Consider the following 110,748-nt stretch of genomic DNA (forward strand, 5'->3'; position numbering starts at 1 on the left):
GAGGGCATTGTAAAACTTGCATCGGGGCCCACAGCTCCTTAGCTACGCCACTGCCTGTAGACTTCCACCTAGACACCCACCTAGCCTACAGACTAGCAATCTCCCACTTTCTCAGCCCACTGCATAATTATATTTTGGGAGACACACTGCCTAATTATGACATTTGAAGGGATACTGCTTGATTGTGTTATTCTGTATACTTTGATAATGTAACATTATCTTCTTCTGTATACTTTGATGATGTTTATTTTTGAATAAAAGTACAATTAAATAGTCCACAACTCTTCTTTATTTTAGCATTGTTGCTAATCTTCATGAGAAGTTTCTGTGCAAATATTGGCTGTAAATCGCCGCCACGTGGGCCGGAGCAGATTGCGCAGGCGTTCTGCGCCTGTGCAGTCCGCTCCGGCCCACTTGCCGGTGATTGACATCACTGCTCGCGCAAGCACAGTACAGGCCGACCTGGAGGTCGCCCTGACGTCATCGCCGGGGACCGGGACGGAGCTGCTGTGAACGGCTGAAGGGAGAGCTGCGGCGAGGGACATGCTGGGAGCTTGGGGCTGGAGGAAGCCCCTGGTAAGTAGCACATATTTCCGTTAGGATTACCTGATGACTCCTTTAAAGCTGCAGTGGCTCATTTAACAAAAAAATGGCCTGGTCTTTAGGGGGTTTAGCACTGCAGTCCTCAAGTGGTTAAAGTTGCGTTGCATTACCCCATTTTAACTCAAGGGGCCACAAAAACAATAAACGTCTATGGAGACTTTCACAGCTATTGCGGTCCATTGCAGTGCACAGAAACTATCTCATCTGACACAAGGGCTGCAATGTGTTACCGAGTAATGGGGGTCTATGGGCGACGCAGTAAGTAAACACGGGAATCCCAGTGACGTACTTTCTGCCTAGCAGGGAGTACATCACTGAATGGGAGGCAGAGCTATAAATATGACCGTGCCGGTGTACTCTGTTGCAGGGTCATATGATTGACGTTTTTTGCGTTGCGGTGGACTGCGACAGGAGAATCACATCGCAATGCAAATATCAAGCATAAAACTGGTCTGTTGATAAATAAGAATATTTTACAAGTGAAGGATTTAGAAAGCTAAACCACACATGTTCTTTTTATAGCTGTTGGCATTTATTTAAGCTCAGGAATGGATAGGATTTTTAGTAGCTGTTCATATTGTGCCAATATTTGCACAGAAACTTCTCATGAAGATTAGCAACGATACTAAAATAAAGGAGAGTTGTGGACTATTTAATTTTAAACCTCAATGTACTTTTATTCAAAAATAAACATCATCAAAGTATACAGAAGAAGATAATGTTACATTATCAAAGTATACAGAATAACACAATCAAGCAGTACCCCTTCAAATGTCATAATTAGGCAGTGTGTCTCCCAAAATATAATTATGCAATGGGCTGAGAAAGGGGGAGATGCTAGTCTGTAGGCTAGGTGGGTGTCTAGCTAAAAGTCTACAGGCAGTAGCGTAGCTAAGGAGCAGAACTACTGCGCCTGCGCAATCCGCTCTGGCCCACGTGGCGGTGATTGACAGCACTGCTCGCGCAGGCTCAGTACAGGCCGACCTGGAGGTCGCCCTGACGTCATCGCCGGGGACTGGGACGGAGCTGTGCCGAACGGTTGCAGGGAGAGCTGCGGCGAGGGACATGCTGGGAGCTTGGGGCTGGAGGAAGCCCCTGGTAAGTAGAACTTATTTCCGTTAGGATTGCCTGATGACTCCATTAAGGGCTCTCTGCAGGGCCACACAACTCAACACACAAATGAGTCCCCCCCCCCCTTTTCTCCCCACCAACAGAGCTTTCTGTTGGTGGGGTCTGATTGCTACCCCAATGTTTATTTTTTTGGGGGGGAAATATTTATGTCTTTATTTTTCTAATAAATTTCTTTATTTTTTTTCCCCAAACACACCCTCCCTCCCCCCACCAGCCAATCACTGTGATCGGCTGTCATAGGCTTCAGCCTATGACAGCTGATCACCCCTGAGCCTCTGGAGGGGACAGCCGTGTCACATTGCTGTCCCCAGTACAGCGCTGCCTTAGATCGCAGCGCTGTATGGAGTGAAAAGACAGCAGTTTCGCCATCTAACAGTCTCCTAGCAGCGATCGCCACTGGGAGACTGATGGCGGAACGGAGCTCAGTCATTCATGCAGAGATGCGCGCTCTTATAATAAAAGATAAGCGTGCATGATCTCCTACATATCCCCACCGCAGGACTTGACGCCAATTGGCGTTAGGCCGTCCTGGGGCTGCCGCCGCGATCACGCCCATCGGCGTGACGCGGTCTTTAGGTAGTTAACTTGCACGTTTAAAAGGGGCTTCAAAAGTGCATTTTTTTTTAAAGAAGATAACTTATTTTTTATGTTTTAAACCATCTTGAAAAGTATTTGTTCTATAAACAGTCCCTAGCACAGCCAGCTTAGGTTCCTGTTGTCTGACTGGGGGCAGGGATGCAGCTAACTACAAATCATTTGCCTCCACCAAATCACACCCCTAACCATGTCTCCCAATGGTGATCCCCCCATAGTCTGTGGTCCCCTCTGGCAGGGATCATATAACAAATGTGGCCCCTACAAGACCCATTCTTGAGGACAGACCCTTGTCTCCCAGGGAAGTAGGGTAAGCAGATGGAGCTCCCTACAGATTTAAGCAACCCTGCGGTTCTCTGGCTGCTCTCCCTATAGTTACTCGACTGACTGGAGGAATATATGCAAAAGTTTTAGTAGATCGCGCAGGTGTTCAAGTCAATAAGGGTGCACCCGACCTCACAAGATCCAAAAGAGGCTTACGAGCCCTTGCTTACCCAGAATATAAGCAGGGGCGTAATTGGGGGGTGCAACCCCTGAAACTGCAGGGTCCCAGAGGTGTGGGGCCCCCAACTACTAACCTTCCCTTTCACTGATACTCCGGATCAGGTGTTTTTGTGGCTACACGTTATGGGTGTTAAGCTTCTATTGGCCACACTTGTTTTATTTGTATGATAAACTCCAATGTTGTGAGGGTCACCAAGAGAGGCAAGGTAAGGCTTGTAAACATTGAAGTGGTCCCATCATCGTCTTGCTGGGGATTACCATGGTTTGTAATTACACCCCTAATGATTATAAGGTTGTATAAATGTCAGAAATTAATCTTCCCATCAGATGGAAGTATTCCAAGTCATCAGTACATAGACAAATCACCCTTTCTTCTTGTAATCCAAATGCCAGAGGTTTAGTAACCAGTTGGGCCCAGAAGCAGAGCCCCTCCGTCCAATAATAAATGAATACAATAAGAATATCTAAGTATAGACTGCTTCATTCCATAAAATCCAATGTAAAATCCAATCAATAAACAATATTAAGGTTAAATCACTTTACATCCGCAGACACATGACCAAGGGTACTCCACAGTAAGTGGTGCTTCTAGTCTTCCACCCTATCTACTAGTGGAGTACCCTTGTCTGCAGGTCCCTGGATGTAAGTAATGATGACCTTAATACCATACAATACCACATATGTGTACAATATAGTGCCACATGCAGACCTGGATTTACCTCACAAAAGCCTATAAGCACAGACATCCTGGCACCTTAGACTTCTCCCTCCGTGAACCTACACACACCCAACAAACTGTGCCGCAATTGTGCTGCTGTCCCAGCTTATTGTTTTCCCTTACTTCCCTTGCCCATCATAGGTAGGTAGCTACAGGTGCCCCTTAGTATTAGGTAACCTCTCATTTACACTCTCATCAGGACTCAGGACTTTGCTTTGGGAAGGAGAGTGAGCCGCCTTTCCATCATTAGGCGCCTGTAGGCATGTACCTACAATTTGTAGGTACATGCCTACATACAATGCTAAATGGTAAATCCGGACCAGTCCACATTTGTACCCTACTCTCCATACCTGCTTGCTTCTACTGGGAGGACTGAGGCTTTGCTGATTGCCTTCTCTCTTACTACAAACATGGACCTCTACAGTATATGCCAAGTGCACATGTAATCACTGAGCCTCTTTAGGCTCCATACATTCTGGACATGTAATCACTGAGCCTCTTTAGGCTCCATACATTTTGGGCATGTAATCACTGAGCCTCTTTAGGCTCCATACATTCTGGACATGTAATCACTAAGCCTCTTTAAGCTCCATACATTCTGGACATGTAATCGCTGAGCCTCTTTAGGCTCCATACATTCTGGACATGTAATCACTGACCCTTTTTAGGCTCCATACATTCTGGACATGTAATCACTGAGCCTCTTTAGGCTCCATACATTCTTGACATGTTTTCCTGCATAGAAACACACTTGGTGTGCAGAAAAAGTATGCAGAAAAACGCGATCAGAAAACTGAAAGTCAAGTGTGTTCCCCGCCTTACCCTTTTTACTCCATACATTCTGTACATGTAATCACTGAGCCTCTTCAGGCTCCATACATTCTGGATATGTAATCACTGAGCCTCTTTAGGCTCCATACATTCTGGACATGTAATCACTGACCCTTTTAGGCTCCATACATTCTGGACATGTAATCACTGAGCCTCTTTAGGCTCCATACATTCTGGACATGTAATCACTGATGACCCTTTTTAGGCTCCATACATTCTGGACATGTAATCACTGAGCCTCTTCAGGCTCTATACATTCTGGACATGTAATCACTGACTGCTTGGTCTGGACACTTACCCTTTCTCTCCCCACGCACTGATCTAATGAGTCCTTCTCTGTTCTCTTTGTTGCATAGCAGTTCTGTGACTGATTGATGGTCACATGCAGGGCCGGATTTACCATAAGGCACTGTAGGCACGTGCCTACAGGCTCCTGATGATGGAAAAGCGTCTCATTTTCCTATCCAAATGCCTCCCTCCTTCCTTCCCTATGCAGAGTCCTGATGATTGGGAATGAAAGGTTACTTCCCCAGCTCTCGGCATTCCCCTAACAAGAGCTCCCTTCAATCAGGGGCACCTCTAGCTACATAATACTGAGGTACTTCTAGGTACCTAATACTAAGGGGCACCTGTAGCGACCTATGACAGGCAAGGTAAATAAGGGAGGAGTGACAGCTGGGTCATCCAGCACACTTGCGGTGCAGTTTGGCAGGGGGTTTGTAAGTTCATGGAGGGCAAAGTCTAAGGTGCCCAGGACATCTGTAGGCTCCTGTGAGGTAAATCCGGGCCTGGTCACATGACCATATTGCAGCAAAGAGATATGACTCAGTAGCACAGGGAGTGGAAAAGGACGCAATGAAAACACAGTTTAAGTAATGTGGAGATGCATGGAATGTGGGTCACTACAGCAGAGGTGGAAAGACGGCATTACAATTTAGTATCATACAATAAGGTGATACATTATAATGAATACATCCAAAATTCAAAGCACTATAAAGGAGATTGATGGAATAGGGTCACTATAGCTGAAGGAAGTGGAATAGGTCTACTATAACCAGTGCTGGTTCTACAGTAGACTTTTTGCTGACTGAGGAAAACTTCAGAGGATGTGCCCTTCCCCAGCCCCCCCCCCCCCCCCCCCCACACACACACACACCAGGCCAATTTGGAATGATCGCACTGCACCCGACAAATTACTCTGCTTCATTGAATGTTCTCACATAACCTACTGCAGCTCAACACAATCACACAGGCTGGTTGTGAGTCTGTTACAAACACACTGCTCACCCTCAGCCACTCCATTGCTCCTCAGGAAGCTACACACAGTACAAAAATGCTGCCCCTGAAATCTCTGCACCTGATGCAAATATTTCACCTTGCGTCATGAGAGAACTCGCCCTGAATATAACTGAAGTATGTGGAATAGGGCTACTATAGCTGTAAGATGTGGAATAGGGCTGCTATCTATGACTGAAGGACATGGAATAGAGTTACTTTAACTAAAGGAGATGGAATAGGGCCACTATAACTGGAGAATGTTGAATAGAGCCACTATGACTGAAGGACATGAAATAGAGCCACTATAACTGAAGGACATGGAGTAGGGCCACTATAACTGAAAGACAATGGAGTAGGGCCACTTTGACTGAAGGATGTGGAATAGGGCCACTATAACTAAAGCACATGGAGTTGGGTCACTATGACTGAAGACCATGGAAAATAGCTACTTTACCTGAAGGACATGGAGTTGGGCCATTATGACTGAAGAACATGGAATAGAGATACTTTAACTGAAGGACATGGAGTAGGGCCACTATAACCGGAGGATGTGGAATGCTGCCACTGTGACTTAAGGACATGGAATAGAGCCACAATAACTAAAAGACATGGATAAGAAGCACCAAAATGGAGGCAGTTGATATACTTACAGTAAAGGAACTTTTCAGAACAACAAAGTATGTAAAATGGAAATTTAATTGATTAAATTGATATACATATGATTTTGTAACTTCAGTCTTTTAACTTCACATGATATAAATGTATTAAAACATGCATTCCTGAGGTATATAAAATGCAGATATTTAGTTTGTACACTCTCTCAGAGGTTGATTCTTACACAAGTGACGCAGTATTCTACAGAATCGTTCTGTTTGCCTCATGGCCCAAATGATAGCATAAGAGCTGGTGTACATAAATCAGTCAATTTGGGCGCACAGCCCAATTAGTTAATTGTGCGCTGCCATGGACCAAAATTTAACTTGTAGCTATGGCCGGCACGTGCAGACTGAGTAATTCGGGAATAGGAGGCCTCGGAGTTCAGCTATTTCATAGACGAGCTCAGACTAGCGAAAGTGGACATTAACCTGCAGTGCAGGCGATTCAATACCATTGTAGCAAAATTCTGAATAGCAGAAGTGGTGCATGGTGTTCGCCTAACATAAAGTTGAACTCAGGATAGCAGTAGAAGTCTGTAAGCAGTGGCCAGGGATCCGCTATCTTGTACCTGAACCCTGGATATCGGCGGCGGGGTTCAGTAAGCAGCACACGGAGTTGGGCTATATCATGCAGCCAAACCTCAGCTATCAGCAGCAGGGGTCAGTAAGCAGTGCACAGAGTTCTGCTATCATGTAGTTGAACTCTGGATATTGGAGAAGGTAGTGGCGGGGCTGACTAAATAGGCAACCAGAATTCGGTTAATGTGTTTAGTGTAAGGGTAGGGGGGGTTAATTTTAGGCACTGTAGTAGGGGTTAGGGTTTTTTAGGGGAGGTTAGTGTTAGAAGCAGGTAGGGGAGGATAGTGTTAGGCATAGGTAGAGGATCAGTATGATCCAGAAGCCAAATTACCGGATGCATTTTTTTAAACTGTATGCAGTGTGCATGGACCTTTGAATTCAATTGTCATTTTAAAATTAGTTGTAATGCACATTGACTACACGTCAGCTACAGTTGGAACTGATTTGATAATCCTTGTTGACGGTTGTTGTTGATGTTGAAGTCATCCAATCACATGCTGTATCTTATCACCCATCTCAATTCAATACGAAATCCACTTTCACCCATGCAAAACCCTGAAATATATGAAATAAAAACAGTTTTAGTGTTCAGTAGCGATATATATATATATATATATATATATATATATATATATATATATATATATACACACATATATACATATACATATATATATATATATATATATACACACATATACATATATATATACACACATATACATATATATATATATATATATATATACACATATACATATATATATATATATATATATATATATATATACATATATATATACACATATACACACATATATATATATATATATATATATATACATATATATATACACATATACACACATATATACACATATATATATATATATATATATATACACATATACATATATATATATATATATATATATACATATATATATATATACACATATACATACACATATACATATATATATATATATATATATATACACATATACATATATATATATATATATATATATATATACACATATACATATACATATATATATATATATATATATATATATATATATATATACACATATACATATATATATATATATATACATACATATATATACATACATATATATACATACATATATATACATACATATATATATATATATATATATATATATACATATATATATATATATATATATATATATATATATATATACACTTTTTATTTGCCCTCCGTATACAGTAGCTTTTCCCTCAAGAGGGAAAATAACCCTCATCTTCAAGGCCTTCAGTTATATTTTCTTTCTAATTCTGCTTCATGATACCTTTAAATACAAAACAGCTTAAAGTGTACCAGACACCTAGATATAGAAAGATTTTTTACTTACCTGGGGCTTTCTCCAGCCCTAAAATTTGGGATGCGTCCCTTGCTGTCCTCCCACGGTCTTCCATTCAGCGGCAATCAGCCCCGGTAACTGGCTCAATCGTGTCAGTCCAGGTCTACTGCGCAACATGCTGTTTTGGCCGACAGATGTCGAGGGACTCTGTGAGCCCTGCATGCCCCGCCTCCTGCCCACCTGTGATTTGCCTCCAGTCTCCTGCCTATATAAAAAAACAGGGCTGGCTGGCCGCATACACAACAGGTTCATCCCAAGCTTCGGATAAGCGCTTTCAATCAGCCTCCGCCAATGGTACCTCTTTCCACGCTGCTGCTAGGCTCCGCCCTACACATTTCGTGCATCAGTAGTCGTCAGGGGTTCAGAGCTGGTGCAGTTTCCTGTCTCTGTATGTGTGGCCGTCTCTGGATCCCATAACTAGATTGGCCAGCCTACCGCAGCAAGGCTGCACGGGATAGCCTGAACTTTACATGCAAAAGATATGCAACATGAATTACTTATTAAACTTACTCTTAACATAGTGTTCTTACCAATATTGCATATCTTTAGCATGTGGCTCGGTAGGCTCTGCAGTAGGCTGGCCAATCTAGTTATGAAATGGGGGGGAGGGGAGGGGGCGCATATAGAGAGACGGAATGCACCAGCTCCAAGCCCCTGATGAGTACTGACATACGAAATGTGTAGGGTGGAGCTGTGTGCGTGTGTGGGAGGAGCCTAGCAACAGGGGGCACCTATACCTTGCTACCTATACTGGTGACACCTACAGCTAACTACTTATACTGGGACACCTATAACTTGCTACCTATACTGGGGACATCTATAACTTTCTACCTATACTGGGGATGCCTATAGCTTGTTATCTATACTGTGGGTGCCTATAACTAACGGGGACACCTATAACTTACTACCTATACTGGGAGCATCTATAGCTAACTACTTATACTGGGGACACCTATAGTTGGCTACCTATACTGGGGGCAGCTATACTCAAGCTCTAGGCCCTTCATATGACACTTCCCTCAGGCCCAATAACTAACTGCAGTAAGGCCACCCAGCATTGCAGGCAGAAGCACCCAGCAAAGCACCCAGCCATCCCCAGCCAGCACTGGCGGGAGCAGTAAAAAAGGGCGGCAGCTAGTGGACGAAAAGGGCGCCACCATTCACTCCCATAACTAATATTGTTTAATGGGCGCCGAACAGGAAAAAAGGGCGCTGTAGATTATTAGCGTTTCAAAACTGCGCCTGGAGATTATTCATTTTTTATAACTGTGCCCGTGAATAATTACGTTTACAAATATACTAAACATATCTATCGTATTTAACTAAACCGTTATTTAAAATGTTATCACTTACTGCTTGTAAAACATTATTATCCATACAATAAAGCGATCACTAAGGGGGTCTTAGGGTTAGGCACCACCTGGGGGGTGGTTAGGGTTAGGCACCACCAGGGAGGTGGTTAAGGTTAGGCACCACCAGGGGAGTCTTAGGGTTAGGGATAGGTAGAGGAAGGGTTCTGTATGAGAGTAGGGTTAGGTTTAGTTGTAGTAAAATTTTAGTAATATTTACTAATGTTTTACTGCAGTTTATTCATTGTTAAACAATATATTCAGATTTTATTACATGAAGAAGCGATAAATGAAGGTTATACACAATATTATACAATTATAATGATAAAACATATATTATCGTTTTTTTAACAAACGTAATTATAAGTTTCACTTTCAAAACAGGGAAGATTATCGTATTCACAATTTGCGATTTCATAGACATTATTAAAGGTTTTCAAGTTGTAAACCATTATTGTAAACGAACTACAACACAATATTTTTATAAACGTTATTGCCACTTATTTTTTACACCCCGCACCCTTTTTTCCCGATGCCCTTTTTGGATGTACGCCCATTTGGCTACTAAATTATTTTATTTTGATGCACCTGGCTATTTACTGTAAGGCACTTACATTGTAAGGCACTTGGCTACTTAATTGGAGGTGTGTGACTACTTAATATTTTTATTTAGCGGCATTTGACTACTTGATGAATTATGAGGCATGTAACTACTTGACTATTTTATCTAAAGTTTATCTGGTTAGACCCACTCTCTGTGAATAACACCGCTACTTATTTTGTGTATTTTTGGGTCTGCCCATGACCCATCATGGCCACGCCCATGTTTCAATGCATGGACACACCTATTTTATTTGCTGCGGCGCGCTGTGTGCGCCACATGTGGCCACCTCACAAACTATTCACTATCATAGTCTATTTTCCTGCGCAGAATTTCTAGAGTACATGTGTATGTGTGCCCAAAAGCTGAGGGGGGGGGGGGGGGTGAAGGGGGGGCCCATGCTGAAACTTTCCTAGTGGGCCCTTAGTGTTCCAGTCCGACCCTGTCTGCACCCTTCTGTGATTGTCACTCCTATGGGTGTTTGTTGCTGTGTTGACCTGACCAAACGGGGAAATTCAAAAGGCGCTGCTGTACATATGTATCTAGTTTGGAAGACAAGGTGTTCCAGAACAGCAAACTACAGAGACTTTTTTAGGACTTTGTTTGTTTGTTTTTTTGTACGCAACTTATAGTTGTTGCTCCCATCTGGAACATAGTGGTGTTAACCATTTACGTGTGAGGGATCACTCTGGTGTAGTGACCCTATCTTGTTGCGCAGTATAATTTTATTATTTCTTGCTTTCTACTGTACTTGAATGCTTTCCTGTCGCTTCCCAGGTCCAGTAACTAAAGAAAAAAAAATCTCCTAGGAGAAGCGTCTTCCTCCCCATTAACTTGAAAGCTGCGTACAAGCTTGCACACACACCTGACTAAAGTCAGCTGAGGTGGCCGATTACAACTGCCTCAGCGATAAGCAGGCATGTGTACAGCAGCCCCCAAACCCAACATGCAAGCAATCCACCCGGTGGTAGGGATGCTCATTTGGATTTTGTGGAATTGAAATTTCCACATTTCCGATTGGAAAACGGCACTTGGAAATCGGATTTCTACAAAAATACTGCATTACCCGAAATTTGGTAATTTTAGCCCAATGATAAAACTGGGAGGAAATTAACTAATCAGAGAATGCAAAGTCAACTCTTTAGTATTTGGGCAATCTGAGATTGCAAAAAAATGGCCAAAAAGCACTACTCGGAAATCAGAAAACAGAACTCGGAAATCAGATTTTTGCGGAAATACTGCATTACCGCAACTCGGTAATTTGAGCCCAGTCGCAGAATTCGGAAGCAATGGACCAATCAGAGAATGCAGAGTCAACTCGGAGGTATTTGGGTAATCAGAGAATGCAAATCCAATGGAAATTGGAACTCGGAAATCTGAAAACGATTGGCATTAACAGAAATCGGAATTTCTGTGGAATCAGAGATTGGCATTTCTGATCATCCCTACCTGGCGGATCAACTCACTCCCATTGACGACCGATCACATTGTTCAAGCCACTCCCCCACCCACCACGTGATGCCATGCACACGCCTCTTCATCATCCCTCCACCTTCCTGCATAGCAACACAGCGCGTCGAAAGCTACACAACTAGCACACGTCTTGTGGTGAAAGGTTGAGGGTATGTGTTGGGGATGTGGTGGCATCTCCAACATTACTTCTTCTTAGGAGCGTCCTACTTAGGCTTTGCTGCCTTCTTTGCCATGCTTTTGACAGCCTTAGGCTTAGCTGCCTAGTTAGCGGGGCTCTTGGTGGCTGTTTTGGGTTTAGCTGCAGATTTGGGCTTCTTGGCAGCAGCGGCTATGGGTTTCTTGGCCTTTTTGGGGCTCTTCTTGGCCAATCGACAGGCCCCCAGGTCTCCTGTCATCTAAAATAGTGCATCCTGGGGCCCCTGCTGTGTGTTGGCACTGAAGCATTCACCTGTCCGCTTGCGTGCTCCCTTCTGTATCCTTTCTCCATCCCCACTGGTTGCCTGCTCCCCTATGACCCGTTGACATGTACGATACATGACTTTGCACATGTGCCGGGCCAAGGAGGAACAGGCAGTAAGCAAGTATGGAGACAAGACACAGGAGGGAGGAGCATCCCAGGTGACAGGTGAATAAGCAGGAAGGGATGTGTGAATTACAGTGGGTTGCAAAAGTATTCGGCCCCCTTGAAGTTTTCCACATTTTGTCACATTACTGCCACAAACATGAATCAATTTTAATGGAATTACACGTGAAAGACCAATACAAAGTGGTGTACATGTGTGAAGTGGATCGAAAATCATACATGATTCCAAACATTTTTTACAAATAAATAACTGCAAAGTGGGGTTTGCGTAATTATTCGGCCCCCTGAGTCAATACTTTGTAGAACTACCTTTTGCTGCAATTATAGCTGCCAGTCTTTTAGGGCATGTCTCTACCAGCTTTGCACATCTAGAGACTGAAATCCTTGCCCATTCTTCTTTGCAAAACAGCTCCAGCTCAGTCAGATTAGATGGACAGTATTTGTGAATAGCAGTTTTCAGATCTTGCCACAGATTCTCGATTGGATTTAGATCTGGACTTTGACTGGGCCATTCTAACACATAGATATGTTTTGTTTTAAACCATTCCATTGTTGCCCTAGCTTTATGTTTAGGGTCATTGTCCTGCAGGAAGGTAAACCTCCTCCCTAGTCTCAAGTCTTTTGCAGTCTCTAAGAGGTTTTCTTCCAAGTTTGCCCTGTATTTGGCTCCATCCATCTTCCCATCAACTCTGACCAGCTTCCCTGTCCCTGCTGAAGAGATGCACCCCCCGAGCATGATGCTGCCACCACCATATTTGACAGTGGGGATAGTGTGTTCAGAGCGATGTGCAGTGTTAGTTTTCTGCCACACATAGCGTTTTGCATTTCGGCCAAAAAGTTCCATTTTGGTCTCATCTGACCAGAGCACCTTCTTCCACATGGTTGCTGTGTCCACCACATGGCTTGTGGCAACTGGCAAACTGCAAACGGGACTTCTTATGCTTTCTGTTAACAATGCCTTTCTTGTTGCCACTCTTCCATAAAGGCCAACTTTGTACAGTGCATGACTAATAGTTGTCCTATGGACAGAGTCTCCCACCTGAGCTGTAGATCTCTGCAGCTCGTCCAGAGTCACCATGGGCTTCTTGACTGCATTTCTGATCAGCGCTCTCCTTGTTCGGCCTGTGAGTTTAGGTGGATGGCCTTGTCTTGGTAGGTTTACAGTTGTGCCATACTCCTTCCATTTCTGAATTATCACTTGAACAGTGCTCCGTGGGATGTTCAAGGCTTTGGAAATCTTTTTGTAGCCTAAGCCTGCTTTAAATTTCCCAATAACTTGATCCCTGACCTGTCTTGTGTGTTCTTTGGACTTCACGGTGTTGTTGCACCCAGTATTCTCTTAGACAGCCCCTGAGGCCCTCACAGAGCAGCTGTATTTGTACTGACATTAGATTACACACAGGTGCACTCTATTTAGTCATTAGCACTCATCAGGCAATGTCTATAGGCAACTGACTGCACTCAGATCAAAGGGGGCCGAATAATTATGCACACACCACTTTGCAGTTATTTATTTGTAAAAAATGTTTGGAATCATTTATGATTTTCGTTCCACTTCTCATGTGTACACCACTTTGTGTTGGTCTTTCATGTGGAATTCCAATAAAATTGATTCATGTTTGTGGCAGTTATGTGACAAAATGTGGAAAACTTCAAGGGGGCCGAATACTTTTGCAACCAGGGGCGTAACAATAGACCCTGCAAGGGATGCAGTTGCAGGGGGCCCCAGAAGCCACAGGGGGCCCTGTCCTGAGAGACTGACAACTAATGGCAAGGAGAGAAAAAACTTTCTGCTCTTTGCTATTGTTCTAATGACTGCATCTGCTCAGCCACTGATAAGGAATCAAAGTTTTGCAGACAAAGATTTGTAGACAGTCCCTATTCAGTGTTCAGCAGGGTCCTGTGTACATCCCTGCTCTACCCCCACTTCTCTCCCCCTTCCCAAGTGCTTTGTCCCATCCAAAGTTTTGCAGGGGGGCCCAGTGATTTCTAGTTACGCCCCTGTTTGCAACCCACTGGGGAGATGGGGTTTATGGAGGAACAATTATAAGGTGGATAGTGGATATCCATGGGGGGGGGGGGGGGGTATGGTTTACAGGAATGGTTTGGTTAGGGGGCCCAGATATGTCGCCCCACCTAGGGCCCTGTTTGGTATTAATCCAGCTCGGGCAAACGGATATATTCTGAGGTGTAGGAGACAAAGTAGACTGAGGTATAATGAAGGAGGCGGGGCTCTTGGTGGCTGTCTTGGGTTTAGCTGCAGCTGAGGGACAGAGGGGGGTGAGAAACGCAATACATAATCATGAGGAAAACACATGACTGATATGGGATGAGGCACAGAACAGAGATGTACATAGTATAATAAAGCATGAGGTACAGAGAGGACTGATGTATAATGAGGCATGAGTCATAGAGTGGGTAGTAAAAAGGCACATAAACGACTGATACATGATAAAGCACGCAACAGAGATGTACATGGCATAATAAGGCATGAGGTATAATTAGGTGTGAGGCACAATAGACAGAACTATGCAGTATATGGGCAAAAGGCAAAGAGATGTGAGTGGTGTAATAAGGAAAATAGATGTGAGTGGCATAATAAGGAAAAGATATGTGAGTAATAAGGAATGAGCTACAGACAGGGATGCTCAGCAGAGCTCGAATATTCGAGTAGCTCGAATATTCGAGCTCTTTTTCAGCTATTCGAGCTCGGTATTCAAGCTCGAATAGCTGCAGCTATTTGAATGGGCTATTCGAGTGAACTCGAATAGCCCATTCACTATTCGCGCTATTCGAGCAAACAGCGGTATTCGAGTTTGAATACCGAGCTCGAATAGCGTCATAGCCCAGATTGATGTCCTTAGAGCCAATCAGAGGGCTCCAAGGCCCTCTGACGGCAGCCAATCACAGAGGGGGACCCTGGCCAGCCCCTACCCTATAAATAGCGGCAGCCATGTTCGGTTTTTCCGTCCTTGCTTGACCTGTACAGAGAGAGATCTGCTCCTTTGTGCTTTGGCTTAGCAAGTGCTCTATTGTGGTCAATCACCTAGCGTTTTTGCTCACATACACCTGCTATACACACCTATATTGCTGTTAGCTAGATAGAGATTGTATTTTAGTTAGTAGCTTGTGTGTTACATAGAAACAGCTGCTGCTGCAGGCAAGCTTACAGCTTTAGGCCTCAGGGCCTTGCCTGTGTGGGCAGCTGTCCTCCTGTTCTCTGTTTATTTCTCATCTATACCTGTGTTTGTGCTGTGTATTCTACCCTGTCTTGTCCTTTACTACTGAGTGATTATTGTATTTTGTAGTTGTACTGTACTAGGGACACTCACTGCCACTGTTCATAGCTCCTGCGTGTGTGTGTGCGTGCACTGTCTGTAGTGTACAGTACACACACTATTTCCTTCTACTGAATCATCTGATTACTTTGGGGGAGGAGGGATTGGACAGCAAGACTGTGGCGACAGTCAAGCAGCCCATCCAGGCATCAGGAGAGGAGTTTGGGGGGTCATCATCCCAGCAGGACATGTTTCAGGAGGGGGAGGATGATGATGATGACAGGGTGACGGACAAAGACTGGGTGCCACCAACTCCTGGGAATGTCATCAGCAGCAGCTCGGAGGAGGAGGAGGAGGATGCGCTTGTGGGCCTTGCAAGGAGGCGCATCATTGCAAGCATTGGCAGCAGTAGGCAGGTCCCACAGCCTGCTGGTGTCTCAGGCTCAGCAGCAGCAGCAGCATCTGCCAGTACCACCACCAGCCGCACCCAAGCCCCCCCCCCAACCACCACAGGGAGACAGGCAGCAGCGGCTTCAGTCCGTAGGGGGTTTTCATGTCACCAATCTGGCAATTTTTCACCATGCCCACAGTTGACAGCAAGTACGCCACTTGCAACCACTGTCAGCGGAAGCTGAGCAGAGGTGCAGACCCCTTAAAGTTCAGCACCAGCTCTCTTCTGAACCATCTTGCTGCTAAACATTACCACCAGCATGAGGAGTTCAAGAGGCTGAAGGCATCTGGCGCTGGCAGTGGCACCACACCCACCACTGCACAGCCTTCAGTGGCAGCAGCAGCAGCAACAGCAGCCACCCGCCCTCCTGCTCCTCCAGCACCACCAGCAGGAGTGCGGAAACGCACTGCTCCTCCCCCCTCTGCAACTCCTGCCGCCGACACTGAGGCCTGTACTGGCAGCCAGTCCTCAGTGGCCTCCTCTGCTGTCTCCGCTGATTCCCGTGCTAGCAAGAGGCGACGCCAGAGCCTTTTGAGCGAGTCCTTCCAGGGGGTGGTTAGGGTCTTTGCCTCCCAACAGCCGTCACGTGCGGCAGCTGAACGGCTTGCTGGCACGGGCCATGTGCTCCCAACTCCTGCCGTACACGCTCGTGCAGGAGGGGCGCGACATGCGTGCGCTGCTTGCTTGTGCAGCCCCAGACTGGCAGCTCCCCAGCAGACACTTCTTTGCCCGCCAGGTCATGCCTGCACTGCACCGCTTTGTGATGGCCAATGTGGAGCGATGGCTGGTGCATGCGGTTGGTGAATGGGTCCACGTCACCATGGACTCCTGGAGCAACCGCTTCGGGACAGGCCGCTACCTGTCCTTTACTGTCCACTGGGTCAGCTTGGTGGAAGGGGGTGAGAATGGGAGAGCAGCAGCGGGCACAGCAGCAGCTGCAACACAGTGGGTGGTGCCACCCCGCAGGGTCAGGGGAACTGCAGCAGGTTCCTCCGATCCTCTGCCATCCTCCGGCACACCTGGCCAAACCCCCCGCCTCAGCAGCAGCGTGAAGCCACGCCACTGCCAAGCGCTGCTGCAGTTGGTCAGCCTTGGGAAGACCAAACTGACGGCAACCCATGTGTTGGCCAAACTCCAGGAGCAGGAGAGGAGTTGGCTGACCCCCAGAGGCCTCAGAGTCGGAGAGGTGGTGGCCGACAATGGGGCCAATCTGGTTGCCGCAATCGACAGGGGAAACCTGACCCACATCCCCTGTCTTGCCCATGTGCTGAACCTGGTGGTGCAGAAGTTCTTGCGCACCTACCAGGGGATGAACGAACTGCTGGAAATGGCAAGGAATGTTGTGCGTCACTTCCAGCGCTCGCCTGCAGCCTCTGCCAGCCTGGAAGACGTGCAAAAGGAGCTGGAGCTTCCACGCCATCGGCTGATCCTTGACGTCCCAACTCGCTGGAACTCCACCCTGGCGATGTTGGAGCGTCTGGTTGAACAGAAGCACGCTGTCAACCAGTACATTGCCCTGGCCACTGTGTCCGCCGCTCAGAAAAGGGACAAGACCAGCAACATCCCATCCATCGTCCCCGATGACGACTGGGGGCACATGGAGCAGGTGTGCTTAGTGCTGGCTCCCTTTCAGCAGGCCACCAACATGGTGAGCAGAGACCATGCTATGGTGTGCGAGTGGGTGCCCCTGGTTTGTCTGCTGAACAGGGCCCTTGATGCTTTGCTGGAACAGGGAGCGGCAGCCTTGGCCCAGCAGGAGCAGCATGCAGCTGCACAGTCCACCTCTGAGGGGGAGGAGGAGGAGGACTTGGTGGAGGTCCCTGACCTTGCTGCTGATGAGGAGGATCAGCACAGTGCAGCTGAGTTGGTGCGGGGGTGGAGAGAGGATGAGGTGGCAGAGGAGGAGGATGAGGACAGCACTGCCGTCGATGTGCCAGCACACGTGGCCCGCCTCTTCCCAATGGCAGTGCACATGCTGACGTGCCTGCGCAGGGACCCCAGAGTGATCCAGATGAAGCAGAGGGAGGACATCTGGATCAATATGATGTTGGACCCGCGCCTCAAGGGGAAGTTGAGCCAGTTCCTGCCTCCTGCAGGAGGAGACCCAGCGCAACAAATAGGGAGCTTGCAGGCCCTTGTTGAGCGCTTGGAGGAAGCCTTCCCCCAGCCTTCCACCCCCACTGTCCAGCCAGCACAGAGGCAGCAGCAGGTGCCTGCATCCAGCAGCAAGTGCACCACAGACCTGCTGTCTCTCAGCAACGAGCTCTACAGGACTGTAGAGGCTCCAGCAGTGACTAGAGAGGAGGTGCATGCAGCAGCATCCTCCTCCGGTCACAGCCAGCGCCTGACCCGCATGGTGGCTGACTACATGGGGTCCTACAGCGGGCTTGACAGTGATGCCACTGTTGATCCCATGGAGTATTGGGTCAAGCGCCTGGAGATCTGGAGCGAGCTGGCGCAGTACGCCCTGGAAGTGCTGTCCTGTCCCCCTTCCAGTGTGCTGTCCGAGCGCTGCTTCAGTGCAGCTGGTGGCGTGGTCACCGAGAAACGCTCACGTCTGTCTCACAAGTCTGTGGACAGACTGACGTTTCTCAAGATGAACCAGGCGTGGGTGGAAGGCGAGTTCCTGGCCCCTGTTGTCGGCGAGAGGGGGACATGAACTGGCTGCCGGAACCATCGTTAATATGCCTTACCACCCTTTACCACCTCCTGGCTCCTGCTCACTAAGCCAGCCTGGTTCAGTTTGACTATTACGTCACCTGTAGCCACACATTTTACACCTACAGTGGGCTGCTGTGTACTGCCCTTCTGCTGTCTGTCTGTGTTTCCCACTACCAGGGTACACAGAATTACCATCTGCTGCCACTCTGCCACCAGCTATTACGTCCAACAATAGCTATATGTTTAATTTGCTGTAAAGAAAAATAAAATTTTTTTTAAAAAAAAGGTTTCATTTTTTTGAGGTGCCCGGGTTGAAAACTGTGTTGTCCCAGTTGTGTATTGGACACGATGTGGGCTGCACGACCGCTGTCTTGGACCTCCTGTTGTGTTTATTTACAGCCCTGGTATCACCGCTAGGTACCAGGGCTATTATGTCTCGCTGCCTGCCTCATTGACTGCCTGCTGCCACACACTCATCCTCCTCCTCCTCCTGCTGCTGCTGAATTTACCTCCTGCTGTCTGTGTGTTTCCACGGCCAGTGAGCACATACAATGGCGCTTCCACCATGCGCCACCAGCTATTTATTACGCTCAAAAATAGCTGCATTTCTTTAAAAATAAAAAATATATACTTTTTAATACTTTGTGATATTATTTTTAGAGGTGTCCGGGTTGAAAACTGTGATGTCCCACCGCTAGTTACCACAGCCTATTATGTCTCGGTGCCTGCCTCATTGACTGCCTGCTGCCACACACTCATCCTCCTCCTCCTCCCTCTGCTGCTGCATTTACCTCCTGCAGTCTGTGTGTTTCCACTGCCAGGGAGCACATACAATGGCGCTTCCACCATGCGCCACCAGCTATTTATTACGCTCAAAAAAAGCTGCATTTCTTTAAAAATAAAAAAATATATACTTTTTAATACTTTGTGATATTATTTTTAGAGGTGTCCGGGTTGAAAACTGTGATGTCCCAGTTGTGTATTGAACATGATGTGGGCTTCACGACCGCTGTCTGGAACCTCATGCTGTGTATTTACGGCCTGGTACCACCGCTAGGTACCACAGCCTATTATGTCTCGCTGCCTGCCTCATTGACTGCCTGCTGCCACACACTCATCCTCCTCCTCCTCCCTCTGCTGCTGCATTTACCTCCTGCAGTCTGTGTGTTTCCACTGCCAGGGAGCACATACAATGGCGCTTCCACCATGCGCCACCAGCTATTTATTACGCTCAAAAATAGCTGCATTTTTTTTAAATAGAAAAAAATTAATAAGAATAATAATAATAAGAGGAAGAAAAATAAAAGGAAAAAGAAAAAAGATATAGAAGAGAAAGAAGTGAAGAAGTGAAGAAGAAGATATAGAAGAAGAAGAAGATATAGAAGAAGAAGAAGAAGAAGAAGAAGAAGAAGAAGATATAGAAGAAGAAGAAGAAGAAGAAGATATAGAAGAAGAAGAAGAAGAAGAAGATATATAAAAAGAAGAAGAAGATATAGAAGAAGAAGAAGAAGAAGAAGAAGAAGAAGAAGAAGAAGAAGAAGAAGAAGAAGAAGAAGAAGAAGAAGATATATAAAAAGAAGAAGAAAATATAGAAGAAGAAGAAGATATAGAAGAAGAAGAAGATATAGAAGAAGAAGAAGAAATAGAAGAAGAAGAAGAAGAAGAAATAGAAGAAGAAGAAGAAGAAATAGAAGAAGAAGATATAGAAGAAAAAGAAGAAGATATAGAAGAAGAAGAAGATATAGAAGAAGAAGAAGAAGAAGAAGAAGAAGAAGAAGAAGAAGAAGAAGAAGAAGAAGAAGAAGAAGAAGAAGAAGAAGAAGAAGAAGAAGATATAGAAGAAGAAGATATAGAAGAAGAAGAAGAAGAAGAAGAAGAAGAAGAAGAAGAAGAAGAAGAAGAAGAAGAAGAAGAAGATATATAAAAAGAAGAAGAAGATATATAAAAAGAAGAAGAAGAAGATATATAAAAAGAAGAAGAAGAAGAAGATATATAAAAAGAAGAAGAAGATATAGAAGAAGATATAGAAGAAGAAGAAGATATAGAAGAAGAAGAAGAAATAGAAGAAGAAGAAGAAGAAGATATAGAAGAAGAAGAAGAAGATATAGAAGAAGAAGAAGATATAGAAGAAGATATAGAAGAAGAAGAAGAAATAGAAGAAGATATAGAAGAAGAAGAAGAAATAGAAGAAGATATAGAAGAAGAAGAAGAAGAAGAAGAAGAAGAAGAAGAAGAAACTCGAATATTCGACCTAACTCGAATAATTTACTATTCGAATTCGACCTAACTCGAATAATAAAAAGGGGTATCCAAGCATCCCTGGCTACAGATAGAGATGAGGTATAATACAATAGCAGGTTATTTCTAAATAAGTGAGTTTCTCACCTCTTCAATACTGACAGAGGGATTCATCAGAAGTGTTGAATTTATGGGCATTCCTTCCTTTAGTTTGCCTGCCAAGGGAAACACATCAGAATTATTTTAGTGTGTTAAATGCTGTTTGAGTAAGACTCTATGGGCTTGATCCACGTAGCTCCAGTAATATTGGCGTGCACGGGCAGCACACATCATTTTTACCTGTACTTGCAGCAGCAGTGTACCATGTGTTGCGCAAGCACCTTAACCCAGGGTACATGAAAAATGTGAGCACTGCTATGGTAATGCACAATATGCAAGTGGCGTAGTGGGTGTTACCACAGTAAAACTCCTATTACCCATGTGCCACAGCTTGCTCTGATTGCACAGCCCACAGTACTCTGGTGATGCAAGTGTGCAAATGCAGTGTGCTACCTGCACACAACAATATTACCGGAACTATGTGAATAAGGCCATATTCGGCAAAGCTGTACATAAATTATTCTTACCATTGATAGGGGACAACAGCTGGTTAAATAGTTTCTGAGTGGCGGCTTCTGTTGCAACAACCTAGAAGAAAGTAATAGTATACTTTTACAGATCATCTAAATTCCAGGAAAAGCATGTACCAGAGTAAACAACAGAGGCAATTTGATCCTGCTTCACATAATGTGCCACTGGCTTACAGATACAGGTACATGTAATAATCGTAATCTGCTAATTACCATTACGCACAATTTTGTGTAAATTTATGCAAGTTGTAGTTTTTGAAAAAAAATTATTTTAAATATGAAAAGAACATTTTTTTAAGCTCACAATAATTAGTTAAAAAACCATTTTCCTTTGCATTTTTTAAATTTTTTTGAAAAATTATGTTTGACTTATTCCCACTTTTTGCCTTAACATATGTAGCAATCTTGGTGATGATAGCATGTATAGGGCTTTGCTATTCACCCATAAACTAGGCACAAGCTTACGCGAAAATGCGAAATTACTGTTGCTGATTATGTTTACATACAAAGTTAATAAAGATTTTTCCTGAAATTTGGCAACGTAATTGTGAATTAAGCAAATAATTTTAATTATGTAAAATCTGTGCTCATCACTAACAGGTACACATTGGAATGCTCAAAAATGTATATGTATTATTTATATAGCGCCGACATCTTCTGCAGTGCTGTACAGAGTATATTGTCTTGTCACTTAGCTGCTCCTTAAGAGGGGTTTACAATGTAATCCCTAGTTACCACAGTCATAGGTTGATGTATGTATGTATTGTGTAGTGTATGTAGCGTAGTCTAGGGCCAATTTTAGGGAGAAACCAATTAACTTACCTATAAGTTATTGGGATGTGGGAGGAAACCCATGCAGACATGGGAAGCCAATTAACTTATCTGTATGTTTTAGGGATATGGGAGGAAACCCAAACAGACATGGGGGGAATATACAAACTTCATGTAGATAGTGCCCTGGCTGGGATTTGAACCAGGGACCCAGTGCTTCAAGGCGAGAGTGCTTACCTCTACGCCATCATGCAATAATAACTATTTTATTGATCCATTAAGTACACTGCAACCTCTATGCCATAACCCATGTTACAAAGTCAACTGTCAAAAGGCCATTTGATACATCCAATCATAGTCAAAAAGTGAGTATCAGACCGGGATAGGCATCATTTGTTGACCATTCCAGGACAAGTGGCTGTGGACATATTACAGAACCATGGCTTGTACATTGCTCACTATAATACCGCATATGTATGTTCTGGGCAATGGTAATTGGGTGCAGGGAGAAACAGAGAGACTGCTCTCCCTGCGCTAGTTAACTGTGGGCCAAATCTGGCCATTGGAGGCATCAGATTTGGCCCTCAGGTAGTTTCCCTACTTTGCATAGTGTTTGGCCCACTTAGGACCACCAGAGAAGCTATATTGGAGGGTATGCCCTAGATCACCAGGGAAGCCATATTGGGAGGCGGAAAGCAGTAGATAGGGAACTTTATAGAGGAGGGAGGGGGGGGGGCACTAGACACCAGAAAACTGTATAGGGGAGGAAAGGAGGACCACTAAACACCAGGGAACTGTATAAATGCGGGAGGAGGGCCACTAGACACCAGGGAATAGTATATATTCCCCTACCGATGTCCAATGTTATGTTTTGGCCACAGCTATTGCCGGCACCCTAATTACAGTCATTTTACAGAAATTCTCCCCTCTGCCATGATAGCCATAAATAATATTACATTCTAAGGCAGCACCCAGTCGTGGGTGCGTGGCACTGTGCAGAACTGAGTGGGCACCGAAACGACCTGACTCAGATTATACCAAACAAGTATCATATTTACTGGTAAGCACATTCCTCAGTAACTACTACAAGTGATTCTTAAAGAGACACTGAAGCAGAAAAAAAAATATGATATAATGAATTGGTTGTGTACTATGAATAATTACTAGAAGATTAGCAGCAAAGAAAATATTCTCATATTTTTATTTTCAGGTATATAGTGTTTTTTCTAACATTGCTATATGTGCGGATTACACAACACTCAGCATTCAAAATGATTATTTCAGAGCAGTCTGTGAACTAATGACCTCTCCTCTGGCAGAGAAACAGTAAATAGTTCACTAACACTTAAGATAATAAAAGTCAGAAGACAGCCCTCTCCACGACTTTAAGAGTCGTAGAGCTTAATGGCTTTTTTGCATAGAGATAACAACTGGAGTTTCTTAACTCTTCCTGTACTGGAAACAATTAGACTGATGTATCTGATCTTAATGTTTTATTTCTTAGCTGTACTACACATACAAATCATAATATCATTTTTTTTTCGCTTCAGTGTCTCTTTAAAGCAAACCTGAAGTGAAAATAAATGTATGAGAAAATGAATTGCATGTGCAGTACAGCTAAGAAATAGAACATGAATAGCAAAGAAAAAAGTCTCATGTTGTTTTCCAGTACAGGAAGGCTGAAAAAAACTTCAGTTGTTATCTATGCAAAAGAGCTTCTCTGAGCTCTCCGACCCAACTTGGGTCGGATACAGTCATATTTTCTGAAGCACTTAAACAGCCAAGAAACAGCGAAAGAAAGCTTGAGAAAAGGTTTCACTGCAGGAAAGTTTAAAGGGTCATTATTTCTGCTTTGTTTTATAGCTTAAAATAGAGTGAGGTTTTAAAACTGGAACTGTGCCAATATGATGGAATGCTTAAAAAATAAATAAAAAAAATAAAAATAAAGATATATGACTGAAAATACAAAACATGAGACTAGTCTTTTCATTATATCATTAAGTTTTTTTTTCGCTTTAAATTGCCATGCCACTAGCTATGCTAGGTACACACTTGCAATAACTATCGTTTGCAAGGAACGATAGTTACCAGACGAACAAGATTGGAATGCAACAATGGGATGCAGCGATCATCATATACATTTTAACGATCGTTCTCGCAGAAAAGAACGATCAGAGGGAAATGTTGCGTACATATTTATATAAAATTAAAAAAAAACACTAACATGGAGTTACAATAGATAAAAATATATGATAGTTAACTTGAGAACAAAGTTTATTTGAAATTTGTAATGTAACAATCTTTACAGGTCGCACTACACAGGAAATACGGAAGCTGGGCAGAATCCAACGCAGGCGCATTGGCTCTTGTAGCGATCGTTCTCGGCAGATAACTGTACACACTATAGTTTTGTAACGATTGTCGCTCGATATGATCCGTCCTGTTGGATTTTCTCATCGTGCCGATATCGTTCGTTTATCGTTGTACTTAATGATCGTTTGGTAAAGTTCTTTCCCCGATTGTTGGCAGAACGATCGTTAAGCTGCTGTTTCAAACGACCATAGTTGCCAGTGTGTACGTACCATTAGCAAGCACAATGCATATTCGTGGAACGTTATATTTGGGCTTAAGGAAATGTTTTCACAAAACAACATAGTCAAAGTAAATAATATCTCAGGTAAATCAGTCAAGTACTGCTGGATTAAATAGTGTGAGAAATACAAACAGAATGCTTCATAAGGCTTAACGGGTGCAAGATGTGAGAGAGGAATACTGGAAAGCAAGGAGGAGTTGTTCATCTCACCTTTGATGATGTGCCTTCTGGTTTACTCTTGTTTATTTGTATTCTGTTGGGAGATAATAATGTCCTGTCAGCTCAGCAAAAATAAGATCGCAGCATTCAGAGCGTGCAGTAATAGCAGTAAAGGCAGGGCCTACAAAAACATGTATTGTTTTATATATGCATAGGGCATTCTCAAGGCATGATTTGCAAAAGTTATGATGAGCAGTGAGCCACATCTTCTGAATGTGAAGGGAGGCCTCCAAGATGGGTCTTTCTTCTTAGAAGCTTGAAAGAAGAAGAAACCGAGAGCCAAAATAGTGTAATATGTCAATTTGAACAGGTATAAACAATGTAGGTATATGTGATTATACTCACAAAATTGGGTTACCACTGGCAACCACTATGAAGGCAGGAGGGGAGATTAGACCCAACCCCACTCAGGTAAAAATTTTCATTCTCCGTAGAAAAGAAAAAAGGGGTAGTACCCGTCCACCAGGGGTGGACAGGGGAACGGTTACGGATAAAATAGTTAAAAACTCCCCTCCCACCTCCACCCCCTATTCCCGATCGGATGGCGGAAGCAGTATGTTCTGGAGGTAGAAGTGAATGAGGAAGTATATGTGGATTGGATGTAGAAGTGAATGTGGCAGTACGTGTGGAATGAATGGGAATGTTGAGATTATTATATGATGGAATTGGGGGAGACCAGTAATAATAGGAACTTGATATAAATGTAATCGTTCTCTGCTTATTCTGTCATCTGGAGAGCCCGAAAATCTGGAAGGAATGGTCCTTTAGATAAAGGGCCTGAAAGATGAAATGCACTAATATTGAAATATAGAATATGACTGGATATGGCTTATATGTATTTGTATGTAAAAACGTTTTGTATAAATAAAGAATCTTTAAAAAAAAACAAAAAACAGTTTAACCTCCCTGGAGTTTTAAATCCCGGGCGCGGGTGTTTTTTTCACCTATTTTTTTTATCTTATCATGTAAGTAGCCTAGTGCTAGCTACATGATTTCCTCCATGCTCCCTCCCTCCCACCCTTCCGATCGCCGCCGGCAATCAAACCCATCAGGAAATCCCGTTCTGAACGAGATTTCCTGTAGGGCTTCCCCCGTCGCCATGGCGACGAACAGAATTATGTCATCGATGTTGTGACGTCAGAGGGAGTCCTGATCCACCCCATAGCGCAGCCTGGTGGTGATTGGCCAGGCTGCGCAAGGGGTCTGTGGGGAGGGCCCTCTTTTGCGGCAGGTAGCGGCAGATCGGCAGCGATCGGGTTAGACACGCAGCTAGCAAAGTGCTAGCTGCGTGTTTAAAAAAAAAGTATGCAAATCAGCCCACCAGGGCCTGAGCAATGCAGCTCGGCGTTACTGGACGAGCTGAGCTCGTCCGTAACGCCCAGGAGGTTAAAATAGAGAGTTAGTGATGGACTTACCTCCCCTAAGTAGATACAACAGTGTGTAGACACTGAAAAATTCCTTATTCAAAACATTCCACAGATATATGCAACACGTTTTGTGGGTGTCATCCCATTTCCTCAGGATGACACCCTGGGGATGATCCCCACGAAACGCGCTGCATATATCTGAGGAGTGTTTTGAATAAAGACTTTTTCAGTGAATACACACTGTTGTGTCTACTTGATAATGTAAGTCCACCACTAACTCCCTAAATGGTATTAACTATTTTATCCTGAACTGGTGCCTCTGTTTTGTAAACTTTTTTCTTAGAAGTTTAATTGGCCAACTATTGTGTTTTTGGCTTTTTTCTTTGTGCTTCTGCGGCAGAGGAGAATGGATGTTGATGCAGTAACCAGTCTTGCTATAATGTATTTAGGTCCACACCACCTGAATCAACAACTGGCAAAGATCAATATTTAAACAGAAAACCAAAAGTCACACCAAGATGTGTGATACTCAAAAGGTCCCTTATATAATAATAATAATAGTTATTATTATTATTATAACTACATGGGACCAATCTGCATATCACAATAAAGGATGTCATAAATATAGAGTGTAAAATGGAGATCTGCCCCTGACAAATAACATATCAAATAATGTAAACAAAATACCAATCCGGTAGTACAATTATATCATATATGCTAATACAACATGAACAATGCCTGTCAGTAATGAAGAAATTACAACAGTGCAGATAAAAAGGGAAAAATCATTGAAAAATCATTGAAAGCACCATGCGTTTGAGTGACATGAAAGTAAAGTGCACAGTGCTATGCCGTGCAGCAAGTGTGTGAAAGATGACTGTATGTGCAAAAGATCTATCGTAGGACAGGATGAGGAGAGTGTACTGGGTAATCCCACCTAGTGTAATTGCGAAGGACCCCGTCAGAAGGAATGAGAACCGGTGGATGCCGATTAAGCAGGTTGATTCACTAGTGCGCAAAACCTACGCAAAACTAGTGTTGGGCGAACAGTGTTCGCCACTGTTCGGGTTCTGCAGAACATCACCCTGTTCGGGTGATGTTCGAGTTCGGCCGAACACCTGACGGTGCTCGGCCAAACCGTTCGGCCACATGGCCGAACTAAGAGCGCATGGCCGAACGTTCCCCGAACGTTCGGCTAGCGCTGTGATTGGCCGAACGGGTCACGTGGTTCGGACCCGAACGCGCTCTGATTGGCCGAACGGTCACGTGGTTCGGGTAAATAAATACCCGAACCACGTCATATCTCCGCCATTTGTCTGTGGGTTTAGCTTTGGGTAGGCAGGCAGTGTAGTTCGCGCTCCAGCCACGCTAGCCAGGGTCCCCCCCAGTCATTGTGTGTCGCAGCTGGGAACAGTAGTACACCGCTCGCTCAGCCACACTATATATAGCATTGTTTACTGCCACTGTGTACCTCGCTCAGCCACACTATATAGCATTCTGTGTACTGTTCTGTGTCTGCTGGGAACAGTAGTACACCGCTCGTTCAGCCACACTATATAGCATTCTGTGTACTGTTCTGTGTCTGCTGGGAACAGTAGTACACCGCTCGTTCAGCCACACTATATAGCATTCTGTGTACTGTTCTGTGTCTGCTGGGAACAGTGGTACACCGCTCGTTCAGCCACACTATATAGCATTCTGTGTACTGTTCTGTGTCTGCTGGGAACAGTAGTACACCGCTCGTTCAGCCACACTATATAGCATTCTGTGTACTGTTCTGTGTCTGCTGGGAACAGTAGTACACCGCTCGTTCAGCCACACTATATAGCATTCTGTGTACTGTTCTGTGTCTGCTGGGAATAGTGGTACACCGCTCGTTCAGCCACACTATATAGCATTCTGTGTACTGTTCTGTGTCTGCTGGGAACAGTAGTACACCGCTCGTTCAGCCACACTATATAGCATTCTGTGTACTGTTCTGTGTCTGCTGGGAACAGTAGTACACCGCTCGTTCAGCCACACTATATAGCATTCTGTGTACTGTTCTGTGTCTGCTGGGAACAGTAGTACACCGCTCGTTCAGCCACACTATATAGCATTCTGTGTACTGTTCTGTGTCTGCTGGGAATAGTGGTACACCGCTCGTTCAGCCACACTATATAGCATTCTGTGTACTGTTCTGTGTCTGCTGGGAATAGTGGTACACCGCTCACCCGCCACTGTATAGCATTGTGCACTGTGTCGCTGCTGGGAATAGTGGTACACCGCTCACCCGTCACTGTATAGCATTGTGCTCTGTGTCGCTGCTGGGAATAGTGGTACTGTATAGCATTTCTGTACTGCCACTGTACTGCTGCCAGTCAGCGTGTACTGTAAGGATAAGTGAAATGAGGAAGAAATCCGGTGAAAGAGGGAGGGGCAAGGGAAGAGGTGTTTCCCCTGACGGTTCACGTACAGGCCACAGGGGAGCACCCAAGAAAACCCACTCAATACCGCCCATGTTGTCCAGGACAACAACCCTCACAAATCCAAAAGAACAGGACCAGATAATTACTTGGATGACCTCTCAAGCGTCCAGCAGTGGGTTAACCAGTTCACCCCCAAGGGTTTTTATCCTAACGGACCAGAGCAATTTTCAGTTGTCAGCGCTCCTCCCTTTTATTCCCTAATAACTTTATTACTACTTATCACAAGAAAATGATCTATACCTCGTTTTTTTCGCCACCAATTAGGCTTTCTGTGGATAGTACATTTTGCTAAGAATTTTTTTATTCTAAATGCATTTTAATGAGAAAAACAGAAAAAAAAAGAAAAAAAATCATTATTTCTCAGTGTTCAGCCTTTATAGTTTTAAAATTAAACATTCTCCTGTGGATAAAACAAACACGTTTTATTTGCCCAGTGGTCCCGATAATTAAACCGTTTAGATTATGTCCCTACCACAATGTATGGCGACAGTATATTATTTTGAAATATAAGTGGTTATTTTTCTGTTTGTTCTGGCCATAACTACAAGCCCCTATGTAATAAATTAAAATTAATTTTCCCCCATAAAATATAGAATAAAAAAAGCTGAGTCCCTAAGGCAACTATTTATTTATTTTTTTTAAGCTGATTTTTTTTTTTACAAGTGTTTTTTTTGGGGGGGAGGGTTGGAAGTGTAATTTTATTAATGATGTGTATATACTTGAAAATGTATGTATTTTGTAAGTGTAATATACTTTTTGGCCACAAGATGGCGCTGGTGAACACTCATAGGACGTGTTCACTTTTTTTTTTTTTTTTTTTTTGCACACTTTATTAAACTGTTACATTTCCTGTTTATGTGAATGGACGTAGCCGCTGTTCGCGGTCACGTCCATTCACTCCAGGCACTGCGATTGGGTAGAGGACTGTTCAGTCCTCTTCCCCAATCGCCCAGCACGGGATCCCGACGGTAATGGCGGCGGTAGCGGCGGACACACGGCGGTAGCAGCGGCGGGAATGCGCGACGTATTAAAACGTCATGTTGCTGTTAATAGAGGTAAGCATGACGTTTTAATACGTTAGGATGGCGGTAAATGGTTAAGCAGCACCAGCACATCACGCACGAGGTCCGAGTCCTCAGCCAGTTACAAGGAGCCAGTGGGCACAAAGCTGACACAACCGGCAGCGACACCACGCACACAACTGCCAGATAACCAGTCCGATGAATTACCTCAGGACACAATGGGGTATTCGCAGGAGCTATTCCCAGCCCAACAAACTTCCACCTTTCAAAGGTCAATGGAGGAACAGCCAGAAATGTTGTGCCTGGATTCACAACCGTTAACTGTGGGAAATGCACCGCGCACTGAAATACAAGGCGAGTCCGAAGAGGACTCGGAAACCCAAATCCCAGAGCAATTTGGGCAGGAGGGGTTGCAATTGCAGGAGGTCGGCCGACAAGATCTGGAAGACGACGTTGGAGTGTGCTGCGCAGAGGTTGTTGTGGGGAGCTCTACTCCACGGCGGCGGCCCACAATGACATATGACGAGTTTGAGGAGATGGAAGAGGAGGGTATGGACAATGTGGACAGAGACCCAGATTTTGTTTGTGAACGAGAACATCGCCGTCGTAGCAGCAGCACAGATGAGTCTGTTGAAGAACCCACTGCTGCACGAGCTCGCCTTGTGCCACAAGGTAGGCGAGGCGCAATTTCAGGCACCACAAGCGTGGAAGTTCAAGTGAGAGGCAAAAGAGGAGCAAACAGAAATCGCCAGCAAGGAGGCAGGTGCTCCAAAGTCTGGGCTTTCTTTGAAGACTGCACTGAGGATGTTACCATGGCGATTTGCAAGGTGTGCAAGACCCGCCTGAGCAGGGGGAAAAGTATTAACAACCTCTCCACCACCAGCATGAGCCGTCACATGCTATCCAAACATCCCACTCTTTGGGCAAACGCGTCAGGACAGGGTACCAGAAACAACACTGCCTCCCTTGGGTTCACCAGACCCGCCTCAGCAGCAGCAGTAGCCCAGCCATTGCGTGGTTCACAACATTCACAAACATCAGACGACGCTGACACTGTCACTTTCCGGAGTAGTGCTCTTGAGGTCTCCCAGTGTTCTTCAAACACAACAACCAACAGCCCTTCCGTGTGCAGCGCTACGGTTCAGTTGTCTGTGTCGGAGATGTTTGAGCGCAAGAGGAAATTGCCAGCAAATGACCCCCGGGCCGTGGCAGTAACAGCCAGCATAGCCAAGCTTCTGGCCTGCGAAATGCTGCCATATCGATTGGTGGAGACAAACAGCTTCAAGGGCATGATGTCAGTGGCCATCCCACGTTACGTGGTTCCCAGCCGCTACCACTTTGCACGCTCTGCAGTGCCTGAGTTGCATGAGCACGTGGTCAGCAAAATAACCCGAAGCTTGAAGAATGCCGTTGCCTGCAAGGTTCACCTCACCACTGACACCTGGACGAGTGCGTTTGGCCAGGGTCGATACATCTCCCTTACCGCGCACTGGATGAACCTTGTGGAGCCTGGCAGCGATTCCTCACCTGCTACGGCACGGGTGTTGCCCACGCCACAAACAGCTGCACCGCCGTCCCTCACACTGGATAACAGCAGCACCTACCTCTCTGACTCCTTCTCCTCCAACGCATCTCAAAGCTGTACCTCATCCGGAAACGCTAACCCAGCAGCAGTAGGATCGTGGAAGCAGTGCAGCACAGCTGTTGGCATGCGTCAGCAAGCGTTGCTGAAGCTAATCTGCCTTGGGGATAAGCAGCACACAGGGGAGGAAATTTGGAAGGGAATAAAGGAACAGACGGATTTGTGGCTGGCACCGCTGGACCTGAAACCGGGCATGGTTGTGTGTGATAATGGGAGTAATCTCATTCGCGCTTTAAGGTTGGCTAAGCTGACACACATCCCTTGCCTGGCGCACGTGATGAACCTAGTAGTTCAGCGGTTCCTGAGGACATACCCAGGCGTGGCCGATCTTCTGTTGAAGGTGCGTCGAGTGGCCAAACATTGTAGAACTTCCAGTACTGCTTCGGGGGCACTCGCCAAGATGCAGGAGCGCTTCAATCTCCCCCACCATCGCTTGCTGTGTGATGTCCCTACGCGCTGGAATTCTACGCTGCACATGCTAGCCCGCTTTTGCGAGCAGAAGAGTGCAGTGGTCCAGTACATGACGGCGCAGTACCGAGGCGCATCCGGCCAGCTGCCAAGCTTCTGTGGATCCGATTGGGCCAACATGTTGGACCTCTGCCAAGTCCTCCAAAATTTTGAGCAATCCACGTTGCTTGTGAGCAGTGACAACTCTTCAGTCAGCATTACCATACCACTGCTGTGTTTACTGAAGAGGTCGATGTTAAAAATCAAGGAAACAGCTGTCATGATGCAACTGGGGGAATCTGAAGGAGAAAACGATCAGCGTGATGGTACCAACATCAGGCCATCCGCCTCAGGGAACGCTGGCCCCAGCAGCTATGACGAAGAAGAGGAGGAGGAACAGCTGGAGTTGGAGCAGGAGTTTCATGCCACCACTGACGAGGGCCAGAGCGGTGCACGTTGGACTTCCACAATTCAACGCGAATGGTCAGCAGAAGCAGACCAGGAGGAAGGTGACGACTATGATGCATCACAACAACTATCACAACGCTCACAAGAGGATGATGAGGATTCTGGTAGGACTCTGGCACACATGGCTCAATTCATGCTAGACTGCATTGAACGTGACCCACGCATTGTGCGCATTCTGGACAACACCAATTACTGGGTTTATACCCTTCTGGATCCACGGTACAAACACAATGTTCCAAAACTGCTTGAAGAAAGAGTCAGACAGGTCAAAATGGAAGAATACCAGCAGGCCCTTGTGGAGACTTTAGAGAGGAGATTGACATCCTCCCCCTCCTCTAGCCAGTTGTACGCAGACAGACTGACTTCCGCAAACCCAGGACGACCAGGAGGGCAGCAAACAACGCAAGCCGCAGCTAGTACCCAAAAGGGAATGGTATCGGCAGTGTCCTTGGAGTGGGAAAATTTTCTGACACCCATGCAGCAGCAGCCCACTGAACAGCAAGCGTGCAGATCCACCTCCAACACCGATCGCCTGGAGAAGATGGTCAAGGACTACATGTCAGATGACGTAGCTGTGTCTAACAATCCATCTGCACCCTTCAACTATTGGGTATCGAAGCTAGACACCTGGCACGAACTGGCAATGTACGCAATAGAGGTGCTGGCTTGCCCGGCAGCCAGCGTTATGTCGGAACGCTGTTTCAGTGCTGCCGGAGGCATCGTCACAGATCGGCGTATCCGCCTCTCCACAGAAAATGCAGACCGTCTGACTCAAATTAAAATGAATCAATCCTGGATTGGAAACGACTACGCAACACTCCAGGACCCCAACCAAGTAACATGACCAATGAACATCTGGGATGGTTTAGCGTTTCCGGTCCCTGTTTATTGAACCTCTCATCTGTATTACACTTATGACTGCATGGCGGCAAAAAGCATTGCTATATCCGCACGCTTTTTGTCCTCATGCAAGGCCTGTGTTGTTGTGTCTCAAAAAGCTTGGCCTTCTCCTCCTGCGCCTGCTCCTGTTCCATCACGTCTGCTGCTGCTGGGTTAGCATTTCCAGTCCCTGTTTATTGAACCTCTCATCTGTATTACATTTATGACTGCATGGCGGCAAAAAGCATTGCTATATCCGCACGCTTTTTGTCCTCATGCAAGGCCTGGGTTGCGTCTCAAAAAGCGTGGCCTTCTCCTCCTGCGCCTCCTCCTGTTCCATCATGTGTGCTGCTGCTGGGTTAGCGTTTCCAGTCCCTGTTTATTGAACCTCTCATCTGTATTACATTTATGACTGCATGGCGGCAAAAAGCATTGCTATATCCGCACGCTTTTTGTCCTCATGCAAGGCCTGGGTTGTTGTGTCTCAAAGCGTGGCCTTCTCCTCCTGCGCCTCCTCCTGTTCCATCACGTGTGCTCTGTGCTGCTGCTGGGTTAGCGTTACCGGTCCCTGTTTATGGAACCTCTTCTCTTTATTACATTTATGACTGCATGGCGGCAAAAAGCATTGCTGCTATATCCGCACGCTTCTTGTCCTCATGCAAGGCCTGGGTTGTTGTGTCTCAAAAAGCGTGGCCTTCTCCTCCTGCGCCTCCTCCTGTTCCATCACGTGTGCTGCTGCTGCTGCTGGGTTAGCGTTACCGGTCCCTGTTTATTGAACCTCTTATCTTTATTACATTTATGACTGCATGGCGGTAAAAAGCATGCTATCCGCACGCTTCTTGTCCTCATGCAAGGCCTGGGTTGTTGTGTCTCAAAAAGCGTGGCCTTCTCCTCCTGCGCCTCCTCCTGTTCCATCACGTGTGCTGCTGCTGCTGCTGGGTTAGCGTTACCGGTCCCTGTTTATTGAACCTCTTATCTTTATTACATTTATGACTGCCTGGCGGTAAAAACCATGTTACCTGTGCAAAGAAACATGACATTTTCAGCATTTAAAAGACAATTTTTCCTTTGAAACTTTACAATCAATTTTCTCAAAAACTATAAGCTCTTTTTGCTAAATTTTTTTTTCCTCTTGTACCCACTCCCAAGGTGCACATACCCTGTAAATTTGGGGTATGTAGCATGTAAGGAGGCTTTACAAAGCACAAAAGTTCGGGTCCCCATTGACTTCCATTATGTTCGGAGTTCGGGTCGAACACCCGAACATCGCGGCCATGTTCGGCCTGTTCGGCCCGAACCCGAACATCTAGATGTTCGCCCAACACTACGCAAAACCACAAGCAGTGACGGGATAAAATGTCAGCATAGCGTGCGCTATTATGTTACACGCGATCCTCCTAATTGCTGCACGATGTGCTGCAGCACGACTGCTATACTTCACTAGGACGGCCGCTACTACATTAATAAATGTAGCAGCGGCCATGCTAGTGAAGGATCACAATCGCGCTACAGCACATCGCGTTGCAATTATAAGGAACGATCGTAACGTAAGAGTGCGCGATAGGCTGACACTACTGTGCATAGCGCGCATGCTCTAATTTTATCCAGTGCTGCTTGTGCGCAGTAGGTTTAGCGCATTTTAGTGAATCAACCTGAGTGAGCTGAAATCGAAGAGGGTAGAGGTAGATGAGGGGTAGGATACCTGCTTGTGCGGGTGGAAACCGCGGTATTCCCTGCCACGCCGGACCTGACGCGTGCTGTGGGTCACGCTTACTTCTGCAGAGGCGTCTGAAGAAGTGGGTGTGGCCCATGGCACGCATCAGATCCGGCGGGATTGGGAACACAACGCAGTTGCCCTCTGCATGAGCAGGTATCCTACCCCTCAACTACCTCTACTCTTGCCGATTCTCCCCTTGCTTTGGCCAGAAGATGGTAGTAAGGACCCAATGTGAATGGGAGAAAGACTTGATTGTAGCTGCATCTCCTAATTAAAATGTCTAAGCTGTAATTAAAAATGTAGAGGCCGCAAACATTGCACTGTGATTACCTGTTTAAGCCAACGGAACCACTCAGGATCAAACCTGGGAATCCTGTTGCACTTGATAAAGACATGCTGGTATCCAAGGCAGCCACCTGTATGGTGGAAAATGAATAGTATGAATTTAGGATGTTCATTCTTCCTCTTCTTTTATTTCCTAAACAGTTTACTTGTTTGCCATCCAAACAGATACCTACAATTCTTTCCCCAAGGAGGAGCTGTTGTTTGGATGGTTCAGTGACGTCATGTGCTTGAATGAGTCCAAAAAACTCTAGTGTCACGTTGTTGGGCTTCAGGTAGACCTTGGGAGCTTGGGTCGCAATTAATGTCATTTTCACAGGTGCTGGGCTCTTATAACGTTGAGAAATCTTTAGGAAAGGATATAAAAATTATTCACAAGAGTTGAGTCAGAAAACAGGACCAATCAGTATATGGCTGAATAGGAGTGTTTTCAATCAGCTATCCTTAAAAGAAATCTTAAGAAAGAAAAAAACAAGCAGTTTATATACCTGGGGCTTCTTGCAGCCCCCTGCAGTCATCCTGTGTCTGCGCTATCCTTGTGCGACCCTCCAGCAAGCAGGGGTGACTCCCTCAAAGCTGGCCGGCCATGCACTCCTCATTGCGTACCCGCGTACGGCAGTGTTTTGCGCATGGGCAGTATGGAAAAATCACAACTTTGCATGCCCAGAAGGCTCCCAACAATGGGGCCATGTGTGCGCAGTAGCCTGCGATTGGCCAAGACCGGTCAGCTTTGAGGGGGTCACCGTTGCTCACTGGAGGTTCACAAAAGGACGACGGAGGCACAGGATGACTGCAGGGTGCTGCAAGAAGCTCCCGGTAGGTTAAACTAACTGTTTTTTTACTTAAAGGACCTCTGTCGCGAAAATCTTAAAATTTAAAATATATTTAAACATATACAATTAAGAAGTACGTTTCTTCTAGACCAGGGGTCTGCAACCCGCGGCTCCGGAGCCGCATGCGGCTCTTTTTCACCTTCGCCGCGGCTCCTAGGCGGCTCCATTGTCAGTGGCTGCGGCGCGCGTGTGACGTGTGCTGTCGCTGGCCGGCAGCCTATCAGAGAGGCCGCCGGACCAGTGCAGTGCAGGGCTTCGGGCGGCCATTTTCCGGTAGCCCTGCAGTATAATGCAGGCAGGACGTGACGTAGGAAGAGGATCATGGGAGTTGCGCGCCACAAGGTCGGGACCGGAGGTCGGGACAGGAGGAGATCGTGACAGGAGGTCTTCTGACTAGGTGAGTAAATGGGTTTTTCTTTTCAGATCTGCTGAAGGATTGTGCATATTGGGGTCAGATCTGCTGATGGATTGTGCATATGGGGGTCAGATCTGCTGAAGGATTGTGCATATGGGGGTCATATCTGCTAACAATTTGTGCATATGGGGGTCATATCTGCTAACGATTTGTGCATATGGGGGTCAGATCTGCTAACAATTTGTGCATATGGGGGTCATATCTGATAACGATTTGTGCATATGGGGGTCAGATCTGCTAACGATTTGTGCATATGGGGGTCATATCTGCTAACGATTTGTGCATATGGGGGTCATATCTGCTAACGATTTGTGCATATGGGGGTCATATCTGCTAACGATTTGTGCATATGGGGGTCATATCTGCTAACAATTTGTTTTATAATGGTTTTGCGGCTCCCAGTTTTTTTTCTCTTTTCGGAAACGGGTCCAAGTGGCTCTTTATGTCTTAAAGGTTGCAGACCCCTGTTCTAGACTAACATGAGCCATACATTACTTTTCTCCTATGTTGCTGTCACTTACAGTAGGTAGAAGAAATCTGACAGAATCGACAGGATTTGGACTAGCCTATCTCCTCATGGGGGGTTCACAGGGCTTTCTTTATTTTCAAAATGCATTTAGTGAATGGCAGTTGCTCCATCCAACTGCCAAAAAAGTGTACAGTTAGCAGGGAGGCTGGCCAGCATCTTTGTATAAATCTTTTTCCGGGAGTGTCTTTATAAAGAATAAAGGCCAAGCTGAGAATCCCCTATGGAGAGATGGACTAGCCCAAAACCTGTCAGTAATGTCAGATTCCTACTACTTACTGTAAGCGACAGCAACATAGGAGAAAAGTAATTTATGACTCATTTTACTCAGGAAGAAACGTACTTCTTATTTGTATGTGTTTTAAATTTTATGATTTTCGCAAAAATCTTAAAAAAATTAAAATGCATACAAATAAATAGTACATTTCTTGCATAGTAAAATGAGCCATAAATGACTTTTCTCCTATGTTGCTGTCACTTACAGTAGGTAGTAGAAATCTGACATTACAGACAGGTTTTGGGTTAGTCCATATCTCCATAGGGGATTCTCAGCATGGCCTTTATTCTTTATAAAGACATTGCCTAAAAAAGATTTATAGAATGATGCTGCCAGCCTCGCTGCCCACCGTACACTAAGTGCTTCTAAAAATAAAGAAAACCCTGAGAACCCCCTATGAGAAGATAGGCTAGTCCAAAAAAGTGTCGGTAATATCAGATTTCTACTACTTACTGTTACTGTTAGTGACAGCAACATAGCAGAAAGTCATTTATAGCTCATTTAAGTAGAGTTGGGCCGAACCTCCGATTTTAGGTTCGCGAACCGGGTTCGCGAACTTTCGCGGAAGGTTCGGTTCGCGTTAAAGTTCGCGAACCGCAATAGACTTCAATGGGGATGCGAACTTTGAAAAAAAAAAAAAATTATGCTGGCCACAAAAGTGATGGAAAAGATGTTTCAAGGGGTCTAACACCTGGAGGGGGGCATGGCGGAGTGGGATACACGCCAAAAGTCACCGGGAAAAATCTGGATTTGACGCAAAGCAGCGTTTTAAGGGCAGAAATCACATTGAATGCTAAATGACAGGCCTAAAGTGCTTTAAAACATCTTGCATGTGTATACATCAATCAGGGAGTGTAATTAAGGTACTGCTTCACACTGACACACCAAACTCCACTGAACAGAACAGGTATGCAGTGGCGGGTTCACTGAACAGAACAGGTATGCAGTGGCGGGTCCACTGAACAGGTATACAGTGGCGGGTCCACTGAACAGAACAGGTATGCAGTGGCGGGTTCACTAAACAGGTATACAGTGGCGGGTCCACTGAACAGAACAGGTATGCAGTGGTGGGTTCACAGAACAGGTATGCAGTGGCAGGATCAATGAACAGGTATGCAGTGGCAGGATCACTGAACAGGTATGCAGTGGCAGGATCAATGAACAGGTATGCAGTGGCAGGATCAATGAACAGGTATGCAGTGGCAGGATCAATGAACAGGTATGCAGTGGCAGGATCAATGAACAGGTATGCAGTGGCAGGATCAATGAACAGGTATGCAGTGGCAGGATCAATGAACAGGTATGCAGTGGCAGGATCAATGAACAGGTATGCAGTGGCAGGATCACTGAACAGGTATGCAGTGGCAGGATCAATGAACAGGTATGCAGTGGCAGGATCAATGAACAGGTATGCAGTGGCAGGATCAATGAACAGGTATGCAGCCAGGGACAAGCTAAGGCTAACTAATCTTTCCCTATGAGAGACTGCAGTAGCTCGCCCTACTCTAACTAATGCAGGCACACGAGTGGCCACGGCCGCCGCTGCCTGCCTATATAAGGGGGGGTGGGGCTCCAGGGGCTAGTGTAGCCTAATTGGCTACACTGGGCCTGCTGACTGTGATGTAGAGGGTCAAAGTTGACCCTCAGTGCATTATGGGGTGAACCGCAATGGGGCGAACTTTTCCGCAATAAAGTTCGCGTGCGGTACCCGCACGCGAACCACCTAGGTTCGCGCGAACCAGGTTCGCCGGCGAACCGTTCGGCCCAACTCTACATTTAAGCCCAGAACGTACTTCTTATTTGTATATGTTAACATGTATTTTAAATTTTAAGATTTTCATGACAGAGATCCTTTAAGTATGCCTTTAAAGGGACTCCGAGCAGTGCAGAAACTATGGAAAGATGCATATCATTTTAAAGCTCTCTTTCTCCTCTTTCCAATGATATATAAACCACCACCCTACGTCTTTTAGTTTTCGATATTTTCGCGATTGAAATTGCCCCGGCCGCGATTTCGATCGCGAAAATAGAGAAAACTAAAAGGTGTAGGGCGACGATTTAGGTGTCGTCACAAAGAGGAGAAAGAGAGCTTTAAAATGATATCCATCAAGCCATAGTTATATTGTATTACACAGGGCGACACTTTCCCCAGTGTCAGAAGCTCCATTCTGCTGAATGCAGCTGCTGAGTTTGACAAAAAGTCGCCCTGTGTAATACAATATAACTATGGCTTGATGGATATCATTTTAAAGCTCTCTTTCTCCTCTTTCTGACGACACCTAAATCGTTGCCCTACGCCTTTTAGTTTTCTCTATTTTCGCGATTGAAATCGCGGCCGCGGCAATTTCAATCGCGAAAATAGCGAAAACTAAAAGGCGTAGGGTGGCGGTTTAAATATCATTGGAAAGAGGAGAAAGAGAGCTTTAAAATGATGTGCATCTTCCCATAGTTTCTGCACTGCTCGGAGTCCCTTTAATGGTGTTCCACCACACCCTTGACAATCTTCATATAACCAAAGGATATAACCAAGAAACCAATTTGTGTTGCAAAACTGTCTTATTCTTTTTGTATTGATACAAATATTTTACACTTGTAAGAACACAGCATGTTACTGTATAGAAGTTCCATCTTAGGCCTGACACATCATTTTGAAACCTTCTTAACCTTCCTGGCGGTAAGCCCGAGCTAAGCTCGGGCTATGCCGCCGGAAGGCACCGCTCAGGCCCCGCTGGGCCGATTTGCATAATTTTTTTTTTGCTGCACGCAGCTAGCACTTTGCTAGCTGCGTGCAGTGCCCGATCGCCGCCGCTACCCGCCGATCCGCCGCTATCCGTCACGCCGCAGCCGCCCCCCCCCCCCAGACCCCGTGCGCTGCCTGGCCAATCAGTGCCAGGCAGCTCTATGGGGTGGATAGGAATCCCCTTTGACGTCACGACGTCGATGACGTCGGTGACGTCATCCCGCCCCGTCGCCATGGCGACGGGGGAAGCCCTCCAGGAGATCCCGTTCTTTGAACGGGATCTCCTGATCGCCGATCGCCGGCGGCGATCGGAGGGGCTGGGGGGATGCCGCTGAGCAGCGGCTATCATGTAGCGAGACTTTGTCTCGCTACATGAAAAAAAAAAAAAATTAAAAAAAAAAGATTTGCTGCCCCCTGGCGATTTTTTAGCAAACCGCCAGGAGGGTTAAAGAAGAAAACACACAGTATTACAGACATTGATTGGATGAGTTTTTATTGCTATTGAAGAGAAATCTCAGTGGAGGTGGACAGTTGGTATTCAAATCATTAGCTTACTCTAATTTTCTTATTCCAGTTGCAATTATTTGCATCAGGTTGAAACACTCCACCGATTTTCAGTGTGGTGTCACATCCAATGTGGATTTTGTGTGTTCAGTTTCAATGGAAACAGGGCCTAAACTGTTGCTTAAGGGATGGTTTACAAAGTGGTATTAAACTCTGACATATTATTCAATACATTTGTGTTTTCCTACTTTTTATAACCCATACAGTTATCATATTTGCTTTTGTGCATAAGTATTTGGCTGCGGGTTGCGTGCTGTGGTACGTGTGCCAGCAGCAGTTGCGTGCTGTAGTACGCATGCAGCCCAGCCAGAAAGACGCAATGCTTCCTGACCAAGCTGACTGGAAGATGGTGCCATGGGGGAATACCAAGTACAGGAGGGGGCAGAAAGGAGAACTGAGAGAGCGGTGAGTATCAGGACAGCTCACCATACATGCCTGCACCCCCATTTCTCATCTTTTGTTGGGCTCTGGTATCCTTTAAGTGAACACAAGATAATGTTATCACCTATTTGGATTCGAATCTCACTGCAGGGAGCTTTCTATTGAAAAAGTAAGTCCTGTGTTTAACTATTTGAATGCTGTTCTGCAGAAAAAAAAATGTGTGGTAGTATATTATATGCTGTAAATAATCTTTTAGAGCAAAGGTGAAATGCTCGGTTTCATACTGCTTTATGTGCTGCATCACTATGGGCCCGAGCCTATTTACTTTTTCTCCAAGTTTTCTTTTAGGTTATATTTTCCCATCTCATCAATAAAAGGCCTTTTAAGCCACCAGCTAGCCAGAAAATACTCAGAATAATTTTGACCATACTTTTTCACCTACTTTATGGTACTTTTTCAGTTGCATAGTGTTGAAAAGTTATTTTAAACAGAAGGTGAAAATTATCTCCTAGGAAAAATTGAGGAGAAATAGTGAATCGGGCCCTGTGTGTTCTAACATCTTGTCAGTATACAGGAATTTAATCCAAAGAGGGCTTATTAACCGAAAGTTTACTCTTTCTCTTTTAAAGGACAACTGAAGCAGGAGGTATATGAAGGCTGCCATATTTATTTCCTTTTAAACAATACCAGTTGCATACCTCTCAACTTTTTGCGAGAAGAAAGAGGGACACTTAAGCCATGCCCCTGCCACACCCCTAATCACACCCCCAGCGCACCCTTAGTCATGCATACCATAAAGTTTTCATGAGAAAAATGCGTTGTTTTATAATTTAAACCACATTAGTTCTTTCTATCCGGGTTCATTTTCCTTCATATCAACATTTAAAAATAAGAAATACTGTATATGAATTTAAAGGATGGGAATAAAGTTTAGAGTCTAGTATTTTTCAGTAGAAAAATACGTATATTTACATAGATCTGTACATCAGTCCTGAAAAAGAGACAGATGAGGAAGAATAAGGGACAGGGGGACAGGGTTATAAAAGAGGGACAGTTGGGAGATATGCCTGAGTTGCCTGGCAGTCCTGCTTGTCTATTTGGCTGCAAAAATGTCTGAATCAAACTAGAAACAAGCATGTAACTAGTCTTGTCAGATCTGATAATAATGTCAGAAACACCTGATCTTCTACATGCTTGTTCAGGGTCTATGAATAAAAGTAAAAAAGTATTAGAGACAAGCAGCAGATCAGCAAGATAGCCAGGCAATTGGTATTACTTAAAAGGAAATAAATATGGCAGCCTCCATTCCCCTGTCATTTCAGTTGTCGTTTAAAGTTATCCACTAAATGGTATTACCTGACTCAAATCTTCTTGCTTTTACTCACAACCAACACGGTACTCTACTGTTCCCAAATTCTGAACAATGTTTGACATTTGAAACTAAAATGTCTTGTTTCACATATCTCATTGCAATTTTTGAGCGTGTCAATTAGTGTCAGAGGTTTGTTTAGTTCTGACTTTTCCATTTACCCCATACACAATTTGGATGTTTGATGGGATCACTGGTTTATTTGACTATCTGAAAGTGGCTTTGCCCCCATGGAGAGCAGGATCATCCACCAGGCAACCTAGGCAGTTGCCTGGGGCCTCGGGGTGTCAAGGGGCCCTAATGTCACCTTCTTTAACCTCTCTACACTTCAGCTTACCAAAAGGATCACAAGGGGGGGGGGCAAATCTACTGACTAGCCTAGGGCTTTATTACATCTAAATCCATCTCTGCCACCATGTATTACTTAACAATAACAATAATATTTATATAGCACTTTTCTCCCTGGGGACTCAAACTTACCTCTGGCACTTCTAGCTCTGATGTTGTTAGGTTGATAGACTCCTGTACAAGATATAAGATGTGTAAGAACAATGCAATAAAATCTGGTTTAGCCTTTAATAATAATATTCTTTATGCATTTTACGGCTCAGGAAAGAGAAGTAGAAATGCCAACAGCAATAAACCAGTTGTAATGAATATTACTATTACTTTTTACATATACGGCAAGATTATATTTTGCAGTGCTGTTTAAAAGTCACCTGATGTCCTTAGCTACCTTTAGCCAACACATGACTAACCTTGTTTACTCCTGGAGTGTTAAATATATGGGTGTGTGCCCTGGACTATCTAGATACCTGTAATTGTCTGGGAGTCCAAGATACAGGAAGAGCTGCATAGTCATTAGTATCATGTGACCACATTACTCTTATAGACCTACCGTAGTTGAGGAGAAGCAAGGTAGATGAGGATGTAGGATGCCAGTGATGAGGGCCTGGCCTAATGTCAACCTCTGTAACATCTGAATTCATCTTTCAGGTTGCAAAAACAGAATGTTTTTTGAGTTACCTTTGAATGCAACTTTTTGATGAATTAAAAAGTCAATGCACTCAAATGTGAGTTAAAGCTTTAATTATAACCCAAAAAATGTTGTAAGGTTTCATAATTATTAGCAGCATAACTATTACCAAGAGTTAGGGCTGGTGCATACCAAGAGCTTTTTGGAGCCTTTTTTTTTTTAAAAATGCTATCAATTTGAAAGGCGCCTGGCTAATGTATTTTAATGGGATGGTGCACACCACAGCGATTCGTTTTTTCCAAAAACGCAAACTCGGGTCTTGCAGCATTTTTGCTGATTTCTGAGGCGATTCAGCCTCAATGTTAAGTATAGGAAAGTGGAAAATCGCTCTGAAAAAGATCAGAGCTATTTTCCAAGTGTTTTCGTTACAGAAACTGTTCAGTTACAGCTGTACTGTAACAAAAAATAAACGCTACACCAAACTGCTCCAAAAAGCGCTAGGCATATTTAGAAAATCGCTCTAAACATGCCTAGAATCGCTCAGAAAAACCTCTTCAAAAACCACTAGCGTTTGCGGATCAGCTAGCGGTTTTTGGTGTGCACTGGCCCTTAAAGGAAGCTGTATGTTTGTAATTAATTAGTAAGGAAAAAACCAAACCAAACCCTGAAGATGGGGTTTAACTGGTGTAGATGGGAGTTGGGAAAATAGGTTTTGATTTTTCTTTAATTACACTTTTGATCATTTAGCTACAGTTGAGTGTAACAAGTGGGTAATCAGTAGGCATGACTCACAGTGCCTTGGAGCTGGCAGTGCTGGCTATACAGGAAAATACTGATGCTTTAACCCTTCCTTTGCTACCTGAAAGTACAGTGGAGGAAATAATTATTTGACCCCTCACTGATTTTGTAAGTTTGTCCAATGACAAAGAAATGAAAAGTCTCAGAACAGTATCATTTCAATGGTAGGTTTATTTTAACAGTGGCAGATAGCACATCAAAAGGAAAATCGAAAAAATAACCTTAAATAAAAGATAGCAGCTGATTTGCATTTCATTGAGTGAAATAAGTTTTTGAACCCCTACCAACCATTAAGAGTTCTGGCTCCCACAGAGTGGTTAGACACTTCTACTCAATTAGTCACCCTCATTAAGGACACCTGTCTTAACTAGTCACCTGTATAAAAGACACCTGTCCACAGAATCAATCAATCAAGCAGACTCCAAACTCTCCAACATGGGAAAGACCAAAGAGCTGTCCAAGGATGTCAGAGACAAAATTGTAGACCTGCACAAGGCTGGAATGGGCTACAAAACCATTAGCAAGAAGCTGGGAGAGAAGGTGACAACTGTTGGTGCGATTGTTCGAAAATGGAAGGAGCGCAAAATGACCATCAATCGACCTCGCTCTGGAGCTCCACGAAAGATTTCACCTCGTGGGGTGTCAATGGTTCTGAGAAAGGTGAAAAAGCATCCTAGAACTACACGGGAGGAGTTAGTGAATGACCTCAAATTAGCAGGGACCACAGCCACCAAGAAAACCATTGGAAACACATTACACCGCAATGGATTAAAATCCTGCAGGGCTCGCAAGGTCCCCCTGCTCAAGAAGGCACATGTGCAGGCCCGTCTGAAGTTTGCCAATAAACACCTGAATGATTCTGTGAGTGACTGGGAGAAGGTGCTGTGGTCTGATGAGACCAAAATAGAGCTCTTTGGCATTAACTCAACTCGCTGTGTTTGGAGGAAGAAAAATGCTGCCTATGACCCCCAAAACACCGTCCCCACCGTCAAGCATGGGGGTGGAAACATTTTGCTTTGGGGATGTTTTTCTGCTAGGGGCACAGGACAACTTAATCGCATTAACGGGAAAATGGACGGAGCCATGTATCGTGAAATCCTGAACGACAACCTCCTTCCCTCTGCCAGGAAACTGAAAATGGGTTGTGGATGGGTGTTCCAGCACGACAATGACCCAAAACATACAGCAAAGGCAACAAAGGAGTGGCTCAAGAAGAAGCACATTAAGGTCATGGAGTGGCCTAGTCAGTCTCCGGACCTTAATCCAATAGAAAACCTATGGAGGGAGCTCAAGCTCAGAGTTGCACAGAGACAGCCTCGAAACCTTAGGGATTTAGAGATGATCTGCAAAGAGGAGTGGACCAACATTCCTCCTAAAATGTGTGCAAACTTGGTCATCAATTACAAGAAACGTTTGACCTCTGTGCTTGCAAACAAGGGTTTTTCCACTAAGTATTAAGTCTTTTATTGTTAGAGGGTTCAAAAACTTATTTCACTCAATGAAATGCAAATCAGTTTCTATCTTTTATTTAAGGTTATTTTTTCGATTTTCCTTTTGATGTGCTATCTGCCACTGTTAAAATAAACCTACCATTGAAATGACACTGTTCTGAGACTTTTCATTTCTTTGTCATTGGACAAACTTACAAAATCAGTGAGGGGTCAAATAATTATTTCCTCCACTGTACATCCAGTACATTTTCATGGCTCTTTTTTTTTTGGGGGGGGGGGGGGCATTGTAACAAAGAAATATATTCCCTGATTGTTTTCATATTAGAGCAAAGAGGCAGTCCTGAACTTAGATCCACTTTAAGGCCGGATTTACATCTTTTCTGCCACTAGGCCAACTTTTCTGTGGCTCCTCTTCTATGTGCAGCAGCCCCCCTCCAACTCTATGCGCAGCCCCCTCTTCCATGTGTAACATCCATGCACAGCATCCCCTCTCTTTCATATACTGCTCCCTTGGGCTGCAGCATTCCTCTTCCATATGTTGCTCCCCATTTGAAGCCTTCCTTTTTAATTTGCTGTCTCCTTTTCTTTATGCAACAACCTCACTTCCATGTCCAGCTACCCCCTTCGCCAGCTGCCGCCCAAGGCCTGGGTCTGTGTGGCCTTTCCAGAGATTACGGAGTTAGGCTGGGAACACACTAGGCAGAACAATAAGGGTTAAGGGTATAAGAGGCGCCCTATTGTGCAATCATACCCCCTTACCTCACCCGTCTGAGGGGTGGGTACAGACCACACGTGGCTTCGACCACGGCGGATATCTGTCCCCTTTCTTTTACCAAGGAGAGCGACCGCATCCAGGTCCCTAGGGACCACCCCGAGTGGAGTCGGGTTTGTTGTCTCCACCTGCTTCCTGTGGTCGGTTGCCCCCCTGCAACCCACCTTTGTGAGTAGTGTCTTACTTTTATTACGTTCCATTGTTTTTGTCATACTACACCATTGGGCTCCCACTTTTGTCTCCTGTATCTTTTCACTAGAGGGTGTTTTTGACACCCACATCCCACTACACTAGGCAGAAACTCTAGCGTTGCAGAAAACGCAGGGTTTATGCATGTAATGTTAGTCAATGGGCCACATCAAAAAAGTAATGTGTATGCGTTTTGACATTTGTGTTGCATATTTTTCAAAAACACATCAAAAACGCAAATAATGACGTCAATGGTGACACAATGTAATGCATTTTGCACGTGTTTTTATATGCATTTTTGAAAAAAAAAACAAAGTTTTTTTTCTGATGTATTTCCGCTTCCTGTTGACTTCCTAGTGATTTGCATAAAACACAATAGAAAGACGCATACAAAACGCATATGTGTTTTGTATATGTGAACTGCAAACGCATCGAAAACGCACTACAAACGCACAAACGCACATATATGCATAAAAACACAACGTTTCCCGCACTGCTAGGTATGCACCCAGCCTCACTTAGAACTAAACTGCATCTAGGGATGGTCAACGACTTGCAAATAATTTCAAGTAGATGCAGCATTATGAAAATTTTGTATGCAAATGTATGCTGCTTGAAAATGAACCAATCAAATCCTGCTGAGGTAAAATTCCATTGATCCATTTTCAGGCTGCATGAATTTGCAGGCCAAATTTGCATACTCCTGCATCAACTCGAAATTATTTGTATATCTTTGATCATCTCTACAGCAGTCTAACCTACCATACAATTACAAAACTTTATACCAACTTTTTATTGGGAAAAGAAGTCTGCTCTTTGAATATATAATGCTGTGGCTAATCTATTGGGGCACATGGAACTGTGGGCTGTAGTTCTGCTGTATCATTATTTATTGTCATTGTCTATTTATATAGCACTGTCGCTAATATCTTCCTAATATAACGCCTATGGCAAAGATTGAAACTGCGCCCCCCCCCCCCCCCCCCCCCCTCTTGGTCAGAGCCCCCTTCCCCTCTAAAAACAGAATCTTTTCTTGTGTATATATGGTTGCCAATGTTTTTTTGGGTCTGGATACAGCTCAAGATACTTTTGGGGATATATCTGTTCTTATTTCCTCTTTGTCCTCTTTTCTAACATTAAAGGGGAACTGAAGAGAGAGGTATATGGAGGCTGTCATGTTTATTTCCTTTTAGACAATACCAGTTGCCTGGCAGCCCTGCTGATCCTCTGCCTCTAATCAGTGGCGTAGCTAAGGAGCTGTGGGCCCCGATGCAAGTTTTACAATGGGGCCCCCCAAGCACTCTATACATAACAACTGATACGCCGCCCCAAAACCAGGCAATGGCAACTACAGTGTCAGAGGTGCAAGAAGAGGATGGGGAACAGTTTGTTAATGATTACCACTATTCAAAGTATCTATAGAAGTGATTATTATGAGCACGGGACCAATAGAGAGCTAATACTGTAGTTGAGGGAGGGCCCTATGGGGCCCCTCTAGCCCAAGGGCCCCGATGCGGTCGCTACCGCTGCACCCCCTATTGCTACGCCCCTGCCTCTAATACTATTAGCCATAGCCCCTGAACAAGCATTCAGCAGATCAGGTGTTTCAGTGGTTCAGACTTATAAGTCTGATCTGACAAGACTAGCTGCATGCTTGTTTCTTGTTTTAATCAGATACTACTGCAGAGAAATAGACCAGCAGGGCTGCCAGGCAACTGGTATTGATTAAAAGGAAATAAACATGACAGCCTCCATATACCTCTCTCTTCAGTTCCCCTTTAAGCCAAGTGCACCCTACATACATAAATTAAGTAACCATGTTCCCTAGATAACAGAATGAATCTGATCTGAGTGATGGAGAGGCATGGGGGCAGGTATGTGGCTCAACTCAGGGGTAGGCATGGTGGTGCAGTACAGGGACAGGCATGGGACTCAACACAAGGGCAGACATGGCACAAGGGCAGGCATGAGTTGCAGAACAGGGGCAGGCAAGGCGCCCATAGTGCTGTGGTGCCCATGGCACAAGCCGTGCCTGCACCCCTCTAGATACGCCTCTGCATCTTCCACTTTGCTATGTAAATACCCATAGAGAATAAGAGCTGGAATTTTGTGAATTGCTGTAAGCACTGACTGTTCCATCAAGTCTGTAGTTAACATCCTGTACGTACCAACACGTTGGAGAGCATTGCGTTCAAAGATCCACTCTTATAGAATGCACTAGTAAGGGAATTCAGAGAGGCCTCTGATACTCCGGCAGAAGACTGACGGCCGGTGTGATCTGGAAAAGTCATTGGAGCTGGAGAGAAGTCCCCTTTCGCTTTGTCAAATGTATTGAACTGGCCCTGCGAAAAAAGATCCACAGCGCTTCAGTATGCTGATGTTTTTCAATAATATTATGGTGCTACATAAAGCTCTTAACAACATTCTAGTCACGTGTATGTGTTTACGGAAGCTCCCACAAACCCCTGGTTTCACAGGGAGAGCCCTGCAGCAAGGGCGTAGCAATAGGCATAGCAGCCATAGCAGCTGCTGTGGGGCCCTGGAGCAGAGGGGGACCAGGTGGTATTTAATGTATTCACCATTACCTTTCCTGTGTTCCTCTACCATCTGACTTTGCCTCAGTGCCCATGAATTATGTGCAGTGTTGATTGCATGAGAATGTAAATTGCTCAATTAACTGATATCCATAGGGTAGGGGCAGGTGGCATTGCTTAACCACTTGAGGACCGCAGTGTTAAACCTCCGTAAGACCAGGTCATTTGTTGCTAAATTGGCCACTGCAGCTTTAAGGCCTCGCTGCAGGGCCGCACAATTCAGCATACAAGTGATCCCACCCCCCCTTTTCTCCCCACCAACAGAGCTTTCTGTTGGTGGGGTCTGATCGCTTCTCCAGTGTTTATTTGTTTTTTATAAATATTTATGTCATTAATTTTTAAATAAATTTTCTTATTTAATATTTTTTTTCCAAACTCCCTCCCTCCCCCCAGCCAACCAATCATGGCGATCAGCTGTTGTAGGCTTCAGCCTATGAGAGCCAATCGCTCTCCTGTGTCCCAGGTGGACAGCCGTATCACACGGCTGTCCCTAGTACAGAGCTGCCTTAGATTGAAGTGCTGTACTATGTTAATAGATGATGGTTTCACTGTCTAACAGTCTCCTAGCGGCGATCACCACTGGGAGACTGAAGGCGGAGCCGAGTTCCGCTATCCAAGCAGGGATGCGTGCGCATAAGCGCGCGCGATCTCCTGCAAAACAGGCCTGCAGGACCTTAAACCAATCAGCGTTAGGTGATCCTGGGGCTGCCGCCTCGGCCACGCCCATCGGTGTGACGCGGCCGGCTAGTGGTTAAAAGTGGTTACATCTGAGGTCCCCAAGAAAGTTTTGCTATGGGGCCCCATAGTCTCTAGCTACGCCACTGCCCTGCAGTATTGCCAACAATGATGGTGTGCTCCTGTGCACTGAGGTATGGTGTTGTTTTCTGCACTGAGCTGATCTTGTACATTTTGTGCTAAAGTAAAGCTTTGCATGATTTTACCCAGTGTCCTCCTGAAGGGGTGCATGATGGTCTTGCTTTTAGGATACGTGAGAGTAATCCAGTATTATCTCATTTATAATAAACTATGGTAAAGTAAACATTTGGGTATAGTAAACTACCTGTCCAACTATCATATAGCTGAGTGCTACAATAAACGTACGTTTTACATTGGTGGTTGCAGTTATTGGCTAGTGCAATCCTGAAAGAGTTAATATTGGTAACATATTACAAGTACTACTGTTCAGTTAGCAACATTTTTTTCTCAATCGTTCCCGACGGGGGCTTCTAACCTCCCTCTACCCTCCACAGAACACTAACCCTCCTACCGATATGCCTAACACTAACCCTCCTACCGATATGCCTAACACTAACCAATACGCCTAAACACTACCCTTGAATTGTTCTGCCTAACACTAGCTGAACACCTACAACGCTAGCAGAACATTCCTTTAACGATATGCATAACTCCTCACACTACCCTTTAAATCAATTTACTCAACACTAATAGAACACATACGCTGCTACCCAAATGTTCCTTAACATGATCCTCAAAGTCATCCTGAAGGGAAAAAAGTGCCTCTGGGGGTCTGGATCCTAAAGAGACTTCTCCGTCATCCTAAGCAGAAGGGATCCAGTATTGGCTTGTCTGCGAAGCACACAGGCGCACTAGGGGCTTTTCACTTGGGCTCTGGCAGAAATAGTCAAGCCCATCGGGTCTGCTCTATGGTGCAAGCTGTCTGCACCTGCACAGTCCTTGCACCTGCACAGTAAAGCGGACCCGAACGGGCTTGGCTATTTCTGCCAGAGACCAAGCGGAAAATCGCTAATGTGCATGGTTTGTCTACTCCCGAGTTAAGTATCTTTTTTTTTATCTTTTCAAAGTCACAGGTGTACTTAAAAGTGCCTATAAATGGTACAATTTTTCACTAAATGCAATATTTCGATGCGATTTGAATGATCGTTAGTAATCTGAAGACAATTATCGAATGTTAACATTTACAGAATGATTCTTTCTTCAAATTCAATCAGTTTTTCCAACTTTTGGATCGATTTTATCCTTTAAAGAGACTCTGTAACATTAAAAAGATCCCCTGGGGGGTACTCACCTCGGGTGGGGGAAGCCTCCAGATCCTAATGAGGCTTCCCACGCCGTCCTCTGTCCCACGGGGGTCTCGCCGCAGCCCTCCGAACAGCCGGCGACTTTGCCGACTGTCAGTTCAATATTTACCTCTGCTGGCTCCAGCGGGGGCACTGTGGCGGCTTTCCGTTCCGAACTAAATGGAAATACCCGATCTCATTCGGGTCCGCTCTACTGCGCAGGCGCAGGAAACTTGCGCCTGCGCAGTAGAGCAGATCCAACGGCGTTTGGGTATTTCCGTGTAGTTCGGAGCCGACAGCCGTCAGAGCGCCTGCGCAGGAGCCAGGAAGGTAAATATTGACGTCACCGCTGCACGGACTCCACGGAGGGCTGCAGCGAGACCCCTGACGGATGGAGGACGGCGTGGGAAGCCTCATTAGGATCCGGAGGCTTCCCCCACCCGAGGTGAGTACCCCCCAGGGGATCTTTTCATGTTACAGATCCTCTTTAAAGCAATCGACCAAAGAATCGTTCGCTATCGATTGCCTTCATAAACGGTGAATTTACTATACAATTCAATTGTAACAATCACATCGAAAGATCACATTTGGTGAAAAAATTGTACCGGTAATTGGCACCTTAAATTAATCTAACTAACACTACACAAACACTTACACCAGAGGTGCCTGGCTCTTCTACTGAGCACATATGCTATTGCTCCGTTGTTATTGCCTGATGAAGCGGGATCAAACCTGCGAAACGCGTTGCATATTTGGAGTTCATAAATAAAATATATTGACTGTGTTTACTACAGTCATTGTGTGTCTACTTGGAGGAGGTAAGTCCACCACTACCTCCTCTATTTACCAAGAATTTGGTTTTTAAGCTCATTTAGCTTCCTTTTATCCTTTTGGTGCCTCTGTTCTCCTGCATAATATTGAGTCCACCCTGGGTGGAAGGTTGAACCCCTTTTTCTCATCTACAGAGAGCGACTTCTTATTCCTGAGTGGGGTCAGGAAAATCTCTCCACCTGCCTTTACAGTGGTTGACTAATGGTAACCCTGGCTTGTGAGTATTAATATTTACTCTATCTAGTAACCATTTACCAGTACATATTACACTATTGGGGCTCTTGGTGTTCCTTGTTTTTACTTACACCAATAGTCGATCATTCCTCGCGGGTAACTTGACACCAAAAAGTACATCTTCAGCGCCCAATAGCCACAGTTAACACTGCTGTCTATGGAATAGCCGATAAGTGCCAAAGTCAACCGCTTCACACAATAATCGCTTTTCAGAATACCCAATGGTCAGTTATCCAAGGCCGGGCCAAGGCAGAGGCAAGAGAGGCTCTAGCCTCAGGGTGCAGTGTAGGAGGGGGCGCACAACTCACTCAGCTATCATTCCCCTATTGTGTTTGCAGCAGTGAGAATTAGGAAAAGGGGATACATGGCAGTGACTGCAAGCCAGATAACTAGAGATTAAGGTGTTGGGGGCCCTGGGCGCCTCTTAGTCTAATAGCAATCGGTGTGTGACGGCTGGGGTGGGAGGGATGGAGAGCGCACTTTGGTGTCTCAGCCTTGGGTGCTGGAGGACCTTGTCCCGGCTCTGCAGCTATCATATCGCCAATATTGTGCTGGCGACAATGTTTATGTCCCTGCTGAGCAGTTGGCTGCAATCACTTCAATCTCAATAACAGCTAAGCACAGGCGAAACAACTGAATTCCTTAATATCACAGTCCAAAATTGCAGAAAGAATATGTTACAAAGCTCTGCATTTCTCCTTTTTCTTTGCTTTTTATAATGGGAGCCAAAGCCTACACAGTTCAAAGGGCAAACTAAAGAAATACTTACATTCATACCGATGTCGGTATACGTGCTGGTAATTTCTACTTCGCCCTCAACAGACAAATCAGCCATAATTAGGTCAGTAAACATGTAATGCACTGCAAAAAGTAGAACAGCATTAAAGAGGAGCTGTCAGCCATACTATCTCAGAAAAACAAACAAACAGATGTATAAGTAGATAAATACGTGCTCTACTTGATTAATATATGTATTGCACTGTCCACATTTTTACTTTAGAGATTTTTCTACAGTAAAAAAAAAAAAAAGAGAAAATCCTTTTTAGGATTTTCCACTTTGACTGTGTATATCTTGAAGCCAATCCTGACATAATTTCCTCCCTTACTCTGTCTGTGTATCATTGCTCGTCCTCCTCCTAGTAATAACTATGCATAAGCAACCTAAACAGTAATCATCAAAGTAATTGCAATGTTATGACAGAGCACCTAGAATAAAGTAAGAGGAATTCCCATAGTTTTTTAGGGGCTATTGCAAACTGCTCGTTGGCCTTAATGAATGTGTATAAACAGGGTAACATACATGGCTATAGCAAAGTGATAAAATAATGGAGTTTGTAGTAAGGCGGTATCTGAACTGCCTTACTAACCTCTCAGTAGGGTGCGCACCTCTGATGTAATAACAAAAACAGAGGTATGCTATTACTGCCGTGGTATAAAAAAAACTGTCAGGCCCTCTGTGTAAAAATTTTGCCAGAGCCCTATTTGACCCAAGTCACTTGGACTTTTTTTTAGTGTGCTAGCATGCATTGACTTGCTGTTCCAATTTTACTTGGAAAACTAAGCATTCTGCCTGGCTATTAATGGCCTGTACTGATTCTGGCCTGTTCTTGAATTTGATTCTTCCTTCCAGTTTAATGCTGTGCTTAATCTGCAAGCAGCCTGTAGCTGACCTTATGTTGCCCTTGACCTTGCTTCAACCTAATTACTGGGTACCGATACTGGTCTCATTCCACGTCTATCCCCCAAAAAATAAAAAAAAATACTGGTATTAAAGAGACACTGAAGTGAAAAAAAATTACGACATAATGAATTCGTTGTGTAGTACGAATAATTACTAGAACATTAGTAGCAAAGAAAATATTCTCATATTTTTATTTTAAGTTATATAGTGTTTTTTTATAACATTGCATAATTCTCTAATATTTGCAGTTAACACACTACTCAGCATTCTAAATGATTTTACAGAGCAGCCTAGTGAATGATTGAACCCTTCTCTGCTGAGAAAAAGAAGATACAATGACTGACAGTTGAGATAACAAGCTTCAGAAGACAGAGCTCTATGAGACTTTGAAAGTCATGGAGCTCAATGGCTCTTTTGCATAAAAACTGGAGTTTCTTAACTCTTCCTGTACTGGAAACAATATTAGACTTATGTCTCTGCACCCTAATGTTTTATTTCTTAGCTGTACTACACATACCAATCATTATATCATCATTTTTTTTCGCTTCAGTGTCTCTTCAAATACTGTTATTTTACTATGGTCAAACTTAACCCTACTCTCACACAGAACCCTCTCACCTGACGCCTAACCTTAACCCCCTACCTAATACCTAACCCCCTCCCCCCCACACACAAACACTACCACCCTAGTACACACACACACACACACACACACACACGCGCGCGCGCGCATGCACGCACGCACGCACACACACACCCTGCCTAGTGCCTAAACCTAACCCCCACCCCTGCACAAACTACCTACCTAACACCTAACCCTTAACTCCCCCCCTCCCGCACAAACTACCTGTCTAATGTCTAAACCTTAACCCCCCCCCCCAACACACACACACAAGCTACCTACCTAACACCTAAGCCCCCTGCACACTAGCTACCTAGGGGCCTGTTTCCACTAGCCACGGTGTGATGCTATGATTGCATCGCATCCGCAGCTAAAAAAAACCCTGCAAATTCTCAGGTGCTGCCATAGGTGCCTACAAATATGGACATTTTGGGCACCCGCGGTGCTCAATACATAGCAGGTGCTCTACCAGCGCCCGCTATTTACCGCACTCCCAAATTTACGCTCTGGCTCCCATTTACCAAAATTTTGTATTGGCGCCTATGGCCGTGCCCAATTAGTCCACTTGCCAAATGCACCCTTTTTTTACTCCTACATTTCATGCCAGCTTGCCTCTGGCTCTTTCTCATCTACTACTTGGCACCATGTCTGCATGGCTGACATTTGTGCTATAACGTCAGACAAGAAGAAGATAAATGTATCCAATGAAGAAAGCACTGCTGCAGACACCATCAATTTGGTCTTTACCTCATTTGATGTCATAGCTACCGTATGACATATTCTGATGTACTACAATGGTTAATGTGGCATGCATTAAAAACTAAACTGATGGTGCCAGCGAAGAGTCCTCTTTTCTGTGGATATAATTATTAAATAGATGATCTAGCTAATGTAATATGACATCAAGCAATGTGTGCTGCAGTCATCTTTCATACCAGTCTGTATAAAATTGCAGGAAAGAGGCAGAAAAATTGCAGAAAATATGATTGGTTGCTGAAAGCTATACCACAGAAAAGGTAAGAATACAAAAAAGACATAATGCACCTCCACGGCGAAGTATCTAATTGAATGTAAAAACACACAGACAAGAAAAGTCTGTCCTATATGAAGGGTGGAGTAAGCATGTGGTAGAGATCAGACTCTTAAGCGGGAGCTGTGACCAGCAGCATTCCGCAATCCCACCGCCCCACTAGAGGCTTCAGGATCACAACATGTTTCGGGGGACGCCCCCTTCATCGGGCGATGCCACTCAGCCTGCTAGTTACATTTATACTGAGTCACAGTTATGTGAACTCAGATTTCGCAGCTAAGAGGAATGCCATCTTGTGGCAAAAAAATGAGAAAGCACCCTTTAAGATTACTATTAGCATAGCTGCACTCCCACTTTCACTGGACAATGATATTTAAAACCTATGTTACATAAATACAGGGCATAAATACAAGTACATGCATGTTTATAATACAAAACATATATATTTAACCTGCAAACCACACATGCGCTTATGCAGCACAAAACTAAATATAAATGTGATAAAATAAAATAAACATAAGAGTAAAAATAAAAATGAAGATAAAAATAAAACTGGTTAAGATAAAATCAATGCCAATAAACAAAAAATAAAAGTGTAACAAGCAAATCTGTCTATACGTACTCAGTATTAAAATACCATAATCGACAAATGACTTTAAACCTTTGAGTAGTATATGGTTCAATTTATTACTTTAATAAAGTGCTCACAAAGAGCAATTCCTGACCTTTGTGGATTATTGCAATCATAATAACAGAGGCATGAAGTGGATCAGGAACAATTGGTGTTGCTGGACTTGGAATTGTCACATAATGCAGCCAATGAGATCATATGCAAAACCCACTAGTGTCAACTCCTTTTTACATCAAAGGAGTTACTATCTGCCCCTTTGAAAATCCTATATCCCTGGGAGCCAATGTTGTAGCCTTCGGGGGAATTGGACAGAGAACAATGATTATTTAACTCAAAGCACTGTACTGATTGATAGGTGTACTGAAAAGGGGTAATACATAGACAGTGCAGCGTCAGAGGTAAGTTTCTGGACAGCCCCAGGAGCACCATTCCACTAAGTGGCAAACAGTTGCCATTTTGTACAACTTATAATATTAGCAGATTTAGGGATAAAAACTAGAGAATCCTCTTAGAGGAACCTCTTTTAAAGGGAATCTGAAGTGTAAATAAACTTATGATATAATGATTTGTATGTGTAGTACCTAAGAAGCTGAACATTAGTAGCACAGATATGAGTCTCATATTTTTTCTAGTACAGGGAGAGTTAAGAAACTTCAGTTGTTATCTATGCGAAAGAGCTTATCTGAGCTGTCCATGAAACAACCAAAAAAAAGTTGTTTGATAATTGTTCTGCATAAAAGAACGCTGTTGAGCGTGTGTATGGGGATTCAACATTTCTTGTTTGTTTAAGGTTTTACTGCAGAGCTAAAGACCCTTTGAACTTTCCTGCTCTGTTTCATAGTTTAAAATACAGAGTATAGTTTGTAAACTGCAATACTAATACTAATGTTCTATGAATTACCCATACTACATACTACACATACAATTCATCATATCATAAGCTTTTTTCACTTCAGTGTCACCTTAAGAAATGTTTGGCCCACAAAGCCTTTGGTTGTGTTAAGGAAAACAGTGTGAAGAGCTTAATTGCATCCAGTAACGTAGGATCCCGTTGCGGGAACCATCCCTTTCGTAGTGGAGTCAATGAGATAAGGGGCAACTTCAGATGTATGGAGCCAACATGTGGCATTTCTTTTTTGACCCATAGACTGTCCACCTTTTGGATATGAGTGGTTGTGCAATTCATATCCAAGAACCTATATTTTGCATCTCAACACATGTTTTGTATGCAAACAGATGTGGATTTAATAAGTTGTATGTGGGTAGGATCAGAATCAGAATAATTTATTTTGCCAAGTACAAATGAGGGATTGTACCCAGAATTGGTTTTAGCCTATACAGGTTCTGGAAGGACAGGTTCTGGAAGGATGGACGGGGAAATTTGTCAGAAAGTAAAGAGTTGAGGCTAATGGGCCACCTGGGCACCAGTCGCACTTCGCGCAATCATTTGTCATCCCTAAGGAGACAACGGGGGGGGGGGGGGGGGGGGCTTGGGGGTAGTTAGAAGGCGAACGTTCAGCAGCGATGCCCCAGTTCTTTATAAAAGAAATCTGCTGTGATGACTGACACTGCTGAGGATCCCGATTGCTGACAATCCAGTTCAAAAGGAGCAGTAGTATTCATTTCTGTGGTGGGTATCGACAGATGGGCAGCATTCAGCCCAGCTGGTCAAGATAATCTGGCTGTCACAGAAGCATGCGGCTGTGGCGGTCCTTACTTCCGGATTAGCAGCTGGCATCATGGAAGGGCTGATCCAAAGGTGTTCCTGTTGCGGTGGAGTAGCAGCAGCCGATGGATGGATGGATGGATGGAGGAAGACGGCATCCAGCGCAGTGTCCTATCTCAGTGGAGCCCTGATCTCCTGGGTAGCAGTGGTGGACTCCACAAAGCCAGTACTTGCACAGACAACGGACCCAGACAGAGGCAAGGTGGAAAAAACTTCAGGTCCCGAACTCCCCATGACCCGCACCAGCGTCCCAGACTACACCGGACCACATTGCAGGTTAGGTTTGGGGAACATATGAGGAGCATCCCCAAGCCTAACTCCAAGCTCACTATTTCCAAGCACTTTGCTGAGTGCCATAGAAGTAGCACAGACACTTTGAGTTTAATAGAACTATAGTGGACAGGGCCGAGCAGAGACAGTGGCCAGCCTCAGGGCAGAGTGTAGGAGGGGGCGCACAACTCACTCAGCTATCATTCCCCTATTGTGTTTAAAGCAAAGAGAAATAAATAAAGGGGATACATGGCAGTGACTGCAAGCCATATAAATAGAGAGTAAGGTGTTTGGGGGGGGGGGGGGGGGGGCTGGGGCGTTTCTTACTCTAACAGCTATCAGTGTGTGACAGCTGGAGTGAGAGGGATGGGTGGAGCACTTTGGTGTCTCAGCCTTGGGTGCTGGAGGACCTTGTCCCAGCTCTGATAGTGAATACTAGATCATCTGTCTCCTGGTGAGCATTTCAGACATTTGTGCTCCCAGGAGACAAATTGGATATATACAGATTGACCCGCACATGACTGATTAAAGATTTACATGTGAGCACTTTATTCAAGTAATATATTAAACCGTATACCTCTCAAAGGTTTATAGTCGTTTGTCGCTCATGGTATTACCCCCTCTAGCACTATCTGTCCCTCTGCCAGTATCTGTTTCTGTATTGTTCTCGCTTCCATCACTTCGGCCATATCGTTTCGGCCTCTGGTGCCCAAATTGTCCACTGGGTGCTGCTATAGCCGCAATTAACATTGCAGTCTATTACTGCTCACAAATTTGCTGCTTTTCTTCTAAATGTCTTCTCTTGTATATCAGGAGGTATGCACATGTGTGTACAAATAACTTACTATTTAAATGGTTTAGTGACTCATTCCACGATACAACTTGCATCCTCAGCGCAGAACACAACTGTGGTAAATAAAATTCTCTTGGTTAGAAAAGGGTCAGTAGCAAAAATTCATCTACATGTCTATTCATTCATATTCCGTAGGTAGGGATGGTCGGAATGCCAATTTCCGATTCCGCGGTAAATCCGCATTCCGTCATGTACCGATTACCGATTCCGCCTTCCGCTACCAATTTCCGCATTCCAATGCGGAATTTCCGCCGGAAATCGCGGAAATTCCGCCTGACTTTAACATCGATTTTCTCAAAAACTATAAGGTCTTTTTGAAAACTTTTTTTTGCATCTTGTTCAGAAGATTCTGTTTAATAAACCCTACAAAGTTGGTGTTTCTAGGACTTACGGTGGCTTTGCTATTAACTGCTAAAGTCGGCGGATTTTTACTGTAATATAAAATGCAGAAAATAGGCAGATGCAGATTTTCTGCATTTTACATTACAGTAAAAATCCACCGACTTTAATGGTTAATAACAAAGCCCCCTTAAGTCCTAGAAACACCAAATTTTCAGGGTTTATTAAACCGAATCTTGTGAACAAGATGCAAAAAAAAGTTTTCAAAAAGACCTTATAGTTTTTGAGAAAATCGATGTTAAAGTCGGGTGGAATTTCCGCGATTTCCGGCGGAAATTTCCGCGATTTCCGGCGGAAATCCGCCTACGGCACTTACATTCCCGATTTCCGCATTCCGATGCGGAAATTCAATTTCCGATCGGAATTTCGGAAATTGCATTTCCGCGGAATCCGAATGAGCATCCCTATCCGTAGGTTAGATCTGTAGGTTAAGCCCTTCCCACCAGAGGTAGTAGTAGTCTAACCAGTTTAAATTTTTGTTCTAAAAACACAACTGTGGTCATGTATTTGGACATATATGCACAGCACTTGACAATAAAAAGTCTATCAAAAGTTATATGGAACCTCCTCATTTAGAAATCAGCTGACCTGTACTAGGCTGGAGGGAACATGTTCCATACCATTTCTCAGGGCCGGTTCTCTCATGAAGCAAGGTGTCTTGCATCAGGTGCAGAGATTATAGGGGTGGCATGTTTGTACTGTGCATTTACACTTACAGCATGCAGTCAGAATAGTAGGAGAGGCGAGAGGAAAGCAAGTGGGGGAAGAGGTCAACATTGGGGAAAAGCAGCTTGTTGTGCTGTGAGAGGAGTCTGACAGCGAGTGAGGAGGGTGGAGGCAGTACAGCAACAGCGTTTCATATGACTTGCACAGCAGACGGGAGGAGGTGGCACTGCTGTCCTGACTGAGGAGGAATGGAGGACAGAAGAGTGACTGAGGGTGAACAGTCTGTTTGTCACAGACTCGCAGCCAGCCAGCCAGTGTGTTATTGAGTTGAGATGCAGCATGTCATGTCTCAAATTGTTGCATATGTTCTTGCTGACTGAGAACATTAAAGAGGAGCTGTTAGGTATAAGGTCTCAGAGAAAATAAACACATATATCAGTAGCTAAAGATTGGCTGTACTTACATTACATATGCATTTCACTGTCCACGTTTGTACTTCACAGAATTTTTATATAGTATATGCAGAGATTGATGCTCCTGACAGCTCATGGCAGGTTCCATGTTTTTCTGTCTTCTATGAAGCCAATTGTGTCGTCATGTCCTGTCTGCTTCCTGATCACAGAAAAGCTCGTACTGAATAACACAATGTGCAGTGAATATTAATTAGCCATGTGGCTAGGAACAATAGCTGACTCCTGCAGTGTACTCTGCCCGGAGATTTACCAGTGCTACGCGCTGGACTGATTACAAGCTGCTGTAACGTCTCATTAGCAGCCGAGGGGAGCGCCCCAGAATGCTTTGCAGTATGGTATGCGGCTTGCGTCTTCTTAAGAATAACAGCTTTGCTGATAAGCACACATCAAAGGTAAGAGAGATTTTTATCTTCACTAATGCCTTTTTGGCTTCCTTCTAAACTGTTTAACACAGGAGAATAGAGGTTTAAATTAGCTTCTGCAGCCTGACAGTTACTCTTTAAATGAAGCAGAGTAAACTGTTGGTTGTGTCCGGTGCTGTGCGATCATTTCAAATTGGGAAGAAAGTGGTGGTGGTGGTGTGTGTGTGTGTTTGTGGGGAGGGGGGTCATCCTCATGAGTTTGCCTTAGCCAGGCAGAAAAAAGTCTAGAGCCAGCCCTGCCACTTCAGCTGGTATTCTTTTTCATCGCTGCTGTATGGAAGAACAGATGGTTGAATGATGCTGGTTGTAGGAGTTTCACACCATGGCAATTATTCTTTTTTAATGTGAGTAAATTTATTAGAACAAATGTGATTACCAGCTAGACTGGAGAGTTAAAGGGATACTGTAGGGGGGTCGGGGGAAAATGAGTTGAATTTACCCAGGGCTTCTAATGGCCCTCCGCAGACATCCTGTACCCACGGAGCCACTCACCGATGCTCCGGCCTCGCCTCCGGTTCACTTCTGGAATTTCAGACTTTAAAGTCTGAAAACCACTGCTCCTGCGCAGCTGAATCCTCGCTCCCGCTGATGTCACCAGGACAGTATTGCACAAGCCCAGTAAGGTCTTTGGTCTGCGCAGTATGCTCCTGGTGCCATCAGCGGGAGCGAGGACACGGCAATGCAGGCGCAGTGGTTTTCTGACTTTAAAGTCAGAAATTCCAGAAGTGAACTGGAGGCGGGGCCGGAGCATTGGGGAGTGGCTGCGCGGGCACAGGATGTCTGTGGGGGGCCATTAGAAGCCCCGGGTAACTTCAACTCATTGTCCCCCGACCCCCCTACAGTATCCCTTTAAACAGCACCTACGTAAGAGTTCACCACCTCTTGAATGCTCTGTTCGATCATATGGACTCATGCAGGGGGTGTGGATAGTTCGGGTTTGAGTTTTGGTTTGATCTAAGTTTCTAGTACCTCAACCTAGGAGTTAAATTGGGAAGTGCTGTTTTTTTTTTTTTTTTGGTAGCCATGAAATTAATTCAAGGGAAAAATGGTAGTGGTTTGAGCCCAGTCATATGACAATAGTTTTTATGTGGTGACTCTAGAGTTGTTTTTTTATGTTGAGTTGTGACTAGAATGGCTTGCTTATTATATTTTATTTAGTTATTGTAATACTACTGGCTCATACTCTCTGAAGAACAGTGAAGTGCTGATAAGATGCCCAGGCAGAGGCGTCTTAGCCACCAGGCGAGGACAAGCGGTGGCCTGGAGCGCCGGGTGGGGCAGGAGCGCCGCCGCGGGGGTAAGTGCCCACCATCCCCGCCAGACTGTCTGACTGGCCATGGCGTCTAATAGAAGCCACGCCAGTTCATCCCCGCAGCCCACTGCTCCACCCTGCGTAGTCTTCCGGCAGGCAGAGCAGGGCTACAGCAAGATCGCGCCCGAAGCCCTGTACTGGAGACTATTTGTGTCTCCAGTACAGGGCTTCGGGCGCCATCTTCCTGTAGCCCTGCTCTGCCTGTCAGCGCGGGACTTTCGGAGGCTGGCTGCGCTGCTGCAGGGAGATCGTTGGGGGAGCTGCGCCCAGGGAGAGGAGTCTTCTGCAGGTGAGTAAATGCTTTTATTTTTACAGGTAATTATACATTTTTAGTGAAACGCTGCCTGCATTAGGATCATTTTCCGGTGAACGCTGGCCACATATTATTATTATTATTTAGTATTTATATAGCGCCGACATATTACGCAGCGCTGTACAGTGTATATATATATATCTTGTCACTAACTGTCCGTCAAAGGAGCTCACAATCTAATCCCTACCATTGCCATATGTCTATATTATGTAGTGTAAGTACTGTAGTCTAGGGCCAATTTTAGGGGGAGCCAATTAACTTATCCGTATGTTTTTGGAATGTGGGAGGAAACCGGAGTGCCCGGAGGAAACCCACGCAGACACGGAGAGAACATACAAACTCTTTGCAGATAGTGCCCTGGCTGGGATTCGAACCAGGGAACCAGCGCTGCAAGGCGAGAGAGCTAACCACTACGCCACCGTGCTGCCCACACATATGATTATTTCCTGGTGAACGCTGGCCACATACGATTATTTCCTGGTGAACGATGGCCACATACGATTATTTCCTGGTGAACCAACCGTGGCCACATTATGATTATTTTCTGGTGAACGCTGGCCACATACGATTATTTTCTGGTGAACACTGGCCACATACGATTATTTCCTGGGCAACGCTGGCCACATTACGATTATTTTCTGGTGAGCGCTAGAGATGTCGCGAACCGTTAGACGGCGAACATCTCAGCATCTCTGGGCCCTGTACTACTTCCGGGTCGCTATGACCGGGAGTAGTATGCCTGCGCTGGCCCGGCGGTGCACGTCCTAGATCGCGCTCCTGTTGCCGGGCACTTTCTGCGCGTGTCATGTTATGAGCGAGGAGGAGGTCCTTTTTGCTATTGAACTTGTAATCTGGATTCGGATATCTGGGAGAAATCCGTGGATATCCGGGTCGGTGGTGAAACTATCCGCAGATAGCTATCCGGATATCTGCCCAACTATCCGGAATCCGGATCCGGACGGATAGGGTAAAAATGGTTGGATATCCGAGTTACCTGGAAACCCGAAATCCGGATGAGCATCCCTGACACTAGCTGCTAGAGCATAAAAGGACTGGAGCTCAGCTTGAATACATACACAGTACTGTATCACTGACAATGTACATCTGATATTGGTTACCACTTTTATATTATTAAGTATCCTTCTATGTTCCTTACCTGCTCCTTGATACTGCTTTGAACCATTTGCTCTATAGGTCCTTTCAGAGTGTCATAGACAAATCTGAAACAGAACAAGAGAAATAGCCATATTTTAATTGAATAAGCATAATACAATTTAAAGGAACACTATCGATTAACATGTTTTTTTAACCTGGGATTGAGAGAGTTCCTGAAGTGCTGGTAAATAATGATGTATGCATTTCACTTGCTTATCTCTTTTGTTTACTGCATCAAATTCCTTTTACTCTTAACTGACGCCAAATCTGACGGCAGAGTGAACCATGAGGGGAGGGAGAATTCCCCCACAGTACATCTGTTAACCCTGTGTGTGAGGAAGCTTTCAGCAGCTGCATGTAACTTGTTATAAACATTTGGAATTATATGTGAAACCTGACACCACAGCTTTTTATACTTTTTTGCATTGAGAGAAAACTCTGTAGTCTAATATGCAAAAAAAAAAAAACACTGGCTGTGCATTGAAGCAGACACCAGTTTTGCGAATGATTTGTTCCAAACGAGCTAAATCCTACACACAATGAATTAAAGCTTTTGCCTCTGATATTTAGCATGAAAAGTAGGAAAATGTTTACACAGCTACATTATTTGTACATTGTCATTTTAGAACACTTGGGTATGGATAGTGTTGCTTTAACTCCACACTTGTAAGAAATTGATATGCTACAACATATATTTTACAAGTGAAATGCACATAGCAGAAGGAAAGATGTACTTTACAGAAAATCAGGAGGCTGGGTATAATATAGTACATAGTGATCTGTTAGTAAGATTAATTTTATAACTTAGAAAAAAGTTTTCAAACAAGACAGGCTCACACTTGTATCCATGGAAAATTTGCTTGTATTTTCACACACTTTTTGGAGACACCACACATGCTCCTATGCAAAAAATATTTGCATTTTTCCACAAAGGGCTGGCGCTTCAATTAAGGCAAGGGGGGGCTATTGCCTCCAGGCCCCAGAATCCATAGGGACCCCCACACATCTATTGCCCCTTTAAAAATGTCTGTAGTGGCTGCCAGATGCTGTGACCTGAACTGTCAGGAGTATGGACGGTGTTGGCTGAGGGGAGTGAGGTGGCCGGGAGTCGAGACATACATTACTTGATTCTGCCTGGGGCTGCGCTGGCATCATGGTTGCCATGGTTACTCTTGGTCCTCCAGCAGCGGAGCTCTCCCTGACGTGTCACGCAGGCATGTGACGAGGGAAGAGGCACCCTGCTAACTGGCTGGAATGGCAGCTGCAGCAGCTAGAGCGATCAGCGTATCTTGAAGAGTGGATTCCAATGTTCCACCTCCTGCAGCTCCCCCAGCTAATGGCACCCTGGAGAGCAGAGCCACCACACCTGGCAGGAGGTTGCTACCACCTACCCCAGGTAAAGAATGGCCACTTATATAATGGTACATGCAATGTAATTAAAGTGGGTACACCCCTTTCAGACTCTCTGTAGGGGAATCAGAATATAGTTTATTGCAGCATGTAAGTCGGGGGCACAGCCTTGAATTTTAAACTAGATAGAGATGAAAAGGCTTGTTAGATCAAATGAGTGCTAACTGTGAATTATGGCCTTGTCTGGCCCCGTAGTTGGCTCACAACAGACACATGTGGTTGTGTTATGGAGGACAGAGTTCGGTGTGACAAGAGCTGTCACTATAAGTATTGAAATGGTGACCACAGTATGATTAAAGAAACGCTGCACAGTGACATATAGTGGAATGCAGTAAATTATTTAGAATACCCACTTTAAAGGTTATTCTCCTGGTTTCAGCATCAGAAACACTTCCTATAGCTATATATGGCTGTGTACACAGCCCCACCCTCCCAGTGATGCTTAGCCTAGGCTGTTTAGCAATGTGAAATTCTCCTCAGAGCATTCTAGGACACCAGGCATTATTTTCAATGGCTGACGCTGACGGCTAAAGATGGCGCCACCCGTGATAAATTATTACTAAAAGCAATTTCATTCATTATATTGTTTCACTACAGAGCCTCTTGAGTAGATGGAATGCACCAGTTCTACTGAACACAAATTAATTTAACTTGGACCCAAATTCAAACAAAAAATGTTGCCCAACAGTAAGGTTGCATTAGTTATGTCATAGCTCCCAACTGTCCCTCTTTTGGAGGGACAGTCCCTCTTTCCTCCTCATTTGTCCCTCTTTCCTCCTCATTTGTCCCTCTTTCAGGACTTTGTCCCTCTATGTAAATATATATATATTTCTCTACTAAAAATGTGTTTGATTGACTCTAAACTGTATTCCCATCCTTTAAATTATAAAACAACCTATTTTTCTCATGAAATCTTTATGGTATGCGTGACTAGGGGTGTGCCGGGGTGTGGTTAGGGGTGTGGCAGGGGCGTGGCTTAAGTATCCCTCTTTCCCATCTCAAAAAATTGGGAGGTATGGTTATGTTTTGAAACAGGATGATACTATTTATTGGCTAACTACAATCCTTGGCTCTAGTCTACTTCAGGGAACCCAGCACAATTCCTCATGGGGAGCAGTTCTCCAATCACAGTACTCTCTTACAGCACTAAGCAATGTGATTGGCCAAATAGTGTGGGTGTAGTTTACTATAAGCCTGGGGGCTGACTATGCTGGGAAGGGCGAGGGGGGTGGGAGGCCCCCAATTTACCTTTGCCCCGGGGCCTCCATGCTGCTTAAACTGGCCCTGTTTCCACAGCAGGCAATGTATAAAATAGAGAAAGCGATCGCTTATTTTTCTGCATATAATGCGTATGGAAATTTGCATACAATGTGAGGAAATCAAGCTGACAGCTGAAAGGCTTAGTGTACCAGCCTCAGGTAAAACAAAAGCAATCAAATAAAGCAAATGGTCGCCAAAATGCAATTGATGTAATGACACAACCTGTGGTAGCCAATGCAGAAACAGCTGCTTGCACAAAACAGCAAGCTAGCTAATGTACAGGGGGCCATTTGCTTTACATGATTGTGGCTACTTTTGTTTTAGCTTAAGTTCATTACCTCAGGCTGGTATACAAAGCCGTTCAGCTGTCAGCTTGATTGTTGCGCCGGGGTGATCTATATTATTACCTTTCCTAACACAAGGGCCATAGGACCGGCCCATGCCACCTGGCTGGCTGCATAGACAGTTCCAAGAGTATTTGTGCTGTTCTATATTGTTTCTTTCTGAATACAATGTGATCCACAGGGAACCACCCCATTTTTTTAATATTGCGTTTGCGGCAGCTCAATATTGTCATGCCTAAAAAACTGGTGTGCAGCCTTCCTGAGACAATATACAACACTCCAGATTACCGTCAGTCCAATTCTTGCCCAAAAGTGAAGAGCTGGGTAGTTTATGTGGTTATTTAGGGCCCTTACACACTGCATCCATTGCCTTGCAGAATAATTCTAGATGCCAACTCACTGCCCAAACAATTCTATGAGGTTGTTCACACTTCTGTGGTGTAAACGATCACGTTATTCTAACTCACTGGCGCTGCTTGCAGGTTTTGCATTTAAAGGAGTTCCAAGGTGAAAATGCATGTACAGGTACTGCACATTCCTGTCACCCTCATGTCATCCTGACGCCAACTGCGTCCTTGTTTCCCCCCACGCTGCTTCACTTTGCTGCAGTTATTCCCATACTAGGCTGGGCAGGACCTGTGAACCAGAACAAGATCTCCCCTTTCACAGGATGCGCGGCCTCACATGCAGTGCTGTGAACACGCGTGCCTTGCTCAGGAGGCCACTGGTAGCACAGCCACAGCATCACGCCAGTAATACAATGCATGCGCAAAGAGATCTTCTTTCGGTTCACAGGTCTTGACCCGATGGGTCGGGGCCTAGTACAGCCATTTTACAGCTAAACAGAGCAGCATGTGGGTGGGGACCACCAAGGATGCAGTTGGTGCCAGGATTGCATGATGATGGATGAAAAGCAGCCTGTCTAGGGCTGATGTGAGCATGGGAATGCTGAAACTGAATGGGAAGGGTTAAATGAGCTGTGGTACTGGCAGTCTTTCTTACAGATGCTGAGTGGAGACCAGCTTACCTCACCAGGGATGCTGTCGTTGAGCAGAAGGAGAGCTGTGAGCCAATCAACTGCAGCTTGAAGAGGATTGGATGTAGCATTTTCCCTCCAGTGAGAAGGAACCAATCAGGATGAGTGACAGCTGTCCATGAAAACTGTTCCTGTCACAGTGCTGTCACACTTGAGGACGGAGCTGAGCAGCTGCCCGCCCACCCTCCCCTTTTGTTTATTTTGGTTTGTTCATCAATCCCCTTTGTCTGGGTTTTTGTGTTTTCTTGGTTATTAAAATGGTTGTAATAAAAGAATAAAGTTATTTGGTGTTGGTTTAAATAAGTTATAAGTTGAAAATAATAATAAAAGAAATAACAAATGGTTACCCCTCTCCTCAATCAATAAAGAGGTTACGGCCTGTTGGTGTCTGAGTTATTTCTTTAGGTTTAGACATTAAGTGTGGTCTGGTAAACTAATGAAATGTTGAATGCAGTCCCATGACAACTATGTGCAATATCTGTATATACTTAGTCACCTTGGAACTCCTTTAGGTCTATGACCAGTCTCCATTGCAGTTCACACTCATTGTAAAATGGATCAAGTTTTTTTGTAAAGGCTTATTGTTGCTTTAGCTAAAAGTTTATCAGCATTGCAGACAAATCAATAACTACAATTCTCTGCTATACTTACGCCACTGTGCTTGCAACGTTCACATCTGTTTTTCCTATTTCAGACTGACAGTCCTGCATAGCAATTGACAGAACTCCAGCAAGGCTTCGTCTTATTCCTAAGACCATGGTAGCTGTTATTTTTTTTAAAGTTATCGTAGCTTTCCCAATATCTTTACTGAAAAATAAAAGCAAAACATTTTATTGAGCTTAAAGAGATGCTTAAAAAAATGAGTTTTACTCAACGGGGGCTTCTACCAGCCCCCTGCAGCCATCCTGTGCCCTCGTAGTCTCAATCAGATGCTCCTGTCCCCCGCCGGCAGCCACTTCCATTTTTCGTTGACAGGGCTAGGAACGAGAGTGATTCTTTGCGTTCCTGGCTGCAATAGCACCCTCTATACTGCTATTGCGGCCAGGAACGGGAAGAATCCCTCTCATTCCCAGGTCTGTCGGGCCTGTCGCCGAAAACGAAAGTGGCTGCCGGCGGGGGACAGCAGAGCCGGGACAAGGTCCTCCAGCACCCAAGGCTGAGACACCAAAGTGCGCCCCTCCATCCCTGCTACCCGAGCCATCAAACACTGATTGCTATTAGACTAAGAGGCGCCACAGGGCCCACAACCTCCCCAACACCTTAATATCTAGTTATCTGGCTTGCAGTCACTGCCATGTATCCCCTTTTCTTATTTCTTTCTGCTTCAAACACAATTAGGAATGACAGCTGAATGAATTCTGCGCCCCCTCCTACACTGCGCCCTGAGGCTGGAGCCTCTTCAGCCTCTGCCTCGGCCCGGCCCTGGGGGACAGGGACATCTGATTGAGACTACGAGGGCACAGGATGGCTGCAGGGGGCTGGTAGAAGACCCAATGAGCAACGGGCTAATTGAAATCTATGCCCTGGCCCCTGCAGGTCCCAAACAGGGCGTAGATTTCAATTAGCATGGTCCAGGACCAGCTATTCTCTCTTATATGGCATCTCTTAAGGATTCCCTCAAATAGTTTGCTCGCAACTGATGCTAAGCTTACAGGTCTATCATTTCTCAGATCTGATTGTTTTGCCCTTCTTCTTATGCCTGCTTGGTACACACAATGATATTTCCTGGCAGATTTACTGCCAGATCAATTATTTCCTACATGTCTCATGTTATTTCCAATCGATTATCCGATCCCTAGAAGTGAACAGAAAATATATCAGAAAAAAGAATTGGAATTCAGATTGGACATGTTGGAAATAATTGATCTGGCAGTAAATCTGCCATAAAATCTCATTGTGTGTACCAGACATTCGTGATGATCGTAATCAACAAATTACGTTTTCGCTAAATTTCATGTACAATTACGCGTATACATAATTCCAAAATGCAAATTCAATTGAGTTTGTGTAGTCATTCATAATTTCGCATAAAATTTCACATAATTTTTTACGACTTTAGCAGTGAATAGCAAACCCCCCATACATGCTATTGACACCAAATTGCTACATTTGTTAAGGAGAATAGTGAGTATTAGTCAAAAAAAGAATTTTGCAAAAAGACCTTATAGTTTTTGAGAAACTCGATTTTAAATATGCAGGTAAAAAATGGTTTTTAAACTTAGAAAAATGACACTTTAAAAACCATTTTTCTTTGCATTTTTAAAATCGAAGTCATCTGAAGTCCTGCACAGCCAGAAAATGTTTACATAAATGTATCAAGTAAAGAATGTGTACACAAGATAATGTTATAAGCAGTTCCGATGCGGGTTCTCCCTGCAGAAGTAAGAGTCAGCCCTGTGATGTAACCCTTTGAATGCTGTTTTACTAAAAAAAAAAAAAAACATTGTTAGTATATTATATGCTGTAAATAATCATATAACCAGAAGAAATTCTGGGTTATATTCCGCTTTAAGTATTTAATAGTTAAATTGGAAGACTCGGGCCCTTCTGCATCTGCAATATACAACAAAGAAAAGACATGCGCAAAGCAAACAATTCATGGCTCTCCCATACTTTGGTTGTCCACCATCAAATTTCCTACCTCATTTATTATCATTTGTTCTTTGATCTACTTATAAAGCTTCTTTAAATTTGAATCTTTGCTAGCCTACTTTCTACTTTATTTTTTAATTAAAAAAATGTTTTATTTGAAAAAATAATATATCAAAATATAACACAATATAGCAATAACGTGTAAAAGCAGAAATACAAGGTACATTCAGTTTCCGCTAACAGCAGACAAGTTTTACACTGAAATTATTTTCAGATGACAGCAGCAACAAGACGCCAAGTACCGACATGTTATCAAAGTCTGCAGACAGCTCATGTTACATGCTTATATTGAGGACCACAATGCTTAATCAGTGGGTGTTCTGATCTAGACTTTAATTACTGTAATTTCTAATACCTTGCGTCTGGGGGATGAGAACAGATATGCTTATAAACTGTCTAAACAAAGGAAAGAATATAAAACCATTTGGCGAAACCTAGACGAGATTAGTCCCTTCTTAAATGGTATTTAGGAAAGGAAGACGAGAGAATAGGAAGGAACAGAAAGAGTTGGGGCTTGTTCTCACCTAGGTCGTTTTCACCTTTTTTAAGTGATTGCAAAATCTACATAAAAGCGCTTGTGCAATGATTCCTTATGAGAGTGTTCACATCTGAGCGGTTCGATTCCGATCCGCTCACTAAAGTGCTGCCTGTACCATTTTTGGGGCGATTTGCCTCAATGGAAGGTATAGGGAAATCGCAAAGCACTTGAAAAAAACGCTTTGTATAGCGATTTCCCCGGCGCTTTCATTAATAAATACATTGTATTTATTTATTTCCGGGTGGTAGAGTTCACTTCCTGACTAACGTCAGGAAGTGAAAAAACAGAATAGCTCTGCAAAAGCGCTTAGAAAAGCGCTTTCTAAAAAAAAAAATCACAGTGCGCAGGTAAGCCCCGGGAGGCGCTAAAAAAAAAAACGCACTAAAAAAAACAAAAACCGCTGGCGTCAGTGATTTCTATTTTAGATGTGAACAAAGCCTAAGAGAGAGAAGGAGAATAGGCAAAGTAAGGATACATTTGCCAATCTGTCGTACTGTAGTTCAGTTCATTGTCTGAAGCTATGGGGTCCTAAGTTGTAGTCCACTGGGGACCCGTAGGGGGCCTCTGCCTTCCTCACACCTCAGTGAGGAACTGTGGAAGCCAATGAGAATTATTAAGGAAGTAGGGTTTCCACACCTTCTCAAATTTAGGAAGGGTATCATCCAAAATTGCCTTCATTCTGTCGGAACAGAGAGCATGACTCAGATTAGATTTAAATGTGGTGAATGCTAACTAAGGGTATTTCCATGAGCTCGCTATTACTCTTTTTGCTACCAACAAGCTATGCATAAGTAATTTATACTGGGAGATTGATGCTTCTGGAGATTTTAGGCTCCCTGCACACTGCATGCGATTCTGATTTTTAATCGGTTTTTACATCTGATTCCGATTTTTAATTGTTACTGCATGCTGCATTTTTTCCTCAGTTTTTCTGTTGATTGCATTCAGGGAAAATCGGAATTGCAAATCGGAATTGGAATTGGAATCGAAAAACGTATTTGCAGTGTGCAGGGAGCCTCAAGCCTAATAAAGCGACTTCCAGTAATTTAGGAATCTGCAGCTTAGTGGTGGAGTAAATGACTTGATACACCCTAATCCAGAATCTTTGAGCTACTATAGGACATGACCTCCATACATGTGAAAATGAACCTCTTTGTCCATAGGTGAAGAGGTGAAGTAGGTTTTAAACTTCCACATGTAGCTTAGGTCCTCAGGTTCTAGGCCAATACAGAGTTCCTGTTCCCACTTTAAAATATTGTGATTTAGGGAGGTGTGTGGGAGAAAACGTCCATTTATATAGAAGGTAGATAAGTCCAGCAGACCCATGATCCTCCAGAGCAGACACATGTTCAAAACTGGTTCTAGTTAGTAAAGAATCTTGTTTTTTAAAGAGTACCTGAGGTGGATTGAGTTTAGATTATAGAACACAGATGCCTGTTCTCTGCTCAATGACATGCCTCTGTGTCCTTCTGGTACTGCTGTCAGTTCCTTCTGGGCTCTGCTGTCCCCCTCAAAGATAGCAACAGGCTAGTGACAATCTGACTGTTGCTAACCTCCTTTTGCCCTGCCATTCGTGAATCACCTGCTCCCTAGCCTCCACCATTTTGCTCCCCCGCATCAGCTAAGCCATGACCTAGGAAGTACTTCTGGGTCGTGGCCATCTTGGATTCTTCTGACGGTGATCGGAGGATGAACGGGCTGTGGAGGATGAACAGGGCAACGGAGAGCGGCATGGAGCAGGTAGTATGTTTTTTTTTTTAATTATTTGATGCCGCCTCGGGTAATCTTATTAATAAAGTGGGATACTTGCAGATACTGAAAGAGCTTATTCTTGGGGATTTGTATGTGGTCCTTAAGTGAGACAAATGTTTTAATCGATTTGTCCGTGACTAGGCTGTAGATTGTGATGAGATTTGTTGCTGCCACCAGCGGAATGTGGTTGGGTCTTTCAGCCCCGTCACCAATTTTGGGTGCCCCAAAAAAGAGGTAAGAGGTGCATGTGGGGACACAAAGTCCCCACTCGATTTGACTTGATTCCAGATTTTTAGGGAGTGCAATATTATATATATATATATATATATATATATATATATGTATATATATATATATATATATATATATATATATAAATATATATATAAATATATATATATAAATATATATATATATATATATATATATATAAATATATATATATATATATATATATATGTATATATATACCGTATATATATATACTGTACATACATTTACAACTTCATTGCACTACTTAAAATTGCTTTATACAGCCTGAGTCCCCTGCAGTTTTGAGGCCTTGTCAGTATTCCCTTTCAGCTTGATTGTGTCTCTAAACTTTCTAATCATCCATAAAGACCTTTTTTATTCCTAGAAGTTTTGTTTCCATATAGGATATATTATTTACTACAATATTCATTGAGAATATTTTTAAAAGTTCGAATTTTCCCTTCAGTGTCTTTTCCTTGCAGTATACTATCCCAGTCCATCAAACTTAAAGTATCCCTAAAATGATTAAACTTTGATTTTCTAAAAATTATAGTTTTAGTTGTTCTGCTGCTCCATGACCTGTTAATCACCATATCAAATGTTATCATGTTGCGATCACTATTCCCCATTTTTGTTTGAACTTGCACATTTTTATACATTATCTGGTCTATTTAAAATTACTAAATCCCATAACACATTTCCTCTAGTTGGTTCAGCTGCTTGGATTTGCTCATTCAAACTTCTGCCTCCTGTGCAAGTCTAGTTAGTCTATTAGAATATTTTTTTGGTTATCACCGTGTGGGAATCGTTGGATGGGAGCAAGTACCAAAGTGATTTGGAGGATAATAGAGTTATGGGAAGTTAGTAGGACACAGGTATTTTACTGTACCTTTATTGTTTGATATAATGACGTATCACAGAGATTATTTGAAAAAAGTATCACTTACAGAAACCAGGAGTCCACATCTGAAATACAGTTGATAATAGCGTCACAGTCCTTTAGGGATACTTTAACTCCAGTCTTCGGCACAAATGCTGAGGAGGCGGATGTGCAAGTTAAATTTGAAATCTGTATCCTGAAATTGATAAAATATTGATGAAGTACAAATAAGGACTGTTGAATTGTGATGTTTAAGTGCAGCGCATCTCTAGTCTCATAAAAATATCCTTGCTGGGGTAGAACGGAGATGCTTAATGTTATTAGGCCTGGGTTCTTAGGGGTACACAGGTCACCCATGGGGTTACAGTTACCACATGTTACAGGTAACATTCTTGCACAATAATTCATTTAGACTATTGTAAAGCAAATTATTCAATTAGAGACTATTTCAAACTAGAAAAGTATTGCTTGATCAGGGAAGGGACAATTGAGACTATTAATGATTAATGCTATTTTATCTTTACCCAGATGTTTTAAAGTCAGCATACAGACTTGTATTTAGGCATAATCAGTACCAAATGGCAAGACTTTTATTTGCGTACATGGCAGTTAGCCGACCGGTCACTTTGGCGCAGGGTGAGCCGAATGATGGCTCACCCTGCTGCCAGTGACTTTCCGGCCGACGTTCTTCTTCTTATTATTACTGTATTTAGTATTATATAATGAGGTCATCTTCTGCAGCGCTGTACAGAATACATTGTCACTTCACTGTCCCTCAAAGGGGCTCACAATCTAAGTAACTATGTAATATTAATTTGCAGGTACATCATGTCTTTACTTTAAATAATTTTACTCGGTTCAGTTTCCCTTTAAGTTAAAAACAAATGAAAACATAGTTTTCACTTTTTATTTTACTTTTTAAAGGAAACATCTGAGCAGCCTATGTGTCCCTCACCACAGCTCTGACCCCAGCTGGTGTCCCGGGGTCCCCTTGGTTACAGATGGCGACCAACATCTTCTGCGACCGCGCTCACGTAGCCTGAAGCGTTCTGCACTGGCGCAGAACTACGGGATTGTGACCATGAGCGGCGCAGGGCGCAGAAGATGCTGACCTGGGGAGGTCAACATCTGCAACAGAGTGATCCCCGGGACAACGGCGGGGAACAGAGCTGCAGTGAGGGACAGATAGGCTGCCAGGGCTGAAAAGAGCCCGAGGTAAGTAGATCTTGTTTGTTTAGAAGCTTGGATATTCCCTTTAACTAGACACAATAGGCCTGATTGCATTTCTTTTTTCTCCTAAGTTTTCTCCTAGGAGATACTTTTTCATCTTCTGTTTAAAATAACTTTTCAGGACTCTGCAGTTGAAAAAGTACCAAAAAGTATGTGAAAAAGTACTGCCAAAATTATTTTGAGTATTTTCTTGATTTCTGGTGGTTTAAAAGGCATTCATTGATAAGATGTGAAAATATTACCTAGGAGAAAATTTCGGGGGAAAAAGTGGATTGGATCGGGAGCAATGTTCTTTTGTATGTGAAGTAACCACTGTGAATAATTGCAGGGCAGCATTACGGGCAATTAGAGGTTTTGAACATTACCAAATATATATTGCCAAAATTGCAGCCATTTTCCTGCACCATAAAAATTCTCATTCGGATTCTGCGGGATTGAAATTTCCACATTTCCGATCAGAAATCGGCATTTCCGATCAGAATTCGGAAATCTGAATTTCACTGAAGTGACTTACCGCAACTCGGTAATTTTAGCCAAATCACAGAACTTGGAAGCAATTGGACCAACCAGAGAATGCAGAATTGTTCTGCAAAAATCAGATTACCCCGGTTACAGGGATGAGCAGAAACTATGCCAGTGCGAATTTACACATCGTAGTTTGCATCTACGCATCGTAGTTCATAGGTGAAGTTTCAAAACTACGCTTACGAATTTACGCATAGCGAAGTACCGCTACGTGTAGCTTACGCCCACTATGCGTAGTTAACAAGTGTATTGCGTAGTGAACTACGAATGCGTTACTCCCGGCTAATTTTCCGCGGGAGATTGTATGCTTAAAAATGTACGCTTTGTAAAAGGGAATGTATGCATAGAAGAGTTACCAGTATACGCGTTTACAGATCGAATTAATGCGTACAATTTTCTGCATACGCATCCGCATACAATACACTTCGCACTACGCGTAATTGCGTATTTTAATGTGTAGTCTACGAAATGCATACGAAACAAGTATTTGATTTCAAAGCTGTAGTTTGGTGAAGCGTAATTGCGTAAAACTACGCGTAGTTCCAGCGTAGCGAAGTTGGCTGACTACGACCATCCCTTCCCATTTATTTTACACCAATCACAAGAGTCAATGTTTCCAATTTCCAAATTTTGTTTTGTCATGTTTTGCCTTGTGTGATGCAAACAATGACAAATAAAATACACTTGAGGCCCCTTTCACAATGTGGCGTGGTGCATTGGCATGTTTTTACCGCAGGCCAATGCTATGCCAGTAAAAGTCTATTGGAGCTTTCACACCATTTCAATGCAGCGGAAGTGATGTAATGGCCGCAACCCTGAGCAACGGACCGGAAATCATGTAAGTCTATGGTGATGTGTATATTTTAAAACATTTGTGTGGTAGTGTTGCAGCGTGCATGTCAATACACTTCCATTCAATTTGTTTTTCCAGGAAATGGAGTCTCACAGGAAATGAGCGCTAGAGAGTCTCACTTCCTGGCCTGGCCTGCTGCCAGACAGGGATTGCTGTGTATTAACACGGAAATCCCTGAATACTGTTTTTGGCATTTGTCGTCGCAGCTCACCGCACAGAAAACGCAGATTAGCAGTGTGAAACAGGCTTCAGAAATTGGAAAATTAGAAATCGAAAAAACGGAAATCGGAAAAATGGAAAATCGGAAGTTGGAAAAACAGAAATCGATAATTGGCATTGGTGGAAATCAGAATTTCTGCAGAATCAGTAAAGAGCATTTCTGACCATCCCTATGCAGCAGCTGAAATAAAGGGGGCACAATTTTTGCAAAATTAAGCGCGTTTGATCTGTATAGTTTACTTACTGCCTTAATGTGTATTTCATTTCATCACCTTCCATACTTGCACTTCCGCTTATATCCGGAAGAGTAACACTGGACATCCCCTCTTGCATTGTCTTAATTAAAAATTGCACACCTGCAGAAACAAATAAGGGTTTGAGCTGACATAACAATTATCTATCATATGTGTTATAGTAATTATACATAATACTCAGGGAAATCCCATCTAAGTTATTTTTTTATGTTCAAAAATCCAGGAATCAAATTCAACATGAGATTTGGGGTGTTACTCTACAAAATCGTATATATATATATATATATATATATATATATATATATATATATATATATATATATATATATATATATATATATATACAGGATCTTCTCAAAAAATTAGCATATTGTGATAAAGTTCTTTATTTTCTGTAATGTACTGATAAACATTAGACTTTCATATATTTTAGGGCTCGTTCCCACTGTTGCGACGCGATTTCGGCCGCATTCCGACGCTTGTAAAAACGCATGCGGATGCGTTTCCGCATGCGTTTTACCCGCGATTTCGCATGCGATTTCGCATGGCAGGGTGCCATGCGAAATTAACCATGACACTGCCAGGGCTAAATAAAATTGAAAAAGGTGCGAAGTCGCACGCGAAATCGCGGGTAAAAACGCATGTAACAAACGCATGCGTTTTTACTATTAAATACATTAGCGGCGATTCGCACGGATTCCCGACGCAGGCGAAATCGTTGGCTCTTTTGTGCGTTTTTTTACCGCTGAAAAAAACGCACCTCAACAACGCTACACTGGAAACAGGCCCATCCACTTGCATTACATGTGCGGATCTGCATGCGTTGGACGCATGCAGATTCGCGATAGTGGGAACGAGCCCTAAGTTTCATTACACACAACTGAAGTAGTTCAAGCCTTTATTGTTTTAATATTGATGATTTTGGCATACAGCTCATGAAAACCCAAATTTCCTATCTCAAAAAATTAGCATATTTCATCCGACCAATAAAAGAACAGTGTTTTTAAAACAAAAAAAGTCAACCTTCAAATAATTATGTTCAGTTATGCACTCAATACTTGGTCGGGAATCCTTTTGCAGAAATGACTGCTTCAATGCGGCGTGGCATGGAGGCAATCAGCCTGTGGCACTGCTCAGGTGTTATGGAGGCCCAGGATGCTTTGATAGCGGCCTTAAGCTCATCCAGAGTGTTGGGTCTTGCGTCTCTCAACTTTCTCTTCACAATATCCCACATATTCTCTATGGAGTTCAGGTCAGGAGAGTTGGCAGGCCAATTGAGCACAGTAATACCATGGTCAGTAAACCATTTACCAGTGGTTTTGGCACTGTGAGCAGGTGCCAGGTCGTGCTGAAAAATGAAATCTTCATCTCCATAAAGCTTTTCAGCAGATGGAAGCATGAAGTGCTCCAAAATCTGCTGATAGCTAGCTGCATTGACCCTGCCTTTGATAAAACACAGTGGACCAACACCAGCAGCTGACATGGCACCCCAGACTATCACTGACTGTGGGCACTTGACACTGGACTTCAGGCATTTTGGCATTACCCTCTCCCCAGTCTTCCTCCAGACTCTGGCACCTTGATTTCCAAATGACATGTAAAAGTTGCTTTCATCCGAAACAAGTACTTTGGACCACTGAGCAACAGTCCAGTGCTGCTTCTCAGTTGCCCAGGTCAGGCGCTTCTGCTGCTGAAATCTGCTGAAAAGCTTTATGAAGATGAAGATTTCATTTTTCACCACGACCTGGCACCTGCTCACAGTGCCAAAACCACTGGTAAATGGTTTACTGACCATGGTATTACTGTGCTCAATTGGCCTGCCAACTCTCCTGACCTGAACCCCATAGAGAATCTGTGGGATATTGTGAAGAGAAAGTTGAGAGACGCAAGACTCAACACTCTGGATGAGCTTAAAGAGACTCTGAAGCAAGAATAAATCTCGCTTCAGAGCTCATAGTTAGCAGGGGCACGTGTGCCCCTGCTAAACCGCTGCTATAGCGCCGCTAAACGGGGGTCCCTTCACCCCCAACCCCCCCACTGCTACACTTGGTCGCAGACCTGGTCACTCCTGGAGGCAGGGCTAACGGCTGCAGCCCTGCCTCCAGTCGCGTCTGTCAGCGGCGCATCGCCGCCTCTCCCCTGCCCCTCCCCCGCCCCTCTCAGTGAAGGAAAACTGAGAGGGGCGGGGGAGAGGCGGAGATACGTGCTGACAGACGCGCGTGGGGCAGGGCTGCGGCGGTTAGCCCTGCCCCAACCAGGAAGCGCTCCCCCGCATTACAGAGGGGATTTGGGGGATCAGGGACCCCGGTTAAGCCACGGGATAGCGGCGGTTTAGCAGGGGCACATGTGCCCCTGCTATCTATGAGGTCTGAAGCGAGATTTATTCAGACTCTCTTTAACCTCCTTAGCGGTAACCCCGTGCTGGACACGGGGTAAGCCGCCGGAGGGTGCCGCTCAGGCCCTGCTGGGCCGATTTTGATAATTTTTTTTTTTGCTGGACGCAGCTAGCACTTTGCTAGCTGCGCCAGCACTCTGATCGCCGCCGGCCCGCGCCCGATCGCCGCTATGTGTTGCGACGCGCACCCCCCCCCAGACCCCGTGCGCTGCCTGGCCAACCAGTGCCAGGCAGCGCCAAGGGGTGGATCGGGACTGCCAATGACGTCCCGACGTCGTTGACGTCATCCCGCCCCGTCGCCATGGCGACGGGGGAAGCCCTCCAGGAAATCCCGTTCTTTGAACGGGATTTCCTGATCGGAGATCGCCGAAGGCGATCGAAGCGGGCGGGGGATGCCGCTGAGCAGCGGCTATCATGTAGCGAGCCCTGGGCTCGCTACATGATTTAAAAAAAAAAATAATAAAAAAAAACTGCTGCGCTGCCCCCTGGCGGAATTTTTCATACCGCCAGGGGGGTTAAGGCCGCTATCGAAGCATCCTGGGCCTCCATAACACCTGAGCAGTGCCACAGGCTGATTGCCTCCATGCCACGCCGCATTGAAGCAGTCATTTCTGCAAATGGATTCCCGACCAAGTATTGAGTGCATAACTGAACATAATTATTTGAAGGTTGACTTTTTTGTTTTAAAAACACTTTTCATTTATTGGTCGGATGAAATATGCTAATTTTTTGAGATAGGAAATTTGGGTTTTCATGAGCTGTATGCCAAAATCATCAATAAGAAAAACAATAAAAGGCTTGAACTACTTCAGTTGTGTGTAATGAATCTAAAATATATGAAAGTCTAATGTTTATCAGTACATTACAGAAAATAATGAACTCTATCACAATATGCAAATTTTTTGAGAAGATCCTGTGTATATATACTGTATATATACAGTATATATATATATATATATATATATATATATATATATATACACAGGATCTTCTCAAAAAATTTGCATATTGTGATAAAGTTCATTATTTTCTGTAATGTACTGATAAACATTAGACTTTCATATATTTTAGATTCATTACACACAACTGAAGTAGTTCAAGCCTTTTATTGTTTTCTTATTGATGATTTTGGCATACAGCTCATGAAAACCCAAATTTCCTATCTCAAAAAATTAGCATATTTTATCCGACCAATAAAAGAAAAGGGTTTTTAAAACAAAAAAAGTCAACCTTCAAATAATTATGTTCAGTTATGCACTCAATACTTGGTCTCCACAACCCCGCTCTCTGCCAACCAACCCCCCCCCCCCCCGCCACGCTATAGCCCCTCAAAATTAGCGACAATATTTGTCGCTATTTTGGAGGGCAATGGGAGGAGAGAGATTCCCTGCTCAAAACACCCACTAGGGACGTTCCTGCAGGCCTTCCAGAGCTGCCATTGCTCTCTCTCCCTGGCCGCTATCCCTGCTGCTCCCCCACCTCCCTGCTGTGAGATCTCTTTCCTTCCAGCGCCGTAACCCAGGGGTCATGAAAGTGGGCCAGTGCGGTCCACAGGAGCGGCGGTTTTGATGGCTACCTGATCCGTGCAGCCCTCTGGATCAGGTAGCATCATTTTTTTTATTTAATGAGCCCACCTTGGAATAGCAACAAATATTGTTGCTAATTTCGGGGGACTATAGTGCGGCGGTGTGTGTGTGTGTGGGGGGGGGGCAGAGAGCGCCGGTCGTGGGGACACAGAGGCATATTATGAGGCAGAAAACCTGCCTCTGTGTCTCATCGACCCACAAGGAACCGCCTCAGGCTCTCTTTAAGAAGTGGCTTAAAGCTGCCATAAAACAAGTCGCTCGCTACATACGCATCATTTTATTTTTTGGTAAAAAGTCATGGCTTGCGATTCGTTACTCCAATTTAAGTGGAGCTGCAGATCGCCACTTTAGATTTTTTTTTTTTTACAGTATGGCTATCAATGCACTGACTGCACCATACAAAATCGTATTTGCCTTTTATAAATACAGCATTATAAAAGCAACAATCAGATTTTAAAAACTGAAAAACAGAGAGGTAGTAATCTGTTACGTAAACACCATTTTTTATTTAAATGAGTTTTTAGGCTATTTTCTTCCTTATAAAATGTTATTACGATTTACATAAGACTGGATTTGTTTAACCTTTTAGCCTCAGGCTGCATTTCCACTTGTGCGGTGCGAATCGCCGTGGTAAAAATTCGCATGCGGATGCGAATTTCGCGTGCGGTTGTATGCGAATTTTCACGCGAATTCGCATGGATGACGATGTATGCGAATTTAACCATGGCAGTGCTGGTGTGCTTTTCCATTGTTTCTATGCGAATTCGCATGCGAATTCGCATGAAAATTCGCATAACCAAACTTCATGCGAATTTCCTAATAGATACATTGTATGCGATTCGCATAGCAGTATGCGAATTCTGATGGCTCTGCCACTGCCATGCAATTTTTTTTGCACAGAAAAACGCAAAGGAATCCTGACAAGTGGAAACAGTCCCATTCACTTGTATTGCTATGCAAATTTGCATGCGAAAAACGCATGCGAATTCGCGATAGTGGAAATGAGCCCTCACACATTGTTAGTGGGTGTGTTTATAGATAGAGGTAGTTTGTGGTGTTTTTCGAAATAACTCTGTCTCATTAATGTATCAACTCAGCCAGCTACTGTTCTCATGTTACCGACACTTTCGTTCGGTAAAACACCGCATTTCTACCGCACCTATGAAGATTTTTATGAACTAGAACACAGAAGTCTAAAATACAGAATGCGGTATTTTTCAGAGGAAATGTTTTTTTCCGGCAAGGCTTTTTATGAATTGACCCCATTTTCACCAACTGTATCTATATCAATGGACATGAGGAAACATGTTCGATTACGCTTAGAAACGGTGTACAGTAAACCGCACAGCACTTCCGATGGGTGATTTACGTTTTTTTTTTTCATTAAACTTTATTATATTTACCATGTGTCTGGCTTCCGTCCATAGCCCCGCCCCTAAAGGAAGCTGTCATAGGTGCTTCTCTAGGACCAGAGAAACGCATGTGACCTCTTCTTTAAGGGGCAGGGCAGGGCTATGGACAAGAGCAGAAAATCAAGATACCAGGTGAGTATTATAAAGTTTATTTAACGCGTAATTGTTTGGCCCCCCAAAGCGCTGCAAAACCACTTTTGCAGCGCATATACACTTACCATTGAGCGCAAATGTGCACGATCAAAATGCGCAATGTCCTGCAATTGAAAATACCCCAAATCACAATCACACTAGTGGGTTCCCCACCGCACACTTTCATTGGCAATCACCAGCGATTATCGGCGATCCCAAAACGCTCCCAAAACCGCCGTAGTGGGTTCCAGCCCTGAGGCTAGGTTCACAGTGGGTGTTGCCTTTCCAGTAACAGCAGGACTGCAACGCAATGGAACAGGAAAGCGGCAATGCACATTATCTACACATTGCATTGCATGCAGTGAAGAATACAGGCAATAAAAAATATGCTTCACTGTTATTGTTAACGCATGCATGTTGCAGTAAATTACAGTACCACACACCGTTATACCGCAACACACTCGCCACACTGTGAAGGTCACCTAGGTGGTGCAGTATAATGCAGCTGTTACACAGCAATGCAACGCAACACTGCAGGCCTAGCCTAATTCAGTAACTCAAAAAAACAGATGGAGCACTTAACCTGAACTCTTGCACAGGACAGAACGAAAATGGAGAGAAATGCACCATGTATGTATTTAGAGAGTTTAGCTTGTCTAATTCTTCCTCATGTATGACTAAGCACAATTTGTAATTTGATCAGCTGTGTCAGCTGGCTGCCCTGGCAGAGCAGCTACTTTGTAAACACAGGATGTTAACAATAGCTCTGCTTCCATGAAAGCAGGAAGTAGACACACTGCAGATTTATTGCAGGATTTGTATCAGGTGTAACAAAGAAATGTTGTTCTTTAAGGCTGCATTCACGGTGGGACATTGCAGAGCTGCGTTATAAATGCTTATAACGCAGCTTACCGCACTGCAATGCTAATCCTATGCGACATTCACAGTGCAGAGTTAGCATTGCATTGTAATGTGTAGCGTTATGGTAAGTCGCTGCTTGCAGTGCGTTACCTCTAAAACGCACACGTTACCAGGTACAGGAAAGCATAGTTTTAATTGCCTGTATGCTTTTCTGCACCTACTGTATGAAACGGTAACGCATCGTTAATGTGCGTTAACTTTTTTTTGCGTTGCGTTATAACATTGCATTACTTTCGCACATTTATACGCATTTTATACGTGGTCTATGGACGTTTATGTGAAAATGGCGCGTTTAGACGCGTTTGTATGTACTTTTTTTTATATATAGACGCATATATTGAACGCGTATGATACGCAATATAGATATAGATTTACGCGTTTGCAGCTACTATTTACGCGTTTATAGGCGTATTTAGAGGTTGCTTTGTTGTTTATAGAAATTATGCAGAATTTATATGAGTATATAGTACAAATATATGGTTAAGGCAGATAATTAAAGAGAGCAACAAAATTTTATAGTACTGATCATTGTAATAATGACAGTGATATAGGTAATACTACAGTAATGTGTTTGTAATTTATATTCAGATTATTTATTTTTTTATTTATATAATCTTTTGTACAGGGTATTTATATTATTTGTTTAAACAAAGAATGTTATTAAATATAAAGTGTATCTCTGTTTTCTATACATGATATGTCAATGGCATATTTGTTAAAAATGTGAAATTCCAATAAAAAAATATTGAAAACTAACATTGCATTACAACGCAACGTCCCACTGTGAATGCAGCCTAAATGTTATTATGCTGTTGTGTATCATTTAGAGCAGAGACAGTGGCGTAGCTAAGGAGATATGGGCATCGGGGCAAGTTTTACAATGGGGCCCCCCAGGCACTCTCTACATAACAATAGTTAAAGTGCACAAAAACCTGCCAATTGCAAGTACAGTGTCAAAAGGACCATGCAAGAAGGGGATGGGGCACAGATTGTTAATGATTACCACTATTCAAAGTATCTATAGAGGTGATTATTATGAGCACAGGACCAATAGAGAGCTAATTCTGTACTTGAGGGAGGGTCCTACGGGGCCCCGATGCGGTCGCAACCTCTGTAACCCCTATTGCTACACCCCTGAGCAGAGAGGATGCTCTGAGTTCAGATGCGCTTTAAAAAACAAATCTCTTCATGGCAAAGCAAGAAAACATAAAGCCTTTTCTCTTGAGCATCACTATAATACAGTCATTTGATAAAGACATAAAGCATGAAGAAACATTCTTCTAACAAACCTGAATCCAAGAAACTTTCTGCCACTCGGACCTTCATTCCAGGATTGTCTCCGCGACACACAGTGGTCAGACCGAGAACAATGCACAATGCGTAGCCAGTCAGCGACATTCTGTTATCTGGTAAAAGCAAGCACAAAACACTACACTCTAGTGCAATTATGTATACATTTCATCATCCCTTGACTTGACGTAAAAGCAGCTTGGTTGTGAAAGATGTTGAAATAGAATTTCACTAATTACATACACATAGAAAATAAAACAGTAAATGTGACAGTCAGACACGAGTCAAGCATGTAATTAAATTACATCACTGAAAATTAGAGTGAGCGCCACATTCCCAACATGCACTGCATTGCTATGTAGCAGCACGTGTGTCCATCACATAAACATGTACTAATTGTAACGGCTGCAACAAATCCATGCTGGTGGCCAAATACATTATATCTAGAGTCTTTCTGGGTCTTATGAGCCATCAACCCCAACCCTATCCACCCCCAGAGGGGTGTAACTACCAGGAAGCAGCCCCTGCGGCAGCAGGGGGCCCAGAGCTGCAAAGGGACCCCAAATACTACTTCTTCCGATAAAGGGGTCCATCTTTCATTGTAAAGATTATAATGTCCACACTTATTTTATGGCCCTTGCAAGCAGGGGCATAACAATAGACCCTGCAAGGGATGCAGCCGCAGGGGGTCCCAGAAGCCACAGAGATGGACAGAGTGAGTGTAATAAGCTGAGGTTGGGAGCACACTTGTCTGTCGATTTTCTGTATGCGTTTTTTGCACACCATGCAGTGTCGGACTGGGAGCTGGAAAAGCTGAGGAAATCCACTTGCTGGCCAATCAGCAGTAATCAGGTGTTACTGCTCACACACAGTGAAGACTTGCTGCAGGTTTCTATTGGGAGTGATAACACAGGGTTACTGCTGCTTGGCCAGCAGGTGGATTTCCTTAGTTTTTCCACCTCCCAGTCCGACACTGACACCATGTGCATCTGTAGGTGTGAAAACGTGCATGTTTTATCACAGAAGCTAATGTAATTGATAGAGAAAATGTTTGCAGTGCTTCACTTCTGTCAGCTCTTATCTGAATGTAGAAAACACATTCAAGTGTGCCCTAGCCAAATGAATGACATTGGTTCTCAGTTTACCTGTGCAGAAAGCGAGGAGGCTGGGGGGGGGAAGGGGAATCCAAGTTTCGCAGGGGGCCCAGTGATTTCTAGTTATACCCCTGCTTACAAGATGAACCCCCAGGCTGTGTGGGTCACAATAGGTTGGCAAGAGAAAGGTTGTGAACATTGGAAAGTCCCCCAGACTACAACCCCCCCTCCCCACCCCCGGTTTTTAATTTCTGCTTTGCTTTGCAGAGTCTTACCACTTTGCAGTGTACAGGCCTGGTTCTTTCTGTTATTAGCATGTGCATTATCTGTTTATTTCTCCACATAATCACCTCTTTTTTTTAAGCATTTATAATATTTTTTACAATGTTCTCCATAACCTGTGCTAGTGCATGGAGTGGTATGACTATAGCCCCTGGGACACCTGCAGTGGTAGGGAGGCCTGGCAGCTAGGTGGTCATAGGGGCGGAGCTAGCAGGAGAGGGGCGGTCTGTACATAATAAATGCAGAGCGCAGTGGAGCGTAATTATATTTACCTGATCCTGGAGCGATACTGCACTGCAGCTTCAGTTCCTGCATGGTGATTGGCTGGCTGCACGGCTTATACAACTGAAGAGGGAGTGGAGGATGCGTGTATCACGCCGGACCAGTTAAAATATGGCTACAGAGATAGGCGTGACAACTGTTCTGGATCTCTCTTAGTTGCTGGCTGAGAATTGAGTGTCCGTAGAGTTTACCCTAGTGAGGACATTCCCTCCGCCCCTCAATGAGACCTTTGCAAGCACAAGGAAATGTGAGTTCTCAGCATAATACTAGCTGATTGAAGTTTGGGACTCTGTAAACGAGTGCATGCAGTGTATTGCTTTTTATATGAACGGCCTTCCACCTGATTAAAGTATAATTATGCTCTGCTGCGCTTTGCATTTATTATGTACAGCCCCCCCCCCCCAGCTTTTGGGGGCCTGCCGACAGATCTCTGCAGAGGGGCCCATCCATTGTAGTTGCGCCCAAGTTCATTACACTCCTTATCTATTTGTTGGAGAGAATCGGGGATGAGGGGCTTCATGTTAATGCAGCTGAACAGTTACCTGAATTCTGCAGTCACATGACAAGCGGTGCAGGGAGACAAGAGATTAACCTGCCAGATGCAAGATAAAATACTCAGAAAGAAAACCTTAATAACGTCAACATTTGTGTATTGCTTTTCCCCACTAGGCTCAAAGCGCTTGAGAGCTGCAGCCACTTAAGGTGTGATCAGTAGGCCACCCTGGAGCATTAGGGAGTCTTGCTCAAGGACTCCTTACCGCATAGGTAGCTGACTTGAATAAACATTATACATTAATGTGTATGCAAAACTATTGGATGAAATGTTTCAGTCCACCAAGGGGTCTATGTAAAAATGCAATGAAGAAGATCACCACCAGTACTGTATCTCCTTCTTTTCTTGCAAGAACCTTTTAGGTGGTGAATGCCATTCATGTCTATGGACTGCAGAGGAACTTGTGAATTCAAGCCCCTTCACTCAGTAGGCTGACTCGGGGTCAATCCTCTTGGTAGCCAATCACAGCCATGCTTTCAATATCATGTGATTAGAATTGGCTAGCAGGCAACAACAGCAATATTTGTCTATGCAAAAAGACACTGGCTTATTTTAAACAGACTGATGTTACGATTGCTTTTAATACACAGGCACAGGCCTGTTTATTTATCAAGATGATCTTAGTAGGACAAGTTCCCAATACTTGCACTTTACTTTTGTGCTTTCCCTTAAAGGACCACTATCGCAAAAAAAGTAGGCAGTTAAAATCTGACAGAACCGACAGGTTTTGGGCCAGTCCATCTTTTCATGGGGGATTCTCAGAGTTTTCTTTGTTTTCAACAGCACTTCCTGAACAGCAGTTTAACTGCCAAAATAGTAAGATACCAGCCGGCCTCCCTACTCACTTGCACACTATTTTGTCAGTTAGACTTTGCAACTGCTGTTCAGGAAATGCTGTTGAAAACAAAGAAAACCCTGAGAATCCCCCAGGAGGAGATGGACTGGCCCAAAACCTGTCGGTTCTTTTAGATTTGAACTGCCTACTTTTTCATGATAGTGGTCCTTTTTCCCTATCAATAACCTTTCTTGATCTGCCTGGCAGTTGTCCCTTCACAGCTCTTCCCTAAATACCTCCTGTAGGGGATGTTGAGGAAGAGAGCAGTGAGTACAGCAACCAGAGACTTGGGCTTCAATTCATCAAAGGGTGTTCGATAACAAAATCCCAGTCCTTAAAATACCGCATTCGGTATTTTACACTTCACTGTGCTAATTCATCAATATTTTCACACATGTGGTAGAGGTTCGTTAAAGAGAATCTGTATTGTTAAAATCGCACAAAAGTAAACATACCAGTGCGTTAGGGGACATCTCCTATTACCCTCTGACACAATTTCGCCGCTCCTCGCCGCATTAAAAGTGGTTAAAAACAGTTTTCAAAAGTTTGTTTATAAACAAACAAAATGGCCACCAAAACAGGAAGTAGGTTGATGTACAGTATGTCCACACATAGAAAATACATCCATACACAAGCAGGCTGTATACACCCTTCCTTTTGAATCTCAAGAGATCATTTGTGTGTTTCTTTCCCCCTGCAGCTATCTTCCACTGAAGTGTCAGGCTGTTTCTTCCTGCAGAGTGCAGACAGCTCTGCCTGTATGTAATTCCTCAGTATGTGAAAGCCCAGCCAGCTCAGAGGAGGATTTATCCAGCTTGTAAAAGATAAGAGAGAAGAGAGAAGCTGCCGTAATCTAAATAATACACAGGCAGTGTGCAGAGAGGGGCCTGGAGGGGGGAGATGCATCACAGAACCACAACACTGAAGAACTTGGCAGCCTTCCAGACACAGGCTGACAAGTCTGACAAGAGAGAGATAAGTTGATTTATTACAGAGATGGTGATAGTAGAACGTGCTGCAGTAAGCCAGAACACATTCGAATAGCTTTTGGAACTTGTAGGATGATAAAAAACAGGATGCAATTTTTGTTACGGAGTCTCTTTAAGTTACCGAAGTACTACGGCTTCAGTTCATCAAAGGCTGTTAGATAACAGCAGAGTGGTGCAGAGCAGCTTGGAATGTCTCTGTGTTGTTACAAGCTGATAACAATAGAAGGCATCCAGACATCCCTTTACATGTAAACGTGTTATATTTACTGTTACTTATACTGCCTCTGCTGCTCTGAATCTGTCCATCAGTGTTTCTTAACATTTTACTTATTTGCCACAACGTAGATAAACTTCCTGGAGACATTACAAATGCCATGCTTGGTGATTTCACCACTTGCATCTTTGCATATTCAAACAGGGACTCAAAGGGTTAAACCACTGAAGGACATCTGGGGATATCTTTTGTCCCGTTCTCTCTGCTCACTGCCTGGGGGGTCTGGAAGCTTGTGTGGAGAAGCCTGTGTGACCTATCAGCACCTATCAGCAGCACTTGCAGGAGAACAGGGGCTGTTTCTATTGGCTGCCTGCTCCTGTTAATCATGAAAACATTCACACAGAAGGCTTTGGAAGCCTGTAACGACAGGGGAGAACTGGAGATAAACACCGAATGTGCTAGCGAATGTGGTAACCTTGATGAATTAACATTTACTGACATTTGCTGACATGTGTTGAGCACAAGTCGGTAATTTATCTCATTGCTCTGTCATTTCAGCTTCTCATTCGGTAACAGCTTTGATGAATTAACATTTTCTTAAGTGCTCCGTTAACTCAGCTGTTTTCAGCATTACCGAATGCGGTAATGCTTGATGAATTGAAGCCCTGGTCTTTCCGATCAAAGTGCATAGTGGCTCACCAGTGCTTTTCAAAATATAAAAAAAAACGTTGAGAATCTGACAAGAGAAGATATACTAATCCAAAACCAATTTCATAGCCTTCAAATTAATACCTACTGTAAGTGAAAGCTCCATAGGACAAAAAACAAAAAACATTTACAGTGCTTTTTTGCTCTGGGACAAATGTGCATCTCATGTTTGTGTATTTATGAAATTTAAACTTTCCAGTTTTTCATCATACAGTAGAATCCCGGTTATTCGGAACTCAACTAGCCAACAGTCTTAGCCAACCAGCACAGATTTCTGGCAGTACTAACTGTGGTAAAGGCCAACTTCTTGGACTATTTGTGGTCTCTGCTGTGCTTATAGACTGGGTTCCACAGGTCTCCCCAAGATTAATATACTCTCAATTACTGCATATTAACATTTAATACAGCGTTAATGGTATGGAAATAGAGTGGGTGTAGTACTGTATTATCTAAGCCTATTTTTAACGTTGAGTCTCAAGCAACAGAACGCACACATATCTGGCATCAGCCGATTACCGTTGGTGCCGGATACCCAAGACTCTCTACTGTAGTTTAAAAAAGAATAGGAGTCTGAACTAAGGCTTTAAGGGGAATATAAGGCTCTGCCTGATCATAAACAGTAGTTGGAGAGAGGTGGGTGGTGGTGGTGGTGGAGGGGGTTGGTCTACAGCAGACCCAGAGAATGGAGACTTCTGCAGTATAGGTAGCTAAGTTGTCTTGTACTCACAATTGTATCAGCTGCTGTCATTAGATGCAGGAGTGTTACAACTACAAGGAGGATGACACCTCCTGTCGGATACAGTCAAAAGAGAAAGCTTGAACTCCCTATAACAATCTCAGAATCAGAATCACGTTTATTTCAAGATGGCGCCGGACTCGGATGCCACGGCCACAGGGCTCCGGCCTTTTTCACTTTTCCACTCACCTCTGGCTTCTTATCTCGTGCTGGGGTAAGAGGCGGAGGACATCGGCAAAGTCAGTCTGGCCCTGTAACAGCCACGGACCGCGGGTGGGAAGGCAGGTGAGTGGATCAGCTGTTCGGGAGCTCACGTGCAGCATGGAGTCTAGCAAGCACGGAGCTCCGCTGATCTGTCGCCGTTGCACCCGGACCATCAGGGACACCTTCCGCGCCGACCCCACGCAGGAATTGAAGGCCAGATGACCAGGAAGGCTCCTAGGGGAGAGGCCACCATCCTGGCATGCAGGCCTCCAGCGGGTCGGTGCGCCCGCCGGCACAAACCGCCTGCGGGCCGACAGCTGATCAGCTGTTCGGGCTTTTTCTTTTCTTGGGCACTGGCACTTTCGGTGCTGCCCGGCTGCTGCCCCGAGCCAGCCCCTCAGCCACCGCCACTCCATGCGGGCAGGAGGCCTGACCACCACCGCTTCCTGTCGGGCCTCCCACGTGGTAGTGGGTCTTTACCAGCCACGGCCCCCAGCCTTACAAGGGTCATCTGCCACTGCCGAGGCTCGTGTTGTCCACCACTCAGCCGGGAGTACCAGCGGTCAGCCTGCCCCACCACTCAGCCGGGAGGACCAGCGGTCAGCCTGCTCCACCACCCACCACTCAGCCCTGTGGTCCAGTGGTCAGCCTGCCCCACCACCCACCACTCAGCCGGGAGGACCAGTGATCAGCCTGCTCCACCACCCACCACTGAGCCGTGAGGTCCAGCGGTCAGCCTGCTCCACCACTCAGCCTGGAGGACTAGCGGTCTACACCTGTCGACTTTCTCCACCGGGATGGTCTCTGTTTGGACTGTTTTGTCGGACCCTGGGGTGCTCATTTTCTTATCCTGCAGCCCTGGGGGGGGGGGGGGGGGGACTCTGCCTCTGTCTCTCTCCTCTTGCCCTGGTTCTTTCTTTCTCTGTTCTTTCTCTTTTCTCTTTCCTTCCTAAGTCTCTTAGCTATTCCTGCTGTTTCTCTCTCTCTCTTTTGCTGTCCACTCTCTCCAGGACACACGGTGGGGCGTCTGGAGCTGCTGCGGAGCTGAGCGAGCGCCACCAGCAGAGGGCCACCGGCTGCTCCCCTCACACAGCTCTCCAGACTCCCCCACGCGTCCATCATTATAGCTAGTGTGCTGTATTTATAGGTATATGCTACTTGTACTACTGTACCTGACTGTACATGTTGGATTGCATGCATGTGTTTGTACTATCTCCGACCCTGTCTGAGCCAAAAAATCTTTATTGCTTCATAGAAACCATTAATAAAGCAAATGTTTTGGGACCGAACAGGGTCCCTTTTCCAAGGCAGAACCTGCTCAAGGCAAGAATCGCTTGTACATGCACTCACTGAGAGTGATGTGCTGTGTGCCGGCAGCTGCCGTGACAATTAATCTGCAGCATAGGACCTGCTGTGAAAACGGGTCAATCTTGAAAAGCGGCAAAATCAGTCAAACAATGAAATTGCGTTCCTAACAAAAATCCAATTTTGGGACCTTTTTAGCCAATACGGGTACCATATAAGCTCCTCTACAAGCTCTTCAACAATACTATAAATGTATTCCTTACACTGCTAAACACAGCCAGTCCATGGCAGTAGCTGAACACCCCAGAGCCTGTGATGTACTGAAATACCTTAGCCTACCTAAGCCCTTGCAGTGCAAAAAGACCAGACATACCTGTATGTAAGAACATCAGAAGACTCCCGTATCTGTCCGCCTCACGTCTGTATGTGCCAAGTGATGCTGTTTCACCTACGAGGTGAAGGAACAATAGGCTAATAAAAAGGTTATTATTACTTCAATCACTGATCTGGTTCTTCTTCTTTTATATTGGGTGTGGAATTAGGGAGGAGCAGCTTACATGTGACATCATGTTCATGTTTTGGGCACCTTTCCAGAATAATAGCAATATAAGATGATACATATCAAATAATTTTTCTTTCTTTCGTTTATTATTATTATGAGATTTATATCTTCAAACGTGCTTTTCTTGTCTATCATAGTCGGCGTGACATGACAGGGAAATCGATTTAATTGTGCCAAGACATGTTATTCACAGAAGACAGGAACAGTGGCCATCACAGAAGCAGCACATGTGAAATTGCAGGCAGGGCCTGGTAATTAAGAACTCTATAAAACGACATTACCTTTTGCCTTATTCCTGTAGGGCCCAAGTCTCTTGATGTATCCCAGAGGAATGTGTAACTGCTTGTCAGAAAGTATCCTAGAAAACACTTCAGTCTACAAACATGTTCCCCACCATGGTCACCCCTGGCAACAGGTACTGGTGAGTAAATGCAGAGATGGATTAAGATGTAATAGGGCCCTAGGTAAGGAATAGATTTGGGGACCCCTTGCGGTCTTTTTGGTAAGATGAAGTGGAGAGAGGTCAGGAAGGTGGCTGGTGGGCTCCTTGACACGCACTAGGCCCCAGACACCTGCCTAGGTTGCCTGGTGGATGGATCCTGCTCTGCGTAAATGGAGAAAATGTTGAGACTAAGGGCCATATCCTATTCAAGGTGATAAGTAGCTTGCAGATGCGAGCTACTTATCACCTTGCCATCGCGCGAGGATTACCGACAAATCCTATTGCCCATATCCTTCGCGCGATGGCCGATCGTTAGGGAGCATTACTCAGGCGAAAGTCTGAGCGATGCTCCCTTTTACCGAGTGATGGGGAGTAAGGTTTACGCTGTGGTGCTGTCCATCAGCACCACGGCCTCACTCCCCACACATGCGCACTCGCCCACCTAACATCCGCAGCCATCTTCCGCCGCTGCATCTGGGGGTCTCCTTTAATAAGGAGACCCCCAGAGCTCCCCGTCGAGTCGCCGCACAGTTTAGAAGCCCCCGCGCAGCTCTGCAAAGGTTCCCCGTCATACGTACCGCCGCCAATCACCCGCCGCCTCTCGCCGCAAAATCCGTCGTGTAAGGGGGGCAGAGTCTGCCATGAGCGGGTAAAGACGTGCTTGAGCTGAGCTCCCCGCTCTACAACGCTAGATACCCTCCGGGGCCCCAGGCTGGCTCATGCACCATTGTTTTTAATTATTGTAGTATCCCATGCAGTTTAGTTAGGAGGGGGGCAGATGAGATGGAATATCCTGCACGCTGGTGCCCCCTGCTGGTCATATAGCCATTGTCTATATGCAACTGAAGCCCTCTCCTACTAATTGGCTGACTTGCTCAGCTTTTGCTTGATTATCACTGCAAGCTAGGTGTATTATGTGTGCACTTTTCATTGGCTTATAAGCAGCCTGCAGGCTTTATAAAGCAGCAGAGAACTGTTTGGGAGTGAGGTTCTCCAATTGTGTGTTTGGTAAGTTTTAGAGCAGTAGGAGACAGGCCTTGGATGTGGCAGCTCCAGGGTTTTGGCTGCGCTCACATATGGAGCCTGATTCACAAAGCGGTGCTAACAGTTAGCACCCTGGTGAAAAGCCCTTTATCATGCCTAAACTCAGTTTAGGCATGATAAGTTTAGGTGTGATAAGTTTAGGTGTGATAAGTTTAGGCATGATAAGTTTAGGTGTGATAAGTTTAGGCATGCTAAGTTTAAGCGCCAACTGCGTTAGCACCGCAGTGCACAGCTGATCAAAAGTTTTACGCTAGCAAAGTCTGGTGCACTTTGTATAAAGTTTAATGGTGCTGCTTTGCGTGCGGGACTTTGCAAGCGATCTAAACGTATCTAAACTTAGCATGCCTAAACTTATCACACCTAAACTTATCATGCCTAAACTTATCACACCTAAACTGGCTTTTCACCAGAGTGGTGCAATGGTTATCATGCCTAAAGTCTCTAACTGGGTTAGCACCGCTTTGTGAATCGAGCCCATGGTGTTAGATGCTGGTTCTGGGGCCCCGGGCAGTGAGAGTTCCCGGGGCCCCAGGCTGGCTCATGCACCATTGTTTTTAATTATTGTAGTATCCCATGCAGTTTAGTTAGGAGGGGGGCAGATGAGAGGGAATATCCTGCACGCTGGTGCCCCCTGCTGGTCATATAGCCATTGTCTATATGCAACTGAAGCCCTCTCCTACTAATTGGCTGACTTGCTCAGCTTTTGCTTGATTATCACTGCAAGCTAGGTGTATTATGTGTGCACTTTTCATTGGCTTATAAGCAGCCTGCAGGCTTTATAAAGCAGCAGAGAACTGTTTGGGAGTGAGGTTCTCCAATTGTGTGTTTGGTAAACCCTCCAAAATATAAGATTTCCTTGGCGAGAACTCTCCGGATTATGGCTACTGCCCCTAGGAGGAAAAATACACAGAAAAAGGATTCTACGGTACAGCAAACGGTGACCAAATATCTTAGATCTGCAGACCAGACACAACCTAAGATGGCCGACACCGCTACTGCTGCCAAGAGCGGGAAGGCCTCCGAGAATGCTCAACAAGAAGCTACGACTCGTTCTCTGAATGAAATCAGAGACTACCTCCATAGTCTCCCGACAAAAAGTGATCTCTCCGAGCTAGCAGAGAAAATAACAGCGGCCACGAGAGCAGACTTACAGATCTTGAGAACTGAGGTAACAGCGCATGATAGTCGACTGGTAGCACTAGAGGCAGACATGGCGACAGCACGGGCAGACCTAGCCAAGCTACAAGCTGCATACTCACAACAACAAACGATGAATACTCACTTTTGGGGGGGTCTAGAAGATCTACAAAACCGGAGTAGACGTAATAACATTAGACTCAGAGGATTGCCCGAAACCGTAACCTCACAGCAACTTCTTGCTACAGTCACCACCATCTTTAACGGCCTCCTGGGAAACCCGGCAGAGGAGGTAATAAAAATCGATAGAATACACCGCTCACTCAAGGCCATGCCAAAAGAAGGGGAGCTACCTCGGGACATTATTTGCAGATTACATTATTTTGGAATAAAAGAATGTATCATGAAAGCGGCAAGGAACCGGGTCGCGATCCACCACGAGGGGCACCCTCTCACCTTCTTCCAAGATTTGGCACCGAGCACCCTGGCCCAAAGAAGAGCCCTGCAACCACTTCTGAAGCTGATACATGAAAATGAGGCCACATACCATTGGGGGTTTCCCTTTCAGCTGGTCGTCACAAAGGGAACTCAATCCTTCGCCCTGAAAAATCCGCACCCTGGATCTCCCTACCATAGAGGTCCCTGAATGGATTCCAGATCAACTCGCCCTAGGCCTCCCGCAACGTCAAAAAAGGCAGAGGCAGAACCGGAGAAGATCGCAAGAGGAAACATAAGCTTAAGTTCCTGAAAGATTTCCTCGTCATCCGGGCTCAGATAAGTTACTGTTCTTTATACTTATAACGTATAAACTACGTCGTTGCTGAGATCCCGTCCCCTCCGAGGTCCCCAGTTAGCGGGCATTATTCACCCGTACAAACCTGGCGCTCTGGCCTGAGGCCTACTTGTACCCTAGCAAAGGTCAGTCAGCCAAGGAGACAAAATGCAGGTTAATCGCAAAATATGAGGTTCAAGATCTGACACCCATACGAACACTCTGGATATAAACTCATCTGAAGAACCCCAGGTGTGCCGAATATGAAGCCTATTTTAGATTTTATGCACAAAGGGGGGAATTAGCGCAGGTTGGGCGGGCTAGGGATTGCCTGTTTCCCTCGACTGTGGTTTGAAGGCCCCATACATACACTTTTAGCTATGATTAAGGGCATGTCTGGCCCGAAACATGTCAGCTGTGCTTTTTAACTGTTGAGGATATGTCCTGAATAAAGATTGAGCATTGTAAGAGACATCGTTGCGGACCTTCCTTACTACCTTGTACTTGGATTGGATTGAGCAGCTAAGGGTCCAGCACTGTCTCTGGCAGCTCACAGTGCAGCGGTGAACCTTCCTTTACTACATACACTACAAGCCGCCAGGAACCACCCAGCTAATACAGACTTTATATAAGGCTTGGATGGATGCTTTATGTATCGGTACACTTAATATGCGACCGAATCATCAATACACTAGTAACAATATGTCTACCTAGAGGGAAGTATTAAGGCACGATAGAGATCGGGTGTTGGCTGAAATAAGGACTTTGGGGATTGGTTAACCATGTATATGCATGCCATTTCTGCGCAGTATGTATGTATATAGTTTAGGGCTGCTCCGCTGTAGCGTGCATGGGCTGTCTGAGACGCGGCAAAGCAGTCTCCCTTGTGGTGAATTTATAGCAACTTCTTATCTCTTGGGTAGTCCCTCAATTTGGCTGCTAGAGAGATGGGAACAACCTTAAGAATGCTAGGATATGCATTTATATCCAAAAACCTGATAGCACTCTATTCATATCGATTGGGAGGATGCTCCGCGCGACGGAAGTCTCCGGGAGTCGAGGATAGCAGATGCACGCTGCACCGCTGACATGGTTTAGACATTGTGGGACGAAAGATCCTGCTGGATGCTGCGATGGTCTCGATACATCACGTAGCCCTAATAATTTAACTACCTTTACGCAATGATTACGGGCTGCTCCGGGGGAATACCCGGGAAAGAGAGGGCTCCCTCCGCTCATTTTGGGAATAGTCCGCAAGCTGGGTAATGAGAGAAGGGGGAGGGGAGGAAGCCGAAGATGTATATTTTCTATTCTCGTAGTTTGGGATTTCTCAAAAGGATAAGTATGGGCCTGGATGACGGAGCTGTCTAAGGGGGTATAATATAAATGACAAGAAAATATTAATAGTGGAGCGGGGGGCTGACTCGGGAGGTCGCCTACCATGGTCCCTTCTCTCCCACATAGGTCAGTCCTAGTGACTATGAGTTACTGCCTTGTGGTAACCCTGAGGTTTAGCTCACGGCTCACGCTGTGTACTAATCTACTCATTAGACGTAATTCTTTGATTACAGTTCGATTTCAGTTTAAGTTCAATCTTAGTTATTGGTCCATGGAAGTTCCAGATTTTAAGGCAACAGGGAGGCTATATGAATGGCACAAGTAAAAATATTATCTATCAACACTAAGGGGTTAAATATACCAGAAAAACACACAGCTCTGCTAAATGATATCTGGAAACAGAGAGCCACAGTAGTTCTTCTGCAAGAGACACACTTTAAGGGGAACGACATTCCTCGTCTAACCAATAGGCGATTCCCGCAAATACACACAAGTAACTCACCTGATTCTAAAACGAAAGGGGTGGCAATCCTATTAAGCAGCAACCCCCCTATAGAGGACGTAGAGATGAGGAAAGATGACCAGGGCAGATTCGTTATTATTAAAGGGCTGATCCAAGGACGCAAATATACTATAAGCTCTATTTACGCCCCTAATACAGAGCAATTGGCATTTCTGACGCACTTCTTAGACACTCTGGACAGTTTTGCGGAAGGTAATATCATAATAGGGGGGGACTTTAATGTAACACTGAACCCTGAGTCTGACTCATCTTGTGGCAAGTCGGGTCTTCCCTTTTCCAAATTGAATAAAATCAAGAAGGCACTCCAAGATAGGCAATTAGTAGATGTGTGGAGGCTGCTCTATCCAACTTCTAAGGATTATACATTCTACTCAAATGTACACAACTCTAGAATAGATGTTATTCTAATCTCACATAATCTGCTATCCGAAACCGTCAAAGCGGGCATTGGTATCATTTCTTACTCCGATCATGCCCCTGTAACATTGGAGTTAAACTGCAAACACAAAACACAGATGCCATTCAACTGGAAGCTTAACTCCTCTATGCTCGCCGCCAAGGAAAATGTAAATAAAATAGAAGCGGAAATTGAGTCGTACTTCCAGCTGAATGCCACTGGAGATCTCCCGGCTACAACTATATGGGAGGCTCACAAATGTGTGCTCAGGGGCTTTCTGATCCAATTGGGATCAAGATTAAAAAAAGAGAGGGAGAAAGACCTTACCAATCTAGTACAAGAAGTATACAGACTCGAAGAGAGCCATAAGAGAACCAGAGCACCACAGACGTTAGAAAAATTACAGAAGGCCAGAGAGGGGATAAAAAATATAATAAAGGATAAAACGCTAAGAGCAGCATTTCGCTGCCAGTCTGCATTTTACATGTCAGGTAATAAACCAAGTAAATTATTGGCCCGGGCTTTAAAACAACAACAACAACGAAACTATATCCCGCACGTAATGGACGCCCACTCTCAAAAGCACATCCGCAGTGAATCTATCGCCAAAACCTTTAAAACGTTTTATCATAAGTTATATAACCTGAGTTCTAGACAAGGGAGTGGTCGCAACATAGACATAAGGGACACCATGAGGGAATATATTGCAGAGGCAGGTATGCCGAGGCTGAGACCCGAAATGATCCAATCGCTGGAAGAGAACATTTCCCCACTAGAGATTGCACAGGTCATAGCACAGATTAAAAAGGGGAAGGCTCCAGGGCCAGACGGCCTGCCGATCGAATATTATAAGCAGTTTAAGCATCTCTTGATCCCTCACATGTGCTCTGCTTTTAATAATATATTAGATATAGATAAACAAGACACCTTCCCAGCTCAGACACTTGAATCCCACATATCAGTAATCCATAAGCCAGGGAAAGATCCTGCAGCATGCGCCAGTTATAGACCAATCTCCCTGCTAAATCTTGATCTAAAAATGTTCTCAAAAATTTTGGCTAATAGGCTGGCGGAGTGGATGGGTCACCTGGTCCATTGGGACCAAGTGGGATTTATCCCTAAAAGAGAAGGTAGAGACAACACTATAAAAACCCTGAACATCATTCAGTCTGCCCGGAGGAGTAACACCCCTTTGATGCTATTATCTACTGATGCTGAGAAAGCGTTTGACCGGGTAGACTGGACATGGATGTTTGAGGTGCTGGGACACATAGGATTTTGGGGAAAAATGATGAATGGTGTTCGAGCCCTCTACTCTAGACCAACGGCACGAGTAAGGGTTAATGGACTCCTGTCTGAAGCTCTGCAAATTTCGAATGGAACAAGACAGGGATGCCCGTTCTCCCCCCTTATATTCGCCCTGGCCTTGGAGCCTTTCCTGCGCAAAATTCGTGGGAACGTAGATGTCTCTGATCTCTCCCTGGCTGGACAAACTCATAAAATTGCCGCATACGCAGACGACCTGCTATTTTATATCTCCAACCCCATAGTTACGCTCCCGAACCTGTTAAGGGAATTTGAGACCTTTGGTAAGCTCTCCCTTTTTAAAATTAACCTGGATAAATGTGAGGCACTAAATATATCCTTACCAAATGATATGCAAGACTCCCTTAATGCCAATTTCCCCTTTCGCTGGAACAGGGAACATATAACCTATCTAGGTACTAAAATTACGCCAAAACTAAAGGATATATTTAGCAAAAACTTCCCGCCCCTTGTGGATAATTTTATCTCTGGTTTGAAAAAGTGGGATAAAGTGCAGTTCTCTTGGATGGGCAGGATAGCAATTCTTAAAATGAACCTTATGCCACGACTGCTCTACCTATTCCAAACTCTCCCTATCTCTATACCTACCGCATTCTTGAGGAAAGTGCAAAAGATTTTTAATACCTACATCTGGAGGGGTAAACCACCAAGGATAAATAGAAGCGTGTTATTTAGACCTAAATGTGCTGGGGGATTAGCACTTCCAGATGTCCAGAAATACTACCAGGCCGCAGTAATTACTAAAGTGGTAGATTGGCACAAGCATGGTCAGCTCAAGCAGTGGGTGGGGGTCGAGCAGTCCCTAACATCTTTCCCTCTGACGGATCTGCCCTGGTCGGCTCATAATCCGGCCTCTTTCTGGTCATCCTCAAGCCTAGTACAAACCACTCTGAAAGTGTTCTCGGAAATAAGAGACCTGTCTAGTTTTTCACCTTGGCCGTCTCCATTAATTCCGATCATAAACAATCCAGAATTCCCGAGAGACTGCTCCCTTACTTCTTTTAGGCTATGGAGGCGCAATGCCCCACTGAGAGCCAGAGACTTCTGCACCACAGGGGAATGGCACTCACTGGATACATTAAGAATCAAAACTAACGAACCTAGGCTTGATTGGTGGGTATACACCCAGTGCAGACATTTACTGCGCGCGGTGGGTATGCGCCCCTCGAGACTACGTGACCTATCAGAGTTTGAGAAACTGTGCCAATCCACTGAGCCCTTAGAGAAGACGTTATCTTTAATGTACTCCATGCTCACATCACAGGAAGTGGCGAACCTGCCATTCTTTGAGGCCTGGGAAAGAGAACTGGGTGTTACATTGTCGGATGCCCAAAGATCAAAAATGTGCATATATGCCCACAAAACATCTACAACATCGCGCCTACAGGAACTTAATTACAAAGTATTGGCCCGATGGTATTACACTCCAGCTAAATTAGCTAAAATATTCCCAGACAGGGACCCTCTCTGCTGGAGATGCAGAGTAGCTGAAGGTTCTTTGCTTCATATTTTCTGGGGTTGTTCGGCCCTCACTCAGCTGTGGAGTACAGTGGAGAAATGGATCAAAGAAATGACTAATAGGCCTCTGATGTTTGATCCCCAAACATATTTGCTACACCTAAATGAATGGAGCATGAGGGCATATAAGGGTTTGGTGGTGCGACACATACTAAATGCTACAAAAAATGTAATTGTGAGAAAGTGGGGGACGATAGATTTGCCCACAACCCAAGAGCTAGTAAAGGAGATGGACAAAATATATGATATGGAACGAGTAGTCTATACCATACAGGGGAGAGAGGAGAAATTCTCCAAAATGTGGAATATATGGATGGTCTTCAGACACTCAGAAGAATTCATATGAATGCTAGGTTAAATGGTAGAGGGTGTTGAACCAAAATAGATAAAAACAATATCACAATAAGGTGCACATTCTTCAGGTTAATCTGGAAACCATGGACCCAGTTAGTTAGTTTGTTTTTATGTTTATGTTTACTTTTATGCAGAAGCTGAATTTAATGATATTATTGATAAAAATCTTCGAGCATCATCTTCAACAGTAGTACAGATCGTGAAATAGACAGGGTGGATAGCCAAATACTACTTACTTTGCTATTAGATAGATAACTTCCTTCTAAAATGGTATTTGTAGGTTTATCAATTTACGATTAGTACATGTATATGCAAGAGCAGGAATTGCGATGGATGCAAAACTAATTTTTTGTCAGATCTGATGTGATACTACCATATATGAAAGTTGCACATTATATTTCCTGCTGTATGTTATCTCAATGCTTCAATAAAAGTATTTGAAAAAAAAAAAAAAATCCGTCGTGTAATTACAGTGTATCTAACACTGTAATTACTGTGCGCATAGAAGGAGCCCGGGCAAAGCATCTTTGAATCTGCAGCCGGGCTCCCTATTGGTCCGCTGTCTGAACCAATAAAATGGCTCAGACAGCGGACCAATGGGGAGCCCGGCTGCAGATTCAAAGATGCTTTGCCCGGGCTCCTTCTATGCGCACAGTAATTACAGTGTTAGATACACTGTAATTACACGACGGATTTTGCGGCGAGAGGCGGCGGGTGATCGGCGGCGGTACGTATGACGGGAAACCTTTGCAGAGCTGCGCGGGGGCTTCTAAACGGTGCGGCGACCCGACGGGTAGCTCTGGGGGTCTCCTTATTAAAGGAGACCCCCAGATGCTGCGGTGACGACGTGCGTTAGCTAGTTTAGACCGGCTTTTTGCAGGTCTAAGCTATCGCTCATGTCTGCCGGGAAGCATCGCTTCCCAGAGACATGATAAGGATAATTGGATTCCGTGGTAAGAACTCGCTGGGCGATTATATCGCCCAAGCGAGTTCTTTTCCGCCTGGGGGGTCTAAAGTTTAATTAGATTAGGCGATGCCCCCATCGCCTAAGTTAAGAACTCGCCAGTGCTTAGCGCTGGCGAGTTCAGCAATAGAAATGGCCCTAAGGATTCTTGATGGTCACTCCAAGCTACTACTCTACATATGCACCAGTTTATGCAAATATTCCTTGCATTGGTTTTGCTAAATCTGCCCCACTAGCCTTAAATGTTTAAAGGAGTCATCAATAAATATTAACTACCCCCGATCTACTTACCTGGGGCTTCCTCCAGCCCCTTGCAGCTGACATGTCCCATGCTGCAGCTCCCCTCTCAGCTGCCAGCCGGGGTCCCCGCACGGTGCAGAGAGCGACCTCGGGGCTGTCCTCTACTGCGCCTGTGCCGCTGTCAATCAAGTCCACGTTTTCCGGACTGTACTGCGCAGGTGCAGTAATTCTGCGCCTGTGCAGTACAGTCTGGACAACGTGGACTTGATTGACAGCAGCGCTTGTACAAGCGCAGTAGAGGATGCCTGGCGAGACACCAAGCGGGGGCCGGTGGCTGAGAGCGGAGCTGCATAGTCAGTATCTGCCCATTGTAAAATCTCTCCTCTCCCTGATTTACATTCTAAATTTCTGACATTTATCACATAGTGACATTTTTACTGCTGGCAAGTGCTGTCAGTGGAAGGAGATGCTCCCATGGTCCTGACATCACACTGTGGGAGGGATTTCACCACAATATCAGCCATACAGAGCCCCATGATAATACATTTGTGAAAAGGAAAAGATTTCTCATGGGATGATTGGGTTGAAGTTCAATTCTTGGTTACGGTTTTTCATTAAGTTGCACATGTACACAAACCCTAAAGTGCAAAAAGTCTAGAACCAGATCTAGATGCCAGTGCTATATACTGTACATACATACTACTGATAATATTATTGTCACAGGAGGCCCTAGTGGTCAGACCTCAAATGGCCTTCCAAACGGTGCAAGTTCACGGATCGTGCAAACTCTGGTCGCAGTCAATGCGCAGGAACCGTTGGGAATTAGCTGCAGACAAACCAGAAGGGAGCCTGTGAGATACGGTAATTACAAAATACACACTAATTCAGGGTATAACTGCCACCACCTCGGTTACCATGGGCCTGAGGAGCCCGCTGACTGACTAGTCCTGCGAATAAAAACGGTTAAACACACTCTATTCTGTCTAGCCAACAACAACCAATAGTAGCGTCTCTTCAGAGACCCGGGATCAGTTCTGTGCGTGCTGAATAGTAGGGTAGCTAGAACAACAACTGACGATAGCGTCGGTTTATTGAAAGCAATATAAATAATTAATATATACAGACAATTATTAAAATCAACAATTATTAAAACAGTAATAGCCAGTATGCAAAAATAAAAGAAGGGAGAAAAAATACTTAGCTCCTGGAAAGATGTCCTTTAGTGGGAAAACTTGTAAAGTTCTTGGTTTCAATCAAAGTTCAGAGTTCAGACCAGGTGGATGCCAGCATATCCTCAAGCTGGCACAGATGAGTTCAAGATGTTTCAGGGTGGAGGACAGATGCCCGCCTGCTGGCCAGGTGCTTTTGATGAAGCTGGTTTGGGGGTGTGGCAATGCCGGCCCCCTCTGAGTTACCAACAAATGACAGTTCATTCCCTCTGAGAGATTTTAGGGCTAAACTTATGAAATGCTGTAACTCCTGAACCATACACGTTATATTTAGGGGGGTAACAGCTTCATACTTGTTGGAAAATACAGATTAATATGACATCAGACACGGCTAAGCCAGCGGGTCAGACTCCTGAGAAGATTCATATCTCGATAACCGGACGGTCTATCCCAATGAATTTCATATCAGCACGATGGCCAGATTTTACCGAACAAGACGATATGAATTTTATAGCTGGGCGACATACGGTTTTCGTATGCCGACAGGAAATCATACCACCCATGCTTTTCTTATGGCCCGTGCTCGGTGCCGGATCGGCTGGCTTTCTATGCCCCCCCCCCCCCCCCCTGTGGAGCCAGCTTCCTGGTCCTTTTCATGGGGACATCTGCTGTAGGGGGAATGAGCTAGGCCCTGCAGGGAATCCAGCCACGTGCGACATTCCTGAGTGGTGAGGCGTTCAGGAGGGGTGAGGGGACTGCTTTGGCTCACAGGGGAACAGATCTCTGGATTTAAAACAACACAAAAATGTCATTTTCGGATCGCTTGCACGACTGCTCAGATCCGACAGGGAGCGATCAGGAAAGCGACTGTGAATTCTCTAGATTCACCTGCGTTTCTCACGGCTATTCCATGACAATTATTAATGGTTTATTTTGCAGTATAGCATGCAGAAAACATCAAATATCAGAATTACCAGATACTAAGCTTGGATCTGATAACATCTGGATGTTTTTCAGGCAATGAGACTTTTCAGAGAAAACCAGGGCAGTTAAACAGACACATGGGTGATGCCTGCCCAACCGGTTTCTCCCTAACACAGCAAAACCCATTGTACTGTTCCTGGTCATTTCAGTACCACATGAGAGACACAAGTAAGGGTAATTAACAGCTGATTAATTACTGTGCATTACAAAAATATAATGACCAGACCGTGACTAGAGATTACTGTGTAATGTGTTGGTTTGCAGACCTCGTTAGGAAGCACTATCAAATAACTTCTGAGTTACATGGCATGGCACATGTATTATGCCAGTGGCTTGATAGTGTAATGGTTAAGGTCCTTGCCTCTGACCTGGGTTCGAATCTGGTCTCTGCCTGTTCAGTAAGCCTGCACCTATTCAGTAGAAGACCCCCTAACGCTGCTATCCTTGTGGCTGCAGCTCTGGCACTTTGAGTCCGCCAGTAGAAAAGCGAGATCTAAATGTTCTGTGTCTACTATGCATATCTGCATGATATACAAGCTAATGCGAGGGTCATATTATCTTTTTCTCTTTTTTCAGCTCCTAGAAAACCTCCCATACACACTGCTGACCATCTTTGGATTAGGTTCCTTTACAGATATCTTGATATAGTTTTTATCATAACATCATCAATCCATGCCCATTGTACCATCCTAGATGAAGGTCATTTGGGAAGGGATGACTGTCTCCTGTACCAACTTCCTGGTGAATATAGAACTGTGGTGACGCTTGCTAATTCCCATATGATACAGATGAATACTAATGGATGATGTAAGTACATAGTTCTGCTGGTACAGAACATGAGGATTAAAGGCGTAAAGTCACAGTAACACCCTAACATAGAATGTCTAGATACTGAATGTTAATTTCTAACTCACTTTTGTAGATAATACAACAGATAATAGAAAAGCAAAGCAACAATATCCCCATTTAACTTTACTCAATATGGGTGCAGGCGCTCATGCACACTACCCTACTAGACTAATTAACCCCTTGTGTCACCTATACTTGGCCTTGAGATTCATGGACACCCGTAAAGGCTGCGGTCCATTGCGATTGGATGCAATCATTAGGGTGATGCTATATAGATGCATTGAAATGTTGTTAAAATAGCACGGTTTAGTGAATCAACCCCATTCAGTGGTACTAACCAACAAGGTCCATAATATTGCTGGGTAAGGTAGGAGAAACTATCAAATGCATGTGTCAGTAGGCCTTACAAACTAACCTATGATGGAATAATAAAACTCAATAACAGGCAGACCCTAAATATCCACAACCTCCCAGGTGGAATGAATATAAGGGTACATTAGTATTTCTTACCCATTCCTACAAGGGTTAAGAGTAAATAAACACACTGACAGTCTGACACCAAGGAAAAAAATGTTATATTCTTTTTTACCAGTAAAACATACCCTTTATTAAACATCTTGGGGTTGATTCACTATAATGCTGGGAATACACCATACGTTTTTTTCAGCAGATAGATGGTTCGATACATAATTTCCGACACGTCTGATCTTATTTTCGATCATTTTTCTGATTGATTTCTCATAGACGTTAATGGAAATTGATAAGAAAAGATAAGACAATCGATCGAAAATAAGATTGGACAGTAAATCGACTGAAAAATCTTAGCATAACAAATAGCATACCTTATCAGAGTTAACATGCCTTATCAGCATAGTGAGCGCTACAAACTTATGCCTGCTAATTGCCAATGACGAGAGCTCCACTTGTCCTGCCCTGAGCCCCTGCAGGTACAATCACTTTAAAGGACATTATCCCCGCTCTATGATTGGCCCAATAGGCTGCCTGTCCAGTTTCCTGTGAAGTGACAGGCAGCCTATTGGGCCAATCAAAGTGCGGGTATAATGACCTCTAACGTGATTGGGCAGGGCGAGGGGAGCTCTCGTCATTGCCAATTAGCAGGCATACGTTTGTAGTTCTCGCTATGCTACTCTGATAAGGCACGCTAACGCTGATAAAGCATGCTAAATCTGATAAGGCACATTAACTCTGATAAGGCATGCTATTTTTTATAGTGAATCAACTCCATGTGCCTCTACCACCTTCATTTAGGTGACAGAGCCCTCTGCCAAACATCCAACCTCACTGCATGTGCTTACCTACTGATCACACTTTTTTCTTGAATAGTGACATTCTCAAAAGTGCCCTGAGCTCTATACCAAATATAATGCCAATAGCATGTTTTGCAGTTTTGCAATTAACTCATAAATTTAGCATCATAGAATGTAATGCAAAACCTCATAATTCCAGTATTGAAGGGACCCTGAGCAGACGCCATGGGTATGCATATAAGCATACCCAGGTATATTTGGTAAAGAGGATACACGCACCAGGCCCTTATCTTTGCTCTCCTCTTCCGCAGTCATTGAATCGGCGACTCTGAATTAAAGTCGCTCTGTGACCCACAACAGGAAGACTGCGGGTCCTCTCTGCGCATACGCAGGCTTACAGACTTTTACAAGGGAATGAAGTGACGGAGTGGGAAGCAGTGGGCATGAGAACTCCATGCCTGCTCTCTTTGTACAAAGGAGTTCACCTGGGGTATTCTTTAACGTTATCTTGCAATGAGAGGGATATGGAGGCTGCAAGGTGTATTTCCTTCTAAGTAATCCAAGTTGTCCAGTTGACCTGATGATGATTTCAGTTTCACTAGTGTCTAAATCACCCACATCTTTAGTCAACACCTGATCTGCATACCCATTCAGTGGTTTTAAGAATTAGAGGCGGAGGATCAACAGGACAGTCAAGGCAATCTACATCATTTAAAAAGAAATATGGCAGCCTCCATTTCCCTTTCAGTGCAGGGTCACTCCAGCTCTCCAGTAAACAACAAAAGCAAAAATACTGTTTGTACCATTGAAAACAGCCTCTAGTGTAGTGGTAATGAGTACGTAAGTAACCATAGATAGATGAAAGTCACGGGTCTGAACTAGACAATTTAGCTCTAAATTACCCACTTATCCACTCATTATTAAGATATGGTCATTGGAAGTTCCATTGATAAAGAATATGATGAAAATGATTTGTTTATAGTTTGTCATTGTGCCCATGACGTTGATAGTTCTTCTCACGTGTCTTTTGATTTTGCTTGAGAGCATGTTCCAAGCTTGGGCAAAAGTTCAATAAGCAGGTGCCGGGAATGTGTTCAGGCTTCTGACAACACCCAATAATGGAATGAGTCAGCAGGAATATGTTAGGAATTCCTTCGCTCCATTTAACATATCCAGGTCATGAACAAGACACAATGACTGTTCAGTTTGTGCCTGTTATAAATTACTGTTGTATACAACCTGTTGCAGTAAAAAAAAAATAATGATACCCGTTGCTGCACATGTTTCTCTAGATACTTTGACCTTTTCTATTACATGTGCACAAAGATGGATTAAGATGTAATGGGGCCCTAGGCAAGGTAGTAGATTTGGGACCACCTTTGTAGTCTAGTCTCTTTGGTAAGCTGAATTGGAGAGAGGTCAGAGAAGGTGGCTGGTGGGCCCCTTGACACCCACTAGGGCCCAGGCACCTGCCTAGGTTGCCTGGTGGATGATCCTGCTCTGCATGTGCCCAGGAAGGTTGCAAGGATTACAGAAGTTCCAAAACACTTAGGGCCCATCCGCACTAGTAATCGCAAAATGCTATCGCTTAGTGCTAGCATTTTGCGTGGGTGATTTTACTGTGATTCGAATGGTAAAATCACTGTACACTCTCCCAATTCCCAAACCATTGTGATCAGCGCTTTTTTAAGCACTGTATCGCGATCACCTCAGAATCATGGAAAAATGCTCGAAACACGTTTTGTGATTGCTGCTAATCGCGAATCACCCATGACAGGAAGCAATGGCGGCAGTGCGCTCACTGCCATTATATTTGTATTGCGCTAGCACTTTAAATCCCCCGCTAATTGCCTGAGAGAAAACAGGCCCTAATGATGGGACAGTTGTGCTACTGACCATATAATGGCCCTTATTCAATTCACTTTTTATCAAGTTTTCTCCTAGCAAGAACATAGAATAATTTTGGCAGTACTTTTTCACCTACTTTTTGTTTTGCACATTTTAAGCTGCAAAAGGCAGAAAAGTTATTTAAATAGAAGATGAAAAAGTATCCCCTTAGGAGAATAAGTGAATTAAAGGAAACACGACAGATCAGGGGAAAAAAAATACTGTATATACATACCTGGGGCTTCCTCCTGCCCCCTTCAGACTGAGGGGTCCCTCACCATCCTACTGGGCTCCCTGGATCTTGTGCTAGCTGCCCAGTTAACTTAGAGAGGCAGGGGGTAATGCAAATGCATACGTCCCATCGTACTTCCGACGCCAGGAGCGTTCTGCGCCTTCACTGTAGGCAGAGCACTCCCGACCACAGAAGCGCGACTGTGGCTGGAACTGACTAGAGCTAACTGGCGGACTTAGCCACCTGGCAGAGGATCAAGGCAGCCTGGGAAGACAGCAAGGAAGCAGGCCCAGATTTAGATCACAGGAGCCTATAGGCACAGATCTCCTGGCACCCTAGACTTTTCCTTCCATGAACCTGCAAACGTCTGGTAAATCACACAACAAGTGTGCTGGCTGGCCCAGCTATCACTTTTCCCTTACTTACCATGCCCTTCATAGGTAGCTACAGGTGCCCTTCAAGGACTTCCGAGGCCAAATAAAAAAAAAAAAGTTAAATACCTGCATCATATTTGAAGGCACGGAGGACACCGTCCACACCCTCCATGCCATTCCGCTGGGTCCCCGCTGCCTCGGAACTCCTTTAAGTGTTAGGTAGCCAGAGGAACCTCAGTATTAGGTTGCTAGAGGTGCCCCTGACTGAAGGGAGATCTCAGCAGTGGAATGCTGAGAGCTGCTTAAAGGAACACTATAGATTACCATGTTTTTTTTCAATTGACACAGGAATTGTTTGGGAAGTGCTGCTAAGTACTTGCGTATACATTTCACTGGCAACCTCTGTTTACTGTTATCAAAATACTTTCACACTTTACTGATGCTAAAACTGATGAAAGGAGAGCAGAGGAAATGTAACTTGTTAAAAACATTTGTAATTGTCTGTGACAGCACAGCTTTTCATACTCTTTTTACTTTCAGAGAAAAATACTCTGTAGTCTGATATGCAACTCTGGCTGTGTATTGAAGCAGACACCCCTTTTGCAATTGATTTGTCCCAATATAGCTAAATCCTTCACTCAATAAATGAAAGCTTTTGCCTCTGATATTTAACATGAAAAGTAGGAAAATGTTTACACTGCTACTTAAAGTGAACCTAAAGCCTAGAAAAAAAAATGAGATTAACTCACCTGGGGCTTCCCTCAGCCCTCTGCAGCCGATCGGTGCCCTCGCAGCTCCGCTCTGACGCTCCAGGACCCGCCGGCGAACACTTCCGGTTTGGCCGTCACCGGCCGACAGGCATGGGAACGCGAGTGATTGTTCGCGTTCCTAGCCTGTATATCACCCCCTATGCTGCTATTGCGGCCAGGACACCGCAATAGCAGCATAGGGGGCGATATACAGGCTGGGAACGCGAACAATCACTCGCGTCCCCATGCCTGTCGGCCGGTGGCGGCGAAACCGGAAGTCGTCGCCGGCTGGTCCAGAAGCATCGGACCGGAGCTGCGAGGGCACCGATCGGCTGCAGGAGGCTGAGGGAAGCCCCAGGTGAGTTCATCTCATTTTTCCCCCCAGGCTTTAGGTTCACTTTAAACATTATTTACAGTTACATAGTTA

The 110,748-nt window shown here is 44.4% G+C and overlaps 1 protein-coding gene across 2 annotated transcripts; it reads right to left on the reverse strand.

The window, feature by feature from the left end:
* Positions 1-6,337: 6,337 nt before the first annotated feature.
* LOC137541449 (BPI fold-containing family C protein-like) lies at positions 6,338-92,686 on the reverse strand. Of its 2 annotated transcripts, XM_068262752.1 has the most exons (16): positions 92,566-92,683; positions 84,990-85,106; positions 77,245-77,356; positions 74,241-74,369; positions 68,751-68,906; positions 64,051-64,114; positions 59,302-59,362; positions 53,266-53,357; positions 48,967-49,140; positions 43,093-43,134; positions 35,684-35,854; positions 35,496-35,581; positions 25,147-25,189; positions 21,570-21,630; positions 21,091-21,158; positions 6,338-7,449 (listed from the first exon to the last, which is right to left on the reverse strand). In XM_068262752.1, the coding sequence occupies exons 1-16, from the start codon at positions 92,579-92,581 to the stop codon at positions 7,411-7,413; spliced, it is 1,431 nt and encodes a 476-aa protein (XP_068118853.1). In that variant the 5' UTR covers positions 92,582-92,683; the 3' UTR covers positions 6,338-7,410. The 2 variants fall into 2 exon arrangements, with proteins under 2 accessions (XP_068118853.1, XP_068118852.1); XM_068262751.1 differs by lacking the exon at positions 48,967-49,140 and having other exon boundaries at positions 92,566-92,686.
* Between the last annotated feature and the right edge of the window lie 18,062 nt (positions 92,687-110,748).

Source organism: Hyperolius riggenbachi, chromosome 12 (assembly GCF_040937935.1).
Source record: "Hyperolius riggenbachi isolate aHypRig1 chromosome 12, aHypRig1.pri, whole genome shotgun sequence".
In the NCBI taxonomy this organism is placed as follows: Eukaryota; Metazoa; Chordata; class Amphibia; order Anura; family Hyperoliidae; genus Hyperolius; species Hyperolius riggenbachi.

Excerpts from the sequence above, each read along its gene's own strand:
- LOC137541449 (XM_068262752.1), bottom strand. Across the intron at positions 68,907-74,240 it reads GATGTGGACTCCTGGTTTCT|TAAAGATATTGGGAAAGCTA; the intron begins GTAAGTGATACT and ends TTTATTTTTCAG. Across the intron at positions 21,159-21,569 it reads GCTGTTGTCCCCTATCAATG|GCAAACTAAAGGAAGGAATG; the intron begins GTAAGAATAATT and ends TTCCCTTGGCAG.